This window comes from Mustela lutreola, chromosome 8 (genome assembly GCF_030435805.1).
Source record: "Mustela lutreola isolate mMusLut2 chromosome 8, mMusLut2.pri, whole genome shotgun sequence".
Classification (NCBI taxonomy): Eukaryota; Metazoa; Chordata; class Mammalia; order Carnivora; family Mustelidae; genus Mustela; species Mustela lutreola.
This window is the reverse complement of record NC_081297.1, coordinates 41449973-41593652: the sequence shown is the minus strand read 5'-3', so window position 1 is coordinate 41593652 and position 143680 is coordinate 41449973. Positions and strand designations below refer to the sequence as shown.

The 143680-nt window shown below is 40.7% G+C and overlaps 4 protein-coding genes, 1 non-coding gene and 1 pseudogene across 21 annotated transcripts in view; 2 read left to right on the top strand and 4 right to left on the bottom strand.

Moving 5' to 3' along the window:
- SLC25A18 (solute carrier family 25 member 18) overlaps window positions 1-2702 on the top strand; it is a 13194-nt gene extending 10492 nt beyond the window's left edge. For 3 of the 4 annotated variants that reach the window (XM_059184329.1, XM_059184327.1, XM_059184326.1), the window contains exons 7-9: window positions 311-465; window positions 1052-1127; window positions 1555-2365. In XM_059184329.1, coding sequence (XP_059040312.1) covers window positions 311-465; window positions 1052-1127; window positions 1555-1696 — 373 coding nt within the window. In that variant the 3' untranslated portion in view covers window positions 1697-2365. Of the gene's footprint in view, window positions 1-310; window positions 466-1051; window positions 1128-1554; window positions 2366-2436 lie in introns of those variants that run through there. The other variant, XM_059184330.1, reaches the window with a different exon arrangement.
- Window positions 2703-3292: 590 nt separating this feature from the next.
- Window positions 3293-48032, bottom strand: ATP6V1E1 (ATPase H+ transporting V1 subunit E1). Its single transcript, XM_059184331.1, has 9 exons — window positions 47864-48032; window positions 40132-40197; window positions 32465-32574; window positions 31768-31834; window positions 12334-12423; window positions 11208-11276; window positions 8735-8829; window positions 5167-5254; window positions 3293-3877 (listed from the first exon to the last, which is right to left on the bottom strand). The coding sequence occupies exons 1-9, from the start codon at window positions 47894-47896 to the stop codon at window positions 3815-3817; spliced, it is 681 nt and encodes a 226-aa protein (XP_059040314.1). The 5' UTR covers window positions 47897-48032; the 3' UTR covers window positions 3293-3814.
- Window positions 35831-36029, bottom strand: LOC131840059 (small nucleolar RNA SNORA74). The gene has a single exon (XR_009357170.1). It is a non-coding gene; the product is annotated as a small nucleolar RNA SNORA74 (small nucleolar RNA).
- Window positions 48033-56528: 8496 nt separating the features above from the next.
- BCL2L13 (BCL2 like 13) lies at window positions 56529-142896 on the top strand. 14 transcript variants are annotated; one of them, XM_059184321.1, is made up of 8 exons: window positions 56530-56702; window positions 68798-68984; window positions 91528-91617; window positions 95812-95968; window positions 99813-99882; window positions 107047-107190; window positions 119922-120003; window positions 139896-140035. In XM_059184321.1, exons 2-7 carry the CDS (start codon window positions 68846-68848, stop codon window positions 120000-120002), a joined length of 681 nt encoding a protein of 226 aa, XP_059040304.1. In that variant the 5' UTR covers window positions 56530-56702; window positions 68798-68845; the 3' UTR covers window position 120003; window positions 139896-140035. The 14 variants fall into 14 exon arrangements, 11 of the variants coding, with proteins under 11 accessions (XP_059040304.1, XP_059040307.1, XP_059040297.1 ...); XR_009356571.1 differs by lacking the exons at window positions 119922-120003; window positions 139896-140035 and adding an exon at window positions 98064-98193 and having other exon boundaries at window positions 56529-56702; window positions 107047-107064; XM_059184314.1 differs by lacking the exon at window positions 119922-120003 and having other exon boundaries at window positions 56534-56702; window positions 68798-68966; window positions 139896-142896.
- On the bottom strand, window positions 81716-81885 carry LOC131838348 (small ribosomal subunit protein uS14-like). The gene is given in 2 exon segments (XM_059184325.1): window positions 81716-81768; window positions 81771-81885. Coding segments are annotated over 2 exon segments (168 nt in total).
- On the bottom strand, window positions 114571-116131 carry LOC131838185 (BCL2/adenovirus E1B 19 kDa protein-interacting protein 3-like; annotated as a pseudogene).
- Window positions 142897-143680: the final 784 nt, after the last annotated feature.

Sequence of the window (143680 nt, the reverse complement as noted above, 5' to 3'; positions counted from 1 at the left end):
AGCTTACAGAGCTCCTCACCAACCACTCTCTCAGCTCACGCTTACCTCAGCCTGTCCACGCATTCTCCCAGAGCGTGCTCCCGGTCCCTGCATTTGCGGCCTGGTCCTCGCGGAGCCCTGCAGGTGCTGGGAGGGTGGGGCAGGCAGGGTGACCCTTCGTTCCCCTTCCACCCGCTATCGCTCCACATCATCACGGGGGTCAGGGAAGGAAGAGGGAACTGCGGGCTGGTTTCTGACTGTCGGCCAGGCCCTGGGCTTAGGGAAAGGCTTCTGCCTGAGCAGGCAGCTCACTGCTCTTGCTCTCCGGCAGAGACATCCCCTTCTCCATCATCTACTTTCCACTGTTCGCCAACCTTAACAACCTCGGGTTCAACGAGAGCACGGGGAAGGCTTCCTTTGCGCATTCCTTTGTGTCAGGCTGTGTTGCAGGTTCTGTAGCCGCTGTCACAGTAACACCTCTGGACGGTAAGTGTGTTGGAGATGGGGGTCTTCAAGGGCTGCCCCACTTTACAAGTTAGCCGCACATTCGTCTAGAGGATAAGTGGTCAGCTACTTTTCGTATATAAACAGCTTCAACCTGAGAACTCTTGGATCACAACCTATGGCCGCCAGCAGAAACTCAGCAAGGGTCTCCCGAGATAAAGTGGAGCCAAGGAGACCTTCACTCCCTTCTTATCCCTGACAAATGCACTCATCCTCTAGGTGCTGATTTCATCAGCTTTTCATCCCCCAGTCGAGTTTTCAAAGTGGAGGCTAAAGACAGGAGTTTAACGGTGTCAGAACACACTTCTATCTTCAGGGCTACTCCCGGCTGCTCTACCACACAGGTGGACCTTTCTATAGTATGAGTAACCTGAAGGATCGTGTCATTCTAATTATTTTATTTCATGAGGCCCAAAGAGCAGAGGATCTTCTACTACAGATACACAATGGCAGCACTGGCCGTAGGATTCAGTATTGTGTATGCTGGCTCACTTATAAATGGGAAACCACTTCATGTTGGCAGGAGGGGGCCAAGAGCCAAATGTTCACTACTTATTTTCACTTTTAGTTTTGAAAACGCGAATCCAAACCCTCAGAAAAGGCCTGGGCGAGGACAGCTACAGCGGGATCACTGACTGCGCCAGGTGAGAAACCTGCAGCCCTGCAGAGGCTGGGGCTGGGAATGTTCCCCCCCCCCACACACACACCCGCCTTGCAGTCTACCTACACCCCACCTAGAGGACAATTTCATCACTGGACTAGGCTGAGCTCTGGCTTTGATACGTGTTCCTTCCCTTCACCTCTCAACAAAATAGAATGTACTGGGAGCTTTCTCCTCCTTTGTACTACATTTCTCCCAGAGTCTAGTTAGACTGAGCTGATTTCCCATGGCCCGGACCCAGCTGCTTTGTAACCGAACTGTGCTCACATGGTGGCTGGGACCAGGCTGCTACACCCAGGGGAACCCGCTGTGGAAAATGACACCTACTCTCCAGATGTACAAACATCAGAGGGGGACCATTCGCAGTGCACACCTGCCCATCAGTTCATGGGGCTCTTCTCTCTCTGCAGGAAACTCTGGATTCAGGAGGGACCATCTGCCCTCATGAAGGGAGCAGGCTGCCGGGCCCTTGTCATAGCCCCTCTCTTTGGGATTGCCCAAGGGGTCTACTTCATTGGTATTGGGGAGCGGATCTTAAAGTGTTTCGAGTAGAGATAGCTGGAGCCCAAGTCCCCTGCTAGACTTCAGCTAGATGGGGATGAGCAAGATGGCCCATCCAGGTTGTATTTTGTCCTCTAACTTGTAGTGCTACCTCAATCTCTGAAGAAACACTCTTATTCTAATAAGCAAGCTGGGTACAGTCCCTTTCTCCCTTCACATCTGCTGCCTTTTCTTTGGGGCTACAACTACCAGCGAGCTCCAGCAGCTCCTAACCACCTACTTTTCAATAAGAGAAACAGGACTCGTGTGGGTTGGATTAACTGCAGACCCTTAACACATAATAAAGATAGGAGGGTCCTTTCTACATTTTCCTTTTCTACTTCACACTCAAACTCCATACACTTGAGTCAGTTTGAGGATTTAGAGTTAATTCTGAATTAAATAACTTATGGTTAGTTCTAGCACTGATTTTGGGCAAGGGGAGGATCAGAAGTTCAATGGGACCATGAAAGCCCTCAAAGTCAGCACAGAGTTGGAAACCAAGCAGATCTTTTCAAATCGTGATGGCTGCAGGATTAGGGTGACTAACCAGGCCACAGGGGCCAAGGCAGGGCAGCTGCCCCACCCTCACCCCCACCCTGGCAGGTCCTCCCTCTAGGGCACAGCTCTCCCACCCTGTCCATGGAACATGGTTTTAAATAAAATGGATTCAGATCTCAACTTGTCAGTAGTGGGAGAAGCAGACGGGCTGCAGTGAATGGCTTGCCCTCTATTGTCCCTGTCCATTTCAGAAGCGGGCTACATCCCAGTGAGTACTACAGCAGTCCCTCCACGGGCTCTTCAGATGACTGCTTCGGAGGCTGGGGGATAGCAGCTGCATCACACTGGGTTTTGGGTCTTGATTCCATCACTGCATAACTGCATCGCCTTGCGGAATGGGTTCGCTGTGACAGTCCCCATGTGCCTTCTTTCCCCAGAGGGCTGCTGCAGAGAGATGCTAGCAACACAGGGGCTTCAGGTCCTCAGTAAACAATGCCAGGAGTTGGCACTTACATTAGTCCCCACCTTGTCTCAAAAGTCACTGACATTCATGAAAAACGATCAGGCTCAGTAGCCGAGTTCTCTACTGGGAGGACTATGTGTGAGTGCGGACTGCAAAGACAGAGCCCAGTTAGACCCTCACCTTTACCCCATTGCAAGGCCCCGGGCAGTTCTTAGTGGTCACAGGGGGAAACCAGAGGAGGAGAGAAAGAAAAGGACCTTTGTGAAAGAATTTAAGACTGACACAGAGTAACCCTTCTCCCCCAGTAAGCCCACAGATGCTTTTCCGACTCTACCAAAGCTAATAAAACGATTTCCTCAATAAAGCTGTCAAACCCTCCAGAGGACAGGTAATAGTGAACACCTGTGTGTGTGGTACGTCTGAAAGATTTTAAATGGCTGGAAGGAACGTTTCTGGATAAGAGCCTGGTAAAAATGAGCAGGAAGTGCCAGAGGACAAAGAGGGTTAACGGTTTCAAGTAGTGACAGCTACCAACCAGCGACTATAGGGATTAGGAGAATGCTTCCTTTCCAGATACTTTGGGAAGAACTTTTCCCCACAAATCATAAAACTTGTAGCACCTTGCATAATGAGTCACAATGAAATCCATGTAAATATTTTGTTTTAATAAATAAGACCTACTCACGGCTTAGATTTTAAATCACATTTACAGATGAGGAGCACTTCTAGGCCCAAACAGTTTTACAGTGAAGCTACTATTGCAGGTAGGAATGCATGCTCCCCACGCATCTGCAGCTTAAAGAGCAGAGACTGAATGTCAAAGAACACCACACACTTCACCCTCTAGGCTAGAGAACTGATAGCAGAAGACGAGAGAAGAGCAGAGACCCGGTGAAGCTCCAGTAACCACCATCTGATACCCTCACCTTCATGCTACAAAAGCAAATATAAGTCAAAGCTAAGGAGGAGGTTTCCTGATCATAGTAAGTGAAACTTTCTCATATTAACAATTAGGCCAAGGGCATTAGCTACAGAGAGGATCCACTGATAAATACATAATATTAGAAGAGTGAAGAGGAAGCCACACAGGTATCTTGTTTCTTCAAATATCAGAAACTTCCACATGACAGGAAAGCAGTGCATGAACTCCACCTTGCCCGGAAGGTTTAGTCCAAAAACTTCCTGTTGGCATTTGCACCAAATAAGGCGCCCCGTACTTCTGGCATCATCTGTGAAGAAAGAAGATCTTTCGTAAATAGGTGCTGTCAACTGGAAAATTTGGAAAGCACAGCACTTTTTTTTTTTTTTAAGGATTTTACTTAGTTTTGAGAGAGTGTATGTATGTGGGTGGGGGGAGGGGCAGAGAGAGGAGAGAGAATCTCAAGCAAACTCCCCACTGTGCAGCTGAATCCCACCACCCTGAGATCACGAGTCAGACACTTAACCCACTGAGCCACCCAGGTGCCCCAGAGAGGCACATCTTAACTGCAAGTGGCAGGTCAGCAACCCCTACGTGGCTGGGAAGGAGACCACAAAGCTAAGCAGCAAGTCTGTACCTTTCCTTCAGAACCCTTGGTGGGAAACTTACCCGATCACAAATTTGTGATTATGACTGACTGACTGCTTAAGGGACAAAGAAAAAAAACTAAAGGCATTATTGTTTAAGGCTTCTGTTAGCTGTGCTGCAGGGGGAAGAGATGATCCCTTAACAATATTACCTCATAATATTCTGGATCATCTACTTTCTTTCTTTCAGCGAACAGTCACTGACTGCCTAGTATGTGCCAGGCAGAAAACACATAATTCAAGTTTGTGCTGAGGCACTCATTCATTACAGCAAATGAAAAATCCTCAGGATTTAATCTCAAACTTCACAGGCTATGCTGTCCAAAGAGAGACCACTAGCCACGTGTGGCTACTATGCGTCTGAATTTTGCCCAGTGCAACCATGGGACTCAGTTTTTAATTTTCCTTAATTTTACTTCATTCATGTGTGGATAGCGGCTAATCTAATGGTGAATACAGCTTTAGGGTTTAAGTTATCAGAAGATGATACTCAAGGTCAAAGCGCTCTCCCCTAAGATGAGCTAGCAGCCACAGCAGCAGACTACCGCTGCTGAAAAAAGAGGCCCAGCGTTCTGAGACACCTGAATTCTTGCTCCCTAGAGATTATCTGTACCAACCCGGAAACACCTGAAGAGCCAGCAGCCCTCTGGCAAAGTCCTTTAAACAACATTTACTTTAGTTCCTGTCATTCTTACTGGAGAAAGGACCCCAGGCAGCAGTAAAATTGTGTACATCAGAATCCTAAATAAACAAAACCCTCATTCAATCCCAAATCCACTCTCATGTAAATGGTGTCACCTCAGTAAACGTCACCTGCCTACTGCCCACTCAAGAAAATGCCACAAAATGTAGAAAGAACGAAAAACCCCAAATACCAGTGAACGCACATATGTTCTCTGCATCACTTCAAAGTAACAACAGACCAACTAATAAGATGTATTCCCACACTCACCTGCTGGGCTATGAGATCCAGCCGGCTTTCTAGAGTATTGGAAACTTTTATTTTACGATCCCCATTATAGATCTCAACTCCACCAGCTCTACAAAGAACACAGGAAGTAACAATTTTTATAGACACATGGTACATTTACTTTCTTTCCTGAGAAGAAAGGTGTTTTGTTGCATGGAGTGTGTCTAAATACTGTAAGGGGCCAAAAGACACATGCAAAGAGCTTAAAATTAATTCAGAAAGCTTCTGAGGATTTAGGGTATGGAGGTGGATAATAATGGTCATTTACCAAGTGACTGCTATGTGCCAATCTGATTCTATGTTCTAGCCACCTAAGTTAATTCTAACAGCCCTCCCCAACAAAATGAAATGGGGAAGGATTTTGTCTCAGCTTGCAAATCAATCGCATCCTCATCTGAATATTTCCTAAGACCCAATCCTGCTAATTACCAGGGGTACTGGTAAGGCCATATTCTAACTGTACTGTGTATCAGATGAAAGGTACCACTGTAATCTTGTGCCGAACTGGCTCTTAGGGAGTCCTGCCTCTAGCCAAACCTCACTTCTGTTGTTCCTTTCTCCAAAGTTTCTAGCACCTAGAGGCTTAAGGCAGAGAAGTCAAATTCTATTACAAGGAGTCCCCGGGGAATGAAATTCTTTCATACATTAGATTTTTGTCAAATATTTTTCTTCTTCTTCCTTTTTTTTTAAGACATGGAGGGTTTTTTTTGTTTTTTGTCTTTGGCGTTGTTTTTTTTAATAAAGATTTTATTTAGGGTCCTGGGTGGCTCAGTCAGTTAACCCGCTGCCTTTGGCTCAGGTCATGATCCTAGAGTCCTGGGATCCAGCCCCACATCAGGTTCCCTGCTCAGCGGGGAGCCTGCTTCTCCCTCTGCCTGCCACTCCCCCTGTTTGTACCCTCTCTCTAGCAACTAAGTAAATAAAAAAAAAAAAAAAGAAAAGAAAAAGATTTTAAGATTTTGTTTATTTGACAGAAAGAGCACAAGCAGGGGAGATGGAGAAGCAGGTTCCTTTCTGAGAGGAAGGCAGATGTTCAAATGACTATGCCACCTAGGTGTCCCCAGATATTTCTTGAAATAAGCAGGTTATGTGACAAAGACTGGGAAAAGGTTTGGTAAATTGTCTTTGGAAAACTTTAATGGACAATGAAGTTAATACTATCTTCTTACTCTCTACTCCCTCCCCCTGGCATTTCTTTGTTTCATCTGTCTTCCATTTCTCTAAACAGACTATATCCTTCATAAGGACGTTCGTTGTTGGCTCTGCTGAAATCCTGACCCCACTGTTCGTGCCACAATTCTTTGTTTTCATGGAGGGAGTGAGGGCAGAAAAGACCACCACTGTGGGAGAATGTTGCCTGAGGGCCAGGCACTCACTGAGTGTAAAGCCCAGGGCTGCCCATGACTTCTATCTTCCCAGTAACCCTATGAGTCTTGGTCGGTATCCTTGCTATTTGACAAACAAGAAAACACGTTTAGACTGAATAAAACGAGTTAATTGAATAAAACAATATTTAAAATTCTACTTTATTTTTTTTTTTTTTTTAAGATTTTATTTATTTACTTGACAGACAGAGATCACAAGTAGGCAGAGAGGCAGGCAGAGAGGTAGGCAGAGAGAGAGGAGGAAGCAGGCCTCCTGCTGAGCAGAGAGCCCGATGCGGGGCTCGATCCCAGGACCCTGAGATCATGACCTGAGCCGAAGGCAGCGGCTTAACCCACTGAGCCACCCAGGCGCCCCTAAAATTCTACTTTAAATGAGCACTGGAATCAGCCCACCATTCCTTCTCTACAATTCTGAAATTCAATAAGCTAGCAGAACTAAAGTCTAATTTGTGTGTCTCCAAAAGCTAGATGACCTCTAGTCATCTGGCAGCAAATGACTAGCAAATCTTTAGGTACTTACCCCTTGCGGTGTGAGTGTTTCCATTTAGAAATATTAGTATATTTGATCACAGGGTGTGTGGGGGATGACGCCTCAGACCTTGCTGGGGATCTGATGTCACATGTGGTGTATGTTCTTTATTGCTTTTCTAAACACTGGGATTCAAAACATCCGGCCCCAAAGATTTCAGGACTGAAACGCATTCGTTACCAGACAGACCCTGAACTAAGTGCTTTCTGTCCCATCTGCCTGATCATCACAACAATGATTATCTGACAGCTCAATAAAGATGTATACTGCGGGTACCAGCCACCATTTTAAATGCTGTATAGACAAGACCTCATTTAAGCCTCCAAGAATTCTGTGAGGCAGGTGCTATTATCCCAATTTAGAGGCCCGGAAATCAAGGTTCTGTGAGATTTAACATTGAAGCTTTCTACACTAACTTATGTAACTTCTCAGTTTACAAAGCATTTTTTTTTTTTTTTTTTTTTTAAAGATTTTATTTATTTATTTGACAGAGACCACAAGCAGGCAGAGGCAGGCAGAGAGAGAGGAGGAAGCAGGCTCCCCGCCAAGCAGAGAGCCCGATGTGGGGCTCGATCCCAAGACCCTGGGATCATGACCTGAGCCGAAAGCAGAGGCCTCAACCCACTGAGCCACCCAGGTGCCCCACAAAGCATTTTTTTTTAAGATTTTATTTATTTGACAGAGAGACACAGCGAGAGAGGGAACACAAGCAAGGGGAGTGGGAGAGAGAGAAGCAGGCTTCCCGCTGAGCAGGGAGCAAGATGCGTGGCTCAATCCCAGGACCCTGGAACCATGACCTGAGCCGAAGGGAGCTGCTTAAAGACTGACCCACCCCGGCCTCCTATAAAACATTTTAACATGTACAATCTCCTCTCTTTTCCTCACTTCATGAAACAAAAAAGTACCATTTCCATTTAACTAATGATGGAATTCAGCCTCCAGATCACATAGCTCACAAAAGGCCAACTTGGGACTCAAACCCAGGTCTGGTGCTTTTTCAACTAGGTTTGCATGTCCCAAGGACTTTCTGCAGTGTTAGTCAATGTGTGCCTATGTGGCATTAGACCCACAAGCACAATCAAGGAAAGGACATTGGCTCTGACCTCATCAGGAGCTCCTACAGCCTGGCCCAGCTGCACCAAGCTTATCAGGGATGCTGAAGAAATGTCCTGTCATTGCCGCACAGCACAAGTACGATTGGTATTTGCAATTTTGTACCTGAGGAACCTAACTATCGGGTTCTATCTGTCTATATAGCAGTCACTATCCTACATGGCGACCTGTCTTATTTCTTAGAAACTTAGAGGTAGCAATTATCATCCTCAGCATCTAACACAGAGATCTGGACCCAGCTTTGAGTCCTGGGCAGAGAATTAGTGCTTCCTCTCTGCAGAATAAACTAAGTGACCACAGGAAGTTAGTTCCTTTTAGATTTTTAGAGCAAGTCTAGTCGGTCAATAAGAGAGAACAACAAAGTACTGAAAGAAAAAAACAGCAAGACTCACAAGTGGCACATGGCCACACCTTTACTCTTGTGGTAAAGGGTGCCTCAGAGAACACTTTGAACAAGACCCAGCACAAAGGCCATTTTCACAGTGAAAGCAGCTTAGACATTAAGGGCAGGAACACTCCTTACATTTCCTCAGGCAGGTAGGCCTCCTGATCAATTTGGACATCAACATCTTTTTTGGTGGCAATTTTATACATTGGAATCGCTTTCTGCACTGCAGCCTGGAAAAAAAAAAAAAACAGAAAACGGTGCAAGGTTTTAGCAGAAAACTATGGAGAAAGTATACAAAAAATTGGCCAACTATACAAGCAAGGCATATTCCTATCTATTTATCAAGTAAAAGAATAGATGCATTGTTGATGGAAATGTAAAATGGTACAGTTATTGTGGAAGTGGTATGGCAGTTCCTCAAAAAAAATTAAACACTGAATTACTATATGATCCAGCAATCCAGGTAGAATTCTACCTCTGGGTATATGCCCAAAAGTGAAACCAGAGACTTGAATGGCTAATAGGACAACCATGTTCACGGCAGCATCATTCACAACAGCCAAAAAGCAGGTAGAAACAACCCAAGTGTCTAACAGATATGCAAAAATATGCACACAATTCATATGCATACAATTCAGCCTTAAAAAGGAGGAAATTCGGACCACTGCTACACCTACACATGAGGAACCTTGAAGACATCAAGCGAGGTGAAAGAAGCCAGTCACAGAAGGACAGATGTTGTAGGATTCCAGCAGTACAAGGTACCCAGTGCAGGCAAATTCAAAGGGAGAGGAGGTAGGGTGGTGGCTGCCAGGGGTGGAGGGAATGGGGAGTTAGTGTTTAATGGGGACAGAATTTCAGTCCAGGAAAGTGAACATATTCTGGAAAGGGATGGGGTCACAACTGCACAATGTGCATCTACTTAATGCCACTCTACACCTAAAATGATCAAGTTTGTACTCTGTACTATATACAGTTTACAATTTTAAAAACAAATGAGCACACTAGAAAAAAAATGCTATACTATAATCAGTGTGATAAGATATAATCAGTGGAAAGTCCTATCTAAATAATACTCTGCATAAGTACACATGTAAATAACATTCTTTTTTTTTTTTTTTTTAAAGATTTTATTTATTTATTTGACAGAGAGAAATTACAAGTAAGCAGAGAGGCAGGCAGAGAGAGGAGGAAGCAGGCTCCCTGCTGAGCAGAGAGCCCGATGGGGGACTCGATCCCAGGACCCTGAGATCATGACCTGAGCCGAAGGCAGCGGCTTAACCCACTGAGCCACCCAGGCGCCCTGTAAATAACATTCTTGAAGGAACTTTAGTTGGCAACTCAGACCCGCCTCCACAGAATGCTCATCACCTTGGGGAACCTCAAGTATGTCTAGCTCTCTGTTTCACAAGTTCATAAATGAGGCTGTCAGCACACACATGGATCCAGGTTACTGAAATGGTTCATAAACAAGTATCACAATTTATTAATTTCCAGTGCAAGGTGAAGGGAATGAGCATTTATATTTCCCAGCTGGCATGTTTTCTTTCCTAGATGACAAGTTACTTGGGAGAAAAATTATAGTAAGAGTACGAATACATTATGTATTCTAAGTATATTAATTTATAGTAAGAAATGTAATTGCTAAGGGACTAAGCACCCAATCCTTCTCCGAAAGCAAGCTGCATGGAAGAATTTTATTTCATTATTATTTTTTTAAAGTTATTTTTTGTTTGTTTGTTTGTTTTACAGAGAGAGAGATCACAAGTAGGCAGAGAGGCAGGCAGAGAGAGAGGGGGAAGCAGATTCCCCGCTGAGCAGAGAGCCCGATGTGGGGCTCGATCCCAGGACCCTGAGAACATGACCTGAGCCAAAAGAAGAGGCTTAACCCACTGAGCCACCCAGGTGCTCCATATTTTTTTTTTAAGTTTTTTATTTAAGTATTCTCTTCAGCCAACATGGAGCTCAAACTCACAACCCCACGATTAAGAGTCGCATGCTCTCCTGACTGAGCCAGTCAGGCACCCTGCAAGGAAGAATTTTAACCTGAAGAGTGACTGGATGATACAGAATCAGAGCCAGGGAGTTCATTCAGATTCTAGAGCACCTGTCTAATTCTACAGCCTGTCTGGACTCTCCAGGGAGCCAACGGCTGTTCCCCAGAAGGGGGGCAGCTTCTCCCTTAGCCAGGACATGAAGGAACACCTCGGCATTTGCCTCTGGGACTGCAGCTGTGTTTTCACTGCTGCAACCCTTTTGTCTTGTATCCCTACTCTTCTCCCAACTATAGGAATACATACTCTGGGAGTAGTCTGTCACTTTCAAATGGCATGGCCTAACTTTGCTCCAATACTGTGTGCTGTCTTCAGTATTCAGAAGATTATGGTGTTACAGAGCTCCCAGAAAGGCGGAGGGTACTAACTCAGAAGGGGCAACTTGATCTTCTTTACGAAAAGAAATCAGGGCTTAGGTACACTTAAGTTACTATCTATAATGTATTAAGATACCTCTAATTTCTGTGGCTGAGCTATCCTATATTAAAGCATGCATTTCATCCCTAACATTTTGATTTTTTTTAAAAAATGGGCTTCTTCTTTAAGCTCTTTACCTTTACCAGAGGGAAATCCTGCTTCCTGCAACGAACAATCATTCGGGGCTCCAACAATTGGTACAAACCCTGTAAGACAATCAGATGCAACTGTCAAGAAATGCAATTTATAAAATCCGAAGCAAAATAAAATATTTTTTATAATTCTTTCATGTAGTTTGTAAATAGACAGAATATTCAGTATGAGAACATGGAAAGAAGATTTCAATATCACAAACCAGATAAACACACCCAAGGCTACAAAATAACAAAATTGATATGGGAATCTTCTCTCACATCAACTAGGTGGAAGCCAAATGTTATTGTAATTAACTTAAGTAAACTAAGAATTCACAAGCAAGCTGCAAACATTTAAAATGTATATCATCTTTGGTCTGAACCCCAAATCTAAAGCAAGTATTTTAAAGGTGAAATCAAATTAGGGAGGTTTTGTTCTTAAAGAGGAACACAGTGAGACAGAGAAGGGAGGGAGAGATAGAATCTTAAGTAGGTTCCATGCCCAGTGCAGAAACTGATGTGGGCCTCGATCTCACTACCCTGAGATCATGACCTGAGCCAAAAATCAAAAGTTGGACACTTAACCAATTGAGTCACTCAGGCACCCCTCAAATTAGGGAAGTTTTTTTTATTATTATTATTATTTTTTAAGATTTTATTTATTTATTTGACAGAGAGAGATACAGTGAGAGAGGGAAATCAAGCAGGCAGAGTAGGAGAGGGAGAAGCAGGCTTCCCTCTGAGCAGGGAGCCTGATGCACACTGATTGATCCCAGGATCCTGGGATCATGACCTGAGCCAAAGGCAAATGCTTAATGACTTAACCTCCTAGGCACCCCAAATCAGGGAAGTTTAAAGCTGGAGGTTGCAAGCAAATTTGACCACTTAGTTCTAAAGGACTTATAAGACTATATAAAAGGACAGGAAAGTTGGAAAAGTCTGATCCAACCAGTATTACTGTCCCCTCATGCATGAGAAGGAAGAGAGCAAGGAAGAAAGCTAAGATGACAAAAATAGGAAAACAAAACAAAACAACAACAATAACAAAAAACCAGAGCTGGTTTCTAATACATCTTGTCAATTTTGTAAGAACTCTGGCTACTAGTGGTAGGTCGAACCTATAAATTACCTGGAGGACCAGTCCATCCAGCAGCACTTGGTACCTGGTTGTATCTTTTACCACTTTGCTGAGTCTCTGTTTTGCTTCATTTAGTAGGTCCTACAAAGAGTAGAAAAGAAAAAAGTTATCCACAGGTAGTCAGGGAAGTCAGCTCAGAACTCACCGTGAGGATGGTCCTGGCCCATGCCCATTTGCTTCACATTATATTACTATTTTCATTCAACACACATTCCAAGATAAATGAAAAACCAGATGCTGTGTCACTCACTATACCCTCTTACAAGGAAGCAGGAAGCCAGCTCCCAGGAAGTTCATGCTCAAACAGAGTAGCCCAGATTATCAATCAGTTCAGAAAACTACAAAACTGACTAACATGGAAAAAGCTACATGATACAGATTTAATTAATTAATTAATAAGCAAGCTATTAATATTAAGACTATTGTGCAGAGACACCTGGATGGCTCAGCTGGTTAAGCGTCTGCCTTAGCTCACATCAATCTCAGTGTCCTGGGATCAAGCCCCACGTCTAGCTCCATGCTCCTCTGCCCTTCCCCTCACTCATTATTTCTCTTTCAAATAGATAAAATATTTAAAAACAAAGACTTGTGCAAGTTGATTCCATTTTTTTATTAGGAAAAAAACAGTATCTGGATAGAGAGCAAAGTATGTAAAAAAAATCCAGCAGCACTTGGTACCTGGTTGTATGTTCTAGATACAAGGTGAGATTATCAATGATTTCAATTTTACTTTTAAGTTTTATTTATTTATTTATTTGACAGAGAGAGACAGAGAGAGAGAGATCACAAGCAGGCAGAGAGGCAGGCAGAGGAAGGGAAGCAGGCTCCCTGCTGAGCATCATGACCTGAGCCGAAGGCAGAGGCTTTAACCCACTGACCCACCCAGGCGCCCTAGACCAAGATTTTTTTTTTTTTAAATCAGAATTATGGGGCGACTGTCTAATAAATAAATAAAATCTTTTTAAAAAATATAAAAAATCAGAATTACTCACTTTAGGGCCAATTAAAAAAAAACTTCAAAAAAAAAAAGATTTATTTACTTATTTATTTATTTGAGAGAGAAAAAAGAGAGAAAGAGAAATCACAAGTAGACATAGAGACAAGCGGAAGGTTGGGCGGGGGGGGGGGGGGGGAGTAAAGGAGGCTTCCCGCTGAGCAGAGAGCCTGATATGGGGCTCGATCCCAGGACCCTGAGATCATGACCTGAGCCAAAGGCAGAGGCTTACCCCACTGAGCCACCCAGGTGCCCCCCAAAAAAATTTTTTGTTTAATAAAAAGTGAAATAGATTCCAAGGCTACAATAGCAGGTATATAAGAATGTTGGCCCTCCACCCCTTTCTGTCAATTCTGACAACAGACAATGAATAAAAGTCCAAACACACACATACTTTCAAACAAAAACTGTTTCTAACATACTAACAAATAAGGTAAGAAAAATTTTAAATAGTATGATTATGTTCTACTTTAGAATATTTCTAATCTGTAGCTGGCCACCCCCAAGAATTACAGGAAGGTGTTCTGAGAATCCATGTCATTAGAGACTGTAATGAAACTAGTTAAAATGCTTTTTAAAAGCAAATAAAATGGTTTAAAAAATATTCTACTTCACGTATTATTATATACCTTAAGATTATCTTCACTGAACTCAACATTTGTCCAAAAAAAAAAATTCCTTATGGGGAGCCTGCGTGGCTCAGTCAATTAAGTACCCAGTGTGGGCTCTCAGTTTCTGCCCAGGTCGAGCACCGCCCCACCTCAGGCTCCACACTCACCAGGTTTCCATTTCGTTTTACTGATGAAAACCAAATACATTTAAAGTTAACAACAAAGACACCTGGCTGGCTCAGTTGGTAGAGCTTCCGACTTTTGATCTTGGGATTGTGAGTTAAGCCCCACGTTGGGTGTTGAGATTACTTAAAAAATAAAATCTTAAAAAAAAAAAAAGTTAACAAAATGTCCAAAAAGGCGTAATTTTTATTCTTTTAAATGTGTATTTATTAGATGATGGTCACTTTTTTTTTTTTAAACATTTTTCCCATTGTAGGATCATCTCAGGTTGGTTTTATTTCCATTTACTGACCCTCAGTCAGTTTCTACTTTAAAGCCCGTAGCTGACAGAGGCATTCCTTTTTTTAAAAAAAAATATTTATTTATTTATTTATTTGACAGAGAGAGAGAGAGAGAGAGAGAGATCACAAGTAGGCATAGAGGTAGGCAGAGAGAGAGAGAGGAGGAAGCAGGCTCCCTGCCGAGCAGAGAGCCCAATGCGGGACTCGATCCCAGGACCCTGAGATCATGACATGAGCCGAAGGCAGCGGCTTAACCCACTGAGCCACCCAGGCGCCCTGACAGAGGCATTCCTATGATAACCTCTAAAAAAGGAATCTGCTAAAGAAACTGTAGGGTGAGGCACCTGGGTGACTCAGTGGGTTAAAGCCTCTGCCTTCGGCTCAGGTCATGATTCCAGGGTCCTGGGATCGAGCCCCGCATCAGGCTCTGCTCAGCAGGGAGCCTGCTTCCTCCTCTCTCTCTCTCTCTGCCTGCCTTTCTGCCTACTTGTGATCTCTGTCAAATAAATAAATAAAATCTTAAAAAAAAAAAAAAAGAAAAAGAAAAGAACATGATGCCGTGAGAGATTTATTTATTTATTTAGACAGAGTGTGGGCACACCCATGTGAGCAAGGGGGTGGGTAGAGAAGAGGGAGAGGGGAGAGAGAGTCTCAAACAGGTTCCATGCTGCGCATGGAGCCCAAGGTGGGGCTAGATCTCAGGACTGTGAGATCATGACCTGACCTGAAACCAAGAGTCCGACGCTTAAAAGACTGAGCCACACTGGGGCCCCAACAGAGCATTTTTAGAAATAAAATTTCTGGGGGTGCCTGGGTGGCTCAGTTGTTAAGCGACTGCCTTCAGTTCAGGTCCTGGGATCAAGCCCCGTACGGAGCTCCCTGGTCAGTGGGGAGCCTGCTTCTCCCTCTCCCATTCCCCCACTCTCGCTGTATCTCTCTCTGTTAAATAAATTAATAAAATCTGAAAGAAAGAAAGAGTGGGTTAAGAAAAGAAAAAAGAAAAGAAAAGGAGAGAGAGAGGGAGGGAGGAAGGAAGGAGAGAAGAATGGAAGGAAAGGAGAAAATTTATGGGGGCGCCTGGGTGGCTCAACTGGTTAAGCGTCTTCAGTTCAGGTCATGATCCCAGAGTCCTAGGATCGAGTCCTGAATCTGGCTCCCTGCTCAGCGGGGAGTCTGTTTCTCCCTCTATCCCCTCCTCACTCATGCTTTCTCTCTCAAATAAAAAGCATCTTTAAAAAAATAAAGAATAGGGGCGCCTGGGTGGCTCAGTGGGTTGGGCTGCTGCCTTCGGCTCGGGTCATGATCTCAGGGTCCTGGGATCGAGCCCCGCATCGGGCTCTCTGCTCCAGGGAGCCTGCTTCCCTCTCTCTCTCTCTCTCTCTCTCTGCCTGCCTCTCTGCCTACTTGTGATCTCTGTCAAATAAATAGATAAAATCTTTAAAAAATAAAAAATAAAGAATAAAAAAAATAAAATTTCTGTATGGACATAGCGAATAATTAAAAGCCAATTAGGGTTGCTTGGGTGGTTCAGCTGATTCAGCACCCAACTCTTGACTTCAGCTGGGGCGGAGAGCCCAGGGTCGTGGAATTGAGCCCTTGGGCTCCCCACTCAGCAGAAGTCTGCTGCAAATTCTCTCCCTCACCCTCTGCCAATCCCCCACTTGCACACACACACTCTCTCTAAAAATAAATAAATCTTAAAAAAAAAAGATGCTCAAAAATCAACCTCTGATTTTAGGTGTCTATCAGAACAACCTAACCCTTAGAAGTGTTATTAATTAAATCCTAACAGCCTGGTTAAGAAGTCATTTAAGGCTTTATAATCTGGGAAGTTTATGGGCACAAAGAATTAAAGCATATACTGCATGAGACATTTGGCTGAAAGAAATCTCAGCCCCTCCCCACCAAGGAATCCCTCAGCATTTTTCTCTTCCTGGAGGCGGAATGGACTAATCAAAACAATGGTTAAGCAAAGAGGAGTGGACTACGGGGGCTGGTCTACTCTAAAAGAATGAAACTAAAGAAAGTCAACTTGTAAAGAGCATTACTAGCCATCTGTAAAAGTAACCCATTGTCAAAATCTGGAAACTGGTAAAGGAGGAGTTTTACCACCACCTACAACTCCAATCAAGGATGTAGGGAAGTCGAAATACACCAAACTCCAGCTAAGAAGGCTGAAAACTGATACTGATACTGATAAAACTGATACAAATTGTACCATCCCCTTAGTAAGTCATCAAAGGCAAAAAAGGTAAATTACAATCAACAATGTCACAAACGACTAATATCTTAGATTCTAAGTTCGACCTCTCTGATTACCATCCAGCTCCCCATGCCGCGTTCCCAGGGAGAGATGCGTGTATTACTGCAGTTCTCGGGTCAGCTCACCTATCAGTATCAGGTTTTGGAAGGGCCTATCTGCCCACCTCAACCTAACTGCCTCTAAGGATTCTGAAAATATTAGGATTCTGGTCCTGGAAAGTAGTAAACCGAAACCTGACTAAGATGCCCACATCGAGCACCTGGGTGGATCAGTCATTAAGTGTCTGACTTCCGCTCAGGTCATGATCCCAGAGTCCTGGGATCAACTGGGATCAACTCCCTGCTCCATGGGAAACCTACTTGTCCCTCTCCCACTCCCCCGGCTTGTGTTCCCTCTCTCACTGTGTCTCTCTCTGTCAAAAAAAGAAATAAATAAATAAAACAAACAAACAGAAATGCATTAAATAAAATTAAAAAACAAAAACAAAAACAAAAAAAAGATGTCAACATCAAAACCCTGTCTCCATAGTCCTGCCTAATTTGAAGAGTCAGCTGGCCTCCCTCGAAGACAAATATTTCATCTCTCTTTAGCCACAACATCAGAACTCTACTTCAGGATCAATGAATCAGAATTTAAATGTTAGTATATTATTTCTTCTAGTAACTTTTAAATAAATTGTGAAGTTTGGGAAGTGTTAATAAAGATCTGTTCTGTGTTAGGCATTATACTAGTCACTTTACCTAGATTATCTAATTCTGTATAAGCTTCAGGTTATGTTTTTTCCATTTTATAGGAAACAGAAGGTTAGAAGGGGCTAAAAAAAAATCTGCCCACCAAACAGCTCATACCAGGAAACAGAAATTCAAATTTCACAGGGATTCCAAAGCTTGTGCTCTTAAACCTAGAAAACATCAGGGAAGGCAAGGCAAAAAGATGAATAGCAGAAAAAAGGAACTAGGGGCGCCTAGGTGGCTCAGTGGGTTAAGCCGCTGCCTTCGGCTCAGGTCATGATCTCAGGGTCCTGGGATTGAGTCCCACATCGGGCTCTCTGCTCGGCAGGGGGCCTGCTTCCCCTTCCTCTCTCTCTGTGATCTCTTCCCTTCCTCTCTCCTACTGTGATCTCTCTCTGTCAAATAAATAAATAAACTCTTTAAAAAAAAAAAAGAAAAAAGGAACTAAATTTGGTAGCAAAATAGCCTGCCAATTTCATTTTTACCCTGGTTTTCTTTTTTCCCCTTCCTTGTATCGTTTGTCAATATCCCTTTCTATCCAACTGCTTGACAACTTCCCTAACATAATTTCCTACTCTGTGGATAAAACTAGAAATAAAATGGTTTAAAATAGCAAAACCCTTTAAAGTATGTGTGTGGCCCTGATGTATACATAACCCTGTCTGCTGTGTCAGTCGGCTTCCTCACCCCTCCAAACCTCTTACTGTATCTGCTCCGCTGTAAAGTACTTGATGGCAAGGAGTTAGACTTGGCAAAGGCCTAAGGAAATAAGCATCTTGATGATGCTGAGATCACACAATGTTTATTTTCACACAATTCTCATTATAAATTAAAAAAATAAAAGCTCGGGGCACCTGGGTGGCTCAGTGGGTTAGGCCTCTGCCTTCGGCTCGGGTCATGATCTCAGAGTCCTGGGATCGAGCCCCATGTCGCGCTCTCTGCTCGGCAGGGAGCCTGCTTCCCCCCTCTCTCTGCCTGCCTCTCTGCCTACTTGTGATCTCTGTCAAATAAATAAATAAAATCTTTAAAATAAAATAAAATAAAAAATAAAAGTTCAGCTGTACACTGAACTCAAGCTGCATGCTCCAGAAGACTTGGGACCTCACATGCGTTCCAGAAAGAGATCAGAATGCCAATGGCTCCACTGCTTAAGAGGCCACGCACCCTGCCTTCGGTTCCTCACACCACATTTCTTATCTTTCAGGCCCTTAAAATCTGGGTATCTGCCTTCATTAATCCAATGAAAGTGCTCTGGCAAAGTCAGAAATGACACCCCAATTGCCGAATCTCTTTGCTCTTCCTATGTTGATTCTTAGAAGCTTTAGATGCTATTTTAGATTATCATTTTAAGTTTTCTGTTTCCTTAGCTACTGCTTCTCCTCTGACATGACTACTTTTCCCTCATGTTTCCTTAGCAATTTCTTGTTTCCTGTCTATTAAATATACTGCATTCTCGGGACACCTGGCTGGCTCCACTGGTAGAGCATGCAACTCTTGATCGTGGGGTTGGGGGTTCAAGCCCCATGCTCACTTAATTTAAATTAATTTAATTAATTAAATTTAAATTAAGCATACTTAATTTAAAAGAAATACCTATGTATGTGTGTGTACACATAGAGACATACATGGCTTCTCAGTTTGTTTACTTGGCCCTGTAATGTGAAATCCACAACCTTGGTGATCTCAGCCATACCCACAGCTCTACCTGTGACCTGTGTGCTGTCCATATAAGAAGTTCCAACCTTTCTGGGGCATCTGACTGGCTCAGCCGGTGGAGCGTGTGACTCCTGACAAGGTTATGCATTTGAATGCCAGACTGGATGTAGAGATTACTTAAAAATAAATTTTTTTAAAGATTATTTATCTATTTGTGTGTGAGAGAGAGCGAGCACAAGCGGGGGAACAGCAGGTAGAGACTCCCTGCTGAGCAAAAGCCTGATGTCACCAGTTCATCTTCTGTAACACAAATCTAAGCCTAAAGCAGTATTTCTTAGTGTGGCTCTCAGACCACCAAATCAAAGTTACTCTGAGCTGCATATATAAGCTGATTCCTGACTGGAACGTAAAATTCTCTGGAAATAGGGTTGGGAATCCCCATTTTAACAAGGTCTTCCAGGTAATTTTTATGCTCATTACAATTACAGAGCCGGCCAAAGGGTAAGTTCCATATTCTTTTTAAGTTCACGCTCAAGAAGCTATAGCACAGGGGCACCTGGGTGGCTCATTGTGTTACAGCCTCTGCCTTCAGCTCAGGTCATGATTCCAGGGTCCTGGGCTCGAGCCCCTCATTGGGCTCTCTGCTCAGCAGGGAGCCTGCTTCCTTCTCTCTCTCTCTGCCTGCCTTTCTACCTACTTGTGCTGTCAAATAAAAAAAAAAAAAAAGAAGAAGCTATAGCACAGATACATCCTCTGATCTCCATCCAGTTAACCGCTATGGAGCCCAGCATGATATAAGCCAAGTGTAAGTGTATTTGAAGTGCAAAAACTTATGAAGGCAACCCAGCTAAATTATAAAATTGTAAAATTATAAATTATAAAATTATAAAATGAAAACAGAACAGTGAAAACTAAAAGATGATGCTAGTACTGAAACAGAATTTTGTGACAATTTCAGAAATAAGCAGACAAACTCTCTGGCTACTGAAGGGTCTACAAAATTTGGGGAATATATGCATGATATGACCTGAAACTGCTGCTTTGTGTTTCAAAGTTATAAAATGTAAACCTCTTCCCCTAGCTCATCTCTTAAAGAAAACAGTGGATAACTGTGTTTTGGGTTTGGGGTTTTTTTTTTATGAGGGGGGGTGGGAGGGAGAGAAGGAGAGGGAGCCCAACATGGGGCTCAACCTCACAATCCCGAGATCATGACCTGAGCTGAAATGAAGAGTGAGACACTTAGCTGACTGAGCCATCCAGGTACCCCCTGGTATTATAACTATATTTTAAAAAATGATTTGAAGTTGGATCATTTCCAATTACAAAATGTGTTCATTCCATACAACTGTGCTTTCTCTCTATATCCTCTCGCTCAAAATTTGAAAATCACTGTGTATGATAAGAGGTTATTCAAGTATAAAATAATCATGTGAATATTCTAGAGGGTGAAAAAAGTTAGGAAGGACGAGTACTGAAAAGTAGAAAATACAGAGAAGTAGAAAAAAAAAATAAAATAAACACCCAAATTTTTGTTTGTTTTTTTTTAACCAGAATTCATACTTAGCCTACTAGGATATTAAGTTTCACAAAGGCAAGGACTCCATTTTATTGTATCTCTAGTAATTAGAATCATGCTTGCCATTAAGTAAATAACTGATCTAAATTTTAGATATTAAGTTTCCTATTCATGACACCTAAAATTTCCTTCTAAAAGCCAAACTTTTAGTTCTTTATATTTAAAAGGATTTAGGGCACCTGAGTGGCTCAGCCAGTTAAGCATCTGCCTTCAGCTCGGTCATGATCCCAGGGTCCTGGGATCGAGCTCCTTATGTGGCTCCCTGGTCTGTAGGGAGTCTGCTTCTCCCTCTGCCTTCCTCCCCCATCCCTGCTCTTGTGTTTTCTCCCTCCCTCTCTCTATCTCCCTTGCAAAATTATATAAATAAAATCTTTGAAAAGTAAAATTTTTATAAAATAAAAAAATTTTAGGGGCGCCTGGGTGGCCCAATGGTTAAAACCTCTGCCTTCAGCTCAGGTCATGATCTCAGGGTCCTGGGATCGAGCCCCGCATCGGGCTCTCTGCTCAGCGGGGAGCCTGCCTCCTCCTCCTGTCTCTCTCTGCCTACTTGTGATCTGTCAAGTATCTTAAAAAAAAAAATTTTTTTTTAATATATTTTAAAAGGATTTTTATTTATTTTTCAAAGAGAGAGAGAGAGAGAGAGTGTGCATGCCCATAAGCAGGGAGAGCTTCAGGCAGAGGGAAAAGCAGGCTCCCTGTAAAGCAGGGAGCCCGATGTGGGACTCTATCCCAGGGCCCTGAGATCATGACCTGAGCTGAAGGCAGATGCTTAACCCACTGAGCCACCCAGGAATCCCAAAAAAAGGATTTTTAAAAGGATATAAAGCAGGGGTGCCTGGGTGGCTCAGTGGGTTAAAGCCTCTGCCTTCAGCTCAGGTCATGATCCCTCTCTCTCTGTCTGCCTTTCTGCCTACTTGTGATCTCTGTCAAATAAATAAATAAAAAAAATTTTTTTTTTAAAAAAAGGACATAAAGCAGCTTACAAGAGTACATTTAACAAAAAAAAATTTTTTTTTAAAGATTTTATTTATTTATTTGAGAGAGAGTGCATGTGTGGGTGTGCACAAGCTGGGGGATGGGCAAAGGAGAGGGAGAAGCAAACTCTCTGCTAAGCAGGGAGCCCCATGCAGGGCTAGATCCCAGATCCCGGGATTATGACCTGAACTGAAGGCAGATGCTTAACTGACTAGCCACACAGATCACCCCAATAAAAATTTTAAATTAATTTTTTTAAAAGATTTTATTTGACAGACAAATCTCAGAAATCTCGGCCCCCCGCCGAGCAGAACAGAGCAGAGCAGAGAGCCTGATGAGGGGCTCGATCCCAGGACCCCGAGATCATGACCTGAGCCGAAGGCAGAGGCTTTAACCCACTGAGCCACCAAGGCGCCCCTAAATTAAATTTTTTAAGAGCTAAAAAAAAATAGGGCGCCTGGCAGGCTCAGCCAGTATGAGTATGTGACTCTTAATCTTGGTATCTTAAGTTCAAGTTCCACAATGGGCATAAATCTTACTTTAAAAAAAGTTAGAAAAATAATAAAATATAGGGGCACCTGGATGAGTCAGTTGGTTAAGCATCTGCACAGGTCATGATCCCAGGGGCCTGGGATCGAGTCCCACATTGGGACTCCTTCTCTCTCTGGCCCTCCCCTCTGCTTGTGCGTGCATGCTTTCTTAAATAAAATCTTTTAAAATAATAATAGTAAAATATAATAAAATGAAATATAACTATGTAGGTGAAAAAATCAGGTCAAGGGCACCTGAATGGCTCAGCCGGTAGAGCATGCAACTGGATTTCAGGGTTATAAGTCTGAGTCCCACCCAGACTGGGATCAAGTCCCACATCCTCCTCCCAGCTCCATGGGGAGTCTGCTTCTCCCTCTGACCTTCTCCCCTCTCATGCTCTCACTCTTTCAAATAAAGAAAATCTTTAAAAAAACAAAACCTTTTGCCATCTGAGACAAGTATACCATTAGAGAATATAATATCAAAAGCATTTCTATAGTACATTAGAGATGACATTTCTCAAAATCTTTTCCACTTTTATTTATTATTATTTTTTTTAATATTTTATTTATTTATTTGACAGAGAGAAATCACAAGTAGATGGAGAGGCAGGCAGAGAGAGAGAGAGGGAAGCAGGCTCTCCGCTGAGCAGAGAGCCCGATGCGGGACTCGATCCCAGGACCCTGAGATCATGACCCGAGCTGAAGGCAGCGGCTTAACCCACTGAGCCACCCAGGCGCCCCTCTTTTCCACTTTTAAATAATCACTAGGGGCTCCTGGGTGGCTCAGTGGGTTAAGCCGCTGCCTTCAGCTCGGGTCATGATCTCAGGGTCCTGGGATCGAGTCCCGCATCGGGCTCTCTGCTCAGCGGAGAGCCTGCTTCCCTCTCTCTCTCTCTGCCTGCCTCTCCATCTACTTGTGATTTCTCTCTGTCAAATAAATAAATAAAATATTAAAAAAAATAATAATAAATAAAAGTGGAAAAGATTTTGAGAAATGTCATCTCTAATGTACTATAGAAATGCTTTTGATATTATATTCTCTAATGGTATACTTGTCTCAGATGGCAAAAGGTTTTGTTTTTTTAAAGATTTTCTTTATTTGAAAGAGTGAGAGCATGAGAGGGGAGAAGGTCAGAGGGAGAAGCAGACTCCCCATGGAGCTGGGAGGAGGATGTGGGACTTGATCCCAGTCTGGGTGGGACTCAGACTTATAACCCTGAAATCCAGTTGCATGCTCTACCGGCTGAGCCATTCAGGTGCCCTTGACCTGATTTTTTCACCTACATAGTTATATTTCATTTTATTATATTTTACTATTATTATTTTAAAAGATTTTATTTAAGAAAGCATGCACGCACAAGCAGAGGGGAGGGCCAGAGAGAGAAGGAGTCCCAATGTGGGACTCGATCCCAGGCCCCTGGGATCATGACCTGTGCAGATGCTTAACCAACTGACTCATCCAGGTGCCCCTATATTTTATTATTTTTCTAACTTTTTTTAAAGTAAGATTTATGCCCATTGTGGAACTTGAACTTAAGATACCAAGATTAAGAGTCACATACTCATACTGGCTGAGCCTGCCAGGCGCCCTATTTTTTTTTAGCTCTTAAAAAATTTAATTTAGGGGCGCCTTGGTGGCTCAGTGGGTTAAAGCCTCTGCCTTCGGCTCAGGTCATGATCTCGGGGTCCTGGGATCGAGCCCCTCATCAGGCTCTCTGCTCTGCTCTGTTCTGCTCGGCGGGGGGCCGAGATTTCTGAGATTTGTCTGTCAAATAAAATCTTTTAAAAAAATTAATTTAAAATTTTTATTGGGGTGATCTGTGTGGCTAGTCAGTTAAGCATCTGCCTTCAGTTCAGGTCATAATCCCGGGATCTGGGATCTAGCCCTGCATGGGGCTCCCTGCTTAGCAGAGAGTTTGCTTCTCCCTCTCCTTTGCCCATCCCCCAGCTTGTGCACACCCACACATGCACTCTCTCTCAAATAAATAAATAAAATCTTTAAAAAAAAATTTTTTTTTGTTAAATGTACTCTTGTAAGCTGCTTTATGTCCTTTTTTTAAAAAAAAAATTTTTTTTATTTATTTATTTGACAGAGATCACAAGTAGGCAGAAAGGCAGACAGAGAGAGAGGGATCATGACCTGAGCTGAAGGCAGAGGCTTTAACCCACTGAGCCACCCAGGCACCCCTGCTTTATATCCTTTTAAAAATCCTTTTTTTGGGATTCCTGGGTGGCTCAGTGGGTTAAGCATCTGCCTTCAGCTCAGGTCATGATCTCAGGGCCCTGGGATAGAGTCCCACATCGGGCTCCCTGCTTTACAGGGAGCCTGCTTTTCCCTCTGCCTGAAGCTCTCCCTGCTTATGGGCATGCACACTCTCTCTCTCTCTCTCTCTTTGAAAAATAAATAAAAATCCTTTTAAAATATATTAAAAAAAAATTTTTTTTTTTAAGATACTTGACAGATCACAAGTAGGCAGAGAGAGACAGGAGGAGGAGGCAGGCTCCCCGCTGAGCAGAGAGCCCGATGCGGGGCTCGATCCCAGGACCCTGAGATCATGACCTGAGCTGAAGGCAGAGGTTTTAACCATTGGGCCACCCAGGCGCCCCTAAAATTTTTTTATTTTATAAAAATTTTACTTTTCAAAGATTTTATTTATATAATTTTGCAAGGGAGATAGAGAGAGGGAGGGAGAAAACACAAGAGCAGGGATGGGGGAGGAAGGCAGAGGGAGAAGCAGACTCCCTACAGACCAGGGAGCCACATAAGGAGCTCGATCCCAGGACCCTGGGATCATGACCGAGCTGAAGGCAGATGCTTAACTGGCTGAGCCACTCAGGTGCCCTAAATCCTTTTAAATATAAAGAACTAAAAGTTTGGCTTTTAGAAGGAAATTTTAGGTGTCATGAATAGGAAACTTAATATCTAAAATTTAGATCAGTTATTTACTTAATGGCAAGCATGATTCTAATTACTAGAGATACAATAAAATGGAGTCCTTGCCTTTGTGAAACTTAATATCCTAGTAGGCTAAGTATGAATTCTGGTTAAAAAAAAACAAACAAAAATTTGGGTGTTTATTTTATTTTTTTTTTCTACTTCTCTGTATTTTCTACTTTTCAGTACTCGTCCTTCCTAACTTTTTTCACCCTCTAGAATATTCACATGATTATTTTATACTTGAATAACCTCTTATCATACACAGTGATTTTCAAATTTTGAGCGAGAGGATATAGAGAGAAAGCACAGTTGTATGGAATGAACACATTTTGTAATTGGAAATGATCCAACTTCAAATCATTTTTTAAAATATAGTTATAATACCAGGGGGTACCTGGATGGCTCAGTCAGCTAAGTGTCTCACTCTTCATTTCAGCTCAGGTCATGATCTCGGGATTGTGAGGTTGAGCCCCATGTTGGGCTCCCTCTCCTTCTCTCCCTCCCACCCCCCCTCATAAAAAAAAAACCCCAAACCCAAAACACAGTTATCCACTGTTTTCTTTAAGAGATGAGCTAGGGGAAGAGGTTTACATTTTATAACTTTGAAACACAAAGCAGCAGTTTCAGGTCATATCATGCATATATTCCCCAAATTTTGTAGACCCTTCAGTAGCCAGAGAGTTTGTCTGCTTATTTCTGAAATTGTCACAAAATTCTGTTTCAGTACTAGCATCATCTTTTAGTTTTCACTGTTCTGTTTTCATTTTATAATTTTATAATTTATAATTTTACAATTTTATAATTTAGCTGGGTTGCCTTCATAAGTTTTTGCACTTCAAATACACTTACACTTGGCTTATATCATGCTGGGCTCCATAGCGGTTAACTGGATGGAGATCAGAGGATGTATCTGTGCTATAGCTTCTTCTTTTTTTTTTTTTTTATTTGACAGCACAAGTAGGTAGAAAGGCAGGCAGAGAGAGAGAGAAGGAAGCAGGCTCCCTGCTGAGCAGAGAGCCCAATGAGGGGCTCGAGCCCAGGACCCTGGAATCATGACCTGAGCTGAAGGCAGAGGCTGTAACACAATGAGCCACCCAGGTGCCCCTGTGCTATAGCTTCTTGAGCGTGAACTTAAAAAGAATATGGAACTTACCCTTTGGCCGGCTCTGTAATTGTAATGAGCATAAAAATTACCTGGAAGACCTTGTTAAAATGGGGATTCCCAACCCTATTTCCAGAGAATTTTACGTTCCAGTCAGGAATCAGCTTATATATGCAGCTCAGAGTAACTTTGATTTGGTGGTCTGAGAGCCACACTAAGAAATACTGCTTTAGGCTTAGATTTGTGTTACAGAAGATGAACTGGTGACATCAGGCTTTTGCTCAGCAGGGAGTCTCTACCTGCTGTTCCCCCGCTTGTGCTCGCTCTCTCTCACACACAAATAGATAAATAATCTTTAAAAAAATTTATTTTTAAGTAATCTCTACATCCAGTCTGGCATTCAAATGCATAACCTTGTCAGGAGTCACACGCTCCACCGGCTGAGCCAGTCAGATGCCCCAGAAAGGTTGGAACTTCTTATATGGACAGCACACAGGTCACAGGTAGAGCTGTGGGTATGGCTGAGATCACCAAGGTTGTGGATTTCACATTACAGGGCCAAGTAAACAAACTGAGAAGCCATGTATGTCTCTATGTGTACACACACATACATAGGTATTTCTTTTAAATTAAGTATGCTTAATTTAAATTTAATTAATTAAATTAATTTAAATTAAGTGAGCATGGGGCTTGAACCCCCAACCCCACGATCAAGAGTTGCATGCTCTACCAGTGGAGCCAGCCAGGTGTCCCGAGAATGCAGTATATTTAATAGACAGGAAACAAGAAATTGCTAAGGAAACATGAGGGAAAAGTAGTCATGTCAGAGGAGAAGCAGTAGCTAAGGAAACAGAAAACTTAAAATGATAATCTAAAATAGCATCTAAAGCTTCTAAGAATCAACATAGGAAGAGCAAAGAGATTCGGCAATTGGGGTGTCATTTCTGACTTTGCCAGAGCACTTTCATTGGATTAATGAAGGCAGATACCCAGATTTTAAGGGCCTGAAAGATAAGAAATGTGGTGTGAGGAACCGAAGGCAGGGTGCGTGGCCTCTTAAGCAGTGGAGCCATTGGCATTCTGATCTCTTTCTGGAACGCATGTGAGGTCCCAAGTCTTCTGGAGCATGCAGCTTGAGTTCAGTGTACAGCTGAACTTTTATTTTTTATTTTATTTTATTTTAAAGATTTTATTTATTTATTTGACAGAGATCACAAGTAGGCAGAGAGGCAGGCAGAGAGAGGGGGGAAGCAGGCTCCCTGCCGAGCAGAGAGCGCGACATGGGGCTCGATCCCAGGACTCTGAGATCATGACCCGAGCCGAAGGCAGAGGCCTAACCCACTGAGCCACCCAGGCGCCCCTCTTTTCCACTTTTAAATAATCACTAGGGGCTCCTGGGTGGCTCAGTGGGTTAAGCCGCTGCCTTCAGCTCGGGTCATGATCTCAGGGTCCTGGGATCGAGTCCCATATGGGGCTCTCTGCTCAGTAGGGAGCCTGCTTCCTCCTCTCTCTCTCTCTGCCTGCCTCTCTGCCTACTTGTGATCTCTCTCTGTCAAATAAATAAATAAAATCTTTAAAAAAAAAAAAAAAACAAGGCAGCATAAAAATAAAGCAAATGCAAAACCTATTAACTGGTCAAATGATAACTTTAAACAATATGGACTGTAACCGGTGGGGTTTATCTTGAGAAATGCTGAGATGTTTAAGTTATAGGTCTCTAAACTCTTGAATTGTACAAACATCTACCCAGTAGTTGTCACAGTTGTCATTTTTGACTCTGGGCATTTATCAAAAATGCAGTAGCAACTTATGGTCCAGGGATTTTCTGAGCAAAGGCACCAAGAGGCCAGGAGAGTATTTCAACTATCGAGACCTATTAAAAGAAGGGTTACCACCTGGAGGAGATGAGGTGGGGAAAGGGAAGTAACACTTCTTAAATAAACACCATATGCCAGTGTTAAGCTAGAGGAATTAAATGCGTTCTCGCATTCAATCCTCCTAAGAGCTGTGTTTCTATTAGGCCAAGAAACTGACATTTGTTGGCATAAACCTTTAAGGATCTGATTCTTAAAACTGTGCGTATAATACTTGTGTAAAAAAATTTTTTTTAAGTAGGCTCCATGCCAAGCATGAAGCCCAAAAATAAATTTGATTTTTAAATAATTATAACACTATAAAAAAAAGAAACAAAAAACCCAGCCCTCTGAACCAAGTATCATAATGAATACATACCAAAGAGGAAACTGAGGGTCAGAAACAATAATTTACTCAAACTAACATGGCAAAGCTGAAAGATTACCGCCCCCTCCCTGAGAGGGAGGGGGAAGGGGCAAAGGAAAAGGAAGAGAGAATCCCAAGCAGGTTCCATGCCCAGTGCAGAGCCCCACACCGGGCTTAATTTCATGATCCTGAGATCATGACCTGACCTGAAGTTAAGAGTCAGATGCTTAACTGACTGAGCCACCCAGGCACCCCAAAGCTGAAACACTCTTACGCCCGAGTTCTTCTACCAGAAAGGTGGTTATTATTCTAAGCGCAACTTATAAACTATGTCAATCAATCAGGTTGCTAAAGAAATCTGAATCCCGTGGAAGGAAATCAACCACTGATTACTGAAACTCAACATTTTAGGAAGACCTAGGTAACAGTCCTGAGATATTTTGTAGTCAACATTTCCACAAAAAGCTGTCCAGTCCTCCTTTTGTATTTTATAAAGGATGAACTATTCATTCCCACGTGGGAAGATAACTTATATTTTTAACTTTTTTTTTTGAAGATTTTTATTTATAGGACACCTGGATGGCTTAGTTGTTTGAGCGTCTGCCTTCTACTCAGGTCATGATCTCTGGGTCCTGGGATCAAGTCCCGTACTGGGCTCCCTGTTAAGCAGGGAGTCTGCTTCTCCCTCTGCCTGCCGCTCCCCCTGCTTGTGTGTGCGCTCTCTCTCTCTCTCTCTCTGACAAATAAATAAATAATAACTTAAAAAAAAAAAAGATTTTTATTTGAGAGACTCTGCATGCATAAACTGGGGGGGGGTGGGGGGGTGGTAGAGAGAGAGACAGTCTCACCCCTGACAAGGAGCCTAACAGGGATCTCAGCCTTCCAGGATCCTGAGATCAAAGCATTCCAATATGAAGTATTATGAATTATGATAAGCAGTGATCTCTGTTGTCCTGAATTTCAGGCCTTTACTCTCCATCCTGACAGACATTTACAACTGTAGGCCTCTTAAAGGAAGTCCAAGTTAGGAGTCTGTCCTCCTAACTTCCCATTTTATTAACAGAACCACCATTCTCCTAGTTCGTCAGGTCCAAAATTCAGTATTTAGCACTGGACTTGGAAGAGGAGAAGTCAATCATTAGTCAATGTGTGGAAAGTCTCCCTGCAAAATGTGTCAACACTGACACACCAAGTTCATTCTCGCTGCTGCCACGCCAGATTCATCTCTTAAGAATTGACAGCTTAGGGGCGCCTGGGTGGCTCAGTGGGTTAAAGCCTCTGCCTTCGGCTCAGGTCTTGATCCCGAGGTCCTGGGATGGAGCCCCACGTCGGACTTTCTGCTCCATGGAGAGCCTGCTTCCTTCCTCCTGTCTCTGCCTGCCTCTCTGCCTACTTGTGATCTCTTTCCTGTGTCAAGTAAATAAATAAAATCTTTAAAAAAAAAAAAAAAGAATTGACAGCTTATAATACTAGTGTTTCTTTAATCTTCTAAGGAAATGGTATGCTTCTCATTTATTAGTTTTATACTTCTAATTTTATAGCTTTTTCATATAGGTCTTATTTACAAATATTTATTCATAATAATTTAATCATTTTGTAACCATTATAAAAGATCTATTTTTAATTTTACATGCTATCTGATTATTATTGGTATCCAGAAAAACTCAATTTCTGTATAGTCTCTTTGTTGCCAGTCACCATTTTGGGGTTTTTTTTCAAAGATTTTATTTATGTATTTGACAGAGAGAGAGAGAGAGAGAGAGCGCACACAAGCAGGGGGAGCAGCAGGCAGAGGGAAAGGGAGAAGTAGGCTTCCCACTGAGCAAGGAGTCCAATGTGGAGCTCAATCCCAGGATCCTGGGATCATGATCTGAGCCAAAGGCAGATATTTAACCAACTGAGCCACACAAGCATACCACCAGTCACCATTTTGAACAAATTACTAGTTCTGTTTTTCAGATGTTGGTTCTTATGTGTGGGAAATCGTATCTGCAAAAAATCAAAAAATAATTCTTTATTCCTTTGCAATTTGCATATAATTCTTATTTCTCCATCTTAAAGGAATCTAGGGCCTCCACTGTAACAATGAAGAATGGTGAAAACAGCAAGCATCCTGCTTTTCCTAAAATATAATTCAAATGCCTTTATGTTCTATCCACTAAGCCAGCCAGGCTAAAGTGAATACCTTCAAACTTTCTCAACTAAATGGTATGTTTCTGTAGGTTTTTGTCTTCTTCCTTAGAAGACAACACTTCCCAAATGGTTCTTCCGTGTCTAACCTCTTCCCTCTTAAATTCAGCCTACATACTCATACCATGAACCCTATTTATGGTAATTCTTATAAAATAAAAACTTCAATAGTTTTTACTGAAAACAAGTGAAGCTCTTTAGCCTTGCACTCATGGCCCTATCGTAATTCCATCCTACCTTTCTAATTTCATTAGTCCCTATAACCCTCACAATACTATATTGTCCACCCACCATTTGCTGTTTGAGTTAGAAGAGTCTATGCTCTGTTGGATCAGAGGGTCCTTGAAGACATGGCAATAACTTATTCACTTTGTTTTTTGTTTTTTTTTGTTTTTGGGTTTTTTAAAGATTTTTATTTATTTATTTGACAGACAGAGATCACAAGTAGGCAGAGAGGCAGGCAGAGAGAGAGGAAGGGAAGCAGGCTCCCTGCTGAGCAGAGAGCCCGATATGGGGCTCAATCCCAGGACCCCGGGATCATGACCTGAGCTGAAGGCAGGGGCTTGAGCCCACCCAGGCGCCCTGTTTTCTTTTTTTTTAAGATTTTATTTATTTATTTGACAGAGGCAGACACAGCAAAAGAGGGAACACAGCAAGGGGAGTGGGAGAGGAAGAAGCAGGCTTCCTGCCAAGCAGGGAGCCTATGTGGGGCTCGATCCCAGGACCCCGGGATCGGGACCTGAGCCGAAGGCAGACGCTTAATGACTGAGCACCCAGGAGCCTTTTTTTTTTAACCTTCTGAACAAAGATTACTTATTAGAGAGAAAAGGAGAGCAAGAGAGCACTCGTGCTCATGTGTATGGTGGTAGGGCAGAGGGAGAGAGAATTCCAAGACTTCTTGCTAAGGGCAGAGCCCAACTTAGGACTCAATCTCATGACCCTGAAAACCATGGACTGAGCCAAAATCAAGAGTTGGACGCTCAAACGACTGAGCCACCCAGATGCCCTTCACTTTGTATTTATTACCATACCTAGTATAATGATTTGCTGACCAAATGTTTTCTCTCTAAAAATCATTCAACTCCTTAATTAGTTCACGCTAACTAGTGAATTCTCTGTAATAAGTAATTGAATAAACATTTTATAATCTTATAATGGGGCAAATTACTCACTGTAATAAGGTCATCTCTTGCTCTGAGGACTTTGAGCCTTGCTTGATTCATCAAATTAGACATCTGACTGCAAAAGGTATGGAAAAATAGTTATCAGTAGAGCATAAGAAAAAAAAAACTGCAGAGAAAGAAATATACAGCTTCCTTTATATGTACAAATACTTCTCTTTGTATATACCCTAGAGAACCCCCCTGAAATACATGTAGTAGATTCTATCAACTTATTTTCGAAATACTTATTGAGAGCTTACCAAGTGGCAAGCACTTTCATATCAGTTATTGCAACTTTCTTTCAATAATCCTGCGATGCTTCCATTTTCATAAATTAAGAAAAAGAAATTACTCAACTTGCTCAAGGTCATACAAGTATATTAAGTGGTCCAATTAAGACTTGAGCCCAGGGCACCTGGGTGGCTCAGTGGGCTAAGCCTCTGCCTTCAGCTCAGGTCATGATCTCAGGGTCCTGGGATTGAGCCCCATATCGGGTTCCCTGCCCAGCAAGGAGCCTGCTTTCCCCCTATCTCTGTCTGCCTCTCTTCCTAACTGTAATCCCTCCCGCTGTCAAATAAATAAATATATTAAAAAAAAAAAAGACTTGAGCCCATACCTGCCTGACTCCAAAGCACCTGCTCTGTCCTCTTGTCCCACTGACTTTTTAAAGCTTCCTTACCTAATACTGTGACCAGGATCTACTTACATTTTCTTCTGCTGCTCAATCTGCTTTTCTTTCTTCTCGTAGTATTCCATAATCTTCAGTCTTTGGGTTTGCACAAGACGACCTTTCTCAATGTTGAACTCTTCCTCAGCCTATCAAGGAAACAATTGTTAATTGTTAATTGTTCCAATCACTACACTGGATTTTTGAGTTTTATTTTAAGCAGCTGGTAACCAGCAGCACTGTGTTCCGTATCAAAAAATAGTAAACTTGGGGCACCTGGGTGGCTCAGTGGGTTAAGCCTCTGCCTTTGGCTCAGGTCATGATCTCAAGGTCCTAGGATCGAGCCCCGCATCAGGCTCTCTGCTCCGCAGGGAGTCTGCTTCCCCTCTCTCTCTGCCTGCCTCCCTGCCTACTTGTGATTCTCTCTGTCAAATAAATAAATAAAACCTTAAAAAAAAAAATAGTAAGCTTGGGGCGCCTGGGTGGCTCAGTGGGTTAAAGACTCTGCCTTCAGCTCAGGTCATGATCTCAGGGTCCTGGGATCGAGCCCCCACATCAGGCTCTCTGCTCAGCAGGGAGTCTGCTTCCCCTCTCTCTCTGCCTGCCTCTCTGCCTACTTGTAAATTTCCATCTGTCAAATAAATAAATAAAATCTTTAAAGAAAAGATTAAAAAAAATAGTAAGCTTATTTAACTTGTCTTCAAAATTTCTAATTTACTCAAAAGGGGTAACCAGTGATTTTCGTCATAAATGATGAACGAGAAAACCAAAAATCTGACCTAGGATAATAGTACCCGGGGCGCCTGGCTGGCTTAGTTGGTAGAGCATACCACTCTTGATCTCAGGGTCATGAGTTTAAGCCCCAAGCTGGGTGCGGAGCTTACTTAATAAATAAATAAATAAATAAATAAGCTAATAGTACCCACAGAGTTACAAAGGATATATTCAAATAGAAGATTCTGTATGTGAAAAAAATCATTACAAATCCTAGGGACACCTGAGTGGCTCAGTCATTAAGCATCTGCCTTCTGCTCAGGTTAGGATCCCAGGGTCTTGGGATAGAGCCCCAATGGGGCTCCCTGCTCTGTGGGAAGCCTGCTTCCCCCTCTCCCACTCCCCCTGCTTGTGTTCCCTCTCTTGCCTTGTCCCTGTCAAATAAATAAAATCTTAAAAAAAAAAAAAAAGAAAGAAAAAAATCATTATGTATTCTAAATTTAATCCATTTGACTACAGAATTTAAAGTTTAGAAGATCTGGATTACTGCCTTTAAAAAAATGGTCAAGTGGGACGCCTGGGTGGCTCAGTTGGTTAAGCAGCTGCCTTCGGCTCAGGTCATGATCCCAGCGTCCTAGGATCGAGTCCCACATCGGGCTCCTTGCTTCTCGGGGAGCCTGCTTCTCCCTCTGACTCTGCCTTCCACTGTGTCTGCCTGTGCTCGCTCTCGCTCGCTCTCTCTCTGACAAATAAATAAATCTTTAAAAAAAAAAAAAATGGTCAAGTAATCTCAGTCTTAGTGCGCCCTTATGAAGTAAAAGAATTACAATAGTATTCTTCGGGTGCCTGGGTTGGCTAAATGTCTCGCTCTTACTTTCAGCTCAGGTCATGATCTCAGGGTTGTAAGACTGAGTCCCATGTTGGGCTCTAGGCTGGGCGTACAATCAGCTTGGGATTCTGTCTCTCCTTCTGCCTCTCCCACCCTACCTCCCTTTAAAAATATATAAATAAATCAGTATTCTTTCCTCATAGGACAAATAAGTAAGATAAATCTAACAGTCCTTTTAAAAACTTAAGTTATATAAATTAAGTTGTTTGTTTTATGTATATTGAACAGTTACTCTAAATTTTTTAATTTTTAATTTTTTTTCTATTTTACTGGGAATACAAAGCAACATTACAGTTTCAGTGCATTAAATAAACAAATGTGGTGATAGAGTAAGAAAAAAATACTGACCTGAATACTGAGAGTAAGTGGTTTTCCAGTTTTGAGGGTAGGGTAGGGGAGAACCACATTACTCAGCTACCAGAGGGTTTGGGCTTTAACTCAATGGCTGGAAGGAGTGCCAGTCCTGGTCAACCATCAATGAATCTTTTTTTTTTTTTTAAAGTAGCTCTATGTTCAACATGAGGCAGAAACTCATGACCCTGAGATCAACAGTCACACGCTCTACTGACTGAGCCAGCCAGCCAGGCACCCCCAGTTTGCTTTATCACAGCAAACTGGAATCTCCAATTTTTCAAACTAATTGTAGGAAGAAAGAATAACTCAGGCTGACGTATAAATAATTTGGGTGGCTACTGAAGTGTCCTCCATTCATAAGTTGTCAAAATCTTCAGAGTGACTGTTAGAGCAAGGAGCCTTTCATGTGCTCCCAGTTATACAATGTGCAGAAGCGAGTAAGCATTAGTCCTGCTAGAGCCCCTCACACTACCCCTCGAACACCACCTGCACATACATACAACATGCCTGTCACGGTGCCAGCTGTTACTGTGTTAAAAAGTCATCTTCTGCAACTCTTGTTTTCTCGATGACGGCACCAAATGTGCTACAGAAAAAAGCCAGAAAACCTAGCGTATTAGCCCAAAGTGCCCCCTGACTAGTCACCATGTTCAAAATCCTTAATACTCCGCCAGAATGCAGTAAGGATGGCTTTTACTTTATATAAATATAAATGAAGGTTAAACATCCAACATTTTTGGGCACTCAGTAAGAAAAATTCTAATTATTAAATATATTAAAATCTTATTAAATATTATTAAATATACTAAACATAGACTTTGACAACTAAACATAGACTTTGACAACCTAGAATATACTTTACAAAGAAGTTTACATTAAACAAAATACCATTTTAATAGACAAACTAGCTTACAACGAAGTTTGTTTTTTGTTTTTTTAAGATTTTACTTATTGACAGAGAGAGGAGACAGCTAGAGAGGAAACACAAGCAGGGGGAGTGGGAGAGGGAGAAACAGGCTTTCCACAGAGCAAGGAGCTTGATGCGGGGCTTGACCCCAGGCCCCTGGGATCATGACCTGAGCTGAAGGCAGATACTTAACGACTGAGCCACCCAGGCACCCCTATAACTATTTTTTTTTTTAAGATTTTATTTATTTATCTGAGGGAGAAAGTGAGAGAGAGAGAGAGAGAGCATGAGAGGGGAGACGGTCAGAGGGAGAAGCAGACTCATGGAGCTGAGAGCCTGATGTGGGACTCGATCCCGGAACTCCAGGATCATGACCTGAACCTAAAGCAGTCACTTAGCCAGCTAAACCACCAGGTACCCTAAGTTTTTTGGAGGGAGAATATACTTAGGATAGCAAAGTGTGAAATATTGTAGAATTAAAGGGAAATACTCAAAGAGACGGGAAAAGCCATTTAAGTAGAAGGCACAGAGAAAAGCATACTGTGTCTGCTCTCAGACTAGAACTAAGCAGTCAGAGTGAACACTCAACACACACTCCGTACAGTTCTGCCTTGCACCAGCAGCAGGCACCACCAGAAGAGTGACCAAAGGCCACTGGAGGAAGACAACAGGACAGCCCTCTGCCAGCAGTGTAACACCATCACAGGAATGGTCTATCTGGACAGCTGACTACTGCTGGAAAGAGTGGTTATTTTTTTTTTTTTTTAAAGATTTTATTTATTTATTTGAGAGAGAGACAGTGAGAGAGAACATGAGTGAGGAGAAGGTCAGAGAGAGAAGCAGACTCCCCATGGAGCTGGGAGACCGATGCGGGACTCGATCCCAGGACTCCGGGATCATGACCTGAGCCGAAGGCAGTTGTCCAACCAACTGAGCCACCCAGGCGTCCCTATTTTTTTTTAAAAAGGTGATCCTACCAGTGTATCAGATGTATATGGTTTTTAAGTAGTATGAAATGATTTTGGAAAGTTAGCTAGAAACTTGAATGTTTAATGGCTGGCACTGGTACTCGAGATTTCACGTTCTGAAAGAAATGCCTGGGGTGCCTGGGTGGTTCAGTCAGTTAAGCGTCTGACTGACTTCGGCTCAGGTCATGATCTTAGGGTTTTGGAATCAAGCCCCACATTGAGCTCTCTATTCGGCAGGGAGTCTGCTTCTCTCTCTCCCTCTGTATCTCCCCCTTTGGTGCTCTCTCTCTCAAATAAATAAATGAAAAGAAACGCCTAACAGCTTTTTCTATACCTATTATGGGAAATAAAGATGATTGTGTTATACTAGATAAGACTTTTTTTTTTTTTTAATTTACTTAGTGGCCAAAAGAGTGAAAGAGAATGAGAAGAGCATAAGCAGGGGGAATGGCAGACAGAGGGAGAAGACTCCCCCCTGGGTAGGGAGCCTGTGCAGGGCTCGATTCCAGGACACTGGGATCATGACCTGAGCCCAAAGCAGACGCTTAACTGACTAAGCCATTCAAGTATCCCAAGATAAAACAATACTCTAACAGCTGTTATATAGTAGTGGTAAACAAAATAGTCTTTTCTTCCTTAAATGACACTTTTTTTGAAGATTTTCTTTTTAAATAATCTTTATGCTGGAGCTCAGGAGCACTGTGAATGGGGGCATGCCGTGCCAGCACCCTCAGAGTTCTTGGGGGCAAATGTAGATAGTACTGACGACAGCGCTCATTTCCACAACCCCGGCAGCCTTTGTCTGAGCTGCTAGAATGCCTTTGACCTGCTCCTGGGGGGCCACCGTGTACCTGATGGCTCCTCTGGATACAACACAAAGAGAGGAGCTTGAAAGCAATGTCACTCCTGCAGCACCTGCCAGGACACAGGACCCTACTCCCACACCTCATTAGACACCAACCTCGTTCTGTCCCACTTGGCACCAGCAGCACCACCTGCTTCCCAGGGCACCATCTTCAAGACAACCGTGGCTTGTCAGCACAGGTTTGGTTTTTTTTTTTAATTTACGTATATATTTTTAAGATTTTACTCACTTGAGAGAGTGAGCACACAACAAGCAGGGGGAGAGGAAGAAGCAGGCTCCCCTCTGAGCAGGGAACCCGCCGATGTGGGGCTCAATTCCAGGACCCTGAGACCAGAACCCGAGCCAAAAGCAGACACTTAGCCACCCAGATGCCCCCTCAGTGTAGTTTTTTTTTTTTTTTAAGATTTTATTTATTCATTTGATAGAGATCACAAGTAGGCAGAGAGGCAGGCAGAGAGAGAGGAAGGGAAGCAGGCTTCCTGCTGAGCAGAGAGCCAGATGCGGGGCTCAACCCCAGGACCCTGAGATCATGACCTGAGCCAAAGGCAGGGGCTTAACCCACTGAGCCACCCACACACCCCTCAGTGTAGGTTTTTAAAAATGACTTTTCTCTCTTTTCCTTGTCTTCTAAGGTCATTGAGGGAACTATGAGGTTCTTGCTTCCCTACTCTCACCTGATGGCCTTCATTTTTATTTAAAAAAAAAAAAAAAGAAAAAGTTAAGCTACAAAGGCTTTTGGATGCCATTAATAGATTATAACTCAGGTATCAGCCTAACTAGGAAGTGCTGGGTTAGGGATCTCTGCAAGTACCAGCTGTATGACCCAGGCCAGTCATTTAGCTTCACAGTTCTTTAGTTAGTTTGTTTTAAAAATAAAAGTATTGGGGCGCCTGGGTGGCTCAGTGGGTTAAAGCCCCTGCCTTTGGCTCAGATCATGATCTCGGGGTACTGGGATCGAGCCCCGCATCGAGGCCTTCAGCTCAGGTCATGATCTCGGGGTCCTGGGATTGAGCCCCGCATCGGGCTCTCTGCTCAGCAGGGAGCCTGCTTCCTCCTCTCTCTCTGCCTGCTTCTCTGCCTACTTGTGATCTCTGTCAAATTAATTAATCAATTAGTTAATTAATTAAAAAAGTATTTGTCTCTTGAAGGAAAGAGAGGAAGAAAGGAAGGAAGGAGAGGGAGGTTAGGGAGAGAGGAAATCTCTACACCAAACATGGGGCTCAAACTTCCAACCCTGAGATCAAAAGTTGCATACTTTTACCGACGGAGCCAGCCAGGCACCCCCTTAAATGATAAATTACTTAAACAGTTCAAAATCTCACAGAATTTTAGTCCTAGAATACCAAGCACACACAAGGCTGTACTGATAAGTAAGAAATGTAACTACAGTAGAATGTATAAAGAAGATAATAAAGGGGCGCCTAGGGGCACCTGGGTAGCTCAGTCATTAAGCGTCTGCCTTTGGCTCAGGTCATGATGCCAGGATCCTGGGATCGAGGCCCACATCAGGGTCTATGCTCTGCGGGAGGCCTGCTTTCCCTCTCCCACTCCCCCTGCTTATGGTCCCTCTCTCATGGTCTCTGTCAAATAAATGAAATCTTAAAAAAAAATAAAATAAAATAAAAAAACAAAGGGGTGCCTGGGTAGCTCAGTCAGTCTGCATTCAGCTGAGTCATGATCTCAGGGCCCTGGGATCAAGTCCCGCAGCAGGCTCCCTGCTTAGCAGAGAGTATGCTTCTCCCTCCCCATCTGCCTCTCCCCTTGCTCACACTTGCTCTCACTCTCTCAAATAAAGAAATGTTGAAAGGAACAAAGAAAGAAAGAAAGAGAGAGAGAGGAAGGAAGGAAGGAAGGAAGGAAGAAACAAAGTTGAGGGCGCCTGGGTGGCTCAGTGGGTTAAGCCGCTGCCTTCGGCTCGGGTCATGATCTCGGGGTCCTGGGATCGAGTCCCACATCGGGTTCTCTGCTCAGCAGGGGCCTGCTTCCCTCTCTCTCTCTCTGCCTGCCTCTCCATCTACTTGTGATTTCTCTCTGTCAAATAAATAAATAAAATCTTTAAAAAAAAAAAAAAAAAAAAAAAGAAACAAAGTTGAGTTAAAAAATACAGATAATGAAAATAATGCATTAAACAATATATTCTGGCCCATTATGATTATACCTAGGGAAAAGAACACTTGATATACTCTGTATAAACAAAGTACAACTGGAAATATTTATAAAATTTCAAAATGTAGACCAAGTATCACCTTTGTAATGGACAGGGGCTCTCATTTTATACCTCATACACTTCCAAACTTTTTTTTTTTTCAACAAATTAATTAAAAAGAAGAATAACAACATAAAAATACTATAACCTGGGGCGCCTGGGTGGCTCAGGGGTTTGGGCTGCTGCCTTCGACTCCGGTCATGATCTCAGGGTCCTGGGATCGAGCCCCGCATCGGGCTCCCTGCTCCGCAGGAAGCCTGCTTCTCTCTCTCTCTCTCTCTCTCTCTCTGCCTGCCTCTCTGCCTACTTGTGATGTCTGTCTGTCAAATAAATAAATAAAATCTTTAGGGAAAAATAAATAAATAAATAAATAATGCTATAACCTCCCCTAATCAACTATGATAATTAGTCACAAATGCTAAATGTCTGGATTCCACATTCCATGAGAAAATCTGTCCATTACTTTCTACTCCCTACCATAAAATTTCAGGACACTTATTGGCAATCAGAATGTTTAGAAAGGAAAATTTATATATTTCTTTAATTTATTTATTTTCTAAGTTTATTGAGCAATAGTACAAAGTTCCCAAAGAGGGAGGGGACCGAAGAAGGTTGCCCAGGAAAATTTATTTTTAACATTAAAGACATGACACATTCTTAGCAGTCCCATGCTATGTGTTGTTAAGCAATTTTACTAATTACCGCTTAGCAAAGCAAAGTGGTAGTGTCGACCACTACCGCTTAGCAAAGCAAGGCTTTGTGGAATTTTGAGAACTTCCTAAACCTAGAAAATGGAATCTTACCTTCGCATCAATTTCCTCTGCTTTCTCATTGGCTTCTTGTTCAATAAAAGCCATCATATGCTTAATCTAGAAGGAAGAAGGAAAGGTTATTTTATTTCTAACTATAACAAAAAAATACATATATCTTTTCTGATTCATTTAACAATCAATTGCTTATTGAATGCATGTTATGTGCCAGGCACTCTGTACAAAGACAAATGAGATATATAAGGTAATAACCTACAGTACGAATTCACTCTAGCAAATGGACCAGACACAATATTCAATATTACAGAACATTATCCTACTCTCGAGGAATGTGGAGTCTATGGGGAAGGGAGGACTGAATATATATCCTCCTTTACCTCATACTCCTTTCAGCCTGCATCTTCTTTTCCTCTTCTCCATCTATAATTAAACGAATCTATATTTACCTTTTAAACTTTCTTTTAAGATTTTTAAGTTTTTAATTTTAAGTAATCTCTACACACAACATGGAGCTCAAACTCACAAGTCCAAGATCAAGAGTCGCATGCTCTACTGAGTCAGCCAGGTGCTCCACACTTTTCAACTTTCTTACCTCCTACTCTCAAAATACTTCAATCTGACTTCTACCCCCTCCACTTCCCTGGAATTACTCTCATAAAATGGCAATAAACTCCTAGCCCTTAAACCTTGGCCTTAATCAATCTTTCAGCATCTCTTGATATGCTGGTCAACCCTCCCTTCTTGAACAAGAACAATCTCTTCCCTTTGCTTCCAGGACTTCCTTGTCCTCCTTCCAGACCACCCTCTTCTTCCTCTGCCTCCTGGACTGCTCTTTTTTAGACAGCCTACTCACAGCAACCTAAATCCAACACACTCAGTAATGAACCGCTAGGGGAGCCCGGTGGCTCCGTTGTTAGGAGTCTGCCTTGGGCTCAGGTCAAGATCCTAGGGTCCTGGGATAGAGCACCACACCCGGCTCCCTGCTCGGTGGGAAGCCTGTGTCTCCCTCTCCAACTCCCCCTGCTTGTGTTCTCTTTCTCACATTCTGTCAAATAAATAACATCTTTATAAAAAAAATAAGTAATGAACTGCTAATCACTTCCCCTCTGCCCACTTTGATTTCTACCTTGAGGATTAGTACCAATATCTGACTTTGACCCTTCCTTGTACCTCAGTCCTCCCACCCAATCAACATCCAAGTGCTATCAATTCTCTCTCCTGATAGTTCTTTAATTTGTCTACATTTCTCCACCTTCATAACCACTATCCTAGTCTCCTAGTCTTTGCTACCACCATCTCTCAACAAAATTATTACAACAGCTTCCAAATGTGTCTCCCTGCCCTCAGCCTTGTTTCCTTTCTAATCAACTCTACACTACAACCAGAAAGATCCTTTAAAATGCCTGTTTCAGGGGTGCCTGTGTGGCTCAGTGGATTAAGCCTCTGCCTACGGCTCAGGTCATGATCCCAGGGTCCTGGGATCAAGCCGCATCGGGCTCTCTGCTTGGTAGGAAGCCGGCTTCCTTCCCTCTCTCTGCCTGCCTCTCTACTTGTGATCTCTCTCTCTGCCAAATAACTAAAATAAATAAAATCTTAAAAAAAAAAAAAAAAAAAAAAAAAAAAAAAAAAAAAAGGCCCTGTTGCGGGGGGGGGGGGGGGGGGGTTGCTCAGTCTGTTAAGTATCTGCCTTTTGCCCAAGTCATGATCCCAAAGTCCTGCAATGGAGTCCTGCATTGGGCTTCCTTCTCAGCAGGTAATCTGTTTCCCCCTCTCCCTCTGCCCCTATCTGCGGCTCATGTGTTCTCTCTCTCTCTCATATAAATCAAATCTTCAAAAAAAATAAAAATAAAAATAAAAATGCCTGTTTCATCATGTTTCACACCCCCCCCTGCCACTTTATGATAAAGCACAAAGATTTTAGAAGGTATATGTTCTGGTCAATGCTCACCTGGCCAACATCATATGAAACATTATCTTCACCATTTGCCACTCTTCAGACTCTTGGTTCCTGTCCTACTAAACTTATTTCAGTTTTTCTGTTCCTTGAGTTCACCACTCTCTTCCTCATTTCCAAGATTTCAAATATGCTGCTCCTTCCACTTGGAATACTCTTCTCCCTCCCTTCACCTGGCTAACTTCTTGGGATTCAGCTTGCTTAACTATCACCTCCTTTGGAAAATCTCTTCTGAACTTCTCACCAATGTGCACCTAGGGTATCCTGCACTTCCTCCTACTAAACTTTTTTTTTTTTTAAGATTTTAATTATTTTATTTGACTATATGGCAAGATACTTGTTAAAAGGCTTCTCTGGGGGCACCTGGGTGGCTCAGTGGGTTAAAGCCTTTGCCTTTGGCTCAGGTCATGATCCCAGGGTCCTGGGATCGAGCCCCACATCAGGCTCTCTCCTCCATGGGGAGCCTGCTTCCTCCTCTCTCTCTTTCTCCCTGCCTCTCTGTCTACTTGTAATCTCTGTCTAATAAATAAATAAAATCTTAAAAAAAAAAAAAAAAGGCTTCTCCGGCTACAATCAGAGAATAAAGTCCACTGAAGTCTTCTGGGGCCTAAGGACAGTGATCCAATTTGGACTCATAAATGAAGTGGGTATTTTTGTTTGTTTGGTTTGGTTTTTAGACCCGCAAATGAAGTACGACCTTTAGTGGAAGATGTAAAATACACCCATGTGAATACAAATACTACAGCTAATCAAACTCTCTGGTTGTTTCATTTCATAAGGGCTCTATCTGAAAGAAATGATGAATAAAAAAAGGAAGATGATTTTTAAAAATACCAATAATCTCTAGGTTATTCATCACTGTTTTTATTTTTTAAAAAAAGACTTTATTTCAGAAGAAAGAGTGCACATGCAGGGGTAGGGGGCAGAGGGAAAGAAGAGAATCTCAAGCTGACTCTGAGCTGAGCTTGGAACCCTAAGCTGGGCTCTATCTCATGACCCTGAGATGATGACTTGAGCCAAAATCAAGAGCCAGATGCTTAACTGACTGAACCACCCAGGAGTCCCTAATTCACTGTGTTTATTAATTCTCCCACTTAAGGTAAGCTTCATGAGTACGGAGATCTTTTTTTTTTTTTTTTTTAAGATTTTATTTATTTGACAGAGAGAGATCCCAAGTAGGCAAAGAGGCGGGGGGTGGGGGGAGCAGGCTCCCTGCTGAGCAAAGAGCCCGATGTGGGGCTCCATCCCAGAACCCTGAGATCATGACCCGAGCAGAAGGCAGAGAGGCTTAACTTACTGATCTACCCAGGCGCCCCTGAGATCTTATTTTTTAAATCACCATAACACCAGAACATGGAACGACTGCCCCTAAAGGGGGTGTTCAATAAACATTTGTGAAGGGGCGCCTGGGTGGCTCAGTGGGTTAAAGCCTCTGCCTTCGGCTCAGGTCATGATCCCGGGGTCCTAGGATCGAGCCCCGCATCGGGCTCTCTGCTCTGCAGGGAGCCCGCTTCCTCCCCCATCTCTCTCTCTGCCTGCCTCTCTGCCTACTTGTGATTTCTCTCTGTCAAATAAATAAAATCTTAAAAAAAAAAAAAAAAAAAAACATTTGTGAATGAATGACAACCTGTTGGTATTTTAAGCCTCCTGAGATAGTCCAAGTACTTTCTAGAGTTTAACAATCTGGAAACAATTCCCACTTCTCCACATACCACAAAGATATCATAAATCTAATGTACACACAGGTGTACAAGAGTGAGTTAGGATTTGTTTTAAAATAATGTGAACATACTTAACACTACTGAACTGTCCAATTAAAAATGGTTAAGATGAGTAAGTTTTGTTATGTGTTTTATACATTTTTCTTTAAAAGGGCATTGATAGGGACGCCTGGGTGGCTCAGTTGGTTAAGCGGCTGCCTTCGGCTCAGGTCATGATCCCAGCGTCCTGGGATCGAGTCCCGCATCGGGCTCCTTGCTCGGCAGGGAGCCTGCTTCTCCCTCTGCCTCTGTCTGCCTGTGCTCACTCGCTCGCTCTCCCTCTATGCCTGACAAATAAATAAATAAAATCTTTTAAAAAAAAATAAATAAATAAAAGGGCATTGATAGAGGAGTACCTGGGTGGCTCAGTCAGTTAAGTGTCAGCCTTTGGGTCAGGTGGGATCAACCCTGCATGGGGGGGGAGGGTAGTTTCCTGTTCAGCGGGAGTCTGCTTCTCCCTCTTCCACTCCCTTTGTTTCCATAGTATAGTGGTTATCACGTTTGCCTGACACTCCCCTTGCTTGTGCTATCAAATGAATAAATAAAATATTTTTTTTTAAGTTTTTATTTATTTATTTGACAGAGATCACAAGTAGGCAGAGAGGCGGGCAGAGATAGAGGAGGAAGCAGGCTCCCTGCGGAGCAGAGAGCCTGATGTGGGGCTCAATCCCAGGACTCTGGGATCATGATGTGAGCCGAAGTCAGAGGCTTTAACCCACTGAGCCACCCAGGCACCCCATAAATAAAATCTTAAGTAAAATAAAAAGGGCATTGATGGGGCGCCTCTGTGGCTCAGTTGGTTAAGTGTCTGCCTTCCGCTCAGGTCATAATCCCAAGGTCTTGGCAGGAGCTTTGTTTCTGCTCAGCAGGGAGCCTACTTCTCCCTCTCCCTCTGCCCCCACCCCAACTTGTGCTCTCTCACATGCATACACTAATAAATAAAATTTTTAAAAATAAACACATTAATAATAAAACCTCGTGGCATCAAAGTCTTAAAAAAAAACCAGTATTGTTTGAAAGAGATTTCTTTTAGTCAAAATTCTTAGCAATTACCCTATGTTTGAGGACCCAAAATAATTATGATAATCAAAATCTATTTAATAGGTAATACAATACTTATGAAATCTCAGGCCTTGAAATATTTGGGGTACCTAATCCAGAGGGATCTTGTATAGAAGATCACTGTGACCTTGCTAAAAGGATTAGCCCCCACCCCCATTTGTGTGTGGGTGTTCATGGTAAGGAACGGTATCTCCAGGAGCACCTGGGTGGCTCAGTTAGTTAAGCAACTGCCTTCGGCTCAGGTCATGATCCCAGAGTCCGGAGATCAAGTCCCCCATCTGCCTCCCAGCTCCATGGGGAGTCTGGTTCTCCCTCTAACCTTCTCCCCTCTCATGCACGCGCACATGCTCTTTTCTCTCTCTCTCTCTCTCTAATAAATAAAAAATTTTTTCAGCTCCATGGGGAGTCTGGTTCTCCCTCTAACCTTCTCCCCTCTCATGCACGCGCACATGCTCTTTTCTCTCTCTCTCTCTCTAATAAATAAAAAAAATTTTTAAAGTATCTTTGGAACGTTGAAAAAAAAAAGGAATGGTATCTCCACAAGTTCAGTGAGAAGCCTTACTGAACTCAGTTTGGAATTTTAAAAGTAAATACAGTAATCAAAACAGGTGTTTATAAATGCTACAAGGCACACTGGGCCTGTACAGGTGAACACTGATTCAAACCTGCATTATCTGCCTTTATCACTCATGCTGGACCCTCTACTACTGGATTTGACTAGATCAGCACAGCCTAAAGCAAAACAGTCACTTTAACCCAGGTCAGACAAGTCTGTTTACAGCCAACATGATCATATTCCGTCTTCAAGAGTTCCAATAAAAAAAAATAGTCAACTCTTCAGGACATTTAACTCCAACCCTAAGGCAGAAAAATCTGGCCTTTAAAAGATACTTTTCAGCTTCCTGCTAACCCTACTGGATTTTAAGTTTTTGAAGTCAGATTCCTTCAAATACTGGATAAAGTAAATAACCATACTCCCCAGACAAAAAGGCAAATATACATAAATAATGCAATGGGGAAGAAGTCAAGGAATCCACAATTTATAAGCACTTATTATGTGCTTGTACCTTGACATTCACTGCTGAGTATACAGGGAACAAAAACACACTGCCCTTATGGAGCTTATGTGTAGTGTAGATGGGTAGAGACCACAGATTCCTTCATCTTTCAATTTTATAGAAAGAAAAAATGGTTTTGGTTTAGATTCCAAGGAAATACACCACTTTATATTTTTTCCTGGGGAAGCCTTATTCAATATATTGTAACAAAGGGGTAAGAGAGATGATGAAGGAACAAGCGGAAAAAGAGAATCAGCATTTTAACTGTGACTACTAGAAGATGTGGAGAACACTGTACTTTTTCCACTGCACCAAGTTTTTCCTATAGTAAAAATCAGAAGCAGCGGTGATAAACATAAAAGCCCCATTGTTTTGTAAGACTACTGTAAGATTTCTTAATCTTCTCCATAGATGCTATTTTTGTCACACAATTTCCCCTCTTTGATTATTATTAGCACAAGACCACCGATGAACAAACACTCCACTTTTCTTATACACATCAGATTAAGAATAAAATGCCAACTCATTTTCTTTTTCTTATTTTTTTAACTTTTTTTGAAGATTTTATTTATTTATTTGACACAGAGAGAGATCACAAGTAGGCAGAGAGGCAGGCAGAGAGAGAGGAAAGCAGGCTCCCCGCCGAGCAGAGAGCCCGATGTGGGGCTCCATCCCAGGACCCTGAGATCATGACCTGAGCCAAAGGCAGAGGTTTAACTCACTGAGCCACCCAGGCACCCCGCCAACTCATTTTCTTGGAAATAGAAATATCCAAGGAAAAAAATATTTCATTGCTCATTTAAGAAGATTCATAATCCAGTGAGCGAGCTCTAGTCAGAGAATTTTCCTAGTACTTCCTAGGAATTTTCCTGGTACTTCGAAAAGAAAGACTTAGTTCTCTTAACTTAAAAAGATTCCTTCTCTGAAAAATCTATTGGCAGGGCACCTGGGTGGCTCAGTGGGTTAAGCCTCTGCCTTCGGCTCAGGTCATGATCCCAAGGTCCTGGGATAGAGCCCCACACTGGGCTCTCTGCTCAGCAGGGAGCTTGCTTCCTCCTCTTTCTCTGCCTGCTTCTCTGCCTACTTGTGATCTCTGTGTGTCAAATAAGTAAATTAAATCTTTTTAAAAAGTCTATTGGCAATATGACTACTAAATTCAAGGACCCTAGTTTCAGAGTATCTGTGGCAGGGCAAATGGAAACCACTTTTGAATTCTAACTTTATTAATGACTACAACTTGAAGGTATGACACATTAAACAAAACAAAACAAAGAAACAAAAACTCCAAAGCTGCCCAGGACTGATACACTTGCAAAAATTATGTAGGTCTCCGTTCTCCGTAATTCCTCCCATTATCCTTGACTTTTTTTATGCCAAACACTGGCGCTGCGGTTCATAAATATAAGAAAGATATTCTAATTATTAATAAACATTAACGTACACACTAGTGAGAGACCATTACAATTCCTTCCAAAATGAAGATTAACAATTCAATGAATGACCTCAAAACAACATTGAAAGCAACTCTCTCCCGTCAGCATTCTCTATCGTACTGTAAAACCTTCCCTCAAGGTTAAAAAAACAGGTGAAAACAAGGTCTCCAATCCTTGCACTCGGTTGCATCTCAACCCTATTTTCAATTCTCAGCTCTAACAACCACAGCTAGTACCCTGAGAAAATAGGGAACGCCGAGGTGCGAACCAAAAAGCCAGCACATTCATGGCGGCGGCACACAAAACCCCAGTGAAGACAGAGGAGCTGTGGGTCAAATTCCTCTCCTGCAGAGAGCCCACTAAGCCCCCGAGACTTAGGGGACCCTCCTCGGGTATCTGGGCCGCCCTAGGCCTGCGTCCTCCCTGAGCCGCCGGGTTCCAGTTCGCCATCCCCGGACCCGCGCTACGAGTTCGCCAGACCCAACCGCAAGTCCTCACCTGCTTTTGCACGTCAGCATCGCTGAGGGCCATAACGAAAGCTGGGCTAGGCCGGAGGCCCCACTGGCTCTAGCTTACACTGGAAGGCGGCAGCGCAACCAAGAGGAAGAAAGAAAATGCAGTGGGGCTGTCGGCTTCCTTTGCTTTATAGCTCCGACTTCCGGTTCCTGTCAGGTGACTGCGCAGCCCAGCCATGTGAGCTTTCTCAGCCAGTGGGAAGAGCACGAGTCCGGGGAAGTCCAGCCCTGGACCCTCCCCGGCTCGGGGTGCCGCCGCTGGTTGCTTGTTCTCAGCAGAATTCAAATCCGTTTCGCAGCTGGCTCGTGACTTCTGAGTTGTTTTCCTCAGTAGGAGTGAAGGTTGGGGAATTCAGGCGTCTGAAATTAGCCGAATTCTGTGTATTTTTCTAGCCTTAGCGCTCTTGCATATTTTTTTAAATTTAATTATTTACTCCCAAATCAGAATTTATTTTTTTGCTTTCCTGGCCTTAAATTCACCAATATTTTATTTATTAAGAGATTGTATTTTTAAACAGTTACAGATTTACAGAAAAACTTAGCCGATAGAGCAGAGAGTTTTCATGTATCTTTCTCCCTGGCACACACAGATTCCCGTATCATTAATATATTTGTATGGCACATTTGTTAAAATTAATTAAATAATATTGATAATTAAATAAACAATATTGACTCAAGTCCATAATTAGTCAAATTTCCTTAGTTTTAACCTAATGCTCATTTTCTTTTCCAGGATCCCATCTAGGATACTGCATTTTATTTAATTGTTATGTCCCCTAAATTTCCTGGGTGTGACAGTTACTCAACCTTTCCTTTTTTAAAAATTAATTAGTTAATTAATTTGTCAGAGCGCCCACAAACAGGGAGAGCAGCAGAGAAAGTAGGCAACAGGCACAGGAAGAAGCAGGCTCCCCGCTGAGCAAGGGAGCCCCAAGCCAGACTGGATCCCAGGACTCTGGGATCAGGACCTAAGCTGAAGGCAGACGCTTAATGGACTGAGCAACCCAGGCGTCAGGGTGCATGTATTTTTATTACCAACTTTTTATTTTGAGGAAATTTCTTTTTTTTTTTTAAGATTTTATTTATTTATTTGTCAGCGAGAGCGAGCACAGGCAGACAGAGAGGCAGGCAGAGTCAGAGGGAGAAGCAGGCTCCCTGCGAGCAAGGAGCCCGATGTGGGACTCGATCCCAGGACGCTGGGATCATGACCTGAGCCGAAGGCAGCTGCTTAACCAACTGAGCCACCCAGGCGTCCCGAGGAAATTTCAAATATAATAAGCTATTTCAAATATAATCACCTAGATTCACCAATTATTAACATTTTGCTATTTGGCTGTATCACTTTTCATTAATCAAATGCAGGAAATTTAACAAGTTTATAATCAGATTTTGCCATATGCCCTACTGAAAACCTTTGTAGAAATTTTTTTCTCATCCTGAACCCAGTACAAGGTCACCTGTTGTAGTAATTGTCATGTCTTTTCTATAGTCTTCCCCCCCCCCCGCCCCGCCCCCAAGACTTACTTGTTTGAGAGAGCAAGAGCAATCTTGGGGGGGGGGAAGCAGAGGGAGAGTCTTTTTTTGTTGTTTTTTTTAAAGATTAGACAGATCATGGGGCGCCTGGGTGGCTCAGTGTGATCTTTGTCAAATAAATAAATAAAATCTTAAAAAAAAGACTTCATTTAAAAAAAATATTTTATTGGGGTGCCTGGGTGGCTCAGTGAATTAAGCCTCTGCCTTCGGCTCAGGTCATGATCTCAGGGTCCTGGGATCAAGCCCCACATCTGGCTCTCTGCTCAGCAGGGAGCCTGTTTCCCCCTCTCTCTCTGCCTGCCTCTCTGCCTACTTGTGATCTCTCTCTCTCTCTGTTAAATAAAGAAATAAAAATATATATATATAAATTAAAAAATATATATTTTATTTACTTATTTACTTTTTATTTTTTTAAAGATTTTATTTATTTATTTGACAGAGAGAAAGAGAGATCACAAGTAGGCAGAGAGAGAGAGGAAGGGAAGCAGGCTCCCTGCCGAGCAGAGAGCCCAATGCGGAGCTTGATCCCAGGACCCTGAGATCATGACCTGAGCCGAAGGCAGAGGCTTAATCCACTGAGCCACCCAGGAGGCCCTAAAAATTGAAGTCTTTTTTTGTTTTGTTTTTTTTTTAAAGATTTTATTTATTTATTTGACAGACAGAGATCACAAGTAGGCAGAGAAGCAGGCAGAGAGAGAAGAGGACGCAGGCTCCCTGCTGAGCAGAGAGCCCAATGTGGGGCTCGATCCCAGGACCCTGGGATCATGACCTGAGCCGAAGGCAGAGGCTTTAATCCACTGAGCCACCCAGGCACCCCTTTATTTACTCATTTTGACAGGCAGAGATCACAAGCAGGCAGAGAAACAGGCAGACAGAGGGGGGGGGGAAGCAGGCTCCCTGCTAAACAGAGAGCCCAATGCGGGGCTCCATCCCAGGACCCTGAGATCATGACCTGAGCCAAAAGCAGAGGTTTTAACCCACTGAGCCACCCAGGCGCCCCTTAAGACTTCATTTCTAAAGCAAAATAAATGGTGTTACAGATATAATTAACATTACCTTTTGTGCAGCTGTCCCCTCCCCTAAGTTAACGCTCTTTACAACTGGTTTCTGCAGTTATTTTGCTGATTCACCAAGGAATGGGCCAGGTCCTGTCTGATAAGAATATGATAAACTTCATAGAGACAGTCTCTGGAGAGAAAAACTTATAAGTACAATAAAAGATTAACTAGCTAGCAGTTTTCCAAATCCAATTTCCTCCTATGTTATTTTAGGTCTTGTGAAGAAGCTTTATTAAAACAGCTTTTCAGATAAATTCCAAAAATCCCACTCCTAGATACGCCTATTTCCTTATGGCTTCACAAAATCACTGTCCTAGATTCCTGTCAGGTTAGTCACAAAGACTGTGTAGATTTTTTCACCTGCTCCCAAGCTGACACTTCAGTCTGTGGCTTCAGAAATTGAATCAGCAGAATAAATTAAGGCTTGAACTTCTTTGCCTGAAGAGGGTAAGGTGGGGTGAGGTGGGGGGTGGGTTGTGATTGGGGGTGGGATGTTGCAGCTGGGGGTGGAGGTTCCTTGGGTGGTTCAGTCAGTTAAACAATCTTAGGGTAGGGAGTTCAAGGCCCTCGGGCTTTATTTTACTAAAAATAAATTTTTAAAAATGTAAATCATCTGTGTCTTTGAATGCTGAAGAATTGGGTGGGTTGTTTTTGTTTTTGTTTAAGATTTTAAGTAATTTCTATACCAAATGTGGGGCTCCAACTCACAATGCTGAGTCCAAGAGTCACATGCTCTACTGACTGAGCCAACCAGGCACCCCTTGAAGAATCTCAAGAAGAAAAACAAATGAGGGACGCCTGGGTGGCTCAGTTGGTTAAGCAGCTGCCTTCGGCTCAAGTCATGATCCCAGCGTCCTGGGATCGAGTCCCACATCGGGCTCCTTGTTCAGCAGGGAGCCTGCTTCTCCCTCTGCCTCTGCCTGCCATTCTGTCTGCCTGTGCTCACTCTCTCCCCCTCTCTCTCTCTGATAAATAAAAAAAAAATTTTAAAAAAAATTAAAAAAAAAAAAAAAAAAAAAAAAAAAAGAAAAACAAATGAGACCAGAAAATAGTGAAACTCTGACTTAGGTGCTTGCACTTCCTACCCTTTTACAACCAATTTTCCACACAACAGAAAGAGTGGTTTAAAACCTAGCTGGCATCTAGCCGCTTCCCAATTTATAATCCTCAGTTGGCTTCTGTCTGCTTCTGAACACTTCACACCTCACATGGTCTGTGTGAGTGCTGCCCGATCTGGCCTTAGCTTACTTGTCTGACCTCATTACTCTTCTTCCCTTTGCTCACCATCCTATAGCTTTACTTTTCAATTCCTGGAAAACACCAAGCTCTTTGCCTGAATTCTTTTCATACACTATCACTTAGCTTTTCATTCTTTAAGGTCTCAACTTAAAATATCACCTCCTTAGAGAGTGCTTTTCTTTTCTTTTTTTTTTTCTTTTTACAGGTTTTATTTATTTATTTGACAGACAGAGATCACAAGTAGGCAGAAAGGCAGGCAGAGAGAGAGGAGGAAGCAGGCTCCCTGCCTAGCCCTGATGCGGGGCTTGATCCCAGGACCCCGGGATTATGATCTGAGCTGAAGGCAGAGGCTTTAACCCACTGAGCCACCCAGGCACCCAGAGAGTGCTTTTCATAAGCACTCTTTTGCCTTCCTCTCTCTCCCAGCCAGCCCTCAGGACATGCTATAATGTTTTCTTATTTTGGTTTTTTTCTTTTTGTTTTGGGTTTTTGCCTGGTTTTCCAATGAAAATGTTGTTTTCACAACAGAGACCATGTCTGACCTACTTACCACTTTCTTTTGCTGGCATCGAGCACACTGCCTGGTACATAGTAGGGGTTCAGTAACTAACTGATGAAGGAGAATGAATAAAATGACTTGTGTCTAGAGTTTAGATTTTATTTATAATTTTTTTTGCTTTAGATTTTATAATCACATCAGGCTTCATGCTAGGATTCTGTATAATTTAGAAGATCTGTCAAAAAAAAAAAAAAAAGTCCCCAAACCCATAAACTGCTGTGTGATTAAAGTAAAATAATTTCTGTAAAAGGATTATATTATTTTACACCATTTGCTGGAAAGACTATTCCTTTCCCCATTAAATTGTCTTGACACCTCTGTCAAAAATCAATTGTCCATTCTGGACTTCCTATTCTGCTCCATTGACCTCTGTTTTATCCTTATAGTATGCATTAGAAAAATAAAATACAAAAGGAAATATTAAAACTGAAAACAATTAGAAAGAAATTAACTTAATCACATACCTGATTTGTTAACATAACCAGAGAATTTTTTTATGTGACTTTTTAAAAAAATTTACATATGGGACACCTGGGTGTCTCAGTCAGTTGAGTCATAATTCCAGGGTCCTGGGATTGAGACCTTCATTGGGCTACATGCTCCGCAGAGAGCCTGCTTCTCCCTCTGCCTGCTCTCTCTTTCTCTCACAAACATATAAAATCTTAAAATTAGAAGTGCCTGGGTGGCTCAGTCTTTAACCATCTGCCCTTGGCTCAGGTCATGATCCCAGGGTCCTAGGATCAAGCTCACATCAGGCTCCCTGCTGGAAGCCTGCTTCTCTCTTTCCCACGCTGCTTGTGTTCCCTCTCTGGTTCTTTCTCTTTCTCTCTGTCAAATAAATAAATAAAATCTTTTTTATTTTTTAAACAAACATTTTATTTATTCATTTGACAGAGAGAGATCACAAGTAGGCAGAGAGGCAGGCAGAGAGAGAGGAGGAAGCAGGCTCTCCACAGAGCAGAGAGCCGGATGCGGGGCTCGATCCCAGGACCCTGGGATCATGACCTGAGCCGAAGGCAGAGGCTTTAACCCACTGAACCACCCAGACGCCCCAAATCTTTTTTAAAATCTTAAAATTAGGGGCGCCTGGGTGGCTCAGTGGTTAAAGCCTCTGCCTTCGGCTCAGGTCATGATCCCAGGGTCCTGGAATGGAGCCTCACATCGAGCTCTCTGCTCGGCAGGGAGCCTGCCTCCTCCTCCTCTCTCTCTCTCTTTCTCTGCCTGCCTCTCTGCCTACTTGTGATCTGTCTGTCAAATAAATTAAAATCTTTAAAAAAAATCGTAAAATTAAAAATAAAATGTACATACAATGAACTGCATAGACTAAAGGACCTGGGTAGCTCAGTCAGTTGGACACCTGCCTTCAGCTCAGGTCAAGATCCTGGAGTCCTAGATCAAGCCCCATGTGGGGCTTCCTGCTCAGGGGGGTAGCCTGCTTCTCCCTCCCTCTGCCCTTCCCCCCAACCCCTGCTTGTGCTCACTTGCGTTCTCCCTCTCTCAAATAAATAAAATCTTTTAAAAAAAGATTCTATTTATGTATTTGACAGAGATGACGAGGGCAGAGAGGCAGGCAGAGAGAGAGAGAGGGGAAAGCAGGCTCCCTGCTGAGCAGAGAGACTGATGCGGGGCTCGATCCCAGGACCCTGAGATCAGGACCTGAGCGGAAGTCAGAGGCTTAAACCAGTGAGCCACGCAGGCGCCCCTTATTTTTATTTTTAATAAAATTTTATTTTTTAAGTAATCTCCCATACCCCACGAGGAAATGGAAATGACAACCTGGATATCAAGAGAGACAAGCTCCAATGACTGAGCCAGCCATACCTCAGGAGTCCAATCAATCCTCCACCCACTTCCTGTTGGATCTGCAGTTGACTTATTGCTAGGGCATGAGAGCTCCCCCTACTGGCTTCTGACTCCATTTTAGCTGCCTATTTATTTTCAAAGTTTTTTTCGTCTGGTTTTTTTGCAATTTCTACACCAACCTGGGGCTCCAACTCATAACCCTGAGATTGAGAGCTGCATGCTCTTCCAACCGAGTCAGCCAGGCACCCAGTGACTCTATTTTAAATGATGTTTCTTTTGATTAATTTTCACAATACCAGTTATTCCTTTTTGTTTTATTGCTGAATAATTTCCATTGTATGAACATGTCGCCCTCGGGCCCCCAAGGACGACAATGAACCTGGTATAGTGTTAATGCTTCATTTCCGTTTATTTTTATTTTTTTTTAAAGATTTTATTTATTTATTTGACAGAGAGAGATCACAAGTAGATGGAGAGGCAGGCAGAGAGAGAGGGGAGCAGGCTCCTTGCTGAGCAGAGAGCCCGATGCGGGACTCGATCCCAGGACCCTGAGATCATGACCTGAGCTGAAGGCAGCGGCTTACCACACTGAGCCACCCAGGCGCCCCATTTCCGTTTATTTAATCAACTTCCTTAGCTTATATACAGCAGGGTGACCAATAAGGGGCCAAGCAATGGGGAGAGCCAATGAGAGTCCTGTTACTATGCTGATTAAATTTGATACAGCCAATAACTATGTCCTCCTTTAGGTGGGCTTCACCAGAAAGTTCATTGTATACTTGCAGCGTACTTTGCTAGCAGTGAGCCAAGCACCTTCTTGTAATGGTGGGGACTTTCCCGGCCGGAGGCAGTCCCCGACGTGAACATGCTTGAAAAAGTCAACGTTATTAAAAAAACTAGGAGACTAACAAAAGATGTAACGACCAAATGCATGATCCTGGTTTAAAAAACAGGCTGTTCAGTCAGCGAAGCATGCAATTCTTGATCTCAGGGTCCTGAGTTCACACCCCATGTTGTGCATAGAACCTACTTAAACACAACAACAACAACAACAACAACAACAACAACAAAAACTATATGTCACTACTTGGTCAATTTAGGAAATTTAACTATCAACTGGTTATTAGGTACTAGTAGGTAATTAATAGGTTTATTAGCTCACTGAGACTTTGCAAAATCTCTGTCCGATTTCTCTATTAATGGCACTACTGTTCTCTCAGTAGCTCAGGCTTAATGCTCTTGTAACGCTAACTCCAACCTTTTTGCTTCCACCCCCACCCAACCTCATATCAGTTCAGGTTTTCAACACTTTTCCACAGCTTTATTGAGACAGAGCTCACATACCATATAACTCACTTATTTAAAGCATACATTTAAATGGTTTAAAAGCATACTCACAGGGTGTTCGACTTTTATCAAAATCAATTATAACATTTTCATCACCTCCCCCCAAATTTTTGTACCCATTAGCAGTCACTCCTCATCAGGTTTTTCTCACTTCTGATCTGGCGTCTTCCAACTCATCACCTTCACCGCTCTCCTTTCAGTTTATCTCATGTACATTACAGACAATTCAGTTTCTCTAAAGCATGGTTTAGATACAACTTTTTTTTTTTTAAGATTTTATTTATTTATTTCACAGAGAGAGAGATCACAAGTAGACAGAGAGGCAGGCAGAGAGAGAGAGAGAGAGAGAGAGAGAAGCAGGGTCCCTGCTGAGCAGAGAGCCAGATGCGGGCCTCGATCCCAGGACCCTGAGATCATGACCTGAGCTGAAGGCAGAGGCTTAACCCACTGAGCCACCCAGGCGCCATAGATACAACTTCTTAACAAGATACATTTAGTGACTCTCCCAAAGGACGCCTGGATTCAAGTAAACAAACATCCAGTTCTAGGCATTGTGCTAGGCAGGTGCTGTGAACAAAATGGGTACTACTGAAGACTTCCTTTACCGTTCCAGTGCCTGTGCTCGTTCCGCCTAGAACGAGCTCTTAACCCCCACTTCACCCTCAACTGCTAGAAAATGTTCCCAACTTTCAATAACCTTTTCAAGTCGACAAATGACTACGAACTCGGCAGCTTCCTTGAACTCTCCTGATACTTCCCTATCCCGTTCGCTGGCACACACTTAAATCCCAATATTTGTTCAATACGTCCACAGCACATTTTGTGCAAGCAGCCATGCTCCCTTCCGCGGGAACCACCAGCTTCTCTCCCCACAAGCCTGCCTCCTCAGAATCCCATCTCCCTTCCTCCAGTAATCAAATACCTCCGCAACCCACTCCCTCCCTGAGAATCATAGATGTGAGCGACTCCTGGTAAGAGAGGATTAAGAGAGGTCAGCTTTTCCGCGTCATGTCTGCGCGAAGAGACCTCCCGGCCTCTATGATCCGTGCTTCCGCTCAGGAGAACAGAACCACCCCTCTTCCGGCGCTTCTAGGCGCCCCAGGCTCGCCCTGACGCTGGCGGTGACGGAAGCGCGCCGGGGGTGACCTCACCTTCCAACATGGCGGCGGCGGTAGATTAGGGCCGCGGGTCGAAGCAGCCACCGCCGCTGGGGGACCCTGTCGGAAACGACTGCCGCCGCCGCCTCCCCTTCCGTCTCTTCTTGGGCAAGGGGCCAGGGCCAGGTGAGGGGAGTGGGGTTCTGGGCAGGCAGAGTTGGGTCCTTATCTAGCTCCTCAGGCGGTTTTCACTGGGCAGGAAGGTGTCCAGAGACTGTGCCGAACCACCGCCTCCCCAGTGGTTCCGACGACGCGTGAGTGAGTGTCAGTGAGTGCGTGACAGTGAGTGTGTGTGTGTGTGTGTATGTATGTATACCGGCGCTCCTTTGCCCGAGGGTTCTCAAAGCTTGAAGGGTTCATTTCTTTGTAACCCGACCTGTGCCGCGTGGTCCCCCCGCGGACGCTTGTTGAGCGGGGCTTCCCGAGAGGGCTGCCAGAGGCTCGGAGGAACTCGGCCCTTGCCCTGCACCGCCGGTCTTCCCCACAGAGACCTTCACGTGGAAAACCCGTGTACATTTTTAGGACCAGGCTGAGGATCGTGGACTTTTTGGTCGAGGGAAAGGTTTCATGCGATTCGTTTAAAATGATTAGAGTATCTCTGCTAGTCCTAGTTGCTTTTTTTCACTTATTGTTAGAAATTTGTTATTTTTTATTCACTGCTCTTCTGACACCCATTATTACTATTATTTATTTTTTCCAGAAAAGTCTACTGCCTTATTCTTGGAGGCAATACAGGTCACACTGAGGAGTTTCTTCGTTTAATTTTTATCCTCTCGCTATTTCAGGGAGATTCCAAGTTTCTTTTCTTCATAACTAGCTATGAAGGGAAACTCCTAGACTTTTTGAGTTGAGGTTTTGACCTGAGTTGAAAATCGGGCGGATCTGCCCAGTTGTTCACACGCTCCCGCTGGGATTTTTGTCTTAACCACTCCCCGCACCAGTATTTATTTGTTTATTTAAAATAGCTATCTCACTGTCTCTATTTAGAAGTTTTAAACTGAACCGACGGTAAACCTCCCCCTTTTTTGCTTTATGATGTGAAACAAACATAAAGTCGTTTGCGAAATTGTTAAGATATTCTCTGGAGGCTTGGTGTAAACCAGAATGTTGATCTCTGCCCTGACTTCTTGTGACCTTGGATGAGTTGCCACACCCTTCTAAGTACTTTCTTTTTTTATCTCCCAGAAAATTAAGCAAACGTTTTTGTAGGTGGTAAACTATTTATACCTCATATACATAGTTGGATAAATGCAGAGTGCGCATTTGCACGTGCAAATTGAAACTAAGCCTTTAGGAGATACTCCTCATTTGATAATAGGCCAATAGGTGTTTGAAAATCCTTTTACTTTGATTGGCCAGGTACTATTTTCAGTATATATATTTCTTTTTTTTTTCCTTTTTTTTTTTTTTTTTAAGATTTTATTTATTTGACAGAGATCACAAGTAGGCAGAGAGGCAGGTAGAGAGAGAGGAGGAAGCAGGCTCCCCGCTGAGAAAGGAGCCTGATGTGGGGCTTGATCCCAGGGCCCTGAGATCATGACCTGAGCTGAAGGCAGAGGCTTTAACCCACTGAGCCACCCAGGCACCCAATTTTCAGTATATATATTTCTTTTTTTTTTTTCTTTTAAAGATTTTATTTATTTGACAGACAGATATCACAAATAGGCAGAGAAACAGAGAGAGAGAGAGAGAGAGAGAGAGAGAGAAGCAGGCTCCCCGCTGAGCAGAGAGCCGGATGCCGGGCTAGATCCCAGGACCCTGGGACCATGACCCAAGCCGAAAGCAGAGGCTTTAACCCACTGAGCCACCCAGGCGCCCCCAGTATATATATTTCTTAATGATTCATTTTCTTATGGAGGCTTGAACCCCAGTAGTTGAATTTAGCTGAAGGATGTATAAAGTTGAGTCCAACCTGTTTTGTAAAGAAAAGGTGCTTTCTATCACATCAATTAATCAGTACTAAATATCTCATACACTAAACTTTTAGGACAAGTAATTTACAACCGTAATCATTGCTTTAAAATATATTTCTCTTATAAAATGTTTTAGACATAGAGAACAGAAGTTTTAAACAGTCAGTCTTGCTGTCCTACTTTTTACCAGTTTTTCAGTGGCGTTTTGATTTATATCTTTTTTTTTTTTTTAAGATTTTATTTATTCATTTGACAGACAGAAATCACAAGTAGACAGAGCGGCTGGCAGAAAGAGGGGGAAGCAGGCTCCCCACTGAGCAGAGAGCCGGATGCGGGGCTCGATCCTAGGACCCTGAGACCATGACCTGAGCCAAAGGCAGAGGCTTAACCCACTGAGCCACACAGGCACCCCGTTTTGAGTTATATCTTATTCCAAATAAATGCTCACCAAAATTTCTTACTTAATGTATATTACAGCATTGAAACAAGTGGGCTATTTTCAGAGTAGCTGATTTTTTAAGTCTTGAGATATAACTAACATGCAACTCACCAATTGCAGGATTTATTATTATTTTTTTTAATGGTTCTAGTATATTCAAAGAATTCCCAACCACCACCACAGTTTTCATCACCCCCAAAAGAAACCCTACCCTCCTCTACCTAGACTTTCAGTCAGACTACTGACTTTCTATCTCTGTAGATTGACCAGTTCTGGATATTTCATATAAACAGAATTATGCAGTATGTAGTCTTTTGTGACTGGCCTCTTTTACTTTGCATGATGTAGCAGGTATCAATCTTTTTTTTTTTTTTTTTTTTTAAGATTTTATTTATTTGGCAGAGAGAGGGAACACAAGCAGGGGAAATGGAAGAGGGAGAAGCAGGCTTCCTGCTGAACAGGGAGCCTGATGTGGGGCTTGATCCCAGAACCCTGGGATCAGGACCTGAGTCAAGGCAGCCGCCTAAGGCACTCCCTCAGTCTTTCTTTTTATGTGGCCACAATATGCCATAGTATGGATATACCAGCTTGCTTTATTCATTAGTTGATGGGTAGTTCGTTATTTCCACTATTTGGCTGTTAAATATTACACTGCTATAACTATTAGTGTGCAAATTTTTGTGTAGACATGTGTTTTCATGTCTCTGGCATATACTTGGGAGTGGGACAAAGCAACTGAATTTTATGTTTTCCTTTTTGTAAAGCTATCTACACATTCGTGGGAAGCTCAATTATTGTGAAAGTAAGACACTGCCTATGGGGAGAGGGTGAAGGTGAGGCATTCCTTTATAAGTACATTATCTTTGAATGCTAGCTGCTGAGTGAAAACATTTTGGGGCAGCTCTTAAAACAAGATTGAACTAGAGTATTTCAATTAAGCATGTTTCAGTATGAAAGGGACTATCTATACTAGAATATTTTGTGTTTGCTGAGTTTTAAAAATGACACTCTTGCCCAGTTGCATTTTGCAGCTGGGTGGGGTGAATTTAAATTTCACAGTTTTGGTTGAGATTACTTAATTTTACTTCTCTTATTTTAGAGAAAGTCCTAGAATTATATAGGGACTAATAAAATATGGATCTTAAAAAAAAATGTAAATTACTGAACTTAATGGTAATTTGTGGAACTTGAAACATTCCATACTCAAACCACCAGTGAGTGTTAAGAGTAGCAGCCTGGTAACCCCAAAGCTTTGTTAATGTGTGAAATTCTAGAACTTTGATTTATGATTGAGTTATCTGTGGATTTTTATTTTTCTTTTTGTAAACTGGGATTAGAGATCTGTTCATCTTTATTACGGGAGTATATAACAGTTTTATTACTTTTTTAATTTTAGTGGATGGAAATGGTCTAAAAACAAAGCTTCTTGAATTATTAAAACATGTTACATTGTAATGTTTTTCTGTTTTGGCTCTGTGGGGTTAAGGAATACAGTATAGGTATGGTATTCTAAATAGCATGGCTGAAGTGGGTACTAGAAGTTTCTGTTTTCCACAAGCATCCAAGGTGAGACAGTTTGGGAAAGATCAGACAAGTTTGGGAAACAACTATAAAAAACTCTTAACATTGCTGCAGAGTTGCTTTTCTTTTTCTTTTTCTTTTTTTTTAAGGTTTTATTTATTTATTTGACAGAGAGAGATTACAAGTAGGCAGAGCGGCAGGCAGAGAGAGAGAGGAGGAAGCAGGCTCCCTGCTGAGCAGAGAGCCCGATGCAGGACTCGATCCCAGGACCTTGAGATCATGACCTGAGCCGAAGGCAGCGGCTTAACCCACTGAGCCACCCAGGTGCCCCAGAGTTGCTTTTCATAAGAATTTAAAGTAGAATTTAATGGTGCTGCCTGCCTTCTAGTTATTGTTCATAAAATGTGCTTTAATTCCTATAGTACTATCTGTGCTGGCATCCTGGAATTTCCACTGGTATTCATGATAGAATTCTGGTTAAAAAAAAAATAAAGCAATCTATTTATTGCACATTGTGGATGTTACATTTGTTATTGAAGGATCATGGATGTTTTATTTGTGCCTGGTTTTGGAGATGTCACCAAATGCATGTATAAACATAGGATTAAGTTACCCTAAGCTTCCTCAGGCCGTCCATTTGGCTGACAACTACTTGTAACTTAATAGAGGAACAACGTAAAGGTAATAAGGTAGTGAAAGAAATGACTGGGTAACACAATTGTATTCAGTGGCTTGTTAGATTTGTGCAAAATACAGTTTTTATATTTATTTATTTATTTATTTTCTAAATTTTTATTATTTTAAAATAAGCTCTATGCCTGACACAGTGTTTGAACTCATGACACCACCAAGATCAAGAGTTGCATGTATCACTGACTGAGCCAGCCAGGAACCCCAATAGGTTTTTTTGTTTTGTTTTGTTTTGTTTTAAGGCTTTATTGATTGATCGGTGAGAGACAGGCAGAGGGAGAGGGAGAAACAGGTTCCTCACAGAGCAGGGAGCCCAATATGGGCCTCCATCCCAGGGCCCCCGGATCATGACCTAAGCTATAGTCATGCTTAACGAACTGAGCCACCCAGTTGTCCCATCCCCAGTTGTTTTTATATTTAAAACTATATTTAAGTTTCTGGATACCAAGGGCACTTATACCTAATTTGAATTCCAAAAGAGTCTACTAGACAAAATTTAGAGTAAAAGTAACTATGTCCTTCTTAACATTTAAAAAGAAGCTTGAGATGCCTTACATATGAAATGTACTCTGTTGATAAGGGGGGACCTGAGTGTTGTGCCCTGCTTACAGGAAAGCTCTGAGTGGTGATCTCAGGTCATATTTACTGTTCATCTGATTTGTCTTTTCCCTGGACCCATTCTTAAAATTGACAGATTTGCTCCTTTCAGTAGTCTGTTTGAAAAAAACACCTTGTTCGTCTACCATTTCTTCCTCCTGTTATTGTTCGTTTTTTCGCCTCTGCAATCTTCTCACCCAGCACATTGCCTGACATAAGCAAATATGCATCCAGTGTATGCAGTTAAAGGCTAAGAGTTCAGAACTGAAGACGATGTACCTAACCAAGTGATTGCACTGTTAACTAGTTGTGTGATTTTGTGCAAATAAATTGTCTATTCTTGTTTCTCCATCAATAAAATTGAGACTGTTAACCTTTTCCTTCTAGCATAGAGGATTACTATGACAACACATGAAAGAGTGCTTCAGAAATAGAGGCCTCAGGCAGATGTAATTTATTTATATTTGTTCGAAATGCAAGAGCTCATTGTGCAGTACACTGACTCTGCACTACAGAATGTTGCAAAGGAAATGCATGCCCTCTCTTCCCAGAATACCCTTAAGAGTCCATGACCCTGTAGTCATGCTGTGGAGTTTACATTTTGCATATTTTCAATGCTTTTGTTCTATAATTTAACACACACACACACACACACACACACTAATTGTGTAATAGTGTTCCTAGGGTCTGTCTGCCCCACCACCTAATCACGGGTATGAATGAGCTGCTTTGTTGCACTACACCTGGAAGGAAGCTCAAGCTAAATTAGAAGTTGGATAGATATTTAATACTATAAGTCTATCATATTTAGGTCTGGTATTTTTATAACTAGATTATCCAATGCACATTTGAAGCCTAAAAAAATGTATACTGAAGTTAAATGATTGGAGTGTGTATGATCATCTTCTCCATTAGTGTGAATCATTGAAAAATGTTAAAACAATTGAATAGAATATAATCATCCACCAAATATATGGTTGTATGGATGTTAACATGTATACTAGAGCTGAGGACTTCACTGCAAATAGTTAAAGTGAGTGTGGAGGATGGAAAATTTATGAAATCCATGATTAAGATTGCATTTATGGTTAGCCAATTGGGAGTTGTAAGAAAATCTTAAGAGCACTAGGCTAAAAATCAAATTTGGGAGTTCAGTGAACTATGCTTTTTCTATGGCATCTGGGTTGGAGTATGACTAAAATTGTCTTCCAATTCAGATTTTTTTTTTTTTAAGATTTTATTTATTTATCAGAGAGAGAGGGGGAGAGAGCGAGCACAGGCAGACAGAATGGCAGGCAGAGGCAGAGGGAGAAGCAGGCTCCCTGCTGAGCAAGGAGCCCGATGTGGGACTCGATCCTAGGACGCTGGGATCATGATCTGAGCCGAAGGCAGCTGCTTAACCAACTGAGCCACCCAGGCATCCCCCAATTCAGATTTTTGATAAATACAGGAATTTGAATATAACAGATTTGAGAACATCAATTTTTTATTTAAAGCATTATTCAAAATATGAGTAATTCTTTATTCCAGTTACCCCAAAATTCTGAGACTTGGTAAAGCTGAAATTTTGTTACTCATTTGCTCTGTTCTCCCCTCTCTCTGAACTTCACTTCATAATTTATCTCTTGCTTACTTATTTACACCTCATTGGCTTCTTCTCCACTGAGTGTAAACATGCTTAAGACTCTTTTGTTGTGCACAAAAACAAAACAAATGAACTCTCAAATTTATCTCTCTGGTGGGGGGGGGCTATTGTTTCTTCCCATCCAACCAGGCTGTTTTTTGAAAGAATAGACTAAAACCCTAATCTCTCCCTTTTCACTTAAGCATTCAGCCTTCAACTCCCTGCATTTTTGCTATTGCCCCTGGCCAACAAATAGAACTGTCTGGTCAGGGATCGTTATGCTGACATTTTCATTCTTCTTGGTGTGTTACTGTATTTCAATATTTCTTTACTCCCTTCTTGTTGAAATTCCTCCCCTGACTTCTGTAAACACACTATTTCCTGTTTTTCTTCCTTTCTGACTGTCCCAATCCGGACTTGGAGGTCACCTCTGCCAGCTTCTCATTTTTGGACAACCCCTGAAATGTTAGTTTTGCCCTGAATTCTGTTGTTTCTCTTTCAGATGAAACTGGTATTTCTTGACAGATGTTTTTAAAAATGTGTCTCCTTTTGATAAATAAAAAATTATCTGGCTCCTGTTCTGGTGGTGGTGCTTGGGGTAGGGAATGATGGGTGCATTTATTCTTCCCTCCCATCCATGCACTGAGTTATTGATACAGAGAAGATTGAAGAAAAAACAAAGAAGATTGAAGATCTGCTGAGCTTTATTTTCTATACTTTGAACTGAAAACAGTAGGTAATGTTTCCCTTTCCAGAGTGAAGTTCTCTATTGTTATCCCCTTTCTTACTCCTACCCCAAATTTTGGTACTTCCTATCCATTGGAAGTCATTAACTCCCCATTCAGTCTCCTTAGATAATTTCATTGACTTGTATCTGTGCAAAGCACAGTTTTGTATCTCTAGTTGAGAGTTCTCAGTATAAGAATGTCCAATTACTTGCTGTACATCTTCACCTGAACAGCTCCTAGGTACTAAATTCAGTATGTCCCAAAGTGAACCTGTTATTATCTCCTAAAATAGCTCTTCCTATATTATCTGATTTGAGTACTCTTACTGAGTTAGTTAACAAATCTTTGAGGCTCTTAATATTTTACCTTTTCATCCCCTTCTTTCTGGTGTTCTTGCTAATTTATGCTTTCATACGTCTCTTGTTTAGATTTTTCCAATATTCCCCTGTGTCCTTGACTCCAGTCTCTATTCTTATTCTTCCATATCACCTCCAGGATGAGTTTTCTGGAATATCTGTTGATACACTTTTCTTGCTTGAAATCTTTCAATAGTTCCTGGTAGTGTTCTATAGTAGTTTTTAGCCTGTTTTACATCATGATCTAATTTGAGGATCTAATGAAAGAAATGGAATGATTTTTCTGACCAGAAAAAAATGCTGATGCACAGAGAATTTGCAGATAGTTTTAGGGGGTTCATTTATGAACATGTTTAAAATAATTCCTTGCATATAGGATAAAACCTAAGCTTCCCAGAATCTCATGGTGTACAAATCACTCCAAGTGCTGACCGCTGCTCGCTCCTGCTGAGCCTCATCACCCTTATGTCTTAGGATTCAGCCGTGTCAAATTCCTTAGTATTTATGTTCCATGCTGTTTCAAAAGTGCTTTTGTGCTTTTTCCTGGTCTTGCTTCATATCTAAAGTGCATCCCTGTCTCATTCCCCTAAGCTGGCTCAGTTAGTGAATACCTCTTCATGTTCCAGGATTGGTTCAGATTTTACTTTATAAAGTTCTGGTTTCTGCTTTTTCCCTTACCCAGAGAGACTTTCCTGCTTCCTGTTTTGGGTTGCCCTCTCCTACTTTGTGAATACTGACTTGTGTCATAGATCTTTATTGTTCTGAATAATTTGCATATTTTTGTTTGTCTCTACTTGGTCAAAAACTCCAGAAGGCGGTTTATCTGATTTATCTTAATTATCGTCTTTGTGTCTAATATTTGTAGTACCTTGTATCTTAAGAAATCTGAGTTGAATGAACGCACAAAATTACCAGAAGGCATTGCCTTCTGTTTTTTTTTTTTTTTTAAATTTTTATTTATTTATTTGACAGATCACAAGTGGGTGAGAGGCAGGCAGAGAAGGGGAAGCAGGCTCCCTGCTGAGCAGGGAGCCCCATGTGGGGCTCAATCACAGGATGCTGAGACCATGACCTGAGCTGAAGGCAAAGGCTTAACCCACTGAGCCACCTAGGTTGCCCACCTTCTGTTTCAGTAGATACAATTACTAGGTTGATATGAGGTCTTTAAAGATTTATTTAAACTTACAAATTTAATCTAGTAATCTTCCTATGAAAGTAGTGTGTTACAGTTGTTGGGGAGCTGCTTCCCAAGTTTTAAGAAAATTAAGTTCCAGGGGCGCCTGGGTGGCTCAGTGGGTTAAGCCGCTGCCTTCGGCTCGGGTCATGATCTCAGAGTCCTGGGATCGAGTCCCGCATCGGGCTCTCTGCTCAGCAGGGAGCCTGCTTCCCTCTCTCTCTCTCTGCCTGCCTCTCCATCTACTTGTGATTTCTCTCTGTCAAATAAATAAATAAAATCTTAAAAAAAAAAAAAAAAGAAAATTAAGTTCCAGTCTTGGCCCTTGTTCCAGTTAGCTCTTGGTTGCCAACAACAGAATGTCAGTCTAGAGTATTTAAGCAGAAATGGAACTTACGAAAAGGGCATTGGGTAGCTCACAGAATGGATGGGAAGCTGGAAAATTAGGTTGGGGAACAGGCAGGAACCAAGGGAAACTTGACTGTAGAAGAGTTAGGACACTGCAGTCTGATCTGCATCTCTGCATCTGCTGACCTAGTACCACAAACTTCTCCATGAATTATCTTTTAAGTGTCTTTCCACATTCTAGATCCTAATAGGAGTCTCTCACTTGGCTACATGCCACAGAACAGGAGAAAAGGAAAGAAAAAGTCTAGCTCAAATTTTAGCTTTTTTATAGTGGGGGTTGGGAGATTTCTGTTTCCTATCAAGATTGACACAATGTTGGATGCTCCCTATGAAGGAAATTGGGTTCAGATGGCAGGCAAAAAAAATAAAAAAGCGAAGGTTCATAACAATGCCACTGCGAGCTAGTACCTGACCAGATAGGCCTCAGAAAACTTATTTTTCCTCTGTGGATATCCTTTTTTATATTTGTAAATGTGAAATTCTGTCATTATTAAATGGTGACTGTAAATGTAACAAATATTGACAGGAGAGAGAGAGAGACAGCACAAGGAGGGGGAGCAGCAGGAGAGAGAGAAGGAGCAGGCTCTCTGCTGAGCAGGGAGCCTGATGTGGGGCTCGATCCCAGGATGCTGGGATCACGACCTGAGCCAAAGGCAGACGCCCAATGACTAAGCAACCCAGGCACCCCTAGTTTGAGCTTTTTAAGAGTAAAGCACCCTGTAGTTATACAGTGGGTGTGCCTTTTATTCCTGCGATGTAAGCTGTGACACATTTTAGTATGTATTAATAATTTTGAAATGCTTTCTGAAGTTGATAAACTTTTAACAGGGCAGTCTTAAGGCCTACTGTTTGACTTAATGTACTTTTTTTTTTTTAAGATTTTTAAAAAAATTTATTAGAGAGAGAGCATGAGAAGGGGGAGGGTCAGAGGGAGAAGCAGACTCCCTGCCAAGCAGGGAGCCCAATGCGGGACTTGATCCTGGGACTCCAGGATAATGCTTAACCAACTGAGCCACCCAGGCGCCCTTAATATACGTTTTGATATAATCTGGTAGCATTACTCCTTGAAGATAGGAAACAGTAGGGACTTTTAAATATACTAGTATTTCTTTTGATAACCTAAGTAAATACTGATGATAGCAACCATAAATGCATTTTTTAAAGACAGTGTCTATTCATGCAAAGCATTTTTTAAAAAGATTTTATGACATAGCAAGAGAGGGAACACAAGCACGGGGGGAAGAGGGGACTGGGTGGCAGCTGGAGATTGGAGAAGCAGGCTCCCTGCTAAGCAGGGAGCCCGATATGGGATTCGATCCCAGGATGCTGGGATCATGACCTGAGCCAAAGGCAGACGCTTAACTACTGATCCACCCTGGCACTCCTCAAAGCATAATTTTATATTCCTCTTAATTTCTGTCTCTTTGTATAGCCACTGTTTTCTGTTGTGTATTTTAAATTCTACATGTATTTTTTCATCATTTATCACTTTTAGACATTTCTCTTTGTTTGTAGATCTTAAATTTTGTCAACATTTCTTGTCTCCTTTCGTGTTGCTAGTTATCTGAACCTGTTTTTCTCTTCCTGGATATTTCCTGAGATCTTAAAGCTGTTGGTATCATTGTTTAAGTAAAAAAACTCAGTTATTTGGAAACTCTTTAATAAGAATTTTTTATGTGAAACAACTATTAAGGCACATGATAGGTGAAACAGCTACTCGGTCCATGGGAAGAGGTAAAAGTTGTAGTTATATTAATTAGGGTATAAGTTAGGATGCCTAATGAAGAGGTTTGAGAATGAAGTGCCATAAATGTCAGTCCAGAGGTAAAGGCTGGTAGGGCAGCTCTGCTGCACGTGGTCATTCAGGGGCGCAGTACCTTCTCTCTTGTTACCTTACCATCCCTTAGAGTGGTCTTCTTTTTTTTTTTTTTTAAGATTTTATTTATTTATTTATTTGAGAGATTGAGAGAGAGCGAGCATGAGAGGGGAGGTCAGAGGGAGAAGCAGACTTCCCACTGAGCTGGGAGTCCGATGCAGGACTCGATCCCAGGACTCCGGGATCATGACCTGAGCTGAAGGCAGAGGCTCAACCAACTGAGCCACCTAGGGACCCTTAAAGTGGTCTTCTTGTTTGCATGTCAGAACTGGTTGTCTGCCATATTCACATTTCAAACCATAGAAAGGAGGAAAGAGAAGATCTTTAGGGAGAGATCCACAGATTGCACACATAACTTCTGCTCGTATTCCTCTGACTCAGGCTAATCATTTGGCTCATTAAGCTGCTAAGGAACTGGCAGATATGGTTTGCAGTTGTGTGGCTAATGACCTAGCTAGAATTTAGGAGGTTTTATTTATTTATTTATATTTTATTTTTAAGTAATCTACATACCCAGCATGGGGCTTAAACTCAGCCCCAAGATCAAGAGTCGTATGCTCTACTGACTGAGCCAGTCAGGTGACCTAGGAGTCTTTATTATTAAAAGAAATAAGAGAATATATATTGGGGTAGAGGGAAAGGTGGGGGCATAGCCACTGTTTTTGCCACATAGGTGAAAACAGAGAAACTAGGGAGAGCTAGAAAGGGGAATTTGCTTTTGATCTGAAATCTGAATTAATTCTGACTTGTAAGTTAACTAAAGTTACAATTTTTAAAAATTACTGGGAAGAAAATACAAGTATTTATTTTGGTATTTAGTTGAATAATTGTAGTCAGTGGGGAAATGTACTGGCATGTAACGAACTTTAAACTGAAAATATACTTTTGTTTTTAGGTTTTACACATCTGTAAGTAGACTTTGGGAGCTCTGCCAGCCAACTCAATGGCGTCCTCTACTACTGTGCCTCTAGGATTTCACTATGAAACAAAGTATGTTGTTCTCAGCTACTTGGGACTCCTCTCTCAGGAGAAGATACAAGAGCAACATCTTTCCTCACCCCAAGGTATTGTCTTTGGCTCAGGTGATTATATTAAGTAGTAGTAATTACTTCACATGTAAAAATACATATATCTAGATAATTTGTATCTGTGATCATAAGATCATATAATACTAATAATCTTTTAAAGAATAACCCGTCATCCCATTCCATCCCACCCCCTGATCCATTCCCCAAAAAAACTTTTAATGCTTTTTAAGAGTGTGGTAATTTGGGGCTCCTGGGTGGCTCAGTCGTTTAGTGTCTGTTCGGCCCAGGTCATGATCCCAGGGTCCTGGGATTGAGCCCCACAGTGGGCTCCCTGCTCAGCAGGAAACCTGCTTCTCCCACTCCCCGTGCTTGTGTTCCCTCTCTCACTGTGTCTCTCTCTGTCAAATAAATAAAATCTTAAGAAAAATAAAAAAATTGTGGCAAGTTGGGTGGGTCAGTTGGTTAAGCACCTGCCTTAAGCTCCTGGGGTCCTAGCTTTGAGTCCCGCATTGGGCTCCTTGCCCAGTGGGGAGCCTGTTTCTCCCTCTGCCTGCTGTTCCCCCTGCTTAAATAAAATCTTAAAAAGAAAAAAAAGAGTGTGGTAATTTATTTATTTATTTTTTATTTTATTTTATTTTTTTTTTAAAGATTTTATTTATTTGACAGAGAGAGAGATCACAAATAGGCAGAGAGACAGACAGAGAGAGAGATGAGGAGAAGCAGGCTCCCTGCTGAGCAGAGAGCCCCATGTGGGACTCGATCCCAGGCCCCTGGGACCATGACCTGAGCCGAAGGCAGAGGCTTAACCCACTGAGCCACCCAGGTGCCCCAAGAGTGTGGTAATTTAAATGATTGTTGTTGGTACCTGTAAAAATGTATTAAGTACACATAAATAAACAGAATTCTGTCTGTCTTTAGAAATTTCATCCTTGGGGCTCTTGGGTGGCCCAGTCTGTTAAGTATCTGCCTTTGGCTCAGGTCATGATCTGTGGGTCCTGGGATCAAACTCTGCATTGAGCTTCCTGCTCTGAGGGGAGATTGCTTCTCCCTTTCCCCCTCCCTGCCACTTGTGCACAAGCTCTCTTTTTCTCTCAAATAAATAAAATCTTTTTTTTTTTAAGATTTTATTTATTTATTTGACAGACAGAGACCACAAGTAGGCAGAGAAGCCGGCAGGGGGAGAGAGAGAGAGAGAGAGAGAGAAGGAAGAAGTAGGGTCCCTGCTGAGCAGAGAGCCTAATGCGAGGCTCGATCCCAGGACCCTGAGATCATGACCTGAGCCGAAGGCAGAGGCTTTAACCACTGAGCCACCCACGTGCCCCACAAATAGAATCTTTTTAAAAAATTTTATGCTTAACAAACAGAGATTCAAATTATGTAATTGTTTTATTTTGTTATTATTTTTTAAAGATTTTATTTATTTGTCAGAGCATAAGCAGGGTGAGCATCAGGCAGAGGGAGAGGCAGACTCCCCGCTGAGCAAGGAGCCTGATTTGGAGTTTGATCCCAGGACCCAGAGATCATGGCCTGAGCCAAAGGCAGATGCTTAACAGACTGAGCCACCAGGTACCTCTGCAAAATAACTTTAAAAACTCATGAGAGATACTAATTTATTATTATTATTATTATTTTTTAAAGATTTTATTTATTAATTTGACAGAGAGAGATCACAGTAGACAGAGAGGCAGGCAGAGAGAGAGAGGGAAGCAGGCTCCCTGCTGAGCAGAGAGCCCGATGCGGGACTCGATCCCAGGACCCTGAGATCATGACCTGAGCCGAAGGCAGCGGCTTAACCCACTGAGCCACCCAGGCGCCCCAAATTTATTATTATTAATTTATTTATTTTTAAAGATTTTATATGTTTATTTGAAAGAGAACGAGAGTGAACACAGGCAGGGAGAGTGGCAGGGAGAGGGAGAAGCAGGCTCCCTGCTGAGCAAGGAGCCTGATGATGCAGGGCTCAAGCCCACCACCCAGCCCAGGGTGGTGGGCTTGAGGTCAGATCATGACCTGAAGCAAAATCAAGTGCTGCCATTGGCTTAGGTCATGATCCCAGGGGCCTGGGATTGAGCCCCAAGTTAGGCTCTCTGCTCAGTGGGGAGCCTTCTTCTCCCTTTCCCTCTGCCTCAGCTTGCTATTTAGCATATTTGTGCTTTCGCTCTGTCAAATAAATAAAATTTTAATAAAAAAGAAGATAGTCAACTTTATTATTTTTTTTTTAGATACTACTTATTTGATAGAGGGAGAGAGAGAGAGAAAAAGAGAGAGCACAAGCACAGAGAATGGCAAGCAGAGGGAGAAACGGTCTCCCAACTGAGCAGAGAGTCCAATGCGGGAGTCCAATGCGGGACTCCATCCTAGGACCCTGGGATCATGACCTGAGCTGAAGGTGGACACTTAACCGACTGACCCACCCAGGTGCCCTCAGCTTCTATTTCTTTCTTTCTTTTTAAGAAATATTTTATTTGCGGGGCGCCTGGGTGGCTCAGTGGGTTAGGCCACTGCCTTCGGCTCAGGTCATGGTCTCAGGGTCCTGGGATCGAGCCCCGTGTTGGGCTCTCTGCTCAGTGGGGAGCTTGCTTCCTCCTTCTCTCTCTGCCTGCCTCTCTGCCCGCTTGTGATCTCTCTGTGTCAAATAAATAAAACCTTTTAAAAATAAATAAATAAATAAATAAATAAATAAATAAATAAATAAATATATATTTTCTTTACTTATTTGACAGACAAAGCGAGAGAGGGAACACAAGCAGGGGAAGTGGGAGCGGGAGAAGCAGGCTTTTCTCTGAGCATGCAGGGCTGAAGCCCAGGACCCTGGGATCATGACCTGAGCCAAAGGTAGAAGCTTAACAACTGAGCCACCCAGGTGCCCTCAGCTTCTATTTCTGACAAAAATTCATGGAACTGACAGTAATTAAGTTCATGACAGCAAATGAAGTTCACTTTTAAAACTCCTGGTTCCTGGGGTATGTGGGTGGCTCAGTTGGTTAAGTGTTTGCCTTCAGCTTAGGTCATGATTGATCCCAAGGTCCTGAGATGGAGTTCCGTGTCAGGCTCCCTATTTAGCAGAGGTGTGCTCTCTCTCCCTCTGCCCCTCCTCCCTCTCTCTCTCAAATAAATAAATAAAATATTAAAAAAAAAACCAAAACCCAAACTCTTGGTTCCTTATCATGAGATAGATTCAGATATTGAGATACCTGGATCTACATGAGATAGATCCAGAGTATGTACTGATGAATACTTCTGTGAATAACCATAAGTCTTGAATACTTTACATTTTCACAGTCTCTGTGAAACTAATTTTGTCAAAAGAAGAAGGCTTTTTATGCTCTACATGTATTTTGCCATTATTGGTAACACATCTTAGCTGATTCCACTTTGGGTTATAGTGAATTAGTGCTTTCTCAATTTTTTGGAAAATCTTCTCAACCATAATTACTCTGTGTAGGCATCCGGTTCTTTAGTCACTTCACACTCATCATGGACTCCTTGAATAAACAACAGCTGAGCAGTTTCACACAGCTGTCAGTGCATCAAGAGCCAAAGAAAACCACTCAGAATTATTTGCCTTCTATTCAGTTGACTACTGATGTTGTTCCCATTGTCCTCAACTCGTTGAGCAACTATTCTCTCCAAAAGACTAATAATCTGAAACTTTTTTTTTTATGACACATCTCTTTAGTGGCTTTAGCTGAACACAGTTTAATTAACTTGACATCAGTAAATGGCTTTCCTTACTTGACTGACAGCTGAGCCATGTAGAAACTTCATTTGCAACCTCATTTCCATTTTTTATTTTTATGAAGAAATTCTATGATAAGAAGTTCTATTTTAAATTTTCTAATTTTTCTGACTTGCTTTCCCGTGAGTTGGAAGTACTCTGATGAGTCTGGTAGTATCAGTGTATACTGAGTGCTTCTGGCATAGTTATAATGTCATTGCATAGTAAGTACAATACTTTGTCATCTAATTTGTAAGAGAATAATCCTTAAAAACAGGATATTCAGGGCGCCTGGGTGGCTCAGTGGGTTAAGCCGCTGCCTTCGGCTCAGGTCATGATCTCAGGATCCTGGGATCGAGTCCCGCATCCGGCTCTCTGCTCAGCAGGGAGCCTGCTTCCTTCTCTCTCTCTCTCCCTGCCTCTCAGTGTAATTGTGATTTCTCTCTGTCAAATAAATAAATAAAATCTTAAAAAAAAAAAAAAAACGGGATATTCAAAGTCCGCTTTTCTCTTGTTTTGACATGATGGGTATATGCAGGTAAATAAAGGTTGTGGTATTGCGATATGGGTGGCAGTTGAAATGCCGTGGGGTTATACTTGTGCCACTGCAGTGAAGCTCTGTCGAACTATGGATTTCTGCCATTCTAGCACAAAGCAACCATAGATAATACATAAGTGAGTGTGGCTATATTCCAGTTACATTTTATTTATGGAGACTGAATTTCCTATTATTTTTATGTCACAAAATAGTAATATCTTAATTTTTTTTCAGTCATTTAAAAATGTAAAAATCATTCTTGGCTCATGGGCTATTAGAAAAACATACAGTGGGCCAGATGTGGCCACGGGTTATAGTTTGCTGACCCCTGCTATCAGTACAGGCTACTTTATTTTTCTCATTACTATCAAGGAGTACAATCTGTTTATGCATAAAACTAAATGCTGTAATTGTTTATATTAAGCCCTTGGTCTATGTCCTTGTCACTTCTACTCTTTAATCATATTTCTTTTTTTATTATAATGCTTTTAATATATACGAAAGTATTTAGAAAAGTAAAAAAAGAAAGAAGAAAAATTCTGTAATCCAGTAATTAAAATGAAGAAATGTTAACCTTTTTTCCATTTATATAGGAACATAAAATTTGAATTTATGGTTTATAAAAATGAGGTGGTACGTATGCCATTTGGTAACATTTTAAAAATTAACAACATATTTAGGGGTGCCTGGGTGACTCAGTTAGTTAAGCATCTGCCTTCAGCTCAGGTCATGATCTCAGGGTCCTGGGATCCAGCCCCATGTCAGGTTCTCTGCTTGGTGGAGATTTTACTTCTCCCTGTCACTCTCCCCCTGTGCTTTCCCTCATTCTCCTTCTTTCCTAAATAAATAAAATCTTAAATAAATAAATAAAAATTAACAACGTATTTGAACATCTGTCCATGTCAGTAAGTAATTTTTTACTTACTGTAAAAAATTTTTTACTACACCTGTAGTCTCCTGTTAGAACATTTAGGGTATTCATCTGCCTTCTTTGGAATGGGCACATGACAGTCCCTCAGTGAGCTTGTAAATTCCTTAAAACTTTTCCTTTTCAGTTTCCAGTTTCATTTACTTTGCCAAAACCTTCTTCTGGTTAGTTATAGTCTGAGGTTTAGAAAAATACTACGTAATAGAACTTGGTGCGGTGATGAACATGTTCTCTATCTGCTCTGTCCAATATTGCAGTCACGAGTCACAGGAGATAGTTGAATACTTGAAGTATGACTAGTGTGAGTAAGGAACTGAATTTTTAACTTTATTTCTATTTAAACTTTAAAAAGCTGATGTGACTATTGACTAGTGCAGTATTAGACACCCAGGTCTAGAAGTCAGGTATTTATTTTCCCTTCTAAGCCAGCCCATATGTTTATAATAATTTGTTAACAATACCACCTGCTACCCAGGCTTGAAACATAGAAGTCATTCTTTAGCTCTTTTCTCTGCTTCCTGCCCTCTTTCTTTTTCTTTTTCTTCTTTTAATTATCTCTACACTTCACCTGGGGCTTGAACTCACAACCCCAAAATTAAGAGTCACATGCTCTACTGACTGAGCCAGCAGGGGCCCCTCTTATCTTCTTTGTCAGCTATTACCAACTATCCCAATTTTGTGAGGATTCTCCCATTATCCTACAGGTCCTGCCTCAAATTACTGCAAGTGTCTCCTAATTTTTCTCCTTCATTTTATGTCTCCTCCATCCTGCATTTTGCATGCTGCAAGCATATTGAGCATCCTAATTGCATCTTACATTGCCTCTTACATTGGAGGCAGTTTTTCCATTCCCCTAAGGTTGCTTTACAAAACTTTCATTGATTTCTTTGCTCTGGTCCCAGTAGTTATAGCATCTGATGTCTCTTATTGTTTTGTTTTGTTTTTAAGATTTTATTTATTTATTTGACAGAGAGTGAGAGAGCACAAGCAGTGGGGAGAGCAGAGGCAGAGGGAGTAGCAGGTTCCCCACTGAGCAGGGAGCCCAATGTGGGACATGATCCCAGGACCCCAGGATCATGACCTGAGCTGAAGGCAGACACTCAACCATGCTCTGAAGGCAGAGCTCAACTATGCTCTGAGCCACCCACGTGCCCAGACGTCTCTTACTGTTTTGTATTTAATTTTAATTTTTATCTTTATGTTAATTTTTGGAGAGAGCTTGAGAGTGAAGAGGGGAGGGGCAGAGGGGATCTTAAGCAGGAAGACAGAATCTTAAGCCGGCTCCATTCCCAGAGCAGCACAGAGCTGACAGAGGTCTCGATCTCATGACCCTGAGATCATGACCTGAGCCGAAATCAAGAGTTAGACACTTAAAACAACTGAACTACCCAGACCCCTCTACTGTCTAGTATTTTAAACAAGCCATGCTTATTCCTCAAACGGAGGCACTCTAGAATGGTAGACTCCTGTGATACCAATTACTAATGTTCACCCGTGCCTAATTCTTATCTTCTTGCTGGGAGCATGGGAAAATTGCATTTAGACAGGGCCATGTGACTGGTCCTAGCCAATGAAATATGAGTGGTGTGATTTGTGTCCCTTCTAGGTTGTGGCATTTAAAAAGAAAGACTAACTTCTTACAGGGAAAAATTAGGTTCTTACTGCTGTCTTTGCTGCTTTGCTATCCCACTTGTTATCTAAAATGTGATGTAGAGCTTATTCTCATGCCATGTTATTATTATTATGTTTTTAAGATTTTATTTATTTGAGAGAGAGAGAGAGAATGAGAGAGAGAGAGAGAGAGCTTGAGAAGGGGGAGGGTCAGAGGGAGAAGCAGACTCCCTGCTGAGCAGGGAGCCTGATGCGGGACTTGATCCTGGGATTCCAGGATCATGACCTGAGCTGAAGGCAGACGCTTAACCAACTGAGCCACCCAGGCTTCCCATCATGCCATGTTATTATAAATAGGATATGTGGTAGCATCCGTTGGTGTAATGTGGGTAGGGTTTTGTTTCAAGTTCATGAAGCAGTAAGCATGAGAAGGAGAGGTTAAGGGAGGTGACCCGATTCATGACACACGATTTTTGTCACCTTGAATGTTTTTCATTTTTTCCCAAGTCATGTGCTGATTATAGACTTTTCCATAGGTAGTTAACTCTATACTTTTCCAGAACCAGCCAGCTCTTTCAGACAGTGTTAGTTTGTGCTGAATATAGTAAACCCTGTTCTGGATTACATATTATGACTAGTAAAAGTCTTGCTGACTTGCATATTTGATGTCAAATAATAACTTCTGTTATGCACAATTTTGCACTTACTAACACAGAGCACCTTACTGCTGAAGTAATTAATATGGATTTGTTAATAAGACATTTTTTTCTGAAGTTAGAAAGGAGAGTAAGTTCATCTCTTAGGAATGTGACTATCAAATACATGTACCTGTGCTACTGGTTTGTTATTCACTCAGCTTTTTGTTTTTTAAAGATTTTTTTTTAAATGTTTATTTATTTATTTGACAGACAGAGATCACAAGTAGGCAGAGAGGCAGGCAGAGAGAGAGGAGGAAGCAGGCACCCCACTGAGCAGAGAGCCCGATCCCAGAACCCTGGGATCACGACCTGAGCTGAAGGCAGCGGCTTTAACCCACTGAGCCACCCAGGTGCCCCATGTTTTTTAAAGATTTTATTTATGTATTTATTTGACAGAGAGAGAGAGAGAGAGAGAGGGACAGTGAGAGAGGGAACACAAGTAGGGGGAGTGGAAGAGGGAGAAGCAGGCTTTCCGCTGAGCAGGGAGCCTCCATGTGGGGCTCCATCCCAGGACCCTGGGATCATGACCTGAGCCAAAGGCAGATGCTTAATGACTGAGCTACCCCAGGGCACCTGTGCTATTGGTTTGTTATTCACTCAGCCATTAAGCAGTCACTCCCCACGTTTTTCTCTTCTCTTCAGCCTTAGGCAACCACTATTCTACTTTCTGTCTCTATGAATTTAACTCTCCTAGGCATCTCATTTGAGTGGAGCCAAATAATATTTGTTCTTTTGGGTCTGACTTACTTCACTTAGATACCAGGATTCATCCATGCTTTAGGATGGATGGAATTTCATTCTTTTTTTTTTTTTTTTTTTTTTTTAAAGTAATTTCTGTGCCCAATATGGGGCTTGAATTCATGACCCTGAGATTAAGAGTCACATGCTCTACTAAGTGAGTGAGCCAGGTGCCCCTCATTCCTTTTATAAAACTGAATAATAGTTGGGGCGCCTGGGTGGCTCAGTGGGTTAAGCCGCTGCCTTCGGCTCAGGTCATGATCTCAGAGTCCTGGGATCGAGTCCCGCATCGGGCTCTCTGCTCAGCGGAGAGCCTGCTTCCCTCTCTCTCTCTGCCTGCCTCTCCATCTACTTGTGATTTCTCTCTGTCAAATAAATAAATAAAATCTTTAAAAAAAAAAAAAAAAAAAAAAAAAAAAAAAAAAAAAAAAAACTGAATAATAGTCTAATGTATGCATATCACACATTTGGCTTATCCATTCATCTGCTGATGGACATTTGGGTTATTTCTCCCTTTTGGCTATTGTGAATAACGGCTGCTGTAAACATTGGTGTTACATCTGTTTGAGTCTCTGCTTTCAGTTCTTATGGGTATATACTCAGGTGTAGATTTGCTGGATCACATGGTAATTCTACGTTTAAGTTTTTGAAGAACTGCCTTACTGTTTTCCACAGTAGCTGCATCATTTTATATTCCCGTCAGTAATACACAAGGGTTCCAGCTTCTCTGCATCCTCACCAATACGTGTTCTCTGTTTTTTGGTTTTGTTTTTGTTTTGTAATAGCCATCCAGATGGATGTGAAGTGTGGTGTCTCATTGTGACAGCTCATTTCTTTCATTGTTGAGTAATATTCCACTTTATGGATGTACCATAGTTTGTTTCTCCATTTGCCTTTTGAAGAACATCTTTTTTTTTTTTTTTAAGATATTTATTTATTTATTTGACAGAGACAGATCACAAGTCGGCAGAGAGGCAGGCAGAGAGAGAGAGAGGGAAGCAGGCTCCCTGCTGAGCAGAGAGCCCTATGTGGAACTTGATCCCAGGACCCTGGGATCATGACCTGAGCCAAAGGCAGTGGCTTAACCCACTGAGGCACCCAGGTGCCCCTATTGAAGAACATCTTCATTGCTTCCGAGTTCGGCAGTCATGAATAAGGTTGTTTAAAGCCTTCATGTGCCATTTTCTGTGTAGATAGAAGTTTTCATCTCATTTGGATAACTACTGAGGAGCATGATTGCTAGATCATATGGTAAGAGTATCTTCAGTTTTGTAACAAACTACCAAGCTGTCTTCCACAGTGGTTGTATCATATTGGGTTTCTACCAGCAATGTATAGGGGTTCTAGTTTCTCTATATCTTTGTCCAACTTGCCATCATTGCTATTTTTGATTATAGCTGCTCTCGGGTGTGTGGTGGTATCTTACTATGGTTTTAATTTGCATTTCCCTGATGGCTAATGATGAACTCCTTTTCATGTGCTTATTGGTCATTTGTATATCTTTGGAGAAATGTCTGTTCTTAGCCTTTGCCCTTTTTTGATTGGGTTTTCTGTCTGTTGTTGAGCTATAAGAATTTTTTATTTTTATATATTTTTAAGATTTTGTTTATTTTATTTGACACAGAGAGAGAGTACAAGGTAGGTGGGAGCAGGAAGGAGAGAGAGAATCAGGCTCTCTGCTCGGAGCCAGACACCGGGCTACATCCCAGGACTCTGGGATCAGGACCTGAGCCAAAGGCAGATGCTTCACTGACTGAGGCACCCAGGCACCCTTAAGCATTTTTTGTATATTTTAGATATGAGACCTTTATCAGACACATGATTTCAGATCCTCCCTTCCATTCTGTTGTTTGTGTTGGTAGTATACTTTGATGTACAAACATTTTAAATTTTTATGAAGTCCAATTTATCTGTGTTTTCTTTGATTTCTTATGTTTTTGGTGTCCTATCTAAGAAGCCATTACTTACTTAATACAGAAGTCATGCATATTTTCACCTAAGAAGCCATTACTTTATCCAGAGTCATGCAGATTTTCACCTATGTTTCCTTTTTAAGAGTTTTATAGTTTAGCTTTTAAACTTAGATCTGTGTTCGGGGTGCCTGACTGTCTTGGTTGGTGAGTGTGCAACTCTTGATCTTGGGTTGTGGGTTCAAGTCTTGTGTTGGGTATAGAGATTATTTTTTAAAAATCTTTTTAAAAATTTAGGTCTTTGATCCATTTGAACTAATTTTTTTTTTTTTTAAAGATTTTATTTATTTATTTGTCAGAGATAGAGCACGAGCGAAAGCGAGCACAGGCAGACAGAGTGGAAGGCTGAGTCAGAGGGAGAAGCAGGCTCCCCGTGGAGCAAGGAGCCCGATGTGGGACTCGATCCCAGGACGCTGGGATCATGACCTGAGCCGAAGGCAGCTGCTTAACCAACTGAGCCACCCAGGCGTCCCTGAACTAATTTTTAATATATGCTCTGAAGTAGACATATAGAGTCATTATTTTGCATGGGAATATGCCGTTATCCCTGCACCATTTGTTGAAAAGTTTCTTCATTCCCCTGTTGAAGGGTCTTGGTCCCCTTCTCAAAATTCACTTACCTTAGGGGCACCTGGGTGGCTCATTTTGTTAGGCAACTGCCTTTGGAATCCCAGGATCAAGTTCCACATTGGATCCCTGCTCAGCAGGGAGTCTGCTTTTCCCTCTGACTCTCCCCGTCTCATGTTCTTTCTCTCTCTCTCAAATAAATAAAATCTCTTTAAAAAAATCAGTTGACCTTAAATGTATGGATTTATATCTGGCCTCTCAGGTAGATTCCATTGGTTTATTAGTCTGTCTTTATTCCATAATTATGTTATTATAGTTTTGTAGTAAGTCTTGAAATTAGAAAGTTTGAATCCTTCTACTTTATTCTTCTTTTTTAAAATTGCTTTGACTATTTTGAATCTCTTGCAATTCTGTATGAATTTTAGGATGGTTTTATCCATTTCTGAAAAAAAGGCAGTTGGAATTTTTTTTTTTTAAGATATAATTTTTAAGGAGTGCCTACATAGATGGCTTAGTCGTTACGCATCTGCCTTCAGCTCAGGTCATGATCCCACTGTCTCTCTCTCTCTCTCTCTGTCAAATAAATAAATAAATAATCTTAAGAAAAACATAATTTTTTTAAAAAGATATTTTATTTATTTATTTGACAGAGAGAGATCAAAAGTAGGCAGAGAGGCAGGCAGAGAGAGAGAGAGAGAGAGAGAGGAGGAAGCAGGCTCCCTGCTGAGCAGAGAGCCCAATGCGGGACTTGATCCCAGGACCCTGAGATCATGACCTGAGCCGAAGGCAGCGGCTTAACCCACTGAGCCACCCAGGCGCCCACAAAACATAATTTTTAAGTAATCTTTCCACTCAAAGTGGGGTTTGAACTCAAAGAGTCAAGCGTCTTATGCTCTGTGGCCTGAGCCAGACAGGCACCCTGCAGTTGGAATTGTAATAGGGATTACATTGAATCTGTAGATCAATTTGGAGGGTATTAATATCTCAAATCAACTGTTTTTTTTTTTTTTAAGAATTTATTTATTTATTTGACAGAGAGCTCACAAGTGTGCTGAGAGGCAGGCAGAGATGGGGGAAGCAGGTTTCCCGCTGAGCGAGAGCGGATGCGGGGCTCGATCCCAGGACCCCAAGATCATGACCTGAGCCAAAGGCAGAGGCTTAACCCACTGAGCCACCCAGGTACCCCTCAAATCAACCTTTTTTTGTTGTTGTTGTTAAATATTTTATTTATTTATTTGACAGAGATCACAATTAGGCAGAGAGGCAGGCAGAGAGAGAGGGGGAAGCAGGGTCCCTGCTGAGCAGAGAGCCCGACGTGGGGCTCGATCCTAGGACCCTTGGATCATGACCTGAGCTGAAAGCAGAGGCTTTAACCCACTGAGCCACCCAAGCGCCCCTCAAATCAACTTTTTTTTTTTTTAAAGATTTTATTTATTTATTTGACAGAGAGAGATCACAAGTAGGCAGAGAGGCAGGCAGAGAGAGAGAGAGAGGAGGAAGCAGGCTCCCTGCTGAGCAGAGAGACCGATTCGGGACTCGATCCCGGGACTCGAGATCATGACCTGAGCCGAAGGCAGCGGCTTAACCCACTGAGCCACCCAGGTGCCCCTCAAATCAACTTTTTAAGACAGATTCTTATAACCCCATCCCAGATTTTGATTCAGAGCTCATTTTTTCTGGAGATGTGTACTGTTTCATTCTTTTCTCAGCTTTTCTATCAGAAACAGATATTTGATCTTGAAACCAGACTTTGAGTGGGTGCATGATGAAATTTCCCTGCATTCTTTTCCTTCAAATCTGTCCTTTCTCAAATCTGTCTCCCCATGTACAGGATACCTTGGAGTGTAGGAGCACTGAGTCTGAAAACTACCATCATAATTGGCTATTTTGTACTTTTATTTTTTAAACATTCATAATTGAAGTATTTTTTATGTGCAGTGAGTTAGCTTGAAGGTACGTATGTTGGATTTCTGCAGTTAAGGTAGGTCTCTTGGATGACCCATTCAAGGAAATTCACTTACTCCAGCTTAATAAAGCCTCTATCCTTCCCCTACTGATGGAAACACTGGGGCACATATTAAGGCCAGATTTCCGGATCAGACTGTGCTGGTTTGGACAGATGCAGCAAGAATGAGAACGCTGGCCAAATTTCCTGGGATGGCGCCAGTAGAGCTGCTGATGACCCATCTTGCTCTCTCAGATGCAATGAGGCAAAAGACTATTTTGTACTTTTAAAAATCTGTCGGGGCGCCTGGGTGGCTCAGTGGGTTAAAGCCTCTGCCTTCGGCTCAGGTCATGATCCCAGCATCCTGGGATTGAGCCCCGCATCAGGTTCTCTGCTCAGCAGGGAGTCTGCTTCTTCCTCTTTCTCTGCCTGCCTTTCTGCCTACTTGTGATCTCTGTCTGTCAAAATAAATATATTTAAAAATAAAATAAAATAAAATAAAAATCTGTCTACTATGGTATCATTTGGGGTTTTTGTTTTTGCTATTGAGTAAATGATTGAACAATGTTGTCTGTATGTTCAGTAGAAGTTTTTAATTTGATTATGATTATTTGGGTTTTCTTTTTTTTTTTTTTTTTTTTTTTTTAAAGATTTTATTTATTTATTTGACAGAGAGAAATCACAAGTAGATGGAGAGGCAGGCAGAGAGAGAGAGAGGGAAGCAGGCTCTCCGCCGAGCAGAGAGCCCGATGCGGGACTCGATCCCAGGACTCTGAGATCATGACCTGAGCCGAAGGCAGCGGCTCAACCCACTGAGCCACCCAGGCGCCCTGGGTTTTCTTTTTTTAAAAGATTTTATTTATGTATTTGAGAGAGAGAGTGAGAGAGAGCAAGAGAGAGAGAGCATGAATGTGGGGTTGGTCAGAAGGAGAAGCGGACTCCCCACCAGCCGGAGCCTGTTGCTGGTCTGGATTCCAGGATCCTGAGATCATTACCTGAGCTGAAGGCAGATGCTTAATTGACTAAGCCATTCATGTGCCCCTTATTTGGGTTTTCTAGAGTAGTGTTTGTCAAGACTAACTGCCTGAATAGGCAGGCAGTTAAAATAAAGCAGGCTTTAAAATAAGCCTGAATGCTTATTTTAAAAAGATCGTGGGAGGCCACTGGGATGGCTCTGTCAACTGGGTGTCTGCCTTCCCCTCAGGTTATGCATGATCATGGGGTCCTGGGATCCACTTCCACATCAGGCTCCCTGCTTGGTGGTGAGTCTGCTTCTCTCTCTCTCCCTCTGCCCCTCCCCATGCTCGTGCTTTCTCTCTCAATTGCCATCACTCTCTCTCTCTCAAATAAATAAATAAAATCTTGATAATAAAGTTTTTTTTTTAATTTTATTTATTTATTTGTCAGAGAGATAGAGAGAGTACAGGCAGGCAGAGTGGCAGGCAGAGAGAAAGGGGGAAGCAGGCTCCCGCAGAGCAAGGAGCCCGATATGGGACTCAATCCCAGGACGCTGGGATCATGACCTGAGCCGAAGGCAGCCGCTTAACAGACTGAGTCACCCAGGCATCCCCAGTAAATAAAATCTTTAAAAAAAGAAAAAAAAGGATCATGGGTGCACCTGGCTGGCTCAGTTGGTAGAGCATGCTCCATGGTTGGGTATAGAGATAACTTAAAAAGAAAAAAAACCTTTATTTTTATTTATTTATTTTTTTTAATTTAAAAAAATTTTTTAAAGATTTTGTTTATTTATTTGACAGAGAGAAATCACAAGTAGACGGAGAGGCAGGCAGAGAGAGAGAGAGGGAAGCAGGATCCCCGCCGAGCAGAGACTCGGGACTCGATCCCAGGACCCCGAGACCATGACCTGAGCCGAAGGCAGCGGCTTAACCCACTGAGCCACCCAGGCGCCCCCAAAACTTTATTTTTTTAATCTTTAAAAAAAATCATGGAACCCTACCCTAGACCTGTTAAACCAGATGTTCTATGACGGGGTTTGGGAATCTGTATTTTTATATATTTGCTCAGTAATTTTAATATGTGTTCAGTTTGGAGACCCATAGATTTAGAAAGTTTTGCTCTGCCCAGACAGCTGTTCTTTTTTTCTTTTTTTTTTTTTAAGATTTTATTTATTTATTTGACAGAGATCACAAGTAGGCAGAGAGGCAGACAGAGAGAAAGGGGGAAGCAGGCTCCCTGCTGAGCAGAGAGCCCGATGCGGGGCTCAATCCCAAGACCCTGGGATCACAACCTGAGCTGAAGGCAGAAACTTTAACCCACTGACCCACCCAGGTGCCCCACAGACAGCTGTTCTAAACTTGTTGATCTGATACTCATTTTGAAAGCCCTGAGTGTATTTCAGGCTGGAGTATGATGATTGCTGACTCACCTGAATCTTGGTTTGACACTGAAGTGGGTGGGATTTGGTGTGCTAAAGTCTGTTTATCTTTGAAACATTTTTCTCTGGATTTATAGTGGAGGATTTATGCTGCATTGGTCTACTGCGTAGCTCTTTGCTTTTGAAAGTCTGGGTTCAAGGGGTTGATTAAATGAAAATCACTGAATCTGTCTATGTCATTGGTTAGCTAAATAAATAGCCTTTTGTGTCCTGATAGCAGTAGACTTTTTCTGGTTTAGGTTTTCCACATGGCTTATTATCAAGTATGACAACTTGTCCTGTGTAATCAGCGTCACATTAGTCTCATGAGAATAGACACTCCTTTAATCAGCTGCTTTTCTTTAATCTAGTGGGTGAGGCATATGGTAACCAAGACATTATTGTCATTTACTTTGGGGCATGGTGGTAGTATTTGTGGTGGTGTGTGGGTGTGTATATGTTTCAGGTATGTAGATTTTCCAAAAAGAGACAGATGGCAGGTAAGACATTTGTGTATTCCTTATTTTTCACTGTATATCAAAAATTACTGTGTTTTAGAATTTTCAAAACATCTACTTTCTTAAAGATTTTTAAGTAATTTCTTTATCCAGTATACAACCTCAAGATCAAGAGTCACATGCTCTATGGACCTAGCCAGCCAGGAGCCCCCAGAAGATCTACTTTCTAATCTTGTTTTTCTATAATTTATTTGAGCCTGGCTGAATCATTTCAACTTCTAATCATTTCAAAAGTCCCATATTCTTCATATAACAAGGAGGATGGACTAGATGGCCTTTATTTTACAGATCCTCCCAACTCTAAAATTGAGTGATTCAGGCACTGACTAAAACTCCCATAAGCATAGAGATAATAGTTGAAGTCTTATTCTTTCCATTCCTCTTTTATAATATTCTCTATCACAATTCTATCACAATAAATAGTCTAGTTACTATTCTTTATGTTTTTGGTTTGTACTCTTACTCTCTTATGTAAAATGACTTTTCACTTTTTGTCATTTGACTGAGCCTCAAAATAGACTGATAACTTCTTAAAATTCCGTGATGTATGAGTAACTTTAATTTTATTGTTTCCCCCACCTTAAGTGTCCTCTCTCACCAGCAATGTTGTCATCTATACATGTATATCTATACATTGTAGTCATTTGAGTCTTCATCATAGTGACAGCGAGAGCTATCATTTGAGTACTTTTTTAGTCCATGCTTGACACAAGTCTAGGACAAAGGGAGTAGCTCCAATAGTTAATAGTATGGTCAGAAAGATAATAAATTATAAAATCATTGAACAGTATAAGACAGGATATACTTAAGTGTTAAACTCTGTGGCGCAGAAGGAATGATATGAATGTTCAAAGAGCAGTGATACAGTAGTAGTCAGTGAAGAAGATACTGTGGAGTAGTAGAGAGACTTAAATTGGTCCTTGAAGGGATGGAAAGGGATGGACAGAATTTGAATAATCAGGAGAAGGAAAGGCAGTCCAGGTTAGGTAAAAATGTAGTTGTAATATGTCCTTTTTATTAGTGAAGAAGTTGGCATTGAGTCCGTACAGGGCAAGAATACGAATGAATTTTTTAAAAATTCCTTGCCACATATAACTTAATGTGGCTTATAATAATACATAATGGAAAAATCTAAATGAACTGATTAAATAAAAATATTCTAGTAAATAAAATCCGAGTAGGAAAACTATACATTTTCAGTGGGAATAATAGATCCTTAGTCCCTAAGATCCCATATGGTAATACTAGCATTGAGCAGTTTATTTGGTTCTGAGGCAAAAGCCAAAAACAAGTGAAGATCTACTTATTTCCGGATTTTTTCCCCCCTATAACTAGAAGCTATACTAGTTTCTTTTAAGATATTTCTTTAAAAGATATTTCTTTCACTTGGAGCTTTATTATGTAGGGCACAGAGAAATGTAGAAGAAGATGTTGTGAATATCAAACATGGTATTAGCTTTCAAAACACTATCTCTTAATGTGATTCTGGCTAAAAGCTAAGGAAATGGCACCAAAGAGCAGCCGAGTTAAAACAACTAATTAACACTATATGGGGTCCTAGGTTATATATGTATGCTCTTCTCTGATAATCCAGCTTACTATGAGGATAAAGTCTAGAATGTAGAGGAATGGAGGGATTACCTCTCATGTCAGACTAAAAAACAGATCTGGGGCACCTGGGTGGCTGAGTGGTTGAAGGGCTGAATTCATTTTGGCTCATGTTATGAGATGGAGCCCTGGGTGGGGCTCTGTGCTCAGTGGGGAATCTGCTTGAGATTCTCTCTCTACCTCTGCTCCTTCCTCTCCAAATAAATAAATAAGTCTCTATTAATAAATAGAGATTTAATATATAATAAATAATAAATAGATAAAAATTAATCTCTATCAGAAGAAAAGATTCAAAAGGTTGTATTCTCTAGCAAGAGTCCAAAACGTTTAGGCGCTCTACATTTCCAGTTAAGGGCAAGTGAAGAACAAACTAGCAGATGTTAAGTTTGAAATGGTTTTATGGAACTTAAAAGGCTAACCAAAACTTCCTCAGCATGGTTGTTATCCTACTTCTGTCTTGGAAGTATGATTGAAGGATTACAAGCAGATAAAAGAAGGATTTCTGGGGCGACTGGGTGGCTCAGTGGATTAAGCCGCTGCCTTCGGCTCAGGTGATGATCTCAGTGTCCTGGGATCGAGCCCCGCATCAGGCTCTCTGCTCAGCGGGGAGCCTGCTTCCCCTTCTCTCTCTGCCTAGCTCTCTGCCTACTTGTGATCTCTCTCTGTCAAATAAATAAATAAAATCTTTAAAAAAAAAAAAAAAAAAGAAGAAGGATTTCTTTCTCTCTTGCTCTCTCTCTCTCTTTTTTTTTTTTGTCTTTTCACTAACTATAAGTCAAATTTAAGGGGCCTCAGATTGTTGGTTGTTTTATTTATTTTTTAAAAATTTCATTTATTTATTTGACAAATAAGTAGGTGACAGGCAGGCAGAGAGAGAGGAGGAAGCAGGCTCCTCTCCGAGCAGAGAGTGTGATGCGGGGCTCCATCCCGGAACTCTGGGACCATGAACTGAGCCAAAGGCAGAGGCTTTAACCCACTGAGCCACCCAGGCACCCCCAAAAGAAGGATTTCTCTTAAAAAACACTCTCATTCACTTTAATTCATGACAATGATTGATCAAAATTCTTACATTGTTGAATGTAAGAGATTATTTTAGCTTGGGAAAAGTTTGAAGGCAAGAGACCAGTCACACCCGGAAAACAGAAAACCGTGGAATTTCTTGTATTCAGGAGGGTAACTTCTTAGTAAAACTTACCAGATGAATTTATTGTGAATTGTGCCCTCACATTTGAAAAACTTAACCTTCCTTCTGAATTTTTTTTTAAAGATTTTATTTATTCATTTGAGAGAGAGAGAGAGTATAAGCGGGGGAGAGAGGGAGAGGGAGAGGGAGAGGGAGAAGCAGACCCTCCACTAAGCAGGGAGGCCGATGTGGGACTTGATCCCAGGACCCTGGGATCATGACCTCAGCCGAAGGCAGATGCTTAAGAATCTGAGCCACCCAGGCATCCCACCTTCCTTCTGAATTTTTGAATGTAAATTAACTTTGTTGGATATGTGTTCAGGGGAAAAAAGATAACTTTTAGATCAATTGATATTAAGCCATATACAATATAATAACCCTGTGTTTCACATTACTTGGCATTATGTAGACTATCACAAGATTGGTTCTGCTGATTCAAACTCTTATACTGAAAACAGATTCTGCATAAGCATCATTGGTTAGAAGTCTATGATGAATTGATTCTGTTTATAGAGACAAGATTTGGGGAAAGATCACTGTCAAATAGTAACAACATTTTAGGGAACCAAAAGGACTGGTGAGTGGGAGCTACTGTCTATTGAGCATTTTTGATGTAATGGGGCTTATCTTATTAGCCTTGACAGCATTCTTTTGAGGTAGGTTTTATTTTCCCATTTACATAAGAGGAAAAGCTCAAGAAGATTATTTTCCTAAAGTCACATGTAGTGAAGAGCTGGAATGCTTGAATCCAAAGCTTATTTTCCACTTTATACATCTTCCTTCCAGGAAGCAAGAAGGGAGAGAGATAATTTCATTGAAAGAAATAAGATTGACCTGAAATTAATTTCCCAGTCTGTGTTTGCCTTGTTTTAATAATGTCACAGTATATTCTGGGGCTCACTTTACCTAGTATAGTTATATTAATCAGTGCTGTTGCAGAGCTGTCTGAATGTGTGTGTGTGTTTTTCTTTTTCTTTTTTTTTTTTTAATTCTCTCTGAAAGGAAACCATATTAGGGGCACCTTGGTGGCACAGTTCTTTGAGTGCATGACTCCTGATTTTTTTTTTTTTTTTAAAGATTTTATTTATTTATTTGACAGAGAGACACAGTGAGAGAGGGAACACAAGCAGGGGGAGTGGGAGAGGGAGAAGCAGGTTTCCCACTAAGCAAGGAGCCTGGTGTGGGGCTCGATCCCAGGACCCCAGGATCATGACCTCAACCGAAGGTGGACAGTTAATGACTGACCCACCCAGATACCCTGACTCTTGATTTTGGATCATCAGGTCATGATCTCAGGGTCGTGGGATCGAGCCCTGTGTCGGGCTGTGCACTCAGCTTAGTCTGCTTGTCTTTCTCCCTCTGCTCCTCCCCTCACTTGTGCTGTGTCTCTTTTTCTCTCAAATAAATAAATAAAATCTTAGAAGAAATAAAAGGAAACCCTGTTACAATTACAAACAGTACTTGAGATTTATTAGAAGTCTGTCTGTAAGCAAAATAAGCCAGTCTCCAAAGACAAATACTGTATAATTCCACTTATATAAAGTACTTAAGAGGAGTCAAATTGGAGAAACAAAGTAGAATGGTGGTTGCCAGAAGCTGGGGCGGGGCAGAGGGAAGGAAGAAATGGGGAGTTATTGTTTAATGAGTGTAGAGTTTCAGTGGTTTTTTTTTTTTTTTTTTCTTTAAAGATTTTATTTATTTGCCAGAGAGAGTACATACAAGCAGGCAGAGAGGCAGGCAGAGGCAGCGAGAGAAGCAGGCTCCCTGCCGAGCAAGGAGCCCGATGCGGGACTCGATCCCAGGACCCCAGGATCATGACATGAGCCGAAGGCAGCAGCTTAACCAACTGAGCCACCCAGGCGTCCCGAGTTTCAGTTTTTTCAAGATGTAGAAAGTTCTTGGGGTCCCTGGGTGGCTCAGTTGATTAAGTGTCCAACTCTTGGTTTCAGCTTAGCTCATGATCTTAGATAGGGTCCTGGGATTGAGCCCGGTGTCAGGCTCAGTGTTTAGTGGGGAATCTGCCTGAGAATTCTACTCCTCTCCCTCTGCTCCTCCCCTGAGCTTGTTCTCTCTCTCTCTCTGCCTCTCTCTCCGTCTACTTGTGATCTTTCTCTGTCAAATAAATAAATAAAATCTTTAAAAAAGAAAAGAATTCTCTGCTTTAAATAATTATAAAGAATAAATCCTTAAAAAAGGTGGAGAAAATTCTAGGGATGGATGGTGGTGATGGTAGCACATTATGAATATAAGTAATACAGCTGAACTACACACTTAGATAAGGTGGAAAATTTATGTGGGGCGCCCGGGTGGCTCAGTGGGTTATAGCCTCTGCCTTAGGTCCAGGGATTGAGCCCTGCATTGGGTTCTCTGCTTGGCGGGGAGCCTGCTTCCTCCTCTCTCTCTCTCTTTCTCTGCCTGCCTCTCTGCCTACTTGTGATCTCTGTCAAATAAATAAATATATTATCTTTAAAAAAAAAGATGGAAAATTTATGTTACATGTAATTTGTTACATGCAGAAGTGATAAGTGAAATGTCATTAAGCAAATATATTAATCATGACATTGAAGAGATCCTTTGTGTTACACTTCAACCAGAAATACCTAAGAAACTGGGTGCCTGGGTGGCGCAGTGGGTTAAAGCCTCTGCCTTTGGCTCAGGTCATGCATGATTCCAGGGTCCTGGGATTGAGCCCCACATTGGGCTCTCTGCTCAGCAGGGAGCCTGCTTTCTCCTCTCTCTCTGCCTGCCTCTCTGCCTACTTGTGATCTCTGTATGTCAAATAATTAAATAAAATCTTAAAAAAAAAAAAAAGAAATACCTAAGAAACTACTTTTTTCACAAAAAATTATTTTAAGTTTTATTTTGGTTAGTCTCAGCTCAGAAGTAAAGTGTTTTATGTTACCTAAAGGAAAATTGTTTTTGTCAACTTTAAATTTGAAAACTAATAAAAAAATCTGTGAAATGTTGAAATATTCAGCCTTTTGTTTTTCAGAGGTATTTTTAAAGACATAGGGATGCTATAATAACTTTCTTCATCTAGGGGTGCTGGCTGGCTCAGTTGGTAGAACATGGGACTCGATCTTGCAGTTGTGAATTTGAGCCCCATGTCAGGTGTAGAGATTATTTAAAAATAAAGTCTTAAAAAAATCAAGTTACTTGGTCTAAATTAATAAGTTTATCTTTTAATTCAGCATTTATTTGCTTGCAGAAAATGGAAATACGCAAATGGTAAATCTTTTTCTAAAACTTATCAGTGGTAGAAAACAGTGATATAAACCATTGAAAAAGCACTGGAAATGTGTCTGTAAGTAGATTCTGAATGTGAGAGGTGTAGGGTGTCATATTTGGAGTCAGTATTTTAGGTGAAATGTTGAGGCAGGAGAGATTAGTAGATTTTAAAGCATCTTGTCTCATTTTCTCCTTTGGAGCTGTTCTTCCCATTTGTTCTCCATTCTGTGCCACAGACCAAGACCTTCCTTTCCTTTTACTGCATGATAATCGCTTGTGGTCAGTATTTTTGGTATACTCATAGCTCTCTTAAGTTGGAAGATATAAATCTTTCGAGGATAATAGGCCTTCTCTTGAGCTGCATTTTGCATGCAGATGTGAAGATAAGGGACCATGAATATAAATTTTTGAAGACATTTATCACTTATTGAGACAACTTTTCAGGTTTCTTTTTCTATTATTATGTCAAAAATGTTTCTGAGATATTTCCTTCTTAGCTTCCCAACTAGAAGATGAGGACGCAACCTGGATTAATGATTTTTTTTTAAAACATTTTGTTTAGTTATTTGAGAGAGAGAGAGAACATGCATGAGTGGAGGAGAGGGGCAGTGGGAGAGGGAGAAGCAGACTCCCTGCTGAGCAGGGAGCCCAGCTCCAGGCTCAATACCAGCACCCTGGGACCACAACCTGAGCTGAAGGCAGACGGCCAACCAACTGAGCCACCCAGGCACCCCTGGATTAATAATTTGATATTCAGACTCTATATTTTATAAAAATTTCAGATTTTATATTCAGAATCTGAGTTCAATTCACCGCTCCTCCACTGTGGTGGTCTAACCTACCCAAGCTTCAACTTCCTCATCTTTAAGTATCTCTGAGCCGAGTAGCCTTGATAATGAGTTTTGATTTGTATTTTCTGAATTAAATAGTTAAAATACTACCTATATTCTAATGGCTTCTCTCTCTCTCATAGCTTCACAACCTCTGGATCAGGAAGTTTTATTAAAAGTTAAAACCGAAATTGAAGAAGAGCTAGAATCCCTGGACAAAGAAATTTCTGAAGGTCTGTTTATTCTTATTTTCCTAGGTAATTAATGGACTCAGTTTGGTGTAGTTTACTCTTGGTTTGATATTTTACAGTAGAGCATTCTTAACATTGCATAGCTTCATTGGTATAGGATTATAAGGGCGAAACAAGAAGGTATCCTTTTTCTTTCCTGGGCGATAGGTTTATAAATGTTTCCAAACCATACCTGACAGCCTTTTCCTGGTGTTAAGTAATAGACCAAACAATCATGTGCAGGTACTTTCCATTTAATGTCATTTGATTTGTGTTGGTGTTTTTTTTTAAATTAATAACATTAAAGGGGAAATTGTAAGTAAGTCGTTTACATTTTTGCATGTATTATGCTATAGATAGTTGTAAGAGTAATATACATGTAATTTTGTGGTAGGTGGGTGCTAGCTGCTTGCTTTACTGGGATTCTGTGCCCTGTATCCCATTTGTACCTTGGAACAACAATGATTCTGCCTGTTCTTCTCCCAGTTTGAGCATGGCAGTATAATATGGAGTAAGGAAGCAGATGAGAAGTTGGTAGTTTGAGCTGAGAAGACAGAAGCTGTGATTGCTTCTTTCATGTGCAACATTTTATACTCGTATCACCTTCATAGTTTTAAACTTTATCCATGGGGCGCCTGGCGGCTCAGTCGGTTAAGGGTCTGTCTTCAGCTTGGGTCATGGTTTCTGAGTCCTGGGATCAAGCCCTGTATCAGGCTTCCTGCTTGACAGTCTGCTTTTCTCTCTTTCCCTCTGCCCCTCCCCACCACCTGGATTCTCTCTCTCTCTCAAATAAATAAATAAAATCTTTAAAAAATAAAAATAAAATATCCATGCGCAGGAATGTTGAGTGCGAAGTTTCATTTTAAAAAGGGAATGAGGGGCACCTGGTTGGCTCAGTGGTTTAAGCCTCTGACTTCGGATCAGGTCATGATCTCAGGGTTCTGGGATCGAGCCCCACATGGGGTTCTCTGCTTAGCAGGGAGCCTGCTTCCCCCGCCTCTCTCTGCCTACCTCTCTGCCTGTTTGTGATCTCTCTCTGTCAAATAAATAAATAAAATCTTTAAAAAAAATAAAAAATAAAAAAGGGAATGAAAATAAAAAATAAAAAAGGGAATGAGTGGCACCTGGGTGGCTCAGTGGATTAAAGCCTCTGCCTTCAGCTCAGGTCATGATCCCAGGGTCCTGAGAATCGAGCCTCGAATTGGGCTCTCTGCTCAGTGAGAAGCCTGCTTCCCCCTCTCTTTCTCTGCCTGCCTTTCTACCTACTTGTGATTTCTGTCTGTCAAATAAACAAATAAAATCTTTAATAAATAAATAAATAAATAAATAAATTTATTTTTGAAAAAGGGAATGAAAGATACAGAATTGTTGAATCACTATATTGTACATGTGGAACTAATATAACACTGTATGTTAACTATACTGGAATCAAAAACTATTTTTTAAAAATATCTATTTATTGGGACGCCTGGGTGGCTCAGTTGGTTAAGCAGCTGCCTTCGGCTCAGGTCATGATCCCAGCGTCCTGGGATCGAGTCCCACATCGGGCTCCTTGCTCTGCAGGGAGCCTGCTTCTCCCTCTGACTCTGCCTGCCACTCTGTCTGCCTGTGCTCGCTTTCTCTCCCTCTCTCTCCCTGACAAATAAATAAATAAAATCTTAAAAAAAAAATTTATTTATTTGAGAGAAAGAGAAAGAGTATGTGCTCATGAACTGGGAGGGGATGGGCAGGCAGAGGGAGAGGGAAATGGAGAAGCCAGACTCCCGCTGTGCAGGGAGCCCAGTGCAGGGCTGGGTTCCAGGACCCTGAGATCATGACCTGAGCTGAAGGCAGGTGTTTAACCAACTGAGCCACCAAGGTGCCCCTTAAATAAAAAGCTTTTTTAAAAAAATAATGAGGGGTGCCTTGGTGGCTCAGTGGGTTAAAGCCTGTGCCTTCAGCTTAGGCATGATCCCAGGGTTCTGGGATTGAGCCCCGCTTCAGGCTCTTTGCTCATCAGAGAGCCTGCTTCATCCTCCCTCTCTGCCTACTGTCCGTCAAATAAATAAATAAAATCTTTAAAAAAAAAATAATGAGAATAATCGACTCATCCCATCAGGTGGAATAAACTGATTAGAATCCGGCTTAAGAAGTGTCATATTTATAGAGGTGCCTGGGTGGTTCACTGGGTTAATAACTCAGGTCATGATCTCAAGGTCCTGGGATCAAGGGATCAAGCCCCGAATTGGGCTCTTTGCTCAGCAGGGAGCCTGCTCTCCCCCACCCCCGTCTCTCTGCCTGCCTCTCTGCCTATTTGTGATCTCTGTCTGTCTAATAAATAAATAAAAATCTTTTTAAAAGTGTCATATTGGGACGCCTGGGTGGCTCAGTTGGTTAAGCAGCTGCCTTCGGCTCAGGTCATGATCCCAGGGTCCTGGGATCGAGTTCCACATCTGGCTCCTTGCTCGGCAGGGAGCCTGCTTCTCCCTCTACCTCTGCCTGCCTCTCTGTCTGCCTGTGCTCACTCGCTCTCTCTCCCTCTGTCTCTGCAAATAAATAAATAACATCTTTAAAAAAAAAAAAGTCATATTTATAAAGGTAAAAATGAAATCTTAAAATACTAAAAAACAAACAAACAAAAACCCCCAAAATACTAAGAGTGGGATGATAGAGCTAGAAGTTGCTTTCCATTTATCTTTTTTTTTTTTTTTTTTTTTTTTTTTTAAGATTTTAGTTATTTGACAGAGAGAGAGATCACAAGTAGGCAGAGAGGCAGGCAGAGAGAGGAGGGGGAAGCAGACTCCCTGCTGAGCAGAGAGCCCGATGCGGGGCTCGATCCCAGGACCCTGAGATCATGACCTGGGCCGAAGGAAGAGAACTACCCTGAACTACCAGAACTACCCAGGTGCCCTCCACTTAACATTCTTGCATGAAACTGGTATGTAGTAACATACTAAATTGGCTTGTGTAATTTTTAGAAAATTATTTATTTATTTGATAGAGAGTGTGCATGAGAGCGAGCACAAGTTGGGGGGAGGGGCAGAGGAAAGGGAGAAGCAGACTCCCCACTGAGCAGGGAGCCTGTATTAGGGCTCAACCCCAGGACCCTGGGATCATGAACTGAAGGTAGATGCCCAACCAACTGAGCCACCCAGGTGCTCCTATGTATTTTTTTTTTTTAAGATTCAATTTATTTGAGAGGGAGAGAGCATGGGCACACGAAAGTGGGTATTGGGGCAGAGGGAGGCAGAGAGAGAGAGTCTTAAGCATATTCCTCCCTGAGATTAGAGCCTGTCATGGGGCTGGAATTCACAACCCTGAGATTATGACCTGAACTGAAATTAAGAGTTGGACATTTGGGGCGCCTGGGTGGCTCAGTGGGTTAAGCCGCTGCCTTCAGCTCAAGTCATGATCTCAGGGTCCTGGGATCGAGTCCCGCATCGGGCTCTCTGCTCAGCAGGGAGCCTGCTTCCCTCTCTCTCTCTGCCTGCCTCTCTGTCTACTTGTGATCTCTCTCTGTCAAATAAATAAATAAAATCTTTAAAAAAAAAAAAAAAAAGAGTTGGACATTTAACTGACTGAGCCACCCAGGTGCTCCTTGGCTTCTGTGTTTTAGCAGTCAGTTTAGTCTTTTTTCTTGTAAAACTAAGAATTTCCATAAAAATCTTTCCTTTAAAAAAAATCTCTAAATATTAAGCCTTGTGTTCTGGAATGATTAATATCGCGTAATGATTGACCCTTTTAAGTGGCTTTTAGCCATTAGCTTGTTTCCAGTAGTAGACGTCTTAAAGAGGTTTTTTTTTTTTTTTTTTTTTTAAGATTTTATTTATTTATTTGACAGAGAGAGAGCTCACAGTAGGCAGAGAGGGGAAAGCAGGCTCCCTGCTGAGTAGAGAGCCCGATATAGGGCTTGAACCTAGGACCTGAGACCATGACCTGAGCTGAAGGCAGAGGCTTTAACCCTGAGCCACACAGGTGCCCCAGTTCCTTGAGTTTTTATAGCACAACGTTTTTTTCCTCAAATTTTAAATTTTTGGGTTTTAAGGTTTTGTTTGTTTGTTTAATAGTAATTTCTGCACCTAATGTGGGGCTTGAACTCCTGACCCCAAGCTCTTCCAACTGAGCCAACCAAGCATGCCTGCAGCACAACTTTGGTATTATATATTAAAATAGGGTTTTGTTTTGTTTTTTTGTTTTTTGTTTTTACCCTGTCTTCAGCATTCACCAGCACAGGCTTTGACCGTCATACTTCTCCTGTGTTCAGCCCTGCTAACCCAGAAAGCTCCGTGGAAGACTGCTTGGCTCATCTTGGGGAAAAGGTCTTACAGGAACTGAAAGAGCCTCTACAAAAGGCGTTGCAAATGCTCCTCAGCCAGTGAGTTACCATTGCTGAGGGGAATGTGCTTCTCTAAAGTAGTCTCTGGATCTCTCATGCAGCACTGGATTGGTTAAGGCTTTGTTTTAGGTGAATGGTGTTACTTCTTTTCTCACTTCCCTTTTTCTGTCTTTGCTTTCCTGAAGCATCTGTTTGTGTTTTGAGTGACAACTTTTACATCAAAGGGGCGATTTAACTTTTCTGACATGGATTTGATCATTTATGTTTACTTGTTGAACTGTCAGGTTTCAGCAGATGCTTTCACTGCTTTGTAAGTGTAAATATGAGCAATTTCACTTGTCCTGACCACTTTTTACTACGATTCTGTCTGGGGGCCAACATAAATATAATGGTTAGGGTTTTATGCATTGTAATGTAGGGTTAACATCATATCAGTATTTTAGGTATCCCAAATGTTGCTAAACTTTGCGGTTGTAACATCTGTCCATGACACTGTTGCCACATTCTTATAGTGGGAGCTTCTCTGCTAACTATGGTTTTGACTGTTAAAGCTCAAGGCAAGACGCTTGCAGTGAAAGTACTTTAAAATAGAACCAAGTCATTTGCTGTACATCTTAAAAATTTTTTCCTTTAATTCTTTGTTGAGAATCATTAAAGAATTGATACGAATTAGAAAAATATTGTTCTAATGAAGAATGACACCTGAAACAGGATGAAGACTGTTTCTTCACTAAATGGGTCAAAATTGAGATGCCAGATTACTGATGTAGTAAGGTAATTTCTTACTTTCACATAACCAAAGATTGTATGTTGCCATTTATTAGAAGGAAGCATTTGGGAGTTTAAGCAGAATTCATTTTGTTTCTGCCAATAGCAAATGTAAAAAATCCAAGTTATGTATAAGACACTGAAATGAAATATTTGGACTTTCTTAACTTTATATATAGAAAAATTTAAAAAGAAAATGTGAACAGAAGATTATGGTGTCAGAAAATAAAACTTAAATAGGAAATTTGGTTGTGCAGTGGTGACTTTAAGAGTGTTCTCTCGAGTTCAGGGGCCCTGAGAATGTGAGGGACAGGGTGAGTGGGTGGGGTTTGTTAGGCCTTTGCTAACCCTTCTTAAACCAGAATAGCTATATTTTCATATATTTTTTAAATTGAGGTTTCATGTAATATTTAAAGAAACCTACTGTTTTGCCAAAACGAAAAAAAGCTTGTAAAAGCTATTGGGATTGGGAGTAAAATAACTGAGAAGTAGAAGACAAAAAATACTGTCTGTAACTTTGATAAAAACTATTTGTGGCTAACCATTTCATTCTATATCGAAATTTCCCCATCTATTAACTTTAACTTTACTAGGGTATTATAAGCTCTCCAAAGAACAGTATCATATAGGTAAAATATTTTTCATAATCTACAGGAAAAATTGATAGCTTCTCACTGTAAAGTAAATTACATTACATTAAATTAATTAATTACATTAAAAAATATATAGTTAGGTGAATACTTGGTGTTTTTAACCCCCCAAACTCTGAATACTGACTATTTATTTTTATTTTTATGTATTAACTTAAAGATTTTATTTTTAAGTAATTTCTACACCCAGGGTGGGGCTCAAACTCACAAACTTGAAATCAAGAGTCACACATGCCACGGACTGAAACAGCCAGGCACTCCTGACATTATTTTTTAAACTGGTACCTCTGGTTGTATGTCAGAGTCAGACCTCTTTATGAATAAATTTTTTTTCAGTAATCTACTTTTGAAAGTTGTTAAGCTTTAGTACTAATACCTTAGAAGTATCTAACTGATGATAAACTAGAAGTATTATATACAGGTTAATAGGAATAATTTGTAAGGTGGAAAATACCACTTACTCTTTCAGTTTTGTTCAGGTGGGAAATTAGTCCTGAACTCATTGGAGAGCCAAGCACCAGCAGTGTGAAAAGGTTCCCTCTGCCCCTTTTTCTTCTTTGCTCTGTTCAGATAGCTCATTAGATAGAACCAATTTTTCAGCTAGTTGCTTTTCTATGTTTTAGATTTCCTTTGAATGTTTTATTTTAGTCTGCTGGATCTTTTATGTGCATGTATGTGTGTACATATAATGATTCAAATCATGTTTCATTCTGAAGGATGCTAACGTACTTTAGCCTGATAGACAGACTACCAATAAGGACTACTGTGACCCACAGCAGCATCAAACAGTTCAGGAAAGGAAGTGAAGGGACTGATAGACGCAAGTAAACTTCAGGGAGAATATAGGTAGGTAGATTATATAGTATCTGAAGTTCAAGTTTTATAACTATGTACTACTTAAGCCCAAGGCTTTTAAAAAATTCTAAACTTACTTTAATGGTAATATAATATCAGGAAGGTAGTACACAACATCTTCCTAAAAAGGTCATCCATATATCTTAACCTCCTTTCAGCATCACTGTGGTATTGATTTTATATTGACTTGTGTGAAAGAATGATACCTGTGTCAACAGAACTGGTTTCTGAAGTATGTGGACCAGCACTGTACAACAGATAAAATGCAAGTCATGAAAAGCAATTTAAAATGTCCTAGCAACCGTATTTTTAATCTATTTTATTCTACCCAGTATATTCAAAATATTAGTTTTAACAGGTATTCAATATAAAGATATCAATGAGCTATTTTACATTTTTTTCCCTTACTAAGTCTTAGAAATCTAGTGTGTATATTGTGCTTTCAGCATATCACTAGCCACATTTCAGATGACCATTAACCACATGTGGCATTGAGACATTATTGTGACATGTTTCAAATCCTAATTTAAAATAGGACTAGTGTGGCCTTTGGACCCAGATCTAGTTGGGTGTGAATTCCTGCATTGCTGCTTGCCAGCTGTGCGCATTTGGGATAGTTTCTTAGCTTTCCTGAACTTCAGTTTCCTAATGTATAAAATGATAGTATGTAAGGTAAAATATAAATATATAATAATATAAAACTGAACAGTAGGCTACTGATAAGTGGTAGCTGTCTTCCATTATTAAATTTCATAGGCTGAGGAAATTACAGACCAGAATCAGATGAGAACATGCCTTTGGAATGGATTTTAAAATCCTATAAAAGCAAGAATTCTTTCCTTTATTTTGTATATGTGATTAGTTTGCCAACAGAAGTGAGGGGTAAATTTTATTAAACGTGATATGCTACTTGGTACAAAGTATTTTTTTTTGTTGGTGGTTGTTAATTTGTAAATGAAACCAAGTCTTATACATAGTACCTAAAGTCCATCAGTAAATTACTGAGTGTTGTCATCACTGTGATTTCAGTTCTGGTATGACTAGAACTTAACGTGGAAATAATCAGAAAGGCTTATCTCTGCTCTCCAGGATTTCATGTCATAAGACGCCAAGTTAAAAATAGAGCTCTGTTTACTGGCCTTGTTTAGTGTAACTCCTTATATCCTCAGTTTGAGAAGTCTTTCAGTGACATGCTTAATTTTGAGGTGTTTGAGGTTTTTTGCCTTTTAAAAAGTTAAAATTGTACTTTCACTAATGAGATCATTTTTGTTACTGTTTTATCTTACTTTAATAACCCAAATGTGTGCTTATCTGCAACATGGAAATTCTCTTGGAGAAGTTTCAAACAATTATTTTTAAAGTGTTATTATTTATCTTGTTATGTTATTAGCTGTTTTCCCAAGCTGATAGCATGCCTCCGCCAATAGGGAATGCTTAAAGTAAATGCATACCAAATGCTAAAAGCCATGTCTCAGACAAAACAGTATACTGAATATTTTTTGGTACTTTAGAGAAAATTCAACACAGAATAGTGACTGTATATTTATTCATCTGGAAATCTAGAATTTTCCTTCTTTGTGACCCAGACTTTTAAAAAAAAATCTCTACAGGCCAGTGACATATCAGGCATATCGGGAATGTACACTGGAGACCACAGTTCATGCCAGCGGCTGGAATAAGGTATTAACCAAATTATCTTTTCTCTTACAAGATTTTAGTGTGTTGATTAAAGTGTAGGAGAAATTGTTAAAATCATATAAGAGAAAACTGTTAGAGCTCATTATTTAATGCATAAATCCAATTGTGTTAATGGGTGTTTTTGAGTAAAGCGTTTTTTTGATTAACACTGTGAGGCTCTGGTTGGCCCCAAAATATGTGTCCCATAGTATGCTATTCTTCCTTCCTATCTATTCTTGAATTTTCTATCATTTCTTCACTTCTCCGTATCAGACATGACACTTATGTCCAGATGGTTTTTTGTTACCCTGTGTGTATGTCTTGGGGTGAAAAAGAATAAGAGCTTCATTTGCAAGACTGCTTCTTCTTGTCCCTCCCCTTTTTTTTGTTCTTCTAGTTCTTTTAAATGATTAATACCATTTGTGTTTTATAGTTTACAAGGTATCTGAATGTCATATCTCATTGGATCATTACAACCATCCTTTTCAGAAGACAGAATGGATTTTATTAGCTTTTGTTTTGTTATATATTTAGTTATATCAGGTGAATAATCAGAGAAAAAAAAGTTAAGTGATTTCTCCAGGACCCTTTGACTAAGAAATATTGGAACCAACACTAGAGCTGAGATCTCAGATCTTCTGATTCCAGCTTTAGTGTTTTTTTCTACTGTACCATACCGCTTAGCCATGATCTCGGACTGTGTTATCCATTTATCACCTTGAAAAGGCAGAAAGTCTAAGGAAATGCAGTATAGTGGGGCTCCCCTCAATATGAGGAAGAAGTGTGGCCCTTAGCGATCTTGTGCTAGAAATGAGAAAAATTCAGTAGAATCATTTTTATAAATAGCCACCTCTACTCTGAATTGATTTTTTTTAAAGTTTTCATTTTATCCAACAATTTCACATATCACTCAGTACTCATCACAAGTGTACTTCCTAATCCGCGTCACCTATTTAAACCATCCCTCCACCCCCTGCCCTCTATTCAGAACTGTTAATAGTGTGAGCCAGACCATGTGATTTACGTACCTAAGTGATGTATATTGTTTTTAGTCACTTTATAATACAGGCCTTGGAAGCATTATAGGATAATAATTAGCATCATAGGTTTTGTAATTGGACTTGTTTCAAGTATCAGCTTTGCTACAGACTAGATGCATATCTTTGGACAGTTTATTAAGCTCTCCAAATCTAAATTTTCTTTTCTTTTCTTTTTTTTCTTTTTTAAGTTTTAAGTAATCTCTACACCCAACATGGGGCTCTAACTCATGATCCCGAGATCAGAAGTAGCACACTCTTCCAACTGAGCCAGCCAGGTGCCCTTCTAAATCTTCATTCTCACATATATGAAATGGATCTAATACTAACCTCAAAAATTTTACTAGATTTAAATGATATAATGTAGGTTAAATGCTTATTTAGCACATTGCCTGGCATCATAATAAACATTCAGTAAATAGTGGCTATTAAGTTAGATTTAAGGTCTGAGAATTTGTTCCAAAATAGTCACTGTTACGGGGTTTTACTAGGTTATTTAGCTGCAAATAACTTATTTTAAAAGTTTGTTTAATTTCCTTTTTTTGGAATTAAAAAAAGTCCTTAGTATTTAAAATACACTTATTTATTTAATAAATAAAAATGAGCGTGGTTATGATATATTTCTTAGTATGTCAAACAACACATGTTTAAGTACCTAATATTGCTCGCCTTCTTCCCATATTTTATGTTTTCTTCCTTTCACTTTGTCCAGTGACTGTTAATAATCAACTCTTGTATGTTCTCCTCCCCTCGATCCTAGGGTTGTCCTAAAAAAAATCCAAGTAAACCCCAGACTTCACTATCTCTCTTCACCTATCTGATTTTTCCATTGTCTGCTTCATTTTAGTCCCTCAACTGAACCAAAGGCCAAGGCTGTGGCTTAAATAAATTCCTCATATAAATGAGGCCTGCCAGTTAGAGTATTACTTGCTCTGTTGAATCCAGTATTACTTTCCTACTGAGTCCTCTAGGGCTGAAAATAATATGGCTGTCTGGTCGGTAAATGAGGCTTAAATGAAACACACATCAGAGAGAAGAGGAAGAAAAATGTCCACAGAGCATGCCGTGTTAGGGATAAACTGAGTATCTGTTTATTTGTATAGGGATTCTGAAAGCATCTTGATAGAATACTCCATCATATCAAAAGAAGTGGGGGAAAAATCTGGTCACAATCCTGTATTAATAGTATGATCCTTTAAAAAAAGAAGTTTAAAAAAAAAAAAGGCCATGTATAAATGTAGGTATGTATATGCCTAGAAAAATAATTGAAATATGTGCCAAAACATATTTCAAATACATATTACAAATACATAGTAATTATCTCTAAATTACAGGGTCTTTTCCTTCTTCCCCCACCCCCACATGGGTATTTTCTTTTCCTATGTAACTCTCTCCTGAGAAGAAAAGTAGAAAATAATGATCAAAGAGAAGAAGCCATGAAATGCTCAACTTTGCCTTTTCTTGGGGATGTAGACCCTACCAGAAATATAATTATGCTTAAATACACGAATAGAAGGCACTGTGCGTGCCGTTGGACTGCTGACTATAACTACATTATCTGCAAAGTTCCATGACTGCTCATGACACATTAATGATCACTGTCTTTTTTTGACCCTGATAGAAACAATTATTTTGATGGTGTCCTGGTACTGTAAATGGTGTGCAGAGACACACCACGCTTACATCTTACTGTCTTCTTTTTCTCACCTTCTTTATATCCTTTTTGTTAAAATAAACACTGTAGGGGTGCCTGGCTGGCTCAGGCAGTAGAACCTGTGACTTGTTCTCAGGGTTGTGGGTTCGGGCCCCATGTTGGGTAGAGACTACCTAAAATAAAATCTTTTTAAAAATAATAATAAAGTAGGGACACCTGAGTGGCTCAGTCGGTTAAGCTGCTGCCTTCGGCTCAGGTCATGATCCTGGGGTCTTGGGATCGAGTCCCGCATCAGGCTCCTTGCTCAGCAGGGAGCCTGCTTCTCTCTCTGCCTCTGCCTGCTTGTGTTCCCTCTCTCTCTCTCTGACAAATAAATAATAAATAAAATCTTTACAAAATAATAATAATAAACATTGTAACTATAAAAAGAGAGCCAGCTGTAGTGTTAATACATGCTGTTCATAGTGTAACAAATAAACTTTAGAAAAATAATAGCAAAAATAAATGAATTATTTGCCTTGGTTAATTTTTAGTGACATACTAAATCACTAATATTTTAAAATCTTTATTGAAATTTCAAGCATACATAAAAGCACAGCAGATAGCATAGCAAATCTCATGTATCTTGTCATTCAGCTTCAGTAGTGATCAATATTTGGCTTAGTCTTCTTTCATCTGTTTCCCGCTGTCCCCCAGATTATTTAGAAGTAGGCCCTAGACATCATTTGATTCATAAATGGATTAGTGTGTATTTCTAAGGATGATATAAGCCCTTTTTTTTGAAGTATCCTTTTTAACCAACTGATAATACCACTATTATACCTCAGAATGTTAACAGTAATTCTGTCATCGCATAATCTGTTTAGTATTCAGATTTTTCTCACAAAGTTATTTTGCTAAGATGATTTGTTTAAACCATGATCCAGACAAGGTCTGTGCATTGCATTTGGCTGATAAGTCTCGTCTTTACTTAAAAAAAAAAAAATTGAAATATAATCCATACCATAAAATTTATATTTACTTCCCTAAAGCATACATTTCAGTGTTTTTTTAGTACAGTCACATAGTTATGCAGACATTTCCCTTGTCTAATTCCAGAACATTTTTATCTTCCCATAAAGAAACCCCACAATTTTTAGTAATCACTCTCCATTTCCTGTCCCTCCCAGCCCCCAGTGACATTACTCAGGCTCTTTAAATTTCCCTATTCTGGACATTTCATATAAATGCAATCATGTAATATGTGTCTAAAGCTCTTTTAATATGTAGGCTTTCTTTCTCTCTCTCTTGTTTTTTCCTTGCTTACAAGTTATTTCTTCTGTAAAATTTCCTGCTTTCTGATTTTATTGACTGTATCACTGAGATGTCATATAACATATTCCTCTGTATCTATATTTCCTTTCCATTGGTAGATAAATCCAGAAGCCTAATCATACTCAGGTTTAATCTTTTTGGCAAGAGTACTTATTGGTGATGTTTCTTATTTCCTCTTGCATCACACTGGGTGTTACATAATGCCTGGTTGTCACTTAAATTTTGTTTTGAAGCAGATAAGTCAAACATTCAAACCTAATCAATCAATACAGGTAAAATTTGTGGGATATGATATTTACTAGAGTTGTTAAGTTATAAATTGGTTGCTAAATAGTAAATTGATGGATCAAAATATGTTTTTTATCATTATAAATACCTATTGGAAGAGACCCTTGGAGCTATAAATTAATATACCTCATTTCTGTACCCAATAAGCTATACTTTCTTTAATTATAAGATAATATTGTTAGCATGGTACCTGTGGTGAGACAGTGAATGGTATTCCTTTTTGATGACCAAAATTACCTTAGCATTCCTTTTTGGAAGTTATTGGAGAGAAAAATAATTTATATGTGTTGTGGAGATTACTATTATCCAGTAAGGAAATGACTTACAGGAATCCAAATAGTAAGATTTGATTCCTTCTTAGCCTTAGAGATATGAATAGTGGAACCTTCTTGGGGATCCGGATTTTTTGTTTTTTGGGGTTTTTTTTTTAGTACTGTGGGAGGGGGAGTGCAAAAAAAAATATCAGGTATAAGGTGATAGTTTCTTGTGGGTAGTACACTACTAAGTTGATGGACTCAGTTGTAGAAATAACTTATGGGGTTTTTTGTGTGATCACAAAAATCAGAGGGCAAGTGGTTTTTTTTTTTTTAAACTATATTAAGACAGTCTAAATTATACTTAAAAGATAGTGAGCCTGGAAATCATCATCTAGGTCCCTGAAGATAGGATGGCAAGTAGGTAAAAGAGAGCACATATCAAGAATATTACAGTTAGAATTTGTTAGTCTTGTACAATGAAGTTTCTGTACTCTGGTTACTGCATTTCAAGAAAGAAAAAATTGGGATGGAGATCTGGGAAGGGGTAATCTCAATGATCAAAGCAGTGAAGGAATTGCCAGATGAAGAACAGACTAAAAGATTAGTAAATTTCAGCCTAAAGAGTAGAGTAAATGAGAGGGAATATGATTAAGGACTCAAGACAGTAGTGAAAGAGAATTACAGATTTATCTCTAGATGATTATATAGTAAAACTAGGGCATCTACTTTTTTGATACATGAAAGATAAATTTGGAACAAATAAAAATAAGTATTATTTTATATAGCAAGTGTAAAGTGTTTGCAACTCCTTTCCCTAAGACCTTAAACATGAATAATTTTAAAATATTGCATATTAGTACATTATTATAGAAAATTAGAATGTTTTGAAGTACAGAATGTTTCAGGCCTTTGAAGTTACTATGATCTGAGTCAGCAGGACTGATCAACAAGCTGTACCTGACTGTTCCTGCTAAGACTCAGTATTGGAGCTAGATGAACAATAGGCTTTGGGGGTGGGGTTTTGTTTTGTTTTGTTTTTAATAGTATGACAGGTTTTCTAATTGAGAAGAAAACCTAATTCTTCTTTATAGCCCTAGACCCTTCCATTAGTGTTAGGAAGGGGGTTTTAAATAAATTTTGGGCTGGAGTTCTTTTACAATATCAAAAAAGGAAGATGTGATTGTTGCATTCTTTCAGACTTTGATGTAGATTCCCTCAGGACTGCTTTAAAAGCCAAAGAATATTAGTAAGACTCTTCATTGTCTTTTCTGTATGTCCTCTTTTGCAGAAATATTTTGTAATCCCTTTGTTATTACCTTGGCAATTCAGTAACCATTCATTTCCTTTTGCATTCCTTTTCCAGGCATGTGGAGCCCTCTTGATGTTTTAGACTAAAGAGATTGCATGCAGATGGTTAATTGAAAATGCTTAGCTCTTTCCAATGTGCATTTGTTTTTGGAAGGCAAGGGACTCTCATATGCCTATCATAAATTTTGACAGTTTTTAAATATTAAGCCACAAGATTATTAGGAATGATAATAATACCTCACTAGGGTTTTTGTTTTGTTTTGTTTTTAGATTTTATTTATTTATTTGAGAGAAAGAGCACAAGCAGGGGAGGAACAGAGGGAGAGGGAGAGGGACAAGCAGGCTCCCTGCAGGGAGCCCAAGAGGAGCTCCATCAGAGGACCTGAGATCATGACCTGAGAGGAAGTCAGAAACTTAACAACTGAGCTAGCCAGGTGCTCCCCCCATTTAGGTTTTTGATAAATTTTATAAGATAGCTGATAATTTTGAAAGTTGTTATTTTCAAATAGATAATAAAAGCACATGGTAGGGTGGTTGGGTTATGGACATTGAGGAGGGTATCTGCTATGGTGAGTGCTGTGAAATGTGCAAGCCTGATGATTCACAGACCTGTACCCCTGGGGCAAGTAATATATGTTAATAAAAATAATTAATTAAAAAAATTAAAAAAACATATGGTACAAAATACAGTAAGTACAGAAATGTATACATTGAAAACTGTTTTCCCCACCCTATCACCATTACTTCATTCTCTTCTTAGGCTACCACTATTACCAGTTTCTTGTATGTTTTTCCAGAGATAGTATAGGGATTATACAAATATTTATATATGTATATGTATGTGTGTATGTGTATTTGAAGCACAATTGTGCCATTATTATATACACTGTCCTGTCACTTTTCTCACTGAAAATAAGTCTTGGTGATTGGGCATTGAACAGTCTACTTCTTTTTAACAACTACATGATATTTTGCCAACATTTATTTAACCAGTCCCTGGTGGGTTGTTTGTAGACTTTTGCTATTATAAATAATACTTCAGTGAATCTTCTCTGCATATTTCATATACACACATACAAATGAGCCTGATTATTTTCATAAAATAATTATTTCTACCACCCCCTGGTATAAAATCTACAGGCATCATTCACAGACATTCTAGTAAGGGGTCAGTGTTTTATTTCTTTATTATAGTAAAAATGAGATTCCATAATGATGCATCTGAGTCATAATTTTCTAGTAGTTGAACATAAAAAATGAATTATAAGAATTTCAGTTTGGTTTTTACTCTGTCATCTTTGTATTGAAGATTTTGGTGCCTCTGATTTTGCTACAACAAATGCTTTTGGAGTTGACAAGACGTGGTCAAGAGCCTCTGAGTGCATTGCTACAGTTTGGTGTGACATATCTGGAGGACTATGCAGCAGAGTACATCATTCAGCAAGGTGGCTGGGTATGAGCTGTTACATGTTTTTTTTTTAAATCTTTAAAAAAAAGGTCAGGCTTCTCATTGTGGTTGTTTTTAGTAACATAGGTTTAATGTGAATATTATAATTTAATATTTAACATTGCGTGATGATCAGTGACAAACTATTCATATGGTTTCGCTATTAAGATGTTACTTATAGTAAATTGATAGGTGATGTTTTTTTTTTTTTTTTTTTTTTTTTTTTTTTTTTTTTTTAAAGATTTTATTTATTTATTTGACAGAGAGAAATCACAAGTAGATAGAGAAGCAGGCAGAGAGAGAGAGGGGGAAGCAGGCTCCCTGCTGAGCAGAGAGCCCGATGCGGGACTCGATCCCAGGACCCTGAGATCATGACCTGAGCCGAAGGCAGCGGCTTAACCCACTGAGCCACCCAGGCGCCCGATAGGTGATGTTTTAAATAGTTTTTTAAGGGACGCCTGGGTGGCTCAGTTGGTTAAGCGGCTGCCTTCGGCTCAGGTCATGATCCCGGTGTTCTGGGATCGAGTCCCACATCGGGCTCCTTGCTCAGCAGGGAGCCTGCTTCTCCCTCTACCTCTGCCTGCCATTCTGTCTGCCTGTGCTCACTCTCTCCCCCTCTCTCTCTCTGATAAATAAATAAAATCTTTAAAAAAAAAAAAAAAAAAAAAAAAAATAAATAGTTTTTTAAGTACTTATAATTATGAAACATTTTAAACTAACAAATAATATTTAAATAATAAGGGATGAGGAATAATAAAATGAGTGCCTATGTATTTGCCATCCCAGTTGAAGAAAAGAACACATACAATACCTTTTGAATTTTTTATATGCCCCTCCTAGATTCCAGCATGCTCTTTTCTACTTCACAAGGATAACTCCTATTCTGAATTTTTTTAAATCATAGTTAATCATATATACATATGTATCTCTAGACAAGTATATTATTTTGTATGTTTTGAACTTTATGTAAATAATATATTGTATGTATTTTTCTAAACTTGCTTTCTTACACTCAGTGTTGTATTCTTGAGACTGTCCTTAGTCATTGTTTCTCAGTTTTTAAAAAAATTATCAGTTCCCTAAGGATCCCTTTTATTTATTTATTTTTTAGGATCCTTTTTAGACATTTTTATCCTAATTATTTCCTTCCTCCCCCATGAAATTTTGATACTACAGATAGAAGTCTGTTTATGTACTGTTGCCTTTTGAAGGGCCACAAGTGATTATAATATCTCAGATTTTCCCCATCTTTCCAAACCCATTTTTACCCTCTAAATCATCCAGTGATCTGGTTTAATGTATGGTTGGTGTTTGATATTCTGTTATATCGATAAATAACAATTTATTTCTCTATAATCTTATCAGTAGACATTTTCAGCTTTTTGCTATTACAAACATTGGTGTTATGAACAGTTTTATACAGATATGTATAAGTTTCTCTGGTTATATACTTGGGAGTAGAATTTCTGGGTCCAAGATAATGCCAAAGTATTTTCCAAAGTGGTTTTTTCTGACTTATACTCTTTCAGCAGTATGTAAAAATTTTTGTTGCTCTTCATCTTCTCCAGTACTTAATATTATCAGACTTCTTAATTTTTTAATCATTTATTAAAATTATTTTTAATAATTTTAGATTTATAAAAATGTCATAAAGTGTTCCTACATACTGTTCACCCAGTTTTGCCTGGTGTTAACATCTTACACAACTATGGTACCCTCATCAAATTGACTTCTCCATATTGATTTTATATCCAGCAAATTTGTTAAACCCTCTTATTGTCTGGTTATTTATCTCTGTTTTTTAAATTATTATTTTTTAAATTTTATTTACTGGGGCGCCTGGGTGGCTCAGTGGGTTAAACCTCTGCCTTCGGCTCAGGTCATGATCTCAGGGTCCTAGGATCGAGCCCCACATTGGACTCTCCGCTCAGAGGGGAGCCTGCTTCCTCCTCTCTCTCTCTCTGCTTGCCTTTAAAGATTTAAAGATCTCTACTTGTGATCTCTGTCAAGTGAATAAATTAAATCTTTAAAAAAAAAAAGGTTTACTAATTTATTTATTTGAGAGAGAGAGAAAGAACGTGATCCTGAAAGAAGGTGGGCCTCAGAGACAGAGACTCTCAAGCAGACTCCGCACCAACGAGGGCCTGGTTGGGGGTTGATCTTACAATCATGACTTGAGCCAAAACCAAGAGTTGGATGCTTAACTGACTGAGCCACCCAAGTGCCCCCCATCTTTAAAGATTTTTTTTTCTTATGTATTAGAGAGAGAAAAATGCGCACACATATGAGTGAGGGGAGGAGCAGAGGGAGATAATATTCCAGACTACCCCCTGAGTGCTGAGCCTGACAGCACTCAGGGGGTAGTGAGAATTTTAAACATACACAAATATAGATAAGATAGCATAATGACTAACATCACTTAGCCCTAATAATCACTAACTCATGAGATTATGACCTGAGATGAAACCAGGAGTTGGTTGCTCAACCGACTGAGCCATCCAGGTGCCCCTGCTTTGGGTTTTCTACATAGAAAATCATACTGTCTATGAATAATGTAAAATTTTTCCTCAGTAACTACCTTTTCAACACATTTATTCACTAATGAGGATCTTCTGGTACAATATTAATAGAAGGCATCCATTAGAAGGCATCCTTGTCTTTTTCCTAATGTTAAAATGAATTTCCTTAATTAGAGCATTTAGTTGTATCATTTAGTTGTATCAGTGAGTGAGGTTGGCCTGTAATTTTTCTTGTTTGGCTTCAATTTTAAGGGTATGCTGGCTTCATAAAAGAATCCAGAGTGGGAAGAGTGTTTCCTTTTTTTATACTCTGGAATAATTTATATGAAGTTTAAATTAGTGTGTTTTGCTTTCTATAACATGCATGTAAAATAACCTGGCGTTTTCTCTGAGGGAAGTTTTCTGATTTTCCTGTCAACTTTATTATTATTATTTTAAAGGATTTTTAAAAGATTTTTTATTTATTTATTTATTTATTTATTTACAGACAGAGATCACAAGTAGGCAGAGAGGCAGGCAGAGAGAGGGGAAAGCAGGCTTCTTGCTGAGCAGAGAGCCTGATGTGGGAACCTAAGATCATGACCTGAGCCGAAGGCAGAGGCTTTAACCCACTGAGCCACCCAGGCGCCCCTATTATTTTTTTAAGAAGGCTTCATGCCCAGTGTGGGGCCCAACATGGGGCTTCAGCTCACCACCCAAGGTTTGAGACCTGAGCTGAAATCAAGAGTTGGGCACTTAACTAACTGATCCACCCAGTCACCCTTTCCTTGTCAACTTTTGATAATTTTCCTGGATATTATCCCTGAATTTTCGGAGTTGTTGGTATAAGAGATACTCATGATACCCTTTTATTTTTACTCTTTTGGAGGAGAGTGCAATGGATTTTGGTATCTTAATTCTCTCCTACTACTTACTTTTAAACATTTTTATTTATTTATTTATTTGTTTGTTTATTTTTTTAAGATTTTATTTATTTGACGGAGAGAGAGAGAGATCACAAGTAGGCAGAGAGGCAGGCAGAGAGCGGGGGTGGGGGAAGAAGCAGGCTCCCTGCGGAGCAGAGAGCCCGATGTAGGGCTCAATCCCCGGGATCATGACCTGAGCCGAAGTCAGAGGCTTTAACCCACTGAGCCACCCACGCGCCCCCTTTTAAACATTTTTTTTTTAAAGATTTTATTTATTTATTTGAGAGAGAGAAAGAGGAGAAGAGAGTGAGAGGGGAAAGGTCAGAGGGAGAAGCAGACTCCCTGCTGAGTAGGGTGCCCAATATGGGACTCCATCCCGGGACTCCAGGATGATGACCTGACCCAAAGGCAGTTGCTTAACCAGGCATCCATTTTTAAGCATTTTATTTTGGAGAATTTTAAACATACACAAATATAGATAAGATAGCATAATGACTAACATCACTTAGCCCTAATAATCACTAACTCATTACCACTTATGCTTTATTCACACCCTAGTCGTGTCCCTTCTTAATATTATTTTGAAACAAAATTCAGTCATTATTTGATTTTATCTATAAAAATTTTAGTATGGGGGCATCGGGGTGGCTCAGTAGTCTGGGTGTCTGCCTTTGGCTCAGGTCATGATCCCAGGGTCCTGAGATCAAGTCCTACATTGGGTTCTTGCTCACCAGGGAGCCTGCTTCTCCTTCTGTCCCTCCCCCTGCTCATGCTAGCTCACACTCTCACTCTTGCTCTCTCACAAATAAATAAAGTCTTTTAAAAAATTTCAGTATGGGGGGGAGGGGCGTTAAAAAGGGGAAGAGGATTAAGAGTACACTTATGAGTACTGAGTACTATATAAAATTAAATCGCTAGGGCGCCTGGGTGGCTCAGTGGTTGAGCCGCTGCCTTCGGCTCAGGTCATGATCTCAGGGTCCTGGGATCGAGTCCCGCATCGGGCTCTCTGCTCAGCAGGGAGCCTGCTTCCTCCTCTCTCTCTCTCTGCCTGCCTCTCTGCCTACTTGTGATTTCTCTCTGTCAAATAAATAAATAAATAAATCTTTAAAAAAAAAAATTAAATCGCTATATTGTACATCTTAAACTAATATAACACTATATGTTAAATATACTGGAATTTTAAAAATTTTTCAGGGGCGCCTCGGTGGCTCAGTTGGTTGAATGTCTGACTTGAATTGGGCTTGGGTGTTGATCTTGGGGTTGTGTGTTTAGGCCCTGCATCAGCCTCCATACTGGACATGAAGCCTACTTAAAAGTTTAAAAAAATTTTTTTCAGTATGTATCTTTAAAAAATAAAGGTTTTCTTTATTTTTATATTTAAGCATTTTTTAAAAGATTTTATTTATTTGTCAGAGAGAGAGAGCACAAGCAGGGGGAGCGCAGGCAGAGGGAGAAGCAGGCACCCCATTGAGAAGGAGTCCCATGTTGGACTTCATCCCAGGACCCTGGGATCGTGACCTGACCTGAAGGCAGACACTTAACTGACTGAGTTACCCAGGCATACCGGTTTTCTTTATTTTTAATCGAACTGTCGTTACCACATCAACAAAATTAAAAATGATTTCTTCATATCCTCAAATATGCTGTTAGCATTCAAATTTCTAAATGTCTCAAAAATATCCTCTCTTTTGAATGTGAGGGTAATCTGTCTGTGACAGCTGTCACCCCACTTATCTCTAGGTTTGATTTGACTGATCTGGCTGCCCGGTGGGTATCCCTTCCTCTCTCACCACTCTGTGTGTGTCCCTCCTGAGGCTGTTCGCTTGGTGGAAGAGGACAATCTTCCCCAATAGAGGAGGAACATTCTTCTGTGAAGTGTAGAGGAGTAACTTTGCTCCCCTGCTAAAATCTCAAAACAGGTTCTCAGGGTCCATTTATAGAAGAATGTAGGCTAGTCAAACTTCCAAGACTCCGGACACATCCAAATGAGGCACTGTATGTGACAGTCTTTCTTTCTTCCAGCCTTTCCTTCCTTCCTTCTCTCCATCCTCCCTTCCTTTTCTTCTCCCTCCCTCCTTTCTTTTATTTATTTATTTATTTTATTTGAGAGAGAGAGTACACAGCAGGGGGAGCAGCAGGCAGAGAGAGAAGTGGGCTCTCTGCTGAGCAGGGAACCTGATGCGGGGATCAATCCCAGGACCCTGGGATCATGACCTGAGCTGAAGGCAGAGGCTTAACCAACTGAGCCATCCAGATGCCCCCAGTCTGCCTTGAAAAATAATAACAACAACAACAAAACCTCTTTTAAACTTTACAGGATATGAAGTTGTATCTTTTCATTTTTATTGTTATTTCTTAATTTCTTCTTAGTTATTGGTTTATAATAGTTTTTTATTGCCTGGATATTTGTGTGTGTGTGTGTGTGTGTGTGTGTGTGTGTGTCTTGTGTTTTTGTTTGTTTTTTTTTTTTTTTTTTTTTTTTTTTTTTTTTTTTTTAAAGATTTTATTTATTTATTTGACAGACAGAGATCACAAGTAGGCAGAGAGGCAGGCAGAGAGAGGGAAGGGGGAAGCAGGCTCCCTGCTGAGCAGAGAGCCCTATGCGGGGCTCGATCCCAGGACCCTGAGATCATGACCTGAGCCGAAGGCAGAGGCTTTAACCCACTGAGCCACCCAGGCGCCCCGTGTTTTTGTTTTTGATTTTAAAGTAGGCTCTAGGCTCAGTGTGGGGCTTGAACTCATGACCCCAACATCAAGAGTTGTATGCTTGGGGCACCTGTGTGGCTCGGTCAGTTAAGGGCCTACCTTTGGCACAGGTCATGATCATGCCCTGGGTTAGGCTCCCTGCTACTACCCCTCCCATTCCCAGTGCAGAGTCTGCTTCTCCCTCTACCCTTTCTCCTGTTTGTGATCTCTCTCTATATATAATCAATAAAATCTTTTTTTAAAAAAGAGTCCTATGCTCTACTGACTGAGCCAGCTAGGTTCCTCTCTTTTCTTTTTTAAATAAGTATAAATTCAAACCTAAGGAAGCTTTCCTTTGTTTTGAAGAATAAAACAAAATAACAAAGCTTTTGTATCATTTGCTAACCTGATTCCATTCTCTAAAATTATTTATTTATTTAAATTATTTATTTATATTTTTTTATGAGACAGGGAGAGCAGGGGAGGGGCAAAAGGAAAGGGAGAGAGAGAATCCCAAGCAGGCTCCATGCTGGGCATGGAGTGGGGCTCAGCCTCCCGATCTGAGATCATGACCTGAATTGAAATCAAGAGTCAGAAGCTTAGCTGAATGAGCCACCCAGGCATCCCTTAGTTTGTTGTGGGTTTTTTTTGTTTTTGTTTTTATTTTTTGTAAGATTTATTTATTTGAGAAAGGGGGAGTTAGAGAGAGAGCATGAGCAGGGGGAGGGGCAGTGGGAAAGGGAGAGAATCTCAAGCAGACTCTGTGCTTAGCTCAGAGCCCTGCTCAGGGCTGGATCCTATGACCCTAGATCATGATCTGAGCCAAACTCAAGAATTGGACGCCTTACCCACTGAGCCTCCCAGGTGCCCCTGATTTCTCTTTAAGGAAGAAGTGGTAGTTATATTGCAAAAGTAAAATTTCTACCATGAATGATGCAGTTCTAAGTCTGGTGGCACTAGAAGGAGACAATAGCATTGTTGCCAACATTATAACTGTTGGTGGCGTTTGTGGGAAAAGAAGCCCTTGCAAGTTCCTACCCAACAGTCAACTGCTAGGAAATTCTGAAGTGTCTTACAGGCCAAAGAGAGAATGAGGTTAGTAAAATGCCTCAAGAGAGCTTGAATAAAGTACTGGATTTGAGAGTTCCTGAAACTTGGATATGTAAAAATAGGGTGGTAAGTTGGGTCATGCTTACAGTGGTCTCAAGTTCAAGTAAACTTCTGTAATAATACACCACTTCACATATCTCATACTTTTTAAGGGGCTTTTCTTTCCCTCAGTAGGTACTGGCAGAGGGTATGCTCAGTCATTTTCAATATAGATGCCTAGGCCCAAAGCCAAGCATAAGAAAGGAGGAGATATAGAATGAAGAGAGTCTGCAGGGGAAAAAACCCCTTTCTTCCTGGTTTCGCTTTTCCTCATGCTCAGAGAAACAGAATGAAAACTGAAGTGGAATGCCCTGGGGGATTGGTTTCAGGCCTTATGGACCAGTCAGACATATAGGCTGTACTTTCCTTCAGAGCATCAACTTTTCTAACTTCTGACTGAGACCTATGGTCTTTGCTGCTGTACATTTCTTCATTAGATATATAATCTCCCCATCTTTCTGTGGGGAAGGACTGTCACGTAAGGACTTCCCCTTGAACTACTACTCTGTCCTGATTCATGTTTGCACTCAAAAGAATCTCTTCATGTCTCCAGTGTAGATAGAGGGCAAGGAAGGCACTTGGGCCAGTCCCCCATTTTCCCCACTGCCATTATCATTGCCATTGCTGCTGTTCTTGGTAGCTCCACCCAGGAATCTTGCTCACCTAAATGGTGCTTTCCAACAAGGGAAGAATTAAATACAGAGAATGTAATTCATTCCTTTCTTGATTTTCAGTTTTATTATGACACAGTATGTTGATGTTTGTTGGTTATTATACTTTGTTACAGAGAAAGTAGTTCTTTTATTCAACTTAAATGTGTTTGCTAAAGAAAAGAGCAGTAATAATGGATAACTAGATAATTGATATTTAAATTTTTTAATGTGTTTTTAATCTCTAATTTTGAATGCCCAATCTGTATTTCACATTGTTAGGTTTAAGCCCTGTGTTTTTTTGTGTGTTTAAAACCAAGAGATTCCTTTTTTGACTAATTGGTGAAAGTGTCTCCTATGATGCAAAGCGTCAACATGAAACATCTTTAAGGCACTTCGTGTTAAACATTCCATTGACAGGTCTTAAAAACCATTTTGGTCATTCTTCCAGAGGAGAATGATTGGGCTGCATGATGGTGCATGTCTGTTACATAAAGTCTGTAGTATGACTTCTGGGGTAAAGTGTTTGTCTTCAGCCGCCTGAACACAAGGTCAGGGTGAAGCAAACTGCCTACCTGTCAAAGTGGAGCTAGTTTTGAAAACCTACTGTTAAGGAGGAGGGATGACAACAATAATCTGTTGGAGGAAGAGTTTGGACATATAGATTTGCAGAGACGAAAATAATATTTTGTTCTCTGAATTAGAAAAAGAAATGGCTGGGATAAGTGCCTTTTGGATTTCTGCAGATAGTTTTTTTTGTTTTATTTTGTGATCATTTTTCCCTTACTATATTTGAGATGATTTTTCCACTGTACTGGTATTGAGAAAAGCACTTTATTGAGGCTTATAAGTACTGTGACTGGTGTGGATTTTCTAATAGACTGTAGAGCAGTTTTACGTTCACAGAAATGTTGAAGAAAGGTACAGAGATTTCTCATATACTACCTGCCTGCACACATGCATGGCCTTCCCCATTATCAGCATCTCCCATCAGATCTGTACATTTGTTACAACCAATGAACCTCTGTGGATACATCATTGTCACCCAAAGACCATAGTTACAGTTTACTTTTGGTGTATATTCTGTAGTTTGGGCAAATTTATGATGGCATATATTCATCACTATAGTATTACACAGAGTAGTTTCACTTTCCTAAAAATCTTGTGTTCCACGTGTTTGATCCTCTGTCCTGCCTCACTCCTGGCAATCACTGATCTTTTTACTATCTCCATAGTTTTTCCTCTTCCAGAATGTCATATTTATATGTTGGGATATATACATATATAGTTGGGCAGTGCGATATATAGCCTTTTCATATTGACTTCTTTCTCTTAGTAATATGCATTTAAGTTTCCTCTATGTCTTTTTATGGCTTGATAGCTCATCTCTTTTTTAGCACTAAAATTTTAGCACTCCTTTGTCTGGATGTACCACCGTTTATTTACCCATTCACCTATGGAGGGAGATCTCAGTTACTTCCAAGTTTTGACAATTAGGAGTAAATCTGATACAATCATCCATGTGCAGGTTTTTGTGTGGACATGAGCTTTAAACTTCTTTGTGTAAAAACCAAGGAGTGGGGTCTGGTAAGAGTATGCTTAGTTTTTTAAGACATTTCCAAGCTGTCTTCCAAAGTGGCTGTACCATTTTGCATCCCCACCGGCAATGAATAAGAGTTCCTTTTTACTCCTTAGACTTCCAGCATTTGGTGGTGGTTGTGTTAGATTTTGGCTATTTTACTAGCTGTATAGTGGTAGCTCATTGTTTTAATTTGCATTTCTCTGATGACATATGATGTGGAATATCTTTTCGTATGCTAATTTGCCATCTGTACTTTTTTGGTGAGGTATCTTGTTAAGGTGTTTGGTCCATTTTTAAAATCAGATTGATTGTTTTCTTATTTAAGAGTTCTTTGTATATTTTGGATAATAATCCTTTATTAGATGTGTCTTTTGAAATTGTTTTCTCCCAGTCTGCGGCTTGTCTTTGCATTCTTTCAATATTGTCATAGACAGACATTTATAATCTTAAATTCCAGCTTATCAGCCATTTCTTTTATTGACTGTGTCTTTTTTTTTTTAAGATATTATTTATTTTATTTGACAGACAAAGATTACAAGTAGGCAGAGAGGCAGGCAGAGAGAGAGGGGAGGAAGCAGGCTCCCTGCTGAGCAAAGAGCTCAATGCGGGGCTCAATCCCAGGACCCTGGGATCATGACCTGAGCAAAAGGCAGAGGCTTTAACCCACTGAGCCACCCAGGCGCCCCTATTGACTGTGTCTTAATGTTATATCTAAAAAGTCATCACCAAGGCCAAGGTCATCTAGGTTTTCTCGTTGGTTATTTTCTAGGAGTTTTATAGTTTGTATTTTACACTCAGGTCTATGATCCATTTTGGGTTAACTTATTTAAGGTGTAAGGTCTATGTCTAGATTTGGTTTTGTGTGTGTGCCTGTCCAGTTGTCCCAGTACCATTGTTTGAAAAAACTTTTTATCCATTGTTTGCCTTTGCTCCTTTCTCAAAGATAAATTGACTATATTTATATGCGTCTGTTTCTGGGCTCTCTCTTCTATTCCACTGATCTATTTTTTCTTTCACCAAAACCACACTGTCTTGAATACTCTAGCTTTATAGTAAGTCTTGAAGTCAGGTAGTATCAGTCCTCCAGCTTTGTTGTTCAGTATTGTATTGGCTATTTTTGGTCTTTTGCTTCTCCATATAAATTTCAGAATTAGTTTGTTAATATTTGCTGAGATTTTGATTGGGATTTCACTGAACCATAGATGAAGTTGGGAAGAATTTACATCTTAACCTTATTGAGTCTTTATATCCATGAACATGGAATATCTCCATTTATTTAGTTCTTTTTTTTATTTCATCAGAGTTTTATAATTTCCCTCATATAGATCTTGTACCTATTTTGTTATATTCATGCCTAAGCGTTTTATTTTTGGGGATGCTTATGTAAATAATATTAGATCTTTAATTTCAAGCTCCACTTGTTTATTTCTAGTATATAGGAAAACAATTGACTTTGTATATTAACCTTGTATTTTGCAATCTTGCTATCATTCCTTATTAATTTTAGGAGTATTTTTGTGGGTTCTTTTCAGATTTTCATAACGTAGATGATCATGTCATCTGTGAACAAGACAGTTTTATTTCTTAAGTAAAATAACAAAAATTCAACAGAGTAAATTCAAGGATCTATTGGCTTTCTTCAGTGATTCATGAGTCATGCATCATCCCATCTAGCAAATAGAAAGGAGCTCCAAATTGCTGCAGAAAAGAAGTTTTTAAAGGTAGAAAGAAGTGGGACAAGGAAATCATAAACAAAAGAAAGGATTATTTCAGGCAAGGTCACCTCTTTTAGGGGGATGAAAGGAATCTATTGCGTGACTATCCTTACCAGTGTTGACTAGGAAATTCCAGACTAACTGGTTAGGATCACATTCCTGAAGGAGGTTGAAATTGCAGTTAGGTTAGCCAGTAAGTCTTGGTTGGTGACATGGGTTTAGCTCAAGTGAATCCATTTGGGGCCTGTTGCCTTCTTTTTAACAATTCCTTACCAGTCTGTATACATTTTATTTCCTTGTCTGACTGCATTAGCCAGGACTTCCAGGACATTTTTGAAAAGTGGTGATGAGAAATGACATCCTGGCCTTGTTCCTTATCTTAATGGGACCTTATAGTTCTAACCATTAAACTTGTTAGCTGTATTTTTTTTGTAGATAACTCTTTGTCAAGTTGAGTTCCCTTTCAGTCCTAATTTACTGAAAGTTTTTATCATGATTGGATGTTAAATTTTGTCAGAGCTTTTCTGCATCTGTTGATAATGATCTTGTGATTTTTTTTTTTCCTGTAGACTGTTGATGTGGGGATTACATTAATTGGGGTTTTTAAAAATATTTTATTTATTTATTAGACAGAGAGAGAGATCAAAGTAGGCAGAGAGGCAGGTGGGGGCGGGGGGGGGATGCAGGCCCCCTGCTGAGCAGAGAGCCCGATGTGGGGCTCGATCCCAGGACCCTGAGAACATGACCTGAGCCAAAGGCAGAGAGGGCTTAACCCACTGAGCCACCCAGGTGCCCCCCCCTTTTTTTCTTTTTTCTTTCTTTTTTTTTTACAGACAGCGAGAGAGGGAATGCAAACGGGGAGTGGGAGGGGGAGAACAGCTTACCACCAAGCAGGGAGCCCAATGTGGGGCTCAATCCCAGGACTCTGGGATCATGACCTGAGCAGAAGGCAGACACTTAATAACTGAGCCACCCAGGCCCCTGCCCCTCTTTATTTCTGATAACTTTTCTTGCTCTGAAGTCTGCTCTGTTTGAAATTTATAGAGCTACTCCCACTTTTTTTTTTAAGATTTTATTTTTTAAGTAATCTCTCCACCCAGTGTGGGGCTCAAATTTAACAACCCTGAGATCAAGAATTGCATACTCTGCCTACTGAGCCAGCCAGGGGTCCTACTTTCTTTTGATTAGTGTTATCGTGGTATATTTTTCTCCAGCCATTTATTTTAATATGTTTGTGTCTTTGTATTTGGAGTTTCTTATAAACAACATATAGTTGAGTCTTGTTTTTTGATCCAGTCTGCTATATTCTGTCTTTTAATTGGTGCTTTTAGATTATCAAAGGGATTATTAATAATTGAATTAATATCTACCATATTTGTTAAAACTGTTTTCTGCTTATTGCCCATATTCTTTGTTCCTCTTTTTGTCTTCCACTCTTTTCCTGCCTTTTGTGGTTTTAATTAAGCATGTTGCATTCCATTTTTTCTACTTTCTTAACATATCCATTACATTTCTCTTTTTACTTTTTTTAGTGCTTGCCCCAGAGTTTGCAATATACATTTACAGCTAGTCCAAGTTCACTTTCAAATAACACTGTGCCGCTTCATGAGTAATGTGAGTACCGTATCCTAACAAAATAATCTTAAATCCTTCTCATCTCTGTATCACTGCTGTCATTTATTTCCCTAATCTAAGCATGCATATGTGTGTCTGTATGTATATGCATATATATGCTATATATGTAAGTATACATGATTGAGTTGCTATTTTTTTTGAACAAACTGTTACCAATTGATGATTGATAATTCTTATCAATTAAGAATAAGAAAAATAAACATTTTTACCTTATCTTCACTTACTCTTCTGATGCTCTTCCTCTCCTAATGGAGATCCAAGTTTCTGACTTACATTGTTTTCCTTCTCTCTAATGAGCCTCTTTTAACATTTCAAGCAAAGACAAGTTTACTAACAACACATTTCCTCAGTTTTTGCTTATCTGAGATTTTTACGTGTCCTTCATTTCTGAGGGATAATTTCACATGCACAGAATGCTAAGTTGGTGGGGTTTTTTCTCTTAACACTTGAAATATTTGAGTTCATTCTGTTATTGCTTGTGTGGTTTCTGAGGAAAAGTTCAATATAATTCTTTTCTTTGTATTTCTATAGGGAAAATGTTTTTAACTCTGGCTTGTCTTAAAATTTTCTATCTTTGACTTTCTATAGTTTGAAAATGATATGCCTAGGTGTAGGGTTTTTGTTTTGTTTTGTTTTTACATTTTTTTCTACTTGACATTCTCTGAGCTTCCTGAAACTGTTTTTGGTGTCTGATATTAACTTGAGGAGGCCCTCAGTCATTATTGTTTTAAATATTTCTTCTGTTCCTATCTCTTTTCCTTTTTGTATTCCAGTTACGTATATGTTACACTTTCTGTAGTTGTTCCACGGTCCTTGGATATCCTGTTCTTTTTTTTCCTGTCTTTGTTGTCTTTGCTTTTATATACCCAAGCTCAGAGATTCTTCCCTTACCCATGTCTAATTTAATATTATATAGGCCCATCAAAGTTATTCTTCATTTCCGTTATAGATCTTTTCGATCTTATGGTTCTTTTCCAGTGTTTCTCTCTCTGCTTACATTGCCCATCTGTTCTTGCATGCTTTCTGCTTTATCCATGAGAGTCCTTTGCTTATTAATCATAATTGATTTAAATTCTTGTCATGATAATTTCAACATCTGGAGTGTCTGGTTCTGATGCTTGCTCCATCTCTTCAAATTTGTTTTTTGCCTCTTGGCATGCCTTGTAATTTTTTCTCGATAGCCGGACATGGTGCACTGGGTCAAAGGAACTGCTGTAAAGAAGCCTTGGAGGAAGGGGAGGGATTTTATAGCCCTATGATTCGGTCAGTCTTTTTACTGAACTATGGCCTCTGCACTGTGAAGTGTTTCTCAGTTTTTCCTTTCCCTGTTAGGTGGGATGAGATGGCTTGAGTGGGCTGAGTTGGGTATTTCTCTACCCTTGTGTTGTTAGGCTCTGGTTAGGTAGGTAGTTTCTCTTACGGGCAGTCCTTGTTAAGAAAAACGGAGTGGCCTATTATATTTCAAATATAGTTCATCCTCCCCCTGCCAGAAGCATGAGGGGAATTTTCTTTGGTATTTATTAAGAGCACCTGGTTGAGCTCCTAGAGGTAAATCTCACAGAATTGTAGGGGTCTTCTTATGACTGAGTCCCCCTAGAGTTTAACTTTGTATTGGCCATGCTGAGCCTCCAGCTGTCCATCAGTGCTCGTCCCCAGCGTGATTTCCACTCAGGTAAGCTGTGACTCTCCATGTTCACCTGTCTTTCTCTCCAGTCTTGGGGGCAGTAGTTTGCCCTGGGCCATTACCTCTCTATCTTACAGAACCTAGAGTAGTTGTGGATTTTTCAGTTTGTTTAGCTTTTTACTTGTTAGGGTATCGTGGTGACTTCAAGCTCCGTACGTGTGGCAGTCACTCTCAGGTTTTCTCTTTCAGTTTTGTCCACACTGAGGCTCCAGCAGTTCATCAGTTTCAGTTCCAGTTCTCCTCCCTGGGCACGGGTGCCTGGGGAGGTGACTGCTGAGGAGTTTCTGCTCCAGTAAGTTATGATCCCCTCTATTGCCTGTTGGTCACTTCAGTCTTGGGGGCAGCATTTGGCCCTGTGACCTCAGTTCTCTTAGCGATCTAAGAAGTTACCGATTTTTCAGTTTGTTCAGCCTTATTGCTTGTTGTTAGGATGGAATGGCACCTTCCAACCTTCTTTTTTTTTTTTTTTTTAAGATTTTATTTATTTATTTGACAGAGGGAGCACAAGCAGGGGGTGTGGGAGAAGGAGAAGCAAGCTTCCCTCCGAGCAGAGAGCCTGATTCAGGGCTCAGTCCCAGGACCCTGGGATCATAACCTGAGCTGAAGGCAGACACTTAATGACTGAGCCACCCAGGCGCCCCAGTCTTCCAAGCTTCTTAAGTGCTTCCCAGAAACCAGAAGTTAAAATGACTTCAAGCTGAGACTTTACAAGGATCTCATTTTGGTTTTAGTTACTTTATCCACAGGCATTATTCCCCAGACTTGAATATAAGTCATATGGTTACAATTTCCATACCTTAGACGTGAAGGAGTCTCAGTCTACTTCTGATCATTCCTTCTTACTGACACTCACCATCACGTGAGGGTGAAACATATTCCTATAATTCCTGTGAAATGTCTGTATGGAATCTATAAGCTGGGGCTCCTTTCCGTGGCGCAGTTCTCAATAGGCATCACCAATTCATGTTCTTTCTCTTGGTTTTTCTTGAAAAGGAGAATGGCCTAGAAATGTTTATTACTGTCTAATTGCATGGCCTTAGATGAATCATTTTCCTGAATATTCTTCAGATTATTTATAAACTCTAGTTTCTTTTTTTTTTTAAATCATTTTCTAAAAGATTTTATTTATTTATTTGACAGACAGAGATCACAAGCAGTCAGAGAGGCAGGCGGGGGGCGGAGTGGGAATCAGGCTTCTCACTGAGCAGAGAGCCTGATATGGGGCTCGATTCCAGGACCCCGAGATCATGACCCGAGCCAAAGGCAAAGGCTTAACCCCTGAGCCACCCAGGCGCCCCTAAACTCCAGTTTCTAAGGAAGTCATTAATCGTGTCTGCCCATTTTACAAGGAGTTTGTGAAGATTAATTAATTTCTGTAATGTTTAAGGCCTTCAGGGATTAATTTTTAATGTGCAGTGAACCTTGCTTGTTTGCATATGTTATGGTAGGCACCATGCTAGATTTTAAGTATACAAAAGTTAAATAAAATATAGGCCCTACTTCAGAGCTCAGAACTGGTTGAGGAGATAGAAATGTAAAACATTAATAACCATGTGTAACATGTTATATGTTGTGGGGTAGGCATGTTCAAAGTGTAGTAGAAAGACAAAGGAGGGAGTGATTAATTGGGGTGCAGTTAGAAATAAAAGTTCAATGAGGAACACATCTTTTTTTTTTTTTTTAAGATTTTATTTATTTATTTATTTGACAGAGAGAGAGAGAGAGACAGTGAGAGAAGGAATACAAACAAGGGGAGTGGGAGAGGGAGAAGCAGGACTCCCACCAAGCAGGGAGCCCAACTTGGGGCTCCATCCGAAGTCCCTGGAATCATGACCTGAGCTGAAGGCAGACCCTTAACGACTGAGCCACGCGGGTGCCCTGGATTATAATTTTTTATTTTTGTTTATGTGGCATTAGAATTACAAGATAAGGCTTTTGGATTTTTTCTCTTTTTACCTTATTTTTTTAACCCTGCCAGAGAGAGGCAAGTTAATAAAGATTGGAAATCACAGGGTTAATTTGTGGCCCCCAGCTCTGCCAAATATTAGCCTTGTGTTTGGGAGAAATTCATTTAACTTCTCTGAGCCTTAGTTTTATCAACTACAAAATGGGAAGAATAGTTCTGTCTCACAAAAATAATGATATAAAAGTATTTTGTGAAAATGCTCCATTTTTACAAATGTCAGGTTTTTAGATATGTCTTTAAGAGTGTATATTTTTTTCCTCTTCCTGAGTCTGAAGATTCCTTTGTGTTTTGATTCTGATTTTTCATGGCCCTGCAGCACACTTAGGGCGCGGACTAGTTGGCGTATTGTGATTTTTCTGACTCCTCCTTGTTCCCTCCCTCCGCTTTCTCACTGTCTTTCATTTCCTGGGATTGTGTTCCTACATTAGAAGTAAGTCTGTCTCCTGAAAAGGGCAGTAGAAGTCCAGTGTGGTAAGGCTTCTCTTTTATTTTCTCCTATGTCATGTACTAAACTAGATACTTGCTATGAAAGATTTAGTTTTAAATTACATAAAAGCTTACTGGTAAAAATGTAATCTGATGTCTACCATAGTATTTAATATTTAAGTAGTTTGAATAAAATTAATTTTTGCTTTTTTTCTGTTTGACTTAAAGCTCCTTATTTCCATTTTAGGAATAGAAAGACAGAGAAAGTATTTTTGTTTATAATCAAGGATATTTGGAGACTGTTCTAACAGTTTCTTACCTAAAAGTTCCCAAAAGACAGAGTTTTTATACTCTGGGAGGTAACACATAATTTGTGATCTAAAAATCACTAGGTGGGTTTTGTAACAAATAATTTTAGTGTAATGAGGTTAAGTACTGTTTCATCAAACCCATGTATTTTACTTGCAGGTGTGAGTATTTACTGCACTGTATTTCCAAAATATATTTTTTGTGGGTCTTGCTCATTAGAATAGATGGAAAATTACTGGGAATATCATTCCCACTTTGCATTTTCTCATTTTAATTTAATAGTGATCTGAGAGGCATATGGCATACTGCTTGACTGAATGTAAAAGAATAATTACTGTTTCTATTTTTTAAGGGGACTACTTGAGGGATAGATACTGCCAGAAAGTAACCGTTAATGGTTTGTTGGTACATCTTAGGGCAGGTGAGTCCCTAGATGAATTTACCAGGGAATATGTCTGTGGAGTTCTGCCAAAGCATCTTCAGATGGAAAAGTTAAGTCCGTAGGGAGCTCAGTTTGTCAGCAGCTATGACTCTGTAGGTAAAATACTGCTTGAAGTGGCGGAATAATTTGTAACAATGTGAACCCAAAAAAAGGAAGCAAAATGCAGTCAATACAGGCAGAATAAAGCAGCCACTGCACATTTTTGAAATGGTTCTTTTAATGATCTGCAAGCTCTTTTTACTTTGTTCTACCACCAAAACCAATGTTACATTTTTATTTTATCTTACATTTATTTAAAAATACTCCCCTTGGGCGCCTGGGTGGTTCAGTGGGTTAAGCTGCTGCCTTCGGCTCAGGTCATGATTTCAGGGTCCTGGGATCGAGTCCCACATCGGGCTCTCTGCTCAGCAGGGAGCCTGCTTCCTCCTCTCTCTCTCTCTCTCTGCCTGCCTCTCTGCCTACTTGTAATCTCTGTCTGTCAAATAAAATAAATAAAATCTTAAAAAAAAAAAAATACTCCCTGTATCTCCATATTTCAGTTTCTTCTCTCTTTCCCTTTTTATTAGAAAGGTTTCATGCACATATCTTTGTGTACTTGCTTCAAGAAAACACCAAGAATAATCTTTTCTATTTACTTCTTGCTGTAAACTCAGGAGAAAACATCTGTAAGGTAATCAGGACTACAGCCTAAGAGTTCGTTTCATGTAGTTGATAAAAACATGGTCCTGGGAGGTAAACTGCCTGAGCTTAAATCCAGTTCAGTGACTTTGAACGATAATCCTCTTCGGTTGATTCAGTTTCCTGGTCTGTAAAATGGAAATAATAATAAGGCTTACTCCATAACCTTGTGAGGTTTAAGTAGGTCAGTATCAGTAAAATCTTCAGAAGGACACATGGTAGGAGTGCGTACAAGTTACTGCATGTTACTGACAAGCAGTTCTTTTTTTTTTTTCTTAGTAGTTTATTCCTTTTTGTTGTTGTTTGCATACTTCTCTCTTTTTTTATAAACTTTTTTTTCTTAAAGTTTTTATTTATTTATTTGACAGACAGAGATCACAAGTAGGCAAAGAGGCAGGCAGATATAGAGGAGGAAGCAGGCTCCCTGCAGAGCAGAGAGCCTGATGTGGGGCTCGATCCCAGGACTCCGGGATCATGACCTGAGCCGAAGGCAGAGGCTTTAACCCACTGAGCCACCCAGGCGCCCCCCTCTCTCTCTTTATTTAAAATTGTGTTCAGTTAGCCACTGTTTCTGATATAGTGTTCCGTGATTCTAGTTACGTATAACACCCTGAGCTCATCATACAAGCCAGTTCTCAAAACAGGCTCAGAGACCTTGGGACAAGTTACTTAATCTCTCTGAGCTTTCTCTGGTTTTGTTTTTATTTTTGTTTTCAAAGAAAGATACAGTTCTCTGGTTGTTCATGCATACTTAAACTCTGATAGTTGGTCCAAATTCGTTTTATGGTTTTTTGAGTCCTGGAAATTACTCCTTTGTGTTTTTTATATCAATGGGACTACAAAGAAATTTCCAACAACAAATATTTTGTGCTAAAAATGATTTTAGATTGTTGGACCAGCTCTAATACTACTTGTAGATGTTATTCCCAAGGCACAAGGCACTAATTTTTTTTTTTTTTTAAAGATTTTATTTATCCATTTGACAAAGAGAGCAAAAGCAGAGGGAGCAGCAGGCAAAGGGAAAGGGAGAAGCAGACTTCTGCTGAGCAAGGAGCCTGATGTGGAACTTGTTTCAGGACCCTGGGACCATGACCTGAGCTGAGGCAAACACCTAACCAACAGAGCTACCCACACACCCCTAATGTGCTAAATCCCGAGATTTAGCACAAATCCCAAATACCCAAGATACTATCTAAAAAAGCTCTTTATCTTTTAGTGAAAGCCTGCTCTTCACTAATAGCAGTAATTGTTGAGAGAGAGACCTCTCTTTTTATATTTTTGCTTTATATGAATTGGTCCCAGGATTAAAAGTCTCAGTGGTCATCTATTCTTTCTTTAATGCTTCTTACATAAGAGCACAAAATTTCTGGTGTATCTTCATTAAAATGTGATGTTCCAAGTAAGAAATAATAAGTTGTAAGGCAGGGAAGGCCATGACAGCAAGGAAAAAAGTAATTAAATCTGAATTGACATCTGAGCCATTTATTATTCCAAAGTTGTAATTTGGCAAACTTGAGAAAGGGAACAAAGAGTGTTCTTAACCCTTTTGTTAGCTTTAAGCTGTTAAAATTAAAGCAAAATGTCATTTTATGGCTAATTCTATTTCAGTTTGTTAAGTTTTCTCTTATTTCTTCATGATGGAATTTTTGAAATTTCTGTTTCATTTGTTTTGGTTTGCAGCCCTAAAGAAAAAGCAGCAAAGGTCTCCTTTCTGAGAATTAAAATTTTTACCTTTTGTTTTATGGTTCTTTTGTTTTGTTGTTGCTTTTTAAAATCAGTTCTTGCTATTAGAGTTTCTGTTTTTAGAAGTGCAGATAAGTAACTTGTTGAGAATTCTTATCAGTGAGCACTTCAGACTGCTCTGACCCTTGGATAACCCTTCTGTTCGAAGAGCTCTGTAGTTGTGAGGTGACTGTGAGTCCAGCTGTACTGTACGTTTCTTGAAGTGGCATGGAAACAGATTATAAAACTTGTAGAGTGTGAAAAGAGTGAGAGCAGATGTGATTCTAAGACTAAGAATAAACAGCGTGAGAAGTTAAATTCCTTACCTCTTAATGACTCAGTTGGGAGGTGAGGGTATTTAGGAGCACTGTTTGTTTTTTATATGAAAATTTGACAGTATTGGGGGAAGGCTAACAAAAACACACTGTTTGAAGTTACTTGTAATGCAGTAACTGACGTTCTTTGACTATTTTGCATAACTCTGAAATACACTTTCTTTGAGAAAATAGGTTAGTTTTACTTGCTTCTTGGAGGTCAGAGACCGTGATCGGTTCATTCAATGGCATAATTCTGTTAACACTTTTCCAGCTTCTTCCTCTTCATTTAACAAAAAGAATCTAGTTTTTAGATGTTGACTTTCAATGTAATCTTAAGCAGGGCCTCATTACCCTTTTTTTTACCCTTTTTTTTTTTTAAGCTACTTTGCAAGGTTTGAAGATAGAGGATTATAAAGTTGCTGAGCCATATTTAGTTTCTCATGTGGATATTTTGAGAAAGCAAATAAATGAAACAAGTGTACTAAAGTCCAGTCAGTAAGGGGCAATTATGTACATTGTGCTATCTTATACTATCACTACTCTTCTTTCACTGCCTTTTTCCCTCCCTGTAAAATTATTCTGTATATGAGCCATTATTTCTGTCTTCACAATGAAGCTCCTTGAAGAGATGCAGATAAACTCTTGAACCTATAAATGACGTGGCAAAGAGAAATCCCTTTATAACAAGGTGTTAGAGGATTTACGTAACTAATTAGAATTGTGTTCTGGCAAAGATCTAGGTAAGTACAACTTCACAGGAAAACTGAGTTTAAGCTGTTGATCTGGCTTTGGTGATTGGTCTTCCTTACTCTTGGACCTCCAGGTATACTCCTCCAAAAAGGTTACAGAAATGGTTCCCTCGGTAGCTATTTTCATCGTGTTAGCTACTGTCACTCTCTGTTATTGGTGGTTCATCAAGAATCAGCAAACTCAGAATGTCCCTATAGTCACTCGGTAGCCTTTATCATCTTACTTCTTCCTTTTCATTGTACTAGAGTATGATTGGGCTTTGGGTAGGATATTGAGGGAGCCAAATTGATTACAGCCATTATACCCATTTTTGTTTCACAAGATACAATAACTGGGTCTCGGGGCGCCTGGGTGGCTCAGTGGGTTAAGTTCCTCCTTTTGCTCGGGTCATGGTCTCAGGGTTCTGGGATTGAGCCCTGCATCAGGCTCTCTGCTCAGTAGGGAGCCTGCTTCCCCCCTCTCTGCCTGCCTCTCTGCCTACTTACTTGTGATCTCCGTCTGACAAATAAATAAATAAATCTTTTAAAAAAAACAACAACAATACCTGGGTCCCACCTTCAAAGATTCTAATTTGATTGTCATGGGTTATAACTTTAGCATAGGTAGACTTAAAATTTTCACAGGTGTCTAATTAGGCAGCAGAGTTTGAGGGCTGCTGTGTTACCTAATCTCCCCAACTAGATTTTAGACCCCTTGAAACAAATTTTAATCTTAAAATTCTTAAACTTTATTAGATAGCTGATTATATGTTTATTAGTTAAACACAACTATAAACATAAAGAAGCCAGTTGTTTAAGTGTTTGAAATAAATATCAAGAAAGCCATGGTGAAATAGAAATTTTTTAGTGAGTAGGGTAGAATACCAAGAAAGGGAATGATGGTTGTAGAGCTCAATCAGGAAGTGCTTCTTGAAGAAGTATAGTCACACCTTGAAGAAGTGTGAGAGACTTATGTTGGAAAAGCAGCAGGGCGTTAGTTGGATGTGTCGTGGGATCCGGCTTATGTGATTTGGACTGACCGTGACTAAGAAAGGCAAGACTTTGTTTATTTGTTATGTTCCAATCTTTTGCATTTGAGCCATTTGTGATATATCCTTTTTTTATTTTAAGATTGATTTTTATTTATTTGACAGACAGAGATCACAAGTAGGCAGAGAGGCAGGCAGAGAGAGAGGAAGAAGCAGGCTCCCTGCTGAGCAGAGAGCCCGACACAGGGCTCAATCCCAGGACCCCGAGATCATGACCTGAGCCGAAGGCAGAGGCTTTAACCCACTGAACCACCCAGACGCTCCCATTTGTGATATATCCTAAACTGAGTTTTGGTTATGAAAAAAACAGTCAAAAAACAGTCCTGGGGCGCCTGGGTGGCTCAGTGGGTTAAGCCGCTGCCTTCGGCTCAGGTCATGATCTCAGGGTCCTGGGATCGAGTCCCACATTGGGCTCTCTGCTCGGCTGGGAGCCTGCTTCCTCCTCTCTCTCTCTGCCTACTTGTGATCTCTCTCTGTCAAATAAATAAATAAAATCTTTAAAAAAAAAACAGTCCTGAACTTGTTTAATCTTGCTCAGACCTCCACTGGGTGTCTGTTTTCTCTGTCTTTAGTAGAAAAAGTTGGCTAACAGATTTGTTTCCTCTTCAGAGAGGCTTGCAGGTCTAGAACAGTAGGTTATGAGACATGTTATGTTCTGTCTTTGTGATTCCAAGGCAGCAGTCCTGCACAAAGAGAAATGACAGCTGTTCTTCTGTGGAAAAGATCTCAGATTCATGACCTGGATCAGCTTGTCTAAGTTCCCCCCAAATTAATATTAATCTATCAATATAATATATATAATTCTATTAATATAATATGTGTGGGATTCTATAAGGCACTTGGCATAGGGCTGAGAATAAAACCAGTACAATGAAGATGTTTAAAAACATACTTTAATCTCTAGGGACTTAGGGACATAAGACAGATACACACAATTTACTATATACTTTTTTTTTTTAAAGATTTTACTTATTTATTTCACAGACAGAGATCACAAGTAGGCAGAGAGGGAGGCAGAGAAAGAGAGGGAAGCAGGCTCCCTGCTGAGCAGAGAGCCCTATGCAGGGCTCGATCCCAGAACCCTGGGATCATGACCTGAGCCGAAGGCAGGGGCTTTAACCCACTGAGCCACCCAGGCACCCCTACTATATACTTTTTAAATTTTATTTCATTTTTTAAAAAAGATTTTATTTACTTATTTGACAGAGTGCACGAGTAGGCAGAGCAGCAGACAGAGGGAGAGGGAGAAGCAGGTTCCCCGCTGAGCAGAGAGCCCGATGCAGGACTTGATCCCAGGACCCTGAGATCGTGACCTGAGCCAAAGGCAGATGCTTAACTGTCTTCTGAGCCACCCAGGTGCCTCTACTATATATTTTAAAGCAAGAGAACAGATAAATCATTTAAGGGTTTAAAGGTAATGAAAAGGATTCAGAAGGGCAGAACTGAGGAGGAGGGCATTCTGGGTAGCTAGAACATGGTAATTTGAGTCAGAGAGAGAACTTTTAATTCTCTTCAGCACCAGCAGTATGTGACCTTGGACAGCAAACACTGAGGTATAGTCCATGTGCATAGAAATCTAGAAATGAATAAAGAACAGTTCCTATCAGTGTCTGAGAAAAATCAAAATAGCTAGTGTTCAGCGCTACGTTTGTATCCAAAGATGGGACCAGCTTTCTTGTTAAGCATTTGCTGACCATCACTGTGTAGTCGGCTTATGTTAGGCATTACAAGGGGGATAGCAAAGACGTTTAAAGCATGTTTTCTTCCCTTGAGGTGTTTATAATCTATCTAGTTGGGGAATGACCAATAATTGTGAAAAACTTAGTGAGAAGTATGGTAAAAAATGTATAATTATGGTATTTTGTGTAGCCTAGACTCAGAGCTCGGAGTTCAGGAGAAATAAGAGAGGGGAATTGGATTCAGTCCAGAGGGGTTAGAATTTAAGCTGGATCTAAATGAGGAGCTAAATGAAGAGTCTTTAGTTTGGAAACCATGGATAAGTTTCAGGGACTGTGAATTTTCCCTAAAATGGTGTGTATGCTTTGTATGAATGCATGGTTTTAAAGGAAAAGTCTCACATCTTTTGTTGCATTATGAAATGTTTTCCACTTATCAAAATGTCAGCGCCACTATCTACATGAGTAAGAAGACAGGGCTTGGGGATGGCTGGATTTATTTATTTATTTATTTATTTATTTATTTATTTATTTTTAGGGCTTGGGAATTTAGTACAGTGTTTGTAGGTAGCAGTGAGCAACTTTGCTAAGATAAGTCTTCCCTCTTACATGGTCACCTAATTTGTGATTAACACAAATTTGGGCTAATGGCTCTAGGAATAGAAGAGAGGAAACCCAGTAACTGCACTACTAGGTATTTATCCAAAGGATACAAAGATAGTTATTCAAAGGAACATATGCACCCCAATGTTTATAGCAGCAATGTCTACAGCAGCCAAACTATGGAAAGAGCCCAGGTGTCCATTGACAGATGAATTGATAAAGATGTGGTGTATGTATCTGTATCACACACACACACACAGGAATATTAGCCATCAAAAAGAATGAAATCTTGCCATTTGCAACTATGTGGATAGTACTAGAGGGTAATACGCTAAGCAAAATAAGTCAGAGAAAGACAAATATATGATTTCACTTGTGTGGAATTTAAGAAATAGAACAGATTAACATAAGGGAAGGGAAAATAAAATAAGATGAAAATCAGAGAAGGAGACAAACCATAAGACACACTTAACCATAGAAAACAAGCTGAGAGTTCCTGGGGGGTGGGTGATGGTGTAACTCACTGATGGACATTAAGGAGGGCAGTTGATGCAGTGAACACTGGGCCTTATATGCAATTGATGAATCACTGAATTCTACCTCTGAAACAAATAATACACTATACGTTAATTAAATTGAATTTAAATAAAATTTTTTTAAAAAACAAGAAAGAAAATTTGGTCTTACCTTCTCCCTGTACTGTAGCCTTATATTTGGTTTCCTGGGAAGACATTTAATGTGCCCAAGAAGAAATAATATATTATTCTAAATATTGTGTGACGTTGCCCTCTTGCTTTTTATCTGGAGGAGACAGATAATTAGAAATAGATTTGAAATGGACCACTACTTACTCTGTTTTATAAAATTCAAACAGCTTTTATCTAAAGGTTGATGCTACCTTAGGTTCATCTTTTCTGTTCTGAGTTAGTGATGCCATAATAGGGGGTTGGGGGAAGTTGAATTCATTTTTCAGTAAAACCAGGATCTTTGTCAAACTCGGGAAGAGTGCAGGGAAAATACTCCCCTTCTATGACATAGAGACATATACTTATTTTATATTCAGAAAGACAGTGGTAGTTTGCTCTCCATGAATTAACATTTAAGTATCAGCAAGGCCTCATTACCCTTCTTTTTAACTACTTTGCAGAGCTTGAGGGTAGAGGATTGAAAGCTGCTGGGCCGTATTTAATTTCTTATTTGGAGATTTTGAGAAAGCAAATAAATAAAACGTGTACCAAAATCAATAAAGGAAAATTATAAACCTCATGCTACCTTATACTATTACTACTCTACTACCTTTTTCCCTCCTTGTAAAATTATTCCTTATATGAGCCTTTATTTCTGGTTTTCACAGTGGAGCTCCTTGAAGAGGTGATTTAATAAACATATATGTATATCTGTTTATAAATATAAATATATATATTATGTGGCAAAGAGAACTCCCTTTGTAACGAGTGTTAGAGGATTTGCATGACTAATTAGAATTATGTTCTGGGAAAGAGGTAGGTAAATACAACTTCATAGGAATTTATTTTTTAAAAATTTTTCTTGTAGTCTCTACATCCAACATGGGATGACCCCAGACTCATAACTCCAAAATCAACAGTTTCTTACTCTTTCAACTGAGCCAGCCAGGAGCCCCAACCTTCATCTTTTTTAATTCCTCCTCATCTCATGCTTTGGAATACTGAAGAGCTAGTATTGGCCTGAATATACAATGATATTTCTCAGTGCTGTGTTTTTGTTTATACTTTTCTGCTTCATGGAGCATCTTTCTCATCTCTTTCATCTTTTAGTTCTTAATCTTTAAGATCCAACTCTTGTTCTCTCTTCTTTTTTTTTTTAAGATTTTAGTTTATCTTTATTTTATTTTATTTTATTTATTTTAAAGATGTTATTTATTTATTTGACAGAGCGAGACACAGTGAGAAAGGGAACACAGCAGGTGGAATGGGAGAGGGAGAAGTAAGCTTCCCACAGAGCAAGGAGCCTGATGCAGAGCTTGATCTCAGGACCCTGGGACCATGCCCTGAGCTGAAGGCAGGCGCTTAACAACTAAGCCATCCAGGCGCCCCTAAAGATTTTATTTTTAACTAATCTCTACTGTGGGGCTCAAACTTAGAACCCCAAGATCAAGGGTCACATTATCCACTGACCATGTCAACTAGGTACCCCTCCTTCTCTACGTTTTAAACTGTATTTTAAACTCCTGGCAGGAGGCAGAGATTTTAGTGTTTTATCACTGTCATCTAAACAGCAATAAGAAGCCAACTACTTTCAGGAATAGGAGAAATCCAGTACGGCTCCCAGGGTCTTGGCTTAACTGACCGGTGAAATATTTTCTGGTCTCCAAATTGGATTGTAACATCAAGGAGACAGGAGTCTTTGGCATTAGTTTTGGTGAAAGATAATGATTGCTTATTTTAGAGTAATAGCAGAAAATGTTGAGAGGAGGGGAAACCTTTATTTTGCTATATTAAGGATATACTAAGAATATTTTGAGATATATTTAGTATTTCCTGATGAAACAGAAGGAGAGGATGATGATGAGGTAGATGCTTAGCTAAAATAAAAACTTAAAATTGGGATAAGATAGAGAAATGATGGAGAAGTGCTGTTTGTAGTTTGTATTCTTCAGTAGGATAAGTGTTATCTTCTGGCTATCTGTAATTAATGATTTCAGCCGTTGATGGGTGTGCAGTCCTTATACACTGTGTTTGGTTGTGAAGTGACTCTATAATCATGCATTAGTGACCAAGTCCCAGAACTGTTGAGTTGTCTTATATTACCATTGTAACTGATGGAAAGATGAGAGTTTAAGAGATCAAATCCCATAATATTATAGCCGTGAAGGTCTCATTTATGTGCGATTTGAAGCCTAGGAGAGGAGCCCATTTGAGGAAATAATACTAATGGCAGATTTTTTTTTCTTTTCTTTCTTTTTTTTTTAAAGATTTTACTTATTTATTTGACAGACAGAGATCACAAGTAGGCAGAGAGGCAGGCAGGGAGAGAGGAAGGGAAGCAGGCTCCCTGCTTAGTAGAGAGCCCGATGCGGGGCTCAGTCTCAGGACCCTGAGACCATGACCTGAGCTGAAGGCAGAGGCTTAACCCACTGAGCCACCCAGCGCCCCATGGCAGATCTTTTTAAAAACAAAAAAATAAGGGGCGCCTGGTGGCTCAGTCAGCTGACATCTGACTCTTGATTTTGGCTCAGGTCATGATGTCAGGATGGTGAGATCAAGCCCTGCATTGGGTAGGCTGGGCGTGGAGCCTGCTTAAGATTCTCTCTCTCCCTCTTCCCCGTCCGTACTCCACCCCGTCCGCACTCCACCTACACAAGCTTGCTCTCTCTCCCCGCAAAAAATAAATAAATAAAATCTTAAAAATACAAAATGAAATAAAAAATAAGATTATTAACTGGCATAGACTCTAGCTACTTTAGTACTTTACCCCCTCTGTTTCCTTTAACCTCAGTCTTTTTTACAAGTATCTTTGCCCCCCAAAATTGGTTATTTTAATATCCAACTAAGTAGTAGTCTTGTTTTTTGTTTTTTTTAAAGATTAAAAAAAATTTTTTTTTAAGATTTATTTATTTATTTGACAGAGATCAAAAGTAGGCAGAGAGGCAGGCAGGAAGAGAGAGAGGAGGAGACAGGCACCCTGCTGAGCATAGAGCCTGATGCCAGGCTCAATCCCAGGACCCGGGATCATGACCTGAGCTGAAGGGAGAGGCTTTAACCCACTGAGCCACCAGGTGCCCCCCCCCTTTTAAAAATATTTTATTTATTTATTGACACAGAGAAACACAGCAAGAGAGGGAACAGAAGCAAAGGGAGAAGGGGAAGCAGGCTTCCTGCCAAGCAGGGAGCCTGATGCGGGGTTCGATCCCAGGACCCTGGGATCATGACCTAAGCTGAAGGCAGATGGTTAACGGCAGAGCCACCCAGGTGCCCCAGTAGTAGTCTTGTTTAAGAATAAAGGTCCTGGGCGCCTGGGTGTCTCAGTGGGTTAAGCCGCTGCCTTCGGCTCAGGTCATATACTCAGGGTCCTGGGATCGAGTCCCGCATCGGGCTCTCTGCTCAGCAGGGAGCCTGCTTCCCTCTCTCTCTTTCTGCCTGCCTCTCCGTCTACTTGTGATTTCTCTCTGTCAAATAAATAAATAAAATCTTAAAAAAAAAGAAGAAGAATAAAGGTCCTGGGGGCGCCAGGCTCTCTGCTCAGCAGGGAGCCTGCTTCCCCTCTCTCTCTCTGCCTGTCTCTCTCTGCCTACTTGTGATCTCTGTCAAATAAATAAACAAAATCTAAAAAAAAAATGCTGAAAAATATTTTTAAAAAAGAATAAAAGTCTTAATAGTCAATAATAAAAAGATAATAGAATTTTTATTTTAAAAAAATTTTTTTAAAGATTTTTATTTTATTTCTTTGATGGACAGAGATCACAAGTAGGCAGAGAGGCAGGCAGGAAGAGAGAGGGAAGCAGGCTCCCTGCTGAGCTGAGAACCTGATGCAGGGCTGGATCCCAGGACCCTGAGATTATGACCTGAGCTGAAGGCAGAGGCTTAATCCACTGAGCCTCCCAGGTGCCCCGAATTTTTATTTTTTTTAAAGATTTTATTTATTTATTTTAGGTAGAGAGCAAGGAAAGGAGCAAAAGGAGAGGGAAGGGGAGTGGGAAAGAATCTCAAGCCGACTCCGCATGAAGCACAGGGGCTGATCCCACAACCCTGAGTTTGTGACCTGAGCCGAAACCAGGAGTCAGATGCTTAACCAAATGAGCCACCCACGTGCCCCAACAATAAAATTTTTAAATGAGCAAAAGATTGGGCGCCTGGGTGGCTCAGTGGGTTAAGCCGCTGCCTTCGGCTCAGGTCATGATCTCAGGGTCCTGGGATCGAGTCCCACATCGGGCTCTCTGCTCAGCAGGGAGTCCGCTTCCTCCTCTCTCTCTCTCTGCCTGCCTCTCTGCCTACTTGTGATCTCTGTCTGTCAAATAAACAAATAAAATCTTTAAAAAAAAAAAAAAAAGAACTCTTTATAAAAAAAAAAAATGAGCAAAAGATTTAAATAGACATTATTCCAAAGAAGATAAATGGCTAATAAGCTCATGAAAAGATGTTCAGTATCATTGATCATTAATGAAATGCAAATCAATACCAAAATGAGATATCGCTTCACATCCCCGTTGGATGGTCCTAATAAAAAAATAAAACAGGGGCGCCTGGGTGGCTCAGTGGGTTAAGCCGCTGCCTTCGGCTCAGGTCATGATCTCAGGGTCCTGGGATCGAGGCCCGCATCAGGCTCTCTGCTCAGCAGGGAGCCTGCTTCCCTCCCTCTCTCTCTGCCTGCCTCTCTGTCTACTTGTGATCTCTCTCTGTCAAATAAATAAATAAAATCTTAAAAAAAAAAAAATAAAAAAAAATAAAAAAATAAAACAGACAGTAACAGGTGTTAGGATGTGGAGAAATTGGAATTCTTCTACATTCCTGGGAGGAACATAAAATGGAACAGTTGCTTTGGGAAATAGTTTGGCAGGTCCTTAATAAATTAAACATAGAATTATGTGACCCAGCAATTTTGCTTCTAGCTCTATCCTCAAAAGAACTGAAAGTATATGGTCAAACAAAAACTTTTATGTGGATATTCAGTCACCAGAACATTTGAGAAACAACCCAAATGTCAACCAACTGATGAATTAATAAGCAAAATGTGGTCTATCCCTACAACAAAATACTGCAAAGTCTTAGAAAGAAAGAAGTGCCGATATACACTACCATGTGGACGATCCTTGAAAACATTACCTGCAGCGAAAGAACCGAGACACAAAGGGCCATGTCCTGTGTGATTGCATTTATACGAACTTCCCAGGGGAAGGAGGAATTGCTTGGGAGTCGGGGGGCGGGGGCAGAATCTTACTCTTTGAGATGATGGAAATGTTCAGGAATTAAAGAGTGATGGGGCAGAATCTTACTCTTTGAGATGATGGAAATGTTCAGGAATTAAAGAGTGATGGTGTTCCCATACATTGTGAATTGTGCACCTAAAAATGGTCAGTGTTAGGTTATGTAAGTTTTATGAATGTAAGTATCAATACTAAAAAAAGAGTATAAAATTTTTTTAAAATAACACCAATTTCTTATTTATTTATTTATTTATTTATTTGTTTGTTTGTTTGTTTTATTGTGGTGGTGGTGCCAAAGTGGAAGCCCAAGATGTGGGAGTATCTTTTTAAAAAAAATTTTTTAAAGATTTTATTTATTTATTTGACAGACAGAGGTCACAAGTAGGCAGGGAGGCAGGTCGAGAGAGAGAGAGAGACAGAGAGAGAGAGAGAGAGAGAAGCAGGCTCCCTGCTGAGCAGAGAGCCCGATGTGGGGCTCAATCCCAGAACCCTGGGACCATGACCTGAGCCGAAGGCAGAGGCTTAACCCACTGAGCCACCAAGGCGCCCCTATGCAAGAAGTTTTTAGTTTTGATTGACTAATGAAATTATTCTACTTCATATGAATAGCAGCTGTAATCGAAATAAAATAGGAATTAACTTGCTTTACATAATCCTATTCAGACTCTCTGTAGCATATCTGTCATCCAGACATTCTGTGAAGCTTTCATTAGGTGTTTATGAAAGTCGAAGTCCATTGGTTCTCTTCCTGCCTTATTTATTTATTTATTTATTTATTTATCTATCTATCTATCTATCTATCTATTAATTTAATTTATTTATTTATTTATTTATTTATTTTACTTGTTTTTTTAACATAGTTTCCACACCCAGCATGGGGCTTGAACTCATGACCTCAGGATCAGGATTCACATGCTTTACTGACTCTTCATGCCTTCCTGATCACATTGTAACCTCTGGGTTCCCCTACCATCCTGTGCATATACCTGTCTTAAAGCTTTCTGTATCCTATTGAAATTAGTTATTCATACGTCAGTTTTCAAATCTAGACAGTGAATTTTTTACGAACAAAAATCGAGTCTCATCTCATTCTTGTAATGCTGGTGCCTAACCTGGTGCCAATAACAGGCAATAAGCACATGCTGGGTCCTATTAAACTAAACTGCTAAATGTGAAAACCAGGACTGGCATTATTTATCTTTATTACTTTGGCATGAAGTGTCTTCCTAGAGAGAGAAGGACGAGTCCTGCATTTCTGGCTTCCCTCTGGCCACTGCTCTCACATAATTTTAAAGTGGAGCTGTCCTTGTGGAGCTGAAAGACTCCATCAACTAACCATTTCCTATGAAATCGAGTCCATATTTCTTACCTCTCTGTCAGGTTTCCCAGAATCCCTTTCCCAACTGAACTTTCTATTCTTCATGTGCACTGTGCACTACTCAAACTGGGTTACTTACTGTTCCCCTCTTTTATATTTCTGTGCTTTTGCTGGTGGTGTGTTTTGTACATGGGCTTTCACCATGGAACCTGACCCATCCTTCAGATACCTAAAATGTTCCAGGAAGCTCTGTCATTTCCCTGCCTGCTGCAGTCCTTACCGAAAGAAGTCAGCACCTTCCCATCTCAACTCTTTTTTCCCCCCATCTCAACTCTTATTAGCACTTGTACCGTAGGATAGCATTGCCTAAATGATCAGTTCCTTGAAAGCAAGGTGCTTGCCTTTGTTTTCTCTGCTGTTTTGCATTACCACTTCAAATATAAATACATTGAGTTAAATATAAAAATCAAATTTTGGTTTTTTAGCTTCAAGGAAACTGGTCCAAGGACCGTGTTGTTAAAAATTCTTCCATTCTTCAATGGTCTACAGGTAAATGCTTCAATCAGAAACTTTTTTATTTATTTCTAGAACTTCAGTTTAGGAAAGAATTTTTTTCCAGATTTATATTTGTTTTATTTTTTAAAATGTTTATTTATTTGAGAGAGAGAGAGAGTGCACACACAAGCAGGAGGGCCCAAGGGAGAAGGACAGACAGAATCTCAAGCATACTCTGTGCTGAGTGTGGAGCCTGATGCCCAGTGGGACCAAGCCCACCACCATGAGATCATGACCTGAACTGAAACCAAGAGTCAGACACTTATATATATGCATTTATCAGTCAGAGAGAGCACAAGCAGGGGGAGCAACAGAGGGAAAAGCAGGCTCCCCACTGAGCAGGGAGCCTGACGTGGAACTTGATCACAGAACCCCGGGATCATGACCTTGGCCGAAGGCAGCTGCTTAACGGACTGAGCCACCCAGGCATGTCAGATTTACATTTATTTAAATGTATTTACCATTCTTTATATTGACTCTCCTCCTTCTTTTCTAGGGCACTGTCTTTAACCTTGAATCAGAGGAGGAGGAGTACCCTGGAATTGTTGCAGAAGATAGCAATGACATTTATATACTTCCCAGTGACAACTCTGGACAAGTCAGTCCTCCAGAGTCTCCTACTGTGACCACTTCCTGGCAGTCAGAGAGCTTACCTGTTTCACTGTCAGCCAGCCAGAGTTGGCACACAGAAAGCCTCCCAGTGTCCCTAGGTCCTGAGTCCTGGCAGCAGATTGCAATGGATCCTGAAGAAGTCAAAAGCTTAGATAGCAACGGGGCTGGAGAGAAGAGTGAGAACAACTCTTCTAATTCTGACATTGTGCATGTGGAGAAAGAAGAAATTCCTGAAGGCGTGGAAGAGGCTGCCGTGGCACCCATCATCTTGCCAACCAAGGAGCTGCGGGAGGTGCTCCCTGAAGCACCAGCTCCCTTGCTTCCACATATCACTGCCACTTCCTTGCTGGAGATGAGGGAGCCTGACACAGAAGGGATGACAGTGGAGAAAGTCAGCCCTGCTACGTCTTTGTTCGTGGAACTTGAAGAAGAGAGCTTAATGAAGACAAAAGCAGCAATGGTTGAATCTGTTGAACGGGAAGCTGAGTTGATCCCCACCCTGGAACCCACAGCAACACTGCTGAGTGAAGAGGAGAAGCGTGTGAGGAGAGAGGGTCTTCAAGAAGGCCCCTCCCCTGCTGAAGAGAAGGCCAGCCCCCTGTTTGAGGGCAAGTCTATACTGCTGTTTGGAGGGGCCGCCGCCATTGCCATCCTGGCTGTAGCAGTGGGGGTAGCACTGGCTCTGAGAAAGAAATAGATTTTTCAGAAAAGAAAGAAGACATAAAAGATGTAAGATTTTAGCTATACTGACTGAATTTGAACCACCAACAGCTGATTTGGACATTTGTGGAACATTCTGGGGTAATGGGGGACTTCTGCTCAACAAGGCAGTGATGGATCCGCACCGTAGGGCTTCAGGTGGAGGGCAATCACGTTTGTCTGACTGTAAGCTCCAAGGGCCTTGACTTCTGCGAAATTTGGCATCTTATGTGTCAAAGCACTCCCTCTAGAACAGGGTTTCTCAGCCTTGGCATTAATGACATCGTGATTAATTCCTTGTTGTAGGAGGCTGTCCTGTGCGCTGTAGGATTGTTTAGCAGCCTCCCTAGCCTCTAACCACTAAATGCAAGTAGCACCCTTCCGCCAGTTGTGATAACCAGAAATGTTTCCTGACATTGCCAAATGTCCCCTGGGGGCAAAATTGTTCCCGTGAAGAGCCATAGCTCTACAGGGAAACGGTTAATTTTGGAGAATCTGGGATAGAAGTTCCCAGGCAAGAGGGCTTGGCTGTGGGCCCTTCAGCTGCTGATTTGTTCCTGCCCTTGGAATTTCATCTTTCCTGATGAACATGCTGTGGTTTTGCAGCCATTCCTTTGTGGCTCTTCTTTTCTTCCCTACCTTCTTAGTCCTGTAGCGGGAGGGTGCTCTCCCCTTATGTCTCAGCTGCCTCTCAGGTACTGCACTGCTCCTCTTCACCCCCAGGTTCTTTATAAGGCCCCATGGGAGAGTGCTTGCTCCGGGCCCACTAAGTCCCTGATGCTTCCTACAGCTCCACCTTGTAAAGATTTTGCCTTTAGTCATCTTAAAAAAACACAAATATAAAAGAGACCTAGGGTTCCCTGCCTGTGAATGCAAGGGCAAGTAACTGGTTAGAGAGCAGTATTTGTCTGATTTACAAGCAGGATGACTTAGATGGCCTATCCGAGGTCTCTTCTGGCCCTTTTATATATGGCCACCCTGTGGAGCTTATGGTTACTTGCTGGCAGCATCTCTGTTGCTAGATGGTTACAGTCTATACTCTGGGCTCTGTGTTTTCCCTTTATCTGGCCTGTCTTCTTATTGGTCAGCTAGCTTCTCTGCGGTCTCTTGCTTTGTGATAAAGATTTTGTACTTGGTCTTACAGACCAATTGAATGATAACTCTTATTAAATACAGAAAGTCTCCCTAAATACTACTGAAATAAAAAGTAGCAAAAGAGAAGCTTGAATTTCTTGAGGCTACCCTTGAGATTCTAGTTTGGCTTTCACAGTTCAAGAATAAGACTTCTTCCCTGAACTCTTTACGGTCCAAATGCCAGAGTGATAAACCAAAATGATTCTAATCAGTATGTGTTAGTTGAGAATCAGCATAACTTTCTTGCATCTGGCCAATCCCATCCCTAAAGGAGGGTGGGACTGTATCTTTTCATGTGGGAGGATCAGTGTCACTATGCAGGACACACACGCTTGGTACAGGTCATCTCAGATTTATCTTAGTAAATGTAACAAATTACTTTTTAGATCCTGAAATTTGTAATAAAATTACTTTACTATCCTGATCACCAAAACTTAACGTTTTAAATGTGCTTTCTTTTTTAAATTTATATTCTAAAATGAAATCTTCTCCTTAAAGCAATATTATGTCAAAGTTGGTTGAGGAAAGGTCTGAAGTATGTTTGTCTGTTTATTATGCAGTGTCTTTTTTTTTTTTTTTTTTTTTAGATTTTACTGGTTTATTTGACACACAGAAAGAGAGATCACAAGTAGGCAAAGAGGCAGGCAGAGAGAGGGGGGCGGAAGTAGGCTCCCTGCTGAGCAGAGAGCCTGTTGTAGAACTCTATCCCAGGACCCTGGGATCATGTCCCCAGCCGAAGGCAGAGGCTTTAACCCACTGAGCCACCCAGGCACCCCTGCAGTATGTCTTTATGTTCTGAGTTTTCATGTCTTAGAGAGTGATATTCTTAAGGGTTTTGGTGCACTTTGATTAGAGTAGCTAGAGTGGGGAGGAATGCAATTAATTTAGGAAAAGATGGTTTTCCTTGGACTCTGACAGTTGGCTCTGACATTGGGTTACTCTGTATTCTAATTGCTACTTTTGTGTTTGCATAGGGTAAGAGCAAACTGGTGAGTTACCTTGATTTTTTTTTTTTTTTCTCTTTCATAATAAAATGTTTTCCTTCCAGTGTTCACACTTTTAAATTCTGGACCCTCAAACCCATCCTCAAACCCTCAGACACATTAAAGTACTAGTAGAAGCCAGGTTTATTTTGGAGCGACTAAAAGGTGATCTGTGGCTAAGGATGTTTGAGTGTGTGTTCTCAACAAAAGGAGCCTAAGATGTGTGACAGGATGCTGCCATGCCCCGATTGTCTCCCCATCTGTTGAATATTAACCCAAAGTGATCTGGCCCATTGTATCTTCCTGACTACTAGTTAATATTCTTTTCCAGTGGCTTTCTCTAGAGTAGATCAATGTCATTTCCTGAGTAAAAGGACACATCAGTGTCCCCATTCCTTCTTCACTTCCTTACCCTCTGCCTCTGGCAGTGTAAGGGAAATACCCTGATAAGGACTGCTTCTTACAGCAGCTCCCATTTTTTGCTATGAAAAACAAAAAATTCTCAACCTCCCATTTCCCTCTTTTTGGTGGGGTTGGTCGTAGGCCATTTCTTCTCCCCCTCCTAACTTATATTACATCTGAATCTAAGGTAAAAGGCAGATTCAGAATAAATCCAACTTGTTTATTTACAGAGCTCAAAGGTGGAATTAAAAAATCATTTATCATTCCTCATTCTTTTTTTTTTTTTTTTTAAAGATTTTATTTATCCATTTGACAGAGAGAGAGATCACAAGTAGGCAGAGAGAGAGGGGGAAGCAGGCTCCCCGCCGAGCAGAGAGCCCGATGTGGGGCTCGATCCCAGGACCCTGGGCTCATGACTCGAGCTGAAGGCAGCGGCTTAATCCACTGAGCC

Excerpts from the sequence above, each read along its gene's own strand:
- ATP6V1E1 (XM_059184331.1), bottom strand. The coding sequence starts at position 47,896 with ATGGCCCTCAGCGATGCTGACGTGCAAAAGCAG. Across the intron at positions 40,198-47,863 it reads ATGCTGACGTGCAAAAGCAG|ATTAAGCATATGATGGCTTT; the intron begins GTGAGGACTTGC and ends TCTTCCTTCTAG. Across the intron at positions 32,575-40,131 it reads CAGAGGAAATTGATGCGAAG|GCTGAGGAAGAGTTCAACAT; the intron begins GTAAGATTCCAT and ends TTTCCTTGATAG.
- BCL2L13 (XM_059184313.1), top strand. The coding sequence starts at position 68,846 with ATGGCGTCCTCTACTACTGTGCCTCTAGGATTTCACTATGAAACAAAG. Across the intron at positions 95,969-99,812 it reads TTGCAAATGCTCCTCAGCCA|GCCAGTGACATATCAGGCAT; the intron begins GTGAGTTACCAT and ends AAATCTCTACAG. Across the intron at positions 99,883-107,046 it reads ATGCCAGCGGCTGGAATAAG|ATTTTGGTGCCTCTGATTTT; the intron begins GTATTAACCAAA and ends TTTGTATTGAAG.